The sequence below is a fragment of the Balaenoptera borealis genome (genome assembly GCF_965194805.1).
Source record: "Balaenoptera borealis genome assembly, chromosome: 12".
NCBI lineage: Eukaryota > Metazoa > Chordata > Mammalia > Artiodactyla > Balaenopteridae > Balaenoptera > Balaenoptera borealis.
Window position 1 is genome coordinate 88,063,703 of NC_138869.1, and position 144,179 is coordinate 88,207,881.

The 144,179-nt window shown below is 41.3% G+C and overlaps 4 protein-coding genes and 4 pseudogenes across 22 annotated transcripts; 2 read left to right on the forward strand and 6 right to left on the reverse strand.

Moving 5' to 3' along the window:
• Positions 1 to 1,134: 1,134 nt before the first annotated feature.
• LOC309607533 (POM121-like protein 2) lies at positions 1,135 to 10,999 on the reverse strand. Its single transcript, XM_082346155.1, is given in 6 exon segments — positions 1,135 to 5,161; positions 5,164 to 5,290; positions 5,294 to 6,015; positions 6,018 to 6,305; positions 6,308 to 6,722; positions 6,726 to 10,999. Coding segments are annotated over 6 exon segments (3,048 nt in total). The 5' UTR covers positions 7,668 to 10,999; the 3' UTR covers positions 1,135 to 4,607.
• Positions 11,000 to 16,784: 5,785 nt separating this feature from the next.
• Positions 16,785 to 30,385, reverse strand: PRSS16 (serine protease 16). The gene is made up of 12 exons (XM_082346600.1): positions 30,252 to 30,385; positions 30,016 to 30,176; positions 29,080 to 29,179; positions 28,808 to 28,937; positions 27,910 to 28,033; positions 27,563 to 27,640; positions 27,428 to 27,475; positions 26,681 to 26,971; positions 25,785 to 25,926; positions 24,233 to 24,412; positions 24,008 to 24,153; positions 16,785 to 23,891 (listed from the first exon to the last, which is right to left on the reverse strand). Exons 1-12 carry the CDS (start codon positions 30,319 to 30,321, stop codon positions 23,823 to 23,825), a joined length of 1,539 nt encoding a protein of 512 aa, XP_082202726.1. The 5' UTR covers positions 30,322 to 30,385; the 3' UTR covers positions 16,785 to 23,822.
• Positions 30,380 to 69,047, reverse strand: LOC309607727 (histone H2A type 1-J). 9 transcript variants are annotated; one of them, XR_014232515.1, is made up of 3 exons: positions 68,577 to 69,047; positions 66,262 to 66,440; positions 56,358 to 59,877 (listed from the first exon to the last, which is right to left on the reverse strand). XR_014232515.1 is itself a non-coding variant. In XM_082346614.1 (2 exons), exon 1 carries the CDS (start codon positions 68,972 to 68,974, stop codon positions 68,585 to 68,587), a length of 390 nt encoding a protein of 129 aa, XP_082202740.1. In that variant the 5' UTR covers positions 68,975 to 69,047; the 3' UTR covers positions 30,380 to 49,548; positions 68,577 to 68,584. The 9 variants fall into 9 exon arrangements, 7 of the variants coding, with proteins under 7 accessions (XP_082202740.1, XP_082202742.1, XP_082202743.1 ...); XR_014232516.1 differs by having other exon boundaries at positions 56,358 to 63,542; XM_082346614.1 differs by lacking the exons at positions 56,358 to 59,877; positions 66,262 to 66,440 and adding an exon at positions 30,380 to 49,548.
• A 239-nt stretch (positions 69,048 to 69,286) lies between these two features.
• LOC309607729 (histone H2B type 1-K pseudogene) lies at positions 69,287 to 70,810 on the forward strand (annotated as a pseudogene). Its single transcript, XR_014249679.1, has 2 exons — positions 69,287 to 69,904; positions 70,758 to 70,810. The product of XR_014249679.1 is annotated as a histone H2B type 1-K pseudogene (transcript).
• On the reverse strand, positions 70,241 to 71,065 carry H4C9 (H4 clustered histone 9; the record flags this gene model as incomplete). Its single annotated transcript, XM_082346618.1, has 1 exon — positions 70,241 to 71,065. The coding sequence occupies one exon, from the start codon at positions 71,063 to 71,065 to the stop codon at positions 70,754 to 70,756; it is 312 nt and encodes a 103-aa protein (XP_082202744.1). The 3' UTR covers positions 70,241 to 70,753.
• A 6,049-nt stretch (positions 71,066 to 77,114) lies between these two features.
• Positions 77,115 to 77,734, reverse strand: LOC309608043 (histone H3.1 pseudogene; annotated as a pseudogene). The gene is made up of 3 exons: positions 77,725 to 77,734; positions 77,563 to 77,576; positions 77,115 to 77,489 (listed from the first exon to the last, which is right to left on the reverse strand). The product of its transcript is annotated as a histone H3.1 pseudogene (transcript).
• Positions 77,402 to 78,234, reverse strand: LOC309607725 (histone H2A type 1 pseudogene; annotated as a pseudogene). The gene has a single exon. The product of its transcript is annotated as a histone H2A type 1 pseudogene (transcript).
• A 285-nt stretch (positions 78,235 to 78,519) lies between these two features.
• LOC309607728 (histone H2B type 1-J pseudogene) lies at positions 78,520 to 117,726 on the forward strand (annotated as a pseudogene). 7 transcript variants are annotated; one of them, XR_014249683.1, is made up of 4 exons: positions 78,520 to 79,109; positions 80,625 to 80,678; positions 87,940 to 87,983; positions 88,118 to 117,726. The product of XR_014249683.1 is annotated as a histone H2B type 1-J pseudogene (transcript). The 7 variants fall into 7 exon arrangements; XR_014249684.1 differs by having other exon boundaries at positions 87,943 to 87,983; XR_014249686.1 differs by having other exon boundaries at positions 78,520 to 78,940; positions 87,943 to 87,983.
• Positions 117,727 to 144,179: the final 26,453 nt, after the last annotated feature.

A 144,179-nucleotide genomic window follows, 5' to 3' on the forward strand; every position in this document is an offset into this window, starting at 1 on the left:
TTTTTGTGGGAGACCACAGAGATAAAGTACTGGTCCCATCGCACCATAGCAGATGTTACATGATAGGAGCATAGCTTACCATTGGTGATGCCAACCCTGATCATTTTGAAGGTAGTGTTTGCCATTTTTCTCCCTTGTGAAGTTCCTATTTTTTTTCCTACTTCCTACTCTACTATTTAGAAGTTAGTCACTAAGTGTGGCCCCTATACCGGAAGGGAGGGGATTAAGCTTCATCTCCTGGGGTGGGGGGGGGGGTGTGTGTGGGGGGAGTATTTACTTATATTAGTTGGAATTCTTCTGTAAGGAAAATGTTTCCCTTCTCCTGTATTCATTGATTGATTTATATCAGTATGGACTCGTGAATATGTATTTTATACTTTGGATGATAATCCAAAACCACACTATCTGTTGTTCAAACTGTTCCAGCTTTGGTCATTGGGAGCGCTTTCCCTGTTATAAAGAGACAATTGGCAAAGCTCTTTCTTTCCTACTGTGTTGATATTAATAAATTTTTTTTTCACACATCATATAAAAAAATCGTGTTTCATCTTTCGCTGAACTGGTTAAGACCCAAGTGTGGAAGTGTAGAAAGTGTGGATGGTTTCCCAGTTTATTTTTGGACGAAAATAATCCAATAGGGTCAGTTTCTTTGCAAGAATCAGTTACCCAGAGGAGAAATAATATGCCCAAAGCAGCTCTATTTCCCTTGCTGGTCACTCACTACTATCCTTTCGCCCTGTAGATGGGATTCAAACGAGGACTTCAACCTTGAGGGAAATCAAAGATGTACGTCTAAATCTTTTTAAGTTCTCCGCGCGAGGTTTGTCTCTCACCCTGACGTTAATTGTGACATCGCAGTGGACCTGAGACTGGAAGAACTCTCATCTGTGTTGAAATCTAAGAGGAAAGCCTTGTGGCACAAATTGCCCGGTACGGGGACCGAACCCACGACCTTGGCGTTATTAGCAGCAGGCTCTAACCAACTGAGCTAACCGCTAGTACGCTCCTCTGTAAGCAATTAAATGAAAAGGAAACAAAATGGTTTCTTCAAATTCTCGGGGCGGGGTGCCGGGGGGGCTGGGGGGCCGGAGGGGTGGGGCGAGGGGAGGCGGGGAGGGAGGAGAAGGAGAGGGAACACAAAGAACCGAAACAACCGAAAAGTAACGTTAATTTTTTAAATCTCCACATTCTTCCTATTTCACTCTCCCCCATCTCGGAGTTAGGAAAAAGAAAAAGAGAAAAAAAAAACATTTGGCCTGATTGAACTCTGCTTCTTGGAGGCCTCCCTCTAACTGACGACTCTGAGCCCCCCCTAAAGATCAGATTCAAAGTCCCCGAGTGAGGCTTCCTTCCTCCTACCTATTTAAAATAATTTATAAAAATAAATTATTTTTAAAATAATTTTATTTCATACTATCAGAGTCCTTAATCCATCTGGAATTCATTTCTGTTAATTGTATGAGATGAGGCAATTTTCTTTTCTTTGAAGAGTTTAGCTACTTGTACCAACTGCACTTGAAAAGTTCATTAACTTCCTGCCGTTCTAAAACGACGAATTTAGCCCTGTTTCTCATATTCTATACCCTCCCCGTAAGGGATCTCACCTTTTCCGAAGGTTTCGATATTATTCTAAGGTACATTGACAATGCTCCAATCTTTCCCTAGCCCTCACCAGACACTCCATACATTCATTTGCTCTAACCAAAAACCTTTGCTTTATCCCGGATTCCTCTCTTCATCTCACACCTCACAACCCCTTTAAGAGCAAATCGATTAAATATATATATAAATCTGACCACTTCTCACCACTTGCATTGTAAGCGTCCTCGGCTGGGCCACCATTGAATCCCACCTGGATTCCTGCAGAACCCTCCTCCCAGTCTCCCCGCTTTCACTCCTCTACCGTCCCATCTCAGCCAGCAGCCAGAACAATCCTAAAAATGAGTCAAGTCATGTCATCTATTTGTCCCAAAGCCTCTACTTGTTCCACATCTCACTCTTGGGGACTTCCACCAGGTTTTCTCTTTGCCTGGAATCCTCTTCCCTCATACTCTGGCATGGCTAAGTCTGTCAGTGAATTCAAGTCTTTGCTCAGATGTCAACCTCTCATAAGAGCTCAGATGAAACTGTAGCGCCATCTTAATCCACCTACCCTGCTCTATATTTTTGCCATGCCGGTTACAATCTCTTTCACATGGTAGTTATTTCCTATTATGTTTATTGTTTATTTTTTAATCACACCCCCTACTAGAACATAAACTCCACAAGAACAGGAATTTTATCTGTCACTGAGAACATCCCAAATATTAGAAGAGTGCCTAGTAACCAGCATCAGACGCCCAGTATTTTTTGAGTGAATGAATGATTGAATGTGACAAATATTTCCTTCATATTCCTTGGTCATTTCACACTCAGTCTATACAAAATTCCATGTATTCTGCCAAAATTACATTTTCCATCCTCCAAGTCAGATGGCTAAGGGTCGGTCTTCTCCAACTCCCCCTTACCCTTATTCTGCCCATCTCCTCTGCCCACACGGTGCAATCTGTCACCAAGTCCTGCTTCTTAATCCCTCCTCTCTCTACTGCCTCCCCACGCCCACTCTTAACTACCTGGTTAACAATCCCTGTTAACCAGGTAATTAATTACCTAGTTGGAATGTATTGTATCTTTCATCTTTGTTGGTGTCTCCGCAGTCTCCCACACATTTCCAAGCCTCCAGCCTGTCCCCATTTGACTCCTCCCTCACATGACAGCCAGAGCAGTCTAAACCCAAGCTTGTCTCTTTCCTACTTAAAATCTTTCCATGACTCTCCGTTGCATTTGGAATCCTGTGCACACTGCACGATATGGTTTATAAGCGTATCCATAATCTGCCCCTTCTTCTCCCAAACCATGTCTGACTCCTTGAAAGTTATCCAGATAGATGCGTTCTGTCTTCCAGACCCTCCTTTGCACGTGTTTTGTCTTTGGCCTGAAATACCCTTCTCCAGTTGCTAGAACTGGAGAACACACACCGTAAAACAGAATTCAAGTTTCAAGACTTAGATAAGAAGGGACCTTCTGCCCTGCTTCCCTTCCCTTGGTACCTGTCGCTTGTTATGGAATCACTGGCTTACTTACCAGTCTCCCCACTAAAATTGTAATCTCCAAAGCAGAAGTTTTCCTTCACCTCTGAATGTCTGGTGCCAAGCACGATACAAGGTATATAGACATCACCGTATAAATGTTAAATTATCATGTAAAGAGCTGTAGAAATTGTCTAATACTTGTCCTCTTGCCCCCCTCTGTAAGATGGCAATCTTGGGTTGTGGGATGCCTTTCAAAGTAGAAACAGCGTGGATATTTAGAGTCGTATATACCTGGGTTAGAGGTCTGACTTTGGTGATTTGCTGTAGTGAGGGAGAAGCGAACACAGACTTTGGAGCCAATAGGGTTGAAATCCCAAATCTGACCTTTTCTAACTGGTTGACCTTGGGCAAGTTTCTTAATATCTTTCTGCCTCTGAATAGATATGAGTTTTATAGCAATTCCTGTATCATAAACTCATTTCAACAATTTATTTTTATTTTATCAACCAACTTAAGATTGCTTATTTTTCCAATGAGGTCTCTTCCAATGTATCCATAAAACAGGAGACAGATGTATTCAGGGAGTCATTCTTGCCTTTTCTTTTTTTCCATCAGGATGACATGTGCTAAGGAATATATCGTAGCTACTCAAAGACCTCCCATTGGTTACAGTACAGAGGCCAGCTTAGGTATCTGCTCTTCCTCCCTTTCTCCCTTTGTTCTCAGGCCCAAGAGTTTTCCTGCCCTACCCACCCTCTCTGGGAGAGATGTGAGGTAGAGGGTGATTTTATAAGGTACACATTAAAAGAAAAGTAGAAGCTTTGGTTCCTTAATTGAGCATTTCTCACTCGTAATTATGGAGGAATTATGACCTATGGTGTAAGGAAAAGAAGCAAGGTTGCACCACTCTCTTTTTTCCTCCCCTGGCCCTCCCACGGATGCTCTCATGGGTAGGCCATTGATCCTCAAGGAAAAGTTGGCTTCAAGGTCAAATTGCATTAAAAGCTTCTCCAAAATAAATAAATTAAATTAAAAAAAATCTTCCCCAAGAACCAACTGAGGAGCAAAATGGCAAGAAATGAGGAATTGGCCTCCCTAGGGGACCAGATAAAGGAACCACTTCTTTGAGCCAAATAAAAGCAGGCTAAGATTTAGAGAGAATCTATTCCTCCTCCCGAAGATGCAAGAGAATATGGGTTGTACTTTTTGCCTCCCTGGCACGTCTGTTCCCAGAGAAAAAAGCAGGAGGCAGTGTCCTGACTGAGCTCACCCTTGACACAGAACGGAGTGGGTAGGGAGGGGAAGGCAAGTCTCCGTTCAATTCCAAAGCTATGGTTCCACTCATTTTCATTCTGCTATCACCACTAGATACTTTAGTCCTTCATTTTCCTCTAGAATGTAGGTTAGGACCACAAGGTGAATGTGTAAAGCTCTCACCTTAGATCTGGGGTATTTTTGCTGTAGAAAATTAGAAGTGACTGAGGCACTTCACTATGCTGAGGTCCAAATCAGAGTACGAATGGCAAGGAACACAAGTTATTTCTTGTGGGCATGAGGCCTTCGGGAATGCCCTTGCTCCCTATTCTTTGGGGATTTTGATTTTGCACCAATGGAAAATGAAGGGGCTGACAGTCTGAAAGATCTTCTCCCAACAGAGCCCTGGGGCGGTGGAGCGGGCATCCCAAAGCCAAGGCTGCTGCCTGCCTTAACTGATCCAGTGACCGGGGTGCTCTGAGCAAAGGGGGTCATGGAGGGGTCCCCAAACATAGTTTTTCTTGCAGAAATGCTGGCCTTCCCCAAGGCAAAATGTGTGCCCTGGCTGGTCCGGCTCTGGTTGTTTGGGCCGCAGCCTGTTCCCAAGGGTGTGATGCTGCTAGTGGTCCCACTTGGCTCTGCTCCAGTGCTGAATGCTCCAGGGTTGGAGCTCATGTCTGGGGCAGTGACGCCCATCCCAGTCTCCTCACAGTCTATAGGGGTCACTAATCCCCCAAAGTCAAAAGGTCGTGGGGCTGTACTGCCAAACACTGAGCCACAAGCCCCACTCCGGTGGGTTGGGGTGACAACTCCCAAACCGTTCGTATTAGCTTGACTGGAGTGCTGCCAAAGGCCGGCCAGAAGCTGGCCGGGATGTGAAAGGTGGAGGCTGATGGTGCCAAACCCCCAAAGGCTGACTGCGTGGTACCGCTGAAGGATGGCTGGGCTGGAGTCGGTGTTGGGATTCAGGAGGCCCCTGGTGAGCTTCCAAAAATGAAAGAGCTACTGAAGCTTGGGCCAAGGGCTGGTTGGGGGACTTCTTGCTTCTGCACATATGCAGCCCCAAACGCAGGTTGGGGAGTGGCTCCCAGGGATAGTGGGAAAGGTGGCCTTGAGCTTGACTCCAAGGGAATTGTGAATGCTGCGGTCGAACTGGAGATCCTGGATGACAATGCAGGCTGGTTGGTGGTTACTAGGGCTGAAGTTGCCAGAGGGCTACCCACAGCGCTACAATGGGCAGTGCTCCTGGTAGGGGATATCTGGACAGCGCTGGGAAGAACCTGGCTAAAGATGGTGACTGTGTGCACAGTAGGAACGGTTGGACGCTGGCATAGTGGGAAAGTGAAGCCTGCAGCTGGGGAGAAGCTGGCCCTGGAGGCACAGGCAGCCCCGAGAGGGAAAGGGGGGCAAGTGGAAGGGATGGAGCAAGTGTTGCCCATGGTACTGGTAACATTCACTACACCAAAATCCAAAGGTGGCTTAAAAGAGCCTTTGCACGTGCTGGCTGGGGTGGTGGACACGACTACAGAGGTAGCCTTGACCAGGCCATGGAAGAGACGGGTAGAAGCAGGAGTAGGTGGAGGAGAGGTCTGCTTGAAAGAGAAAGGAGCTCTCACGGGCATAGTTTTAAGTGGTCTTAGGCTGCCAAAGATAGCCTTGAAGGTGGGAGTTGAGATACCCGGAGGTGTAAGATGCTGTAAGATGCTGCAGCTGTGCTTGAAATTCTGGAATATGAGGAGCCTCCTATCTCACTATTGGCTGGGAGCCCCATAATGGGTTTTGACAAGCGGTCAGCAGAAGTTGCAACAGGAGGTGCAGATGCAGGAAGATGGGGACCTGGGCTGCTCATCAATCCAAACAAAGTGCTTTGCATAGTGGGTGCTGCAGGGATAATGGCAGGTGAGTCTCGGGGTATGGCAGCCTGAGAGGTTGAAGGTGGCCACGTGGTGTCAGTGACTGGTGATGTGGGAAAACAAGGGTCAGAGGGATGAAAGTAGTTGTGGGTTTTGAGTCTGAAGAGGTGCCTGAAAGGGGCTCTGACTGTGAGCACCCACGTGGGGCCAGCAGGCCCGCTGTCTTCAGAGGCGAGTGGGCCACACTGATTGCCTCTCCGGTAGGTTGTGGGAAGGCCAGTGGACTTGGAGACTTCTGCATTTTATGTAAGCTTTCCAGCGGAGGAGCAGCGCCCTGGGACAGGGAAGGCTGAAGAGCAGACCAAGTGTCAGGGACAGAGTCTGTGGTGACCTCAGTCGTATCCTCGCTGGCTTTGTTGCTCCGTTGGAGTCCAGCTTTCTTCCCTAAGGCCAGGTCTTCAGGGACTGCATAAGCAAGCTGAGGAGGTGGAGTCAGGGACAGCAGGCTGCCAGGGCTTGATAGAAGCAGGGGAATCTGATTTTGCTACCCAGAGCTGCCAGATGTTTCTCGGGACTCATCTGATACCGGTGGGACTGGAGAGTGAGACGGATGGCCATGTTCTTTCCTTGTTATTGGCCACTCTGGTATCTGGAGTGATGTACTGGGAATACTTCTCTTCCAAGGCTCAGAGAAATCTCTAGAAGAGCTGTAAGAGCTTGTAATAGCATTTCTTTGGGAGCTAAGGGGGCCACCTGTGTGTGTGCCGGCCAAGGAGTCCATGGAGGAGCAGCTGGGCCTGTTATTCAAGCTGTGATCCGAGCCCCAGCAGTCGAGGCTTCTCTGCAGAGGCCCAGGCCTGGGCACAAAAGAAGCGAGGACTCCATTTTTCGTCAGAGGCTTAAACGCAGATGGTCTGGTCTCTGGAATCCTTCTCCTACTGTCCAAGCTCTCATGGAACAGTCGTTCTTCCCACCTCACTTTCCCCTTCTTGCGCTCTCTGAGGGCCCTCAGCACTGTCTCCTTCGCACATGGGTCTGGGGGCTTCTCAGAAGGTGAGAACCCTGCAGAGTTCGTTTCCTCTGCTGGGGCAGTGGAGGGGGGCGCTGTCCGCTCACGAGGAGCGAGCCTGATGGTCACCGGGCTCCAGATTGCCCTGGCGTGCCGAAGAGACCAGATACTCCGCTTGAAGTAACTTTCCCACCCGTCTGAGGGAAGAGGCCCCATGATGGAGCTCCGGGACCTGTTCATGGGAAAGCGCCTCCAAGCCTCGTTGACCACCCACGCGTTGGGACTGGTAGGATCCCCGTTCGGCGGCCTCCTCGCAGGTCTGTGCCGAGGGGCAGGGTGGGCACGATGGACGTGCTGAACCCGGGGGACCTGATGAAGGGGCTGAGCTGGCCGGCCGTTCAAGGGCCTCTCCGACAAGTCTGTGCGCCCCTCTGCTGGGGATGACGGCGAGAGTCCCAGCTTGCCCACGTAAGTGCCCATGTGGAGCAGTGAGGCGGAGTCGGTGACTCTGACTTCGGGTTTGGGCTCCCGAGGTTTCTGACGCCTGCTGACTCAGCCGCAGTCGAAGTGTTCCGGTGACGGTTGGGATCCCTGCGCGAGGAGAGTGAAAGGGTCTCGGGGCGCTCCTCACCCTCCAGGTCCTGCATCCGAAAGTGAGCGGCCGGTGGAAACAGAGGACACGCGGGACCTCGGCAGCCCCCGTAGCCTGCTCTGCTAGTTTGAGGCCTAAGCTGGCCGCTCTGGCCTCTTTTCTCTCCTCTCCGGGTTGCAGCGCGCGGCACGAGGAGAGGGATTGGAGAGGAAGCGCGCGGCCGGAGTCCCAGAGCTAGAGTCGAGCAGGCGCCGGGTCTCCAGACGCCGGCTCCCGGCCCCGGCACCGCTCCGTCCGCCCGCCCGCCCGTCCCCCGGAGTCGGAGTAGGGAGGGCAGTCCGAGCCCCTCAGCGTGAGTCGGTGGAGGTTGGGGGCGGGGGGCGGGGCGCTGGCGGGAGCGCGGGACCGGAGACCCGGGCGCGTGGACCTGGGCAGCCCAGACGGCGTTCGTGGCGCCAGCAGCGGGGAATAACGGAGGCCGGGTTTGCTGCTTGGGGATTCCCGCCCTTCTTCCTTTCCTTTGCCCTTTCCTTTCTGCAGCCAGTAGGTGCCAGTCATTTGCCTCCGGGATGACAAGCTCCGGACGCAGCCACCATCCAGGGTCGCCTCCCCGAGGCTGACTGTGTGTCGCCCTCCGATTGTTCGCACTTTGAGTATGCAGGTACGGTGGCACCGTGGCGGGGTCTCGAGGCTCCGGAGGGGGCCAAAGGGATTTCTTGTCTGCCGACCGAGAACCTGAGCGCCTCCGCAGGCACCCGGCTTTGTCCCTCGCTCAGCAACCCCCCCGCCCCCCCCGCCCCGGCCACCCTCTCCAATGGCGATCCTCAGCTAGCCCAGTGGGGTCGGAGCGCCAGGAGGGGAGCAAAGAAGTGGGAGATTTAATCTGCGGCTGAATATTCAGGCTAAGCCAGAGTGAACTAGGGCACTAACATTCTGAGAAATTCAAAAACGAATAACGTTTTAAGATTTCCAATACCATTCCTTCCAATAACGATAAAAATGGCACGGATTGAATACGTTTCTTTCAAGAAAGGTCATTTTAAGGTTGTTAAGTTAAGGAACTCGGAGAACGAGTTCCATTCAAAACCCACACTGTCCAAAAATGGGTCCAGACATCTCCCACTTCATCGATCTCTTTCTCCTTGAGTTTGTATTTCCACAGAATTTTACGCCAATATAATGTATGTTTACGCTTAGAGTCTTTATTCGATCGTTCTACTATACTAGTCTGCACCAAATAGAGGTACAGACACTGAAATCTGAAATTTTGATATGTGACGGAACCACAAATCTGTTATAATTAATTCTTTTGGTTTCATTTATATTTGCATTTACTAATAGAATGCAATCAATCAGAACATCGTAATTAGATAATAAATTTGAAAGGCCCTTTACTGGAAGTTGTAACAGAAGTAAATATGGAATGCATCACCTCTTTCTCCAAGAGGTCGCATACAATATATTGATATAAGACCACCTCCACTGAAGGAATATTTCCATTGCTCCTCTACTGGACACCAGGGATGGAAGGAATTTTACAATTCGGGGCAGTGTGTCCCTTCAGATAGGTAGAAGAGTTTTGGAACTGCCTAGTGAGAGAATGGTGGGATTTCAAAGTAAGGTGGGAAGCAAGAAGCCAAACTAGCGGATTCTCAAACTCGTGGATGTCAACTGGTTGAACATGGAAGAGGTAGAAATTGATTCGGTTTTTGTGCGTGCTTGTAGCCTAGTTGGAGTAAAGTTGAGCAAGGGACGGAAAAGCTCTGTAGCAGAGGATGGTTTCGATCCATCGACCTCTGGGTTATGGGCCCAGCACGCTTCCGCTGCGCCACTCTGCTTCACCTTGGAAGACTGCCGCTGTTCTTCCCTTCGATGATTATGTCACCGTTTCTGCGCTGAACATTTTTTTCGATTTCCTTTCTTTCTGATGGTTTTCGTCGCCCCTCTCTCTCGAGGCACGTAAGAGATCAGCTCTTCCGCAACCAGATGACCTCGGGTCATCACCTTCGGGTCTGCAATTTTCCAGCCTGCCCAAGAGTGCCCAAGCTCGTCATTGAACCCCCTCGCCAGCACCCCTCCCCACTCCCTGGAGCCGCTAGCCTCTCGGAGCGGAGGAAGAGCCCGCGGAGCAAAACTCTGGGTGGACCCTTCTCGGGGAGAAGAGCGGAAGTCGTGGAGCCAACTCTGCTGCCGCCGGAAAGGAAACGTGTTAACCATCTCCTCTGTTACCTGTCGAAAAATCTTAGATAACACTTTGAGTAAAAGAGAGGCATTTTGTTTGCTGGCAAGGGCGCAAGATTTTCAGGACGGTGTGCCTGAAATAGAGTTAACCCAATTTGTTTCTCAACTTATTACACGGGGGTCACAATTCCGATTGTATCTCGTTTGGGGCCGTTTGGACTAAACACATTTTTTAAAAGATAGGACCTTCCTTTTCTCGAGGCTTATATTAGAGAGCAGAGCCTTTGGGAAGTTCCTGGACACAGCTCTCGTTTGCAGCTGCCTCTGCGATGACGCTAGAAGGGGCCGGTCTGGAAGGTTGTAAATCTTTTCTCTTTAGTACTGGAAGCTTTTGGAGAGTGAGCGTAAAGTGTTCCTTCAGTCACATGGCTAGGCCGAGGCTTGTATGCTAGTGTGTTTTTGTTTGTTTGTTTTTTCTCCTTGTACTCCATGTCCCCGTCCACAATAAAACTTAAGGAGCGATGGTGGAGTGGCGAGCTTAGCAGCTCGCACCAGCAGAGTACCCTCCTCGGGTCTGCAGCCACGCGCACTGCCCTACCTGAGCCCAGCTATGCAGCTACCCCAGCCAAGGAAAGCGAAACTCCATTATTCCTTTGGGGCTCTTACCCCGACCCCCCACCCCGAGATCTTTGTCATCTCAGGGAGATGCTGCCATCTTCAAATTGTACCCTCTCAAGAAAGTCTTTTTTCAAAACTTTTCTGACTGCAACTCAGTGTCGAAATACGTTTTAAGTCACAACTCAATATAATATGCAAACAAATGTATGTATGTATATATATATATATATATATATATATACATTTATACATATGAGAGAGAGATTTATATATATAAATGAGAAAGATAACTATCTGAATCTATCTATCAATAATCTATACCAATATCGATATAGCTATAGATAGATGATAGATATTTGGAGAGTCACAGAGGCCAAACTCTACCAAACAGTATTTTCCTGCATGGGTTTATTCTGATGTTTCCTATTTCTATTCCTATATCTCCTATTTCATTTATTAAAATACCATTCATGACCTTTTTTTACATTGATTTTACACCCATTCACTTCTGAGTGATTTCAAAAACACTGTCACTTATATAATGGTATTCGAAATGTCTCTTCCTTTTAGAGTCAGATAAGGAAGACGTGAAAGACAGTGACCGTTCCACAGTGGTCAAAGAATTAAGGAAATGGTTCTAATGCCACCAGCATTTTTTTGGTATCAAACAGGACACAGTGTTAACTCTCCCAGAGACTACACTCCACATGCCCCTATCTATGATTATTCCTGCAGTTAGTGAAGGGAAATCACACTTATTCTAAACAGTCCTCTCTGATTCGGGTTTTTTTTTTTTTTTTTCCACCTCTATTTCACAGTTGTGATGTGGCTTCTTTCTCTCCTCTTCTGCTGAAGGATTCTTGCCTGTGTGACTAAGTAGGTATCTGCCCTCACCTCTTAGAGAATATTTTGCTTTTATTCCTCTATTTTACCATGTCGAACATATTGTTCTGATGCTGTTCCCTCTGTGTAGAGAATTCTTACCTCAGATATATATAAGATTTACTCCCTGGCCTCCTTCAAGCTTTTGTTCAAATGTTGGGATCAATGGATCCAAAGGTTTTGGACAAATGCGGTCTGCCCTCCATTTTCCGTGACTACTTCAAACGATTTGTCTATTAAGTTCCCCTAACATTTCTTCTAGGATGAATAATTCCCACCTTCCTTTGCTGTGTTGTCACAGTACACTGGTTGCAGTGTTACCCCATTCATTCAACATTTACTCTTGCTAGCTGTGGTTTATGGCTCTCTACAATCAGTTAGATGTTTGTATACTGGAAATTTCAACCTTAAAGTATTTGAGATCATTTGAGATACCTGGAGACATGACTCACCACACTTCAGCCCCACACCGAGAAGAAAAAAAAAAAAAAAAAAAGAGGGTAAAAAACCTTCCTTCAATCTTTTAATAATATTTTAAAATAAGAAATTCCTGTTGTTGATGTCTGAGGGTGATGACATCTACTGGATGAGTTGATCTGTCCAGCTAATTGTTCAGTGGCTGTTCTGAAGTAGATTTTATCTGGTAGGTATTAATAAATGATAAAAGATCCTCAACATTGTGACAATTCCCACAAGTCAATCCACATGCATTTCTCCACACCTCTGGTCTCTAATCTTCAAAGCTTACTCTTTTCAGATTCCTGATCTTCCAGCCAACCATTCCCTTTTGCCTAGGATTCCATATACAGCTTTATCTTAGGCCACTTCTCTCTCCATGTAAAGAGGAACATCAAATGAACCATCTAAAGCTCTAACCACTGGGAGGATTTCTTTTCACCACTATCTTGCAGGGTTACTTCTGAGTGGGAGATTGTGTCACAGCAGTTCATTTAAAGCTCACAGCACCATACAGAACTCACCTATCTATGAACCAAGTGATTTGATTACCAAGGGCTCTTCTACCTAATTCCCCACATAATGGTTCTTAACTTCTCTGATATGTCAGACTGGACATTTCCACGGACATTTCATTAGTCAAACCAAGTCACATGGCCAAGTTCATGAGGAAGAGGAAGTGTTTATATTATATAATAAATATATTATTTCAATGAAATAATCATAAATAATTATAAATTCACATGAAGTAATTATACTTATAAATTCACATGAAGTTGCAAAGATAATGTATCAAGGTGGCATGTATCAATAGTTCATTTTTTTTTACTTTTGAGTAGTAATCCATAGTATAGATGGACCACAGCTTGTTTAACCTATTCACCTATTAAGGAACATTTTCGTTGTTTTCAGGTTTGAACTATTACAAATAAAGCTCCTATAAATAATAATGCACAGGGTTTTGTGTGGATATAAGTTTTCTTTGTTCTGGGATCAATGCCTAGGAGTGGAATTGCTGAGTTGTATGGTAAGTGTGTGTTTAGTTCTTTAAGAAACTGACAAACTACTTTTCAGAGTGGCTACACCATTCTACATTCCTATGAGCAATGTATAACAGATCCAGTTTCTCTGTATTCTTACCAACCTTTGGCAGTTGTTACCATTTGTTATTTTATCTCTTACAATAGGTGTGCTGTGATATCTCACCATGGTCTTAATATATATTTCCTAAATGACTAGTGATATTGAACATCTTTTCATGTGCTTATTTCCCATTTGTGTATCCTCTTTGGTGAAATATCTTTTCATGTTTCTTGCCCATTTTTGAATTGGATTGAGTGTTGTTAATGTGGAGTTTTGAGAGGTCTTTGTATATTCTAGATACATCTTAGCCAGATATGTGATTTGCAAATATTTTCTCCCAGTCTGTAGCTTGCTTTTTTTATTTTCTTCACAGAGTCCTTTGCAGAGCAAAAGTTTTTAATTTTGATGAAATCCAGTTAGTCAAATTTGTCTTTTATGGAATGTGTGTTTGGTGTTATGTCTAGGAATTCTCCACCAAGCCCCAGGTCCCCCAAATTTTCTCATATTTTTTCTAAAAGTTTTAGAGTTTTATATTTTATTTTAAATCTATGAACCATTTTCAGTTACTTTTTAAATAAAGCGTGAGGTTTAGGCTGCAGTTGGCTTCTTTTGCCTATGGATTGCTCCACCCCAATCTTGTGAAAAGACTTTTCTTCCTCTACTGAATTGCTTCTGCACTTCTGTAAAAAATAATTTAGATGTACTTGCATGTGGTGCTTTCTGGATTCTGTATACTCTTTCATTGAAATATATCTCTCCCTCTGCCAAAAATGTACACTCTTTTTTACTGTGGCTGTATAATAAGTCTTGAAATAATAAGAATGTTTTCTTCCACTTTATTCCTGTTTCTCAGAATCATTCTAGTTATTCTAACTCATTTGTCTTCCTATATAAATTTTAGAATAGTCATGTCTATAGCTACAAAAAAATCTTACCTGGATCTTGATAGGAATTATGTTAAATTATGTTAAACCTCTATATCATTTTCAGGAGAGTTGACATCTTAGCTATGTTGAGTTTTATAATCCCAGAATCTCTCTCCACTTATTTAGGTCTTTGATTTATTTCATCAGAATTTTATAGTTTTGTTCTTTCCAGCATGTACATGTTCACATGTCTGGATAGATTTTCATCTAAGTGTTCCTTTCCTTTTTTTAAAAAAGTACTGTCTTTTAATTCTGGGGTCCACATGTTTATTGTTAGTATATAAAAATACAATTGATTTTTCTATTTTGATCTCCTATTCTGTGACTTTGCTGAACATAATTATTAGTTCCAGGAGGATTTTTGTTTGTTTGTTTTTAGGTTACTTAGGATTTTCTATGAAGACCATCACATAATCTTCAAATGGCATGGGAAGTACAATCCTTCCACAGAGAGGGAGGGGGGAAATGTATATTTCTAAAGAGAAATACAATCCACTGAGCAAGAAATTGCACCATCAACACACAACAGGACAAAATTGCAGAAACGTACGGTAAAGTATGCCAATATTTCTGGGAAGGGTGAGCATTTCACCTAAAGATCATACTGCAGTATTTGTGAAATAACTCCCTATCATTTGGGTTTATCATTAGAATGTGACATTTCCATGGTTTAGTGGAGGGCTTTCCCATCTGCCAAGTAGCTCAGTTGTGAGAGTGAATAACTGAAAATCTAAAGGTCCTGACCCAGAGAATACTTTACCCAACAAATATAGTTTCCAGTTCCTTTTCTAAAACACCCAAGTCTAGAGGGATAGCTTTCTTATATTTCATGGGCTATAAGGGTTTTGTACTGTGTTCCTCAGGAAGTCTCTATTATTAAAAACTGCTAAAATCATCTTTTGTTTGGAACAGAATATCAAATCTCAACCACTAGTTAAGGCTGAAGGTAACTGACTTCTTGGCATTTTCTCACTGTAGATAGATAAAAGTCATCAAAGTTTAACCCAAATTTTCTTGGGAGAAAAGCTTAAGTACCACTGGTCTATGGAAACACAGGTCTATAACGCCTGGACAGGGACTTGAACCCTGAACCCTCAGATTAAAAGTCTGATGCTCTACCGACTGAGCTACCCAGGCTCTGGAAGCATCTCTTTATTCGGTCTACTTTGTACAGTTCAATTGCTTTGGGGGCATTCTTAACCGCCAACAGAATTTTGATAAATTCGATATTCCCCCTCACATTTTTTTTTCAGTGGACATGTAACATTTTTCTTCATAAGGTTCAATTTTTCTGAAGGATAGAGTAACTTATATCAAAGGAATTTTAAAACTATAGTAATTTAATACTTACCAACATCTCTTGAGAAAGAGAGAGAAGAGAAAGCCCTTGTTAAACTTCTGTGAAAGATTTTCCTTTGATTTTTTATTTCCTTGAATTTGTGATTGCCATCCCGTGTCTCTCATAAAATTTTATTCCAATACAACATCTTTATATATTTAGTATCTTCTTGATTTTCCTACCATGCTTCTCTGTACCAAATACAGGTATAAACATTGAAGTCTGATGTTTTTCTTTTGAACCCAAATCTGTATTAAAAATACTTCTTGTGGATTGTGCTATATCTGCATCTACTTGCACATAATTAATCAAAGCATAATAAACAGATAATAATTTAAAGACCCTTTAATGGAGGACATAATGGAAATAAATGTGGAATTTGTCCTCCTCCCTCCTCCATGAAATCGTGTACAAGACTACGTCTACTGAAGGATTCAGTTCTTCCCATTGTTCCCATGATGGGAATCCGAGAGGAGAGCATATTTACACCCCGGGGCACTGTGCCACAGCCAAATGAGTCTTAATTTATCAGAAATGTCTTAATTTATCAAGCAGAAGGGCGAGATTTTTCCATGAAAGGTGAGAACGTGGGACTTACGTGCCACACTTCTATGGCAGGCTGATCCTCTGAGAGGTGACTTTTGAAAGTTAAATACCTTAGGAAAGGTGAAATATGTAAGATCTAGAAGTAGATTTAGTTCAACTGTTTGAATACAGCTTAACGATGGAGTTGCTATAAAACTTGCAGCCAAGGTTGGTTCCGTTGCATCGATCTCTGTGTTTCCCGTCCAACACGCTTCAGCTGGTCCACTCTGCTTATAAACGGATGTTCCCTCGTCGATATTCAACTCCGTTATCACAACTGGGTTTTCAAACACAAGAATGGCTTCTTTTCTTTTCTTCTTTCCCCCGTCTTTTTCTTCCTCCCCCCTAGCTCAGCTCACTGCTCCCTTTACTCGGCCTCTTTTCGGTCCCCTTGAGAACCACAGGGTTCCAGCAGCGCCCCCAGGCCTGCTCGTTTCCAATCCGCCAAATATTCAGTCTCTGAACCCGCTTCTTCAGAAGCTTGTCTGGGCTCACAGGAGGATCTGCAGGGGGAACCGAGGAGGGGGCGGCGGGGCAAAGCCTTGAGGAAAACCCTCGCTTGAGAAGAACCTGTCAAAAATCTCAAGAGGTTTTTCTTTGCCTGCAAAGGAGCCAGATTTTCAGAATTCCATTTCCGATTGGATAACGTTTGGATCCGTTCTGACAGAGGACAGGAGTTCCTGTGTCTGAAAACAGGATTTTCGTTTTCGGAGTTGGTCTCGGAATAGGGCTTTTGGAAGCCTCTGCACACCAAGGCTCCTGTTGTTCGCGGCTGCCTCTGCGTGCTACCTTCCAGAAATTGCACTGCTAGATGCCGAATAAGAACTTCACTCCACACAGAAGTAACTAGAAGCCACAAAAATATTGCTCACCAAATCCAAATGTTAAATCTCTCCAATTTAACTTCCCTCCAAACGTCTATAGTCCTTCCTCCAAACGTCTATAGTCCTTCCTCCAGCAGGAGGGTGAATGTGACAGAGAAGTTGGAGTGGAAAGGGGCAGGGCAATTCCTGACTGTTTCGTGTCCTCTCTTGCTTGTGGACGTCGAGGTTGCATTTCCCCTGGAATTCCTTCTCCCCTTCCCATTTGCCAGTTCCTACTTGTCCTTTGGATCTCAGTTCAGACATTACCCACTACCTCTTCCCCGAAGCTTTTGCTGACTCCTCAAGACTGGTTTAGAAACTCCTAGAATACACCCAGGATTCCTGAAGTTATTTCAATCTTATTAATAGTCCTATTTACATGTTGTATTATAACTATCTCTTGTATGAATCTTACATTTGCACGCTCAGGGCTCAGTCCTTAAATACCACGTATATGCAAATGTCGTTCCATCTTGGACTGCTCCTTCAAACTCCAAATTCACAAACGCAGCTGCCTTCTCGACAAGTATTTTATACTTAACATTGCCAAAGACTGAATTACTAATCTTCCCCCCAAACTTTCTCCGCCCCAATCTTCCCCCATCTCAGTAAACAACTACTCCATCTGTGCATTTATCTGTGAATCTTTGCTTTTGCTCAGATCTTACATCTCATCTAACAGCTCCACCTTCAAAATATATCCATAATTCAACCAGTTTTTACTATTTCCTTTACTATCATACAAGAAGGCCTATCAATTTCTTGCCTAATTTAAAAAAATCTTTATTTTATATTAGAGTATAGTTGATTTACAATGTGTTAGTTTCAGGTATACAGCAAAGTGGTTCAGTTATACATATACCTATATCTATTCTTCTTTCAGATTATTTTCCTACATAGGTTATTACAGCATATTGAGTAGAGATCCCTGTGCTATACAGTAGGTCCTTGTTGAATATTTATTTGATATATAGTAGCGTGTATATGTTAATCCCAACCTCCTCCCCTCTCCTTTTCTTTCCTTTGACACAATTTTACATTAATTTTTGTTTCCTTTCTACAAAACCATTTTAAAGGCATTTTACTGATTGAGCACCTCAGGTTTTATGTGAAGTTGCTCCTGTCGTGAATAAAGAGGGAGTTCTTTATTCTGGAATTTTGCTTCTGTCTTTTCCTCCAGGCCAGTTCTACCTGGCAACAAGATACAATTTGAGGTGAAGTCCAAACAGTCCTCATTTCACTTAAGAAAGAACAGAGTCTTAGCCTGCCCTGTGACCAATAGTGGTTGTGACCATAGCTGGCCATTGGGAACATTTCCAGTATGTAGATCCTCAGGTGTTTCTCGGGTCCATCACCTCAATTTTTGCAGTAGACCCGTCACTTGTCCCCTGGTTTCTAGAAACCTTGCCCCTTTCCTGTCTATTCTACACACAGAAGTAGTGCAAAATTCCCCAAGGGTTTGAAACTCTCCAAGAGTTTCCCTCCTGTTCAGTAAAGAAACTGAAGTGCTTCTAGTGGCCTGCAAGAGCCCTCCCCTCCTCCCCTCCACCCTCCTCTCTAGTTCCTTGCTCTTCCTCAACAAGTCAGACATACTCCTGCCTCAGTCCTTTGCACAGTCTGCTTCCTCTGCCTGGAAACACCCTTTCCCAAATACGTGCCTAACTCATTTCCTCATATCCTTCAGGTCTGCTCAGATATCACTTTCTCAGTGCAGGCTTACCTGTTCAACATATTTAAAATTACAAGACATTAAAAAGAAAAAAAAAGCCATCCCTATTATCTTTTTGCTATATTTTTTCATTCATACTTATCACCATCTACTGCACTATACATTTTACTTATTCATTGGTCTGCACTTCCCACTACAATGCAAACTCCATGAGGATAGAGTTTTGCCCATTTTGTTCGCATGTTTAGTCCCAGTATCTCGAGGAGTACATGTTAAATAGCAGCTACTCATTAACAATTTGTTGCATACATGTTGAATGAATGGTCTACCAGGGTACAATAAATGAGTTTTTCCACAGGTGGATGTACAAGCAAATTTCAAGTGTTTAACCCTGAAAGCGGACAGGAATGGTCTGTTCATAGATAAAGGTTCTGAATTCCATTTATATAGCTCCCTGTTGTGGGTGTGTGTACAAACCTGACTGAGTTGCTAACCGTGGGTCTTCTGTTTAATTATGTGACCCACCGTTGCTAGTCAGTGCTTGTGCAAGGACTTAAAGCTTGACCCTGCAGTTAGGACTAAGCACCTAAGACTTCTAATCCCATCTGGAGAGGTGCAGATGTTCATCTGTGTAATCACTAGTTGTTCCACTTTCCAAACCTTCAACTGTCCAGGAATAAACCCTGACTCCTGAGCTACTGGAGCTAAGTCTGGATGAAGATAATACATGAGGCTTCGAGGGAGTGGGAATCTGTTCTAAAGAGGACACATTTTCCTATAAGACTTCTGAATAGTGCTTTTAAGAATTTGTATTTATTTGGTTGTTTTGTATTTTGAAAAGGTAATATACTCATAGAGTTCAAAAATGTATAAATAGTTATACAGTTAAAAGTTTCCTTCCCATCCCTGTTACTCACCTACCTGGTTCCTTCTCTTTTCTCCACCATCCACAGGTTTCTACTATTATTAATTTGTTACTTAACCTTCTGGAGTTTCTTTGTCCACTTGCATGTAAATATATAGATTCATATGTTCTGGGTCTTGCTTTTGATACCTCACAATATGTTTTGGAAATCTTTACTCATTGATAACATAGAAAGCTTCCTTGTTTGTCTTTGCTTAGTTTTATACTTTGTTGCAAAACAAACATACAGAGAAGTAAATAAAACCTTATTTCTACAACTTAACAATTAATTACAAATTGAACACCCATTTAACCATTACTCAGGAGCAAAAAAAAAAAAAAAAAGAGCATTGCTGCACTCCAGAAGCCCTCAGTATGTCCCTTCCACTCACCCTGCCTTCCACACTCTTCTTATCCCCCCAGAAAACTACAATCCTGACTTTTATGGTAACCGTTTTTTACATTCTTAATACATTTTACCATCTACACATACATCCCTAAACAATATACCATAATTTTGTGGTTTTTAAATTTATATAAGTATAATCATACTAAATGTTTCCTTTGTGTCTTTTTTTCACAAAATTATGCTTGTAAGATTCATCCATAGTTTTGTGTATAGCTCTGATCTGTTCATTGTCAACTGTTGAATAGTATTCAACATTATTTATCCAATTTACTGTAAAGGTTCATTCAGGTTGTTTCCAGTTCTTGGCTATACACACAATACTACTATGAACATTCTTATACAGATCTCCTTGTGCACATATTTCCTTTGGGTATATGTCTAGGATAATAGGGTATGTATATCTTCAACTTACTAGATAGAGTCTAACTGTTTTCTAAAGTAGTTGTATCAGTTTAGACAATAGTGGTGATGAAAGTTCTTATTATGTCACATCCTTGACAAATAGTACTTCTTGTCATATTAATTTTAGTAATTCTGGTGGAAGATCAGTAGTATTTAATTATAGGATAACTTGCATTTTCCTAATTTCTAATAAAGTTGGTTGCTGTAGTTTTAAAAATATATATTTCCACAAATTCTTTGGCACTCCTCTTATCAAAAGGTGGAATCTGATTGCCTTCTCCTTGACTATGGGCTGGGCTTAGTGACTCGCTTCTAAGAAAGAATGGAGCCGAGGTGACGCTGTTTGACGTCTCAAGCTAAATAAAAGACAAACATCTTCCGCCTGGCTCACTCTCTCAAGAAGTCATAGACTTCATAGAGTCATGGACTCATAGAAGTTCTTTATACCATATTTTCATGCTAGTCCTTTTCGTTATTTATATTGGAAATATCTTCTCCCATTCTGTGTTTCATTATTTTATAGTTTTTTTTTTTGATAAACAGAGTTCTTCATTTCACTTAAATTTATCAAATTTCCCCTTATGTTTAGCGCTGTTGTGTCTTATTCCTTTAGAAACCTTCTCCTATCCCAAAGTATAAATATAAGTGTCTCTTACAAAAAGGTAACTTCTATAATCCAAAACCACACTATTTGTTGTTCAAACTGTTCCAGGTTTGGTCATTGGGAGCTCTTTCCCTGTTATAAAGAGACGATTGTCAAAGCTGTTTCTTTTTTAGTGTTGATATTAATATATTTTTTTCACACGTCATATAAAAGATCTTGTTTCATCTTCGCTGAACTAGTTAAGACCCAAGTGTGGAAGTGTAGAAAGTGTGGATGGTTTCCCAGCTTTTTTTTGGACGAAAATAATCCAATAGGGTCAGTTTCTTTGCAAGAATCAGTTACCCAGTGGAAAAATAATATGCTCAAAACGGCTCTATTTCCCTTGCTGGGTCACTCACTGCTAATCTTTCTCCCTGCAGATGGGAGTCAAAACAGGACTTCAACCTTAGGGCACATCAAAGATGTGTGTTCAGATTTTTTAAAGTTCTCAGCGAGAGGTTTGTCTTCTCGACATTAATTGTGACATCGTAGTGAACCTGAAACTGGCAGAACTCTCAGCTGTGTATAAGTGTAAGAAAGCGGTTTATCTTATACAGTTTGGCACGTACGGGGATCGAACCCGCGACCTTGGCGTTATTAGCACCACGCTCTAAACAACTGAGCTAACCGGCCACTAGACGTCAATGGTATTCCTCCTTAGGTAATTAAATGAAAACAAAATAAAACGGTTTCTTCAAATTCTTCTGGGGCTGGGGAAAAGGGAACATAAAGAACCAAAATAACCCAAAATTAACATTAAAAATAAAATCACATTCTTCCTATTTCACTCTCCCCTATCGTGGAGTTAGGAAAAAGAAAAAGAGAAAAACTTAACATTTGGCCTGAATGAACTCTACTTCTTGGGGGCGTCTCTCAAACTGACAGTTCTGATCCCAAACGATCAAAGCCCCGGAGTGAGGTGTCCTTCCTCCTACGCAGGGAAGCCCGGGGGCCAACGAGAAGATGCTCCAAGCCAGATTTGGCGGCGGGCGGATCACGGAACTGACCACGGAGCGGCCACGGAGCAGGGCTCCGAGGGCTCGGCCCCTGCGCGTGCCTCTTGCGGATGTACTTCGCTCCTGGAGACCCATTCGGACAGATCCCAGGACATGAGACCTGCGAACTTGCACTCTCTTGCCGCCGGCCTCGGCCTCGGCCTCGGCCTCGGAGTGATCCTGAAATGCCTTCCGCCCCGCGCACTGTGTGGTGGGCCCTGACCCGGAGCAGAACTACGTCCCCAGAATCAGGGGCCTTTATCTGGACCAGAAGAGAAACATCTAGATCTGAGAAGGGTGGCAGCGTCGAGACTCAAATTGAGCAACTTCAGAGGAAAGAGGCAGAAACACCTGCACCTGCCAGGTGCAGAGCAGCCCCGGCTTTTTTCACTGGCCGAAGGGCCTCCAGAGAAAACCCTCAAAGGCTGAGGTAATCAATATTCTGGAATACCTGAGAGCTAGCCCTGGCACCACAGACACATTGGTAGGGAAGTTCTGAGAATACTTAAGGGAAAGTAGCCCAGCACCAAACCCAAACCCATTCGAATAATAAATGGAGAAGAAGTTTGCAAAGGAAAATGAAAGAAGTTGCATCCAGCAAAGTAGGAGGAAAACCAAAAGTATGTGAAGAGTTGAGGGCTGACCTCATTCTTTCATTTCTCAACAGGTACTGAGCACCCACGATGTGCCAGACCATGGTGCACATGCTAAATGTATAAAGGGACACACTGAGGCTAGACCTCAGCATGAGGGGCTGTGGTTAAAGAGCAGTAAGTGGTACAGGGTAGCACCCGGTGAGCGGGGCTGGGATTAATCCTCAGAAGAAAAAAAAAAGTTACTCCTCAGGGTTTGGAGTCAAGAAAGGCAGGGAGTGACTTCCTCACAGAATGGGCTTTATGGCTTCTGTTACCATCCCAGCCCCCAACCCCTTGTCCTGACTTGCCTTTACTTCTCCTCCACTTCCCAGCTTCCCAGAGGCACTCAGTCGCCCTGACTTGCTAATTCCTGCTCCTGGTGGCTGCTGCTCCGAGTGGTGAACAGGGCACTGCTGGCAGTGCTAAAGCAGGCTAAGCGGGACCCTTAGTACTGGGGTTGGACCCCTTGGTACTGGGCCCAACCTCTTAGAACTTGGGGGTGTCCCCATCAAGAAGGTTTGACCAGAACCCTAAATCCCTAGGGTTGGAAGCTGAAAATGCCCGAGAGTGACATTTAATTATGGAAAAAGATGGTGAGTGAAAAAGATGGAAAACTGAAAGACAGAGAAAGACAAAGATTAAGTGACAGGAAGAGAAATAGAGACAGCGGGGAAGAGCATAAGGGACAGAAACAGAGCCTGAGGGAGAGAGATATTGAGAAGATAACGAAGGAGAGACGGAAAGTCTGAAGAGAGGGAAATAGAGGCAGAGAGAGAGAGTGAGAGAGAAAGTGACTAAAGGGACACAGGGACCAGAAATGAGAGACAGGAGTAGAGCAGTGGAGATAACTAAGGACCGAGCAAGCAAGAGAGGAGAAGAGTAGAGGAGATACTGACTGAGAGACAGGGACAGAGACACAGACACAGAGAAATAAACAGAAACAGACTAAGACACAGAGAGAGACAGAAAGGAAGATATCCAGAGAAACAGGAGGAGGTGGAGAGACAATTTGAGACAGAGACAAGTTAGACAGGAAGAGACTGAGGGAGGAGGGCACAGTGAGACAAACAGTGAGAAGCAGAGACAGGTCAGGGTCTGAGGTCCAGAGAGAGACACGAAGCAAGGCACCCAGTCCAGGAGCTGAGCAGAATTTGAGCCAGAAGCTGATTTGCAGGGGGAGGAGAGGAGCATAAAGAGCCATATTTCTTTGACATTTAAAATAACAATATTCACGATGAGAATAATCACTTATATTCACATAACTCTCTGTCTGTAACAAAGCACTTTTAGTTGGGAGTGAGGACGTTTGCAGACACAAGTCAGTTTTATGCAGAACAGGTGCTAAATCTGAATTGCTGGGAATTTCCTCTTTCAAAACAAGCTTTCTCTTGTCCAATAAGTGTATACATCCAGGACTGAGGTGGCCACACAGGGAATGGTGAGGATGTGGGGCTCAGACCCCACCCCTAACCTGGCTCTTCTTTGCCAGACCAAGCCAGGTCTGCAGCTGCTGGAAGATGTTCTGTGGTGAGGTGGAGAGAATTTGGACAGTCAGACTGCAGCACTTGTAGAGAGCAGGAGCATGCAAATTAGTATGCAAGTGACAATGCAAATCACCCAGAGCTTTTTCTCTCTTACCTGGCGTGCTAGGCGGAGGCTGGGGGAGTCTGAGGGTCTCTCAGGTGCCATGTCCAAGCAATGAGAAGCACTAGGGATGAGAAGGGCTGACTCTGAGGGTCCCAAAGGCTGTGTTATACTTAGCACATGCCAGGGGTCTATATCCCCTGGAAAGAAAGGAGAGAATGGTGTGTTGAGCTGGCATCAGGTAGACACTAAGGAGTCAGGTTCTGATAGCATGCTCACCATTAACAAACAGCACTTGGGTGGCCCCTGGGGTCTGGCCACCATAGTAGGAGTTCGTCTGGGACACAGCCTGGGCTATGGATGAGGCTGAAAACCCGAACACCTGCTCACATAGCTCTAGTTTGGAGGGCAGAGCTGGGAGCTGGGAGAAAGGGCATCCAGGGACCTCACAGGTGACATCTGTGGAGAGAGGTATCCATAAGTGTGGAGTACATAGCCATCCCCCTACCTCTTTAATAATCATTTACAGAGCTCTCCCCACTGATGACCAAGACAGCTCTAGACCCTCCTTTCAATGAGTTCACGGTCCTGTCAGAGACATACTCAGCCCCAGACAGCAATGGCCCAGAATGATCAGGGCTGTTATGGACAAAGGCCTGGAGTAGGGGTGGGGCCGTCTCAGAGGGAGCACAGTGGGCTCAGGGACAGCATCCTGCAAGGGATAAGACCTTAAGGAATTAGCCGGTGTGAGGCAAACAAAGAGAGAAAAGAGGAAACCGCATGTGCAAAGGTCGAGAGGTGAGAAGGAGCCTGGAGTGCTGAAAGCACAAATTGGACACCTGCTTAATATCCATAGCTCCCCTGTGCTTTCAGGGTAAATGTAACTTCTCAGCCTCACATTAATTCATTCCTTCCTTCACCATTTATTTGAGCACCTACCATGTAGTCAGATATATGTTGAACAATATATTGGGAACATAGTGACAACAAAACAGCCCCAGGCTTTGCTGTCACAGGACTCACCGTCCAGAGGGGAGATAGGCAATAAAGAATGTATGATAAGACTGTGGGAAGTGCTAAGGAGAAGAACACGGAGCTAATGGGGTAGGGGGCAGGGAGGCAGACTTATCTTGAGAGATCGTGCCCCCCTTCCTGAGGAGGGGACATCCTGTGTTGAGACTTGGAAATGAGTAAATTGTGTGAAGAGGGGAAGATAAGTAATCCAAGAAAATGCCTGAGGATTAGGAAGATTGGTGTATCGGGCAGGGGGTGTCAAAATATGCAAAACCCTGTGAGGAAGTTGCATTGTATGGGTGAAGGGAAGGCCTAGAGACCAGAGAAGAGGCTGCGTCAGGGATCCAGGCAGGAGAGCATGGGGACCCCTACCAGGACAGCAGAGGTGGGAAGAGAAAGGGGTTGGGTGAACTGCCGAGTTGTCCAGGATAAACAGTGGGCAAGACTCAGTGATTGACAAGCTATGGGGATGACAGGAAGGAGGCATGCAAAGCACTGTTAGGGCTTCTAGCCTGGTAACTGGAGAGGGTAGGGCCATTCCTGGGACAGGCACATAGATGAAGAGCAGATTGAAGGGACGATCACTCATGTTGAGGGCTAAGTGTGTGAGTGAGAAGGTACGTGAGGGTCAAGCACACATGCACACTCTAGTACGGCTGTTCACCCCACACCCCACACCTGCAGGTTAAACGAGGCCCAGCAGTCCGGCTAGTTGTCCTATGGAAATGAAAACGAGTCCAGACTACCTGTTAGATAGCATGTCTGGGCATAGCACAGAATGTATGTTTTGGGGGTGAGGGTTAGGCCAGTCACTCACAGTAGCCAAACTCGGTACAGGTCTGGTACAACCACTGCCGGTCGCCAACGCCGGCCACTTGGGGTTCTGTGACCTTCAGCTGTGCCACTGTCTCTGCTCGAGAAAAGCTTAAACACTTCTGGCCCAGGCTGTGTGTGACAACCTAGGGGACAATATACATACATACATACATACATACATACATTCCTCCCTTCCTCCCATCAAGCCAGAGCATGGAGCCATAGATCCCTACAAGTCAAAAGTCAGAAGTCAGAAGAGGGAGTCCCTGAGTTCTCCTGGAAGTCAGTCGTCAGAGGTGGTGGGGACCTAGGTCCCTGTGGGTTAGAGATTAAGGTACTAGATGACCAAGAACATCTTACCTGTGATATCTTGGACATGTGAGAATATCTTAGATCTCAGTTTCCTCAGCTGTGCCTACCTCGAACTATTGTGAGAATTCAATGAAATAATAAATGTGAAGCACACTGCACACTACTTGGTGCAGACAGCGCTGGAAAAGTGACAGCTGGATTGTAGCTGTGGATTCCGAGGCTGGGAGCCCGGTCTCTAGGAGAACTGTGTCCCCAGGGCTACCTTTTTTCATTCTGTAAATACTAATTGAGAGCTTTCCGTGTGCTAGACGCTGTTGCAGGCTCCAGGAAGAGGCCAGAACAAGGTAGGCAAGCTAGATAGTAAGCATAGTCGTTAACATTTGCATACGGTGTGCCAGGCTCCCTGTTGAGTGTTTTCCATGCCCCTACTTCATTTCACCTCCGAGGTCCCTATGAGATGTCATACCCATTTTACAGATGAGGAAACTAAGGTGCAGAAGGCTTTACGCTTGCGGAAGATCACACAGCGGAGGTGGAGCAGGAACCCTTGTCTGCCGACGCCTGGCGGTGCTCAGGGGTGCTCACCTGCACTGCCCGACGAAGCCCGCGGTAGGGCGCAGGGCTGCTGCAGTTGTCCCGGTCCCCGAGGAGGAGTCCGCAGAGCTGTCGCACACTCAGCGGCGCTCCCGCTTGCCCGTCGTACTGCACCGCCCCTCCCACGAGTGCCTGCAGCGCCCCCAGCAGCTCTGCCTGGTCCGCAGCGCGCCCCAGGGACCCACATGCGCCCAGCTCCGCTCGCAGCGCTGCCTGAGCCGAGCCGCCCGCGCGCAGCCGTCGCTCCACCTCCGCAAAGGCTGCGGACGCAGCAGCCCGGCACTGTTGGGAGCGAGAGGCAGCGTTGGCGAAGACTCGGACCCGGGCCCCGGCCTTTCCCTTTCCATGACCTGCATCCTCCCTGGGCTCCCACACTTTCCCGGCGCCAGATTCATCCCGGGGGCAGTTGAACGCCACTCAGACCCGAGGCCCCGCCCTCTTCCGGCTCCTCCTCCGGGTCGTCCCCCAGGCCCCGCCCCACAGTGGAACAGCCTCCTGATAGGGTCTTCCGTCCCCAGGCCTCGCCTCCGTATCAGCCCCGCCCCTGTTGGGTCTCCTCCCTTCTTGGTACCCGGACCCATCTTCAGCTCCCGCCTTCTTCCCAAATCCACCCATCTCTCGGGGATCCCAAGTCCCTCAGACCCCGACACCTTGCAAGCTTCAACCTTTTCTTTTGGCCCCCATGCTCAAGGCCTCTTCTCTCTCCCTATCCCCCTCGGACTGGGTCCCACATCCTACCTCCGGGGATCCGCCAATCGCAGTGTTCATTAGGCTTCTAGACACCACCTAAAAGTCCGACCGCCGGAGAGTATCAGGTGACTCCGACCACTGAGGCCCTCCTCCCCACCCGGACCCACCGCCCGCCATCCTTACGTCATTATACTCGGAGAAATCCAGTATGGCCCGCACCGGAGCGGAAGAGGCGACGGAGGCGAAAATGAGATGGGGAAACTGAGGGAAGAGAAGTTATCAGCCTGGGGGCTTAGGGACTGGGATCCCATATCTTCCCGCCCCTGTGTCACTCACTCGTTGTGTGATCTTAGGCAAGTCCCTACCTTCTATACACGGGACTCCCGTGAAGGCAGATTGTAGGAAGCTCTTCTGGGCGGAAAGGAGGGTGTGGGAGGAGGGAGTGTGGTGGGCAGGTATTCTATTATCTGAGTTGGGGACCCCGGAGTCCAAGTTCCCTCCCCCCAGTCCTCTCAGAGGAGTCCCGGGACCTTCAGCCTGGCCCAGGCAGCCAGGGAGCCGGCATAGGAGCCTCCGAAGCAGAGCCAGGGGCTGGAGAAGGAGACGTTGAAGAGGCGGGAGAGTGCGAGGCGGGCAGAGACCACATCGGCCAGCCTAGGGTCAGAGGGGAGGCTGGGTCAGTCCCCATCACTGGGAATCCCTGAAGATTCCCCCATTGTATAGGCGGGAATGGAGAGTGGAGGGAGTCTGGCCAGAAGCTAGGGCTCTTTTCTCATGATGTATTTCTGAGGACTCCCCATGCCCACAAACTCATTTCTACATGAGTGCCTAGGTCAGGGGAGACCCATCTGGAAAGCCTCCACCATTCTCTTCCAGACTAGGTGGGAGAGGAAAAACCTCCAAGGCAGTTTGGGTGAAAATCTAGCCTGTAGGAGAGATCAGAGAGTTAACTGGGGAGCCAGAGCCAATCAGACCCTGTGGCCACTGCAAAGCTTTTGTCTCTACTCTGAGTGTGATGAGAGACAAGTGAGGGATTTGAGCCGGGAGAGAGGTGATCTGGTTTATGCTCTAATGATCACTCTGCTTCATCTGGAGAATAGACTGGAGGGATCAAGGGCAGAAACAAGGAGACCAGTGAGGAGGCTGTGTCATCCAGGTAAGAGATGCTGGTGGGCTGGACCAACAGGCCATAGTGAGACAGCAAAACGTAAGAATACAGTGGAAGGGGGGATTGGGGGAAAGGGAAGGAGAGAGACCCAGAGATGGGGAAAGAAAGAACAGGGCACTGAAAGACAGAGGCAAAAACATGGGACCAGAGACTCAGAGGTCAACTTCGGGCAGTGGAGGAGAGAGACACAGATGCAGAGATGCCAAAACACAGACATCCTCAGTCCCATGACCCCAAACACTTTCCCGACCCCTACTCACGCATGGCGGCTGGACAAGAAGCGGAGCTGGGCCACGTCGAGCCCCTCAGCGGGTATACTCAGGCCATAAAATCTATGTTCCAGACCTATCACCAGGGCCCCCCAGACTGGGGCCAGGGTTGCAGGGTGCCCTGTGAAGAGTCCAAAGGGGGTGTGTGTGAAGTGGGTGTCAACTCCTGCAACCCTCAGACCTCATAGCACTGCAATATGCAACTCCCCTTCCTGGCCTCCACCAATTCCTCAGCTATGTCTCTCCTCACCCTTGCATCTTACCTCTCATCACTGAGCCAGGCCCAAGGCTGCCTTCGCCTCCCAGATGCAGGAATACAGGCCCATCCTGGCTGGTCCAATGTTGGTCATTTACCCAATACCGCTAAGAGGTAGGATGGGGAAGAAGAAATGGGATTGTGAGAGTTCTGACCTGTTCTTTATTCGCTGTTCGCTCCAGTCTCTCTCCCTAATGGATCTCTGTATACTTATAGTATCTGAAATAGGTTTGTTTATTTAAGTGTTCATTTCTCTCCTGTTTGTCTCCTCATCTAGAATGTAAGATCTACAAGAGCAGATATTTTTGTCAGCTTTTTCACTCTTATATCCCCAGGGTCAAGAGTAGTGGCTAACACTTGGTAGTCACTTGCAGTATACTGAAATAATAATTGTAGAATAAGTAATGAATGCAGATGGATTTAGGAATAGGGCCTACGTGAGATGACCTCTGGAGACTGTGGATAGAGTAGGTGTGAAAAATGGTAAATCTGTTCATTCATTCAGTAGATATCTTCAAGTGCCTATTGTGAGCCAGGTCTGGTTCCAAAGACGGTCCAGATTTTTGCTCCATACTGAGACTTGGTGGTGGGTTTAGTGTTTAATCTGAAGGATGCGGGGGCGGTGTTGAGGGGCAGTGAGGGAGTGAGAGTGAATGACAGGGAAAAGGAAAGACTGAAGGACAGGACCTGAGGGACAAAAAAAGTGGGAGGCTGAAGAAAGGAAGGGGAGACTAGGGGGTAGAGGGCAAATCCAAAAATCAGAGGGGCTAGACTAAAGGGCCATAAGGGATTCTGACAGCAGGCATCGGATAAGACTGAGGGGGAGAGGGATGGGGAGACAGAGGTGTAGAGATAGGAATGGAAAGCAGAGACTGAGGGGCAGGGTAGGGAGACTGAGGAGGGGGGCAGGGGACACAGTGGACTCCCCTTCTCCGGGCCTCACCTGCAGGAAGGATCGTCTGTCAGAGGCATTGAAGGGGTCCAGTGGCTGCACCAGCCACCCCTCTTTTGGGAGGGCCACACCTCCCTGGTCCAGGCTCAGGCCCAGGCCAGAGCTCTCCTGAAACCGCTGAATGTGCTCACCTAGGCGCCTAAGGAGGGAAGCTGTGGGACGTGGAGGGGAAAGAGTCAGTCCAGGCCCCCTTAGGAGCCCCTGCCTGACCCTCAGGATACTCCTACCTGGAGCTGAGGACCCCCAGAGGGAAACCATGAGCAGAGGGCCCAGCCACGGGACAGGCCCAATGGCCATGCCGTCCAGTCCTCCGTGCAAGGGCTCTAGGTGCTGTGTTCTCCCTGCTCACTCAAGACTTCAGCTAACATTCCCAGGGCTGGCCTTTAAATTTATAGTCTTTGATCAGGAGCTCAGGTTTCTTTTCTGACTCCTGTCCTGGGACAGGTCAAGCTTCTGTTGGAACCACTAAAGCGAGGCAGGGACGCCAGAGTCTGTATATAGAGACCTGCTGGTGTGTCCCCTGGATATCCAATTACTTCTCTCTCTGCTCCCGATTTTCTCCTCTCTTGCCCCCTGATCTCCCTCCCCTCTGGCCCTCAGTCTCCCTGCCTGCGCCTCAGTCTCTTCTTTCCTTCAGTCACCACTTCTTTCTACCTCAGGGCCCCCTCTTGCCCTCTTCCTCTCTCTGCCCTCAGCACACTTTCAGTCCCCCTCAGTTGCCCCAACACTTAGTCTGTCCCTTTCTTTGTTTCTCGCTTCTCTTTCAGTCTTCTCTCTACTTCAGTCTCTCTCTCATTTAGTCTCACCATGTCTATTTTCCAGTCTCCCCCTTTTCTGCCCCTCATCAACCCCACCCCCAACCCTCTGACCCACAATCTCACCACGTTCCTTAGAGTCCTTAGAACACTTTGAATATCTCAGGCTTGCTCCTGCCTCAGAATGCTTGCTCCTGCCGTTCTCACTCTGTGGATTCCTATTTCTCCATAAACACTCATGTCGTGCTCCCTCACCTCAGTCAGATCTCTATTCAAAGGTCAGACAGGTCTTCCATGGTCAGCTCTTTACAAATTGTCAAACCTGTAGGTCTCCTTTATTCTTTACTCTTCTTCATAGCAACTTATCACTATCAGAAGTATACATATTTTATATGGTTCATCATCTGTCTCCCAGACTAGAAAGTAAGCTCCATGGGGCTATGGATTTTCATCTCTTTTGTCCATTGCTAAATGTTGGGTCCTTACTACAGTGTACATAGTGGGCAATCAATAAGTGTTTGTTGAGGGAATGACTAATACATCAACTAATGTTGCTGGTTCTACTCTAAAAATTTATCCAGAATCCAATGACTTCTTCCCATGTCCAGCACTATCACTTTCTTCTAGCCACCATCATCTCTGACTTGGACTATCAACAAGCCTCTTAGCTTTATCTCTATCTTCAAAACGGACATAATTTACTTCTGGACAATGCACTCTTTTTAATGGTTAAAGCAGATGTATAAGGTATGTTTGATGGGCCACAAGACAGGCTGTTCTAGTTAGCATAAAGTTCACGCCAAATCATGTATAAGTCACAATGACTTCCCCATATCTCAATATATGAGGTGGCAACCTTGTCTGGGTTTGATTTCAGGGTAATGCTTGCCTGGTAAAATGTGTTTGGAAGAGTCTCCCCCTCTTCTACTTTTTGGACGAGTTTGAGAAGGACTGGTCTTAATTCTTCTTTGAATGTTTGGTAGAATTTACCAGTGAAGCCGTCTGGTCCTAGACATTTGTTTGTTGGGAGGTTTTTGGTTACTGATTCAATCTCCTTGCTAGTAATAGGACTGTTCATATTTTCTGTTTCATCACGATTCAGTGTCGGTAGGTTGTATATTTCTAGGAATCTATTTCTTCTAGGTTGTCCAATTTGTGGACGTATCATTTAGTCTTAGGCAGGCACAAGAAGGTGAAACTTATTGTTATTTTATGTGAAAAGTAACTTTTGCCACATGGCCGGTTAGCTCAGTTGGTTAGAGCGTGGTGCTAATAACGCCAAGGTCGCGGGTTCGATCCCCGTACGGGCCAACTCGTGCTTTTGGCTCTTCACTTACTAAATAATCTTGCTGCAGGCACCTATCAAATTGGAAATAACCTCGCAGACGTAAAATTGGGATTAAATGTTGACTTCATTTGTTCTTCAGCAATGGCACCCACCTTCCTTGTCTCCCCCCCCCAGGCCCCGCCCCCAGCAAACATAGTCCCAGCAAGAAATGAAATTTAGATGTTTCAGGTTTGACAAAGGTGCATTTTCATCACTCAATACTTGAAATACAAAACCAAAGTTCATTTAAGGAGGGAGCAATGTTGGTAAGGCACAGTCCCTTTGAAAGAGCTGATGGCTGATGTTTTCTGGGAGGGGGCTTAACACAGGCTTTCAGAGGCTAAGTGGGTTGACATATTCTATGGAAGCATGGTTATTGGGAGGAACTGCTGTTGTTTGGTTGGCACTCAAAGATATGTTTATTGGAGTGAGTGCATCCCTGGCTGGCTCACTTTCAGAAAGCAGGGGTTGACAGTGATTGGTTGTCATACAAAAGTATGTTCACAAAACAATTGTCATGGATAGATTGAATTGGTCTAAATTCAGGTCTGGTGGCTACTTGTCACCACTGCTACAGGACAATCAGTCTTTTCCTAAGTTTGTGATTAGTATGTGTTCTCAATATTTTACTTTGGCATAAAGCAAAATTAGTTGTTTAAATATCCAAGTAATGTATAATAAAACACTGATTTTTATTATTAATGACTTTTCATTAATTTTTTAATTACCTTGAGGGTATTATGCTAAGTGAAGATAAGTGAGACAGAAACAGACAAATTTTGTATGATCTCACTTACATGTGGAATCTAAAAAACAAAAACAAAATCAAAATCGAGTTCACAGACACAGAGAACAGATTGGCGGTTGCCAGAGGCGGGGTGTTGGGAGATGGGCTAAATGAATGAAAGGGGTCAAAGGTACAAATTTCCAGTTATTAAATAAGTTATGGGGATGTAAGGTACAACATGGTAGAATAGTTAATAACTTATTATAAAATAAGTTATAGGGATGTAAGGTACACCATGGTAGAATAGTTAATAGCACTGTGTTGAATATTTGAAAGTTGCTAAGAGAATAAATCCTAAAAGTTTTCATCACACAAAGAAATATGTAACAATGTATAGTGATGGATGTTAACTAGACTTATTGTGGTGATCATTTTGTAGTATATACAAATATCGAATCATTACATTTTATACTTGAAATTAATATAAGGTTTATGTCAATTATACCTCAATAAAAATACTGACCAAAAAAGAATTACAATAATAGAATAATAGAAAAACTCTCGTGTATGTAAACATATGGGGACTCCTTTCTCTGATATGCCCTTTCTTGCACCCACTACTCACCCCTCCCAATTCAGCTCTGACCCAGACACTGACAGGCCTGGATTTCCCTCAATATGCAAAGGCAAGAATCTCTCAGGCCATGTCTTTGCTCATTAGCACATAGTATCTAAAAGGCCAGAGACAGAACCTGGCACTGGATGGGCCAATGAAGTGAGTGACATATTCCTTTCTCCTGGTTTTATAAGGCAATGGAGGACATAGGTTTTTGAACTCAGTAAGCATTGTGCATTGCCAACAAGGGATGGACTCCTTCTGCATCAGTGGTTTTAAGCTTGAGGAGAGTTACCCTTGGACCTTTTGTGCTTGTATGTTACAGCTGACACAATCCTCTCATATTATCTCATATTATTGTATGGGATGCAGAACCCACAGACAGGGAGAGCCGACTGTAAGGAACTTAATCAGCCACAAATTTTGGTATCTGAGGGGGTTTCAGGAACCAGTCTCCGCAGATGCAGATACCAAGGGGTGACTGTATTTAATTATTTTTGTGGCTTGCAATAGATGTTTTATGATGTTTATAAATTAATTCTATTCCAAACCCTACTTCAGGATTTAATTTCATCTCTGGTTCCAGAAGCCTTCACAGACTTTCAACACAACTCCCCAAATACCCATCTGAAACCTGTTTTAATGAGTTCTGAAACAACCCAGTACCCCAACCCCGAAGTGTCTGGCAGCATCTTACTGACTTGATAGATTATGTACACCTGGCTCAGTACTTAGCACATAGTAAGTACTCAGGAAAGAAATTTCATTAGTGGAGAGATAGAACTTCTGGTTAAAATACTTCCTTATTAAAACCAATGTCCTGTATTCAAATTCCAAACTCCATATGCTTGCACTAGGGTTTTCCAAATGTACTCCAAGAGGAACTTGTCTCGATATTAACTGTCCTCTGATTCCAAACCTGAAGCCCTTACCTGGGCAATTAGATTCAGTGGGTTTGGAATGGGGCAAAACAGTGTTCTGTAGTGAGTAATAAAACATGTACGTTCCACCTTTGTAGAGTTGTGAGACATGGTTCATGAGGCTGCATTCTCACCACCTCTGTTATACCACTTCCTTTCCTCTTTGGTTTCCACTAAAAGAAGTGTCTTCTCTTGAGCATAGTGAGTTGGGTCTGGAAAAGTATGTATTCCTGTAGCATCATGTGCTTTTTTTTTTTTTTTTTTTGGTCATAATATTCCTCATCTTAATGTAAGTCCATAAGATCAGGGGTGGTTCAGTGTTTCCCTAACCCTGGTTAAAGCGTGGCACAAACTTTGTGATTAGATAAACTAATAAACTAGTGAAAATAAACGTTTTCATTAGTTTTTTCCAAGAAACATTACAAGGATTTGTTTTCTCTCTTTAGAGCTTGGTCCCAGATTTCATGCGTGTAAAATTATTCATAATCTTCCAGGGACTAGGAAGTCTACTTAATTTTAACCCAGTAATACTTGACATGTTGCCTTAAGTACCCAAGACCGGGATGGCCGAGTGGTTAAGGCGTTGGACTTAAGATCCAATGGACGTGTGTCCGCGTGGGTTCGAACCCCACTCCCGGTAGATTCCTTTTAGCGGGTGTCTTACCTGAAAATGAAAATTCCTTGTGCAAAGTTGGAAGATAGTCCAGCATGTAGATGGATCTGAACTGCTTTTATCCGATCTGACAGGATCTATCTATAATTGGGTGATTTAGATAGTTTAGATATAATGTAAATATTGACATATTTGTATCAAAATCCACTATCTAATTAGTTGTTTTCTATGTGTTCCTTTTGTCCTTTGTTCCTTTCTTGTATCTCTTTCTTCCTGTCTTTGAAATGTATGAGCATTTTGCATGATTTGATCATATCTCCAGCATTGCCTTATCATTTGTATGTCTTAAAAAAATCATTAGTCGTTTCCCTAGAGCTTTCTATATACAGCTACAATTAATCAAAGTCCACCTTCAAATAAGGTGGAGACTCCTTTCTCTGATATGCCCTTTCTTGCACCCACTACTCACCCCTCCCAATTCAGCTCTCAATATTTTGTTATGCTGCTTCCGGTGCAGTGTAAGAAGCTTGCAATAATATACTCCCTCCTATATTGTGTGTTATTGTTGTCATAGATTTTGCTTTCATGTATGCTGTAACTGTACAATACGTCACTACTACTTTTGCTTAATGCAGTCTATCATTTTTAGAGTGATTAAAATTGGGAAAAAGTATTCCTTATATGTACCTCCATTATATGTACAGAAATGAATATTCATTCTTTTGTATTCCTTTTTCCTGAAGTCCATCTTATAACATTTCCTATTTTGCAGGTCTGATAGTAATGCACTCTTCAGTTTTTGTTTGTCTGGAAAGACCTTTATTTCTTCTTCACTTTTGGAAAATATTTTTTGCTTTTTTTTAGCTTCTCATCACTTTAAAATGTCATTCCGTTATCTTCTGGTATACTTAATTTCTGATAAGTCTGCTGTTTTAGATAGATAGATAGATAGATGATAGATAGATAGATAGATGATAGATAGATAGATAAATGATAGATAGATAGATAGATAGATAGATAGATAGATAGATAGATAGATGGCTTGGAATTCTCTGACCTTGGAGCTGAGGTTTGATGTACAGGTCTCCTCTGCTATCGGGAAGTAGAGCATTCCTATAAAACCTTTCACAAGCTGAATTGGTGTGAAGTGAAGAAGCAGTTACCTTAGGACACTTCTTGCACATGGATGCACAAAATAAATGTAGGTGAAGCGCAGATGCTCACAGACACAGTTCAAAGCTATAGCGGCTTGATGCTGAGATGCTGACTGTAGTTCCTGGGGGAGGAGCTTGGCGGTCCCACCCTTGCTGCTCCTGATGCGCGCTGCCTCTATAATGGCTTTCTACAAAACAGGTACAAACGTAGGTCTTTCCTAAAAATGAAGTGGAAGCAAAGTGAAATTTTGAAAAGTGAGGGACACCTGTATTTCATTATCTTGGGAAAATACTCGGCCATTAACTCTTCAAATATTTTTTCTGCTCTTTTCTCTCTCTCTTCACCTTCTTCTGGGATTCTGATTACGAATATATTAATCAATAATTCTTCAGTGCTCTTTTTTTCTTTTTTTTCTTGGTGTTTCAGCTTGGGTAGTTTTTAGGCCTACCTTCAAGTTTATCACTTCTTTTCTCAGCTCTATAGAGTCTACTAGTTAGTCTATCAAAGGCATTTGATAGACTAACTAGTAGACTAGTTAGTCTTACTGTGTGTGTGTTTAAATTTAACATATTTATTGGACTTTTAGTTTGCAACAATCTACTGAAATGTGTCATCTGTTTATGTATTGGGGTAACGTGGGGACCTACTACTTTCCATTGGCATCTGAAATGGGTGCGGTCTCGAGGGACTAAGCCCGTAACCTGTGGGATCTGATGCTATCTTCAGATAAATAGTGTCAGAATTGAGTTAAACTGTAGGACACTCAGCTAGTGCTGTAGAATTGCTTGGTGGGGGGAAAACTCCTATGTAGTTGGTGGCCAGAAGTGTCAGATGCAAAGTGTTCTTGTGTGAGTAGTGAAGGAGACACACAGGAGGAAAAACAGGTTTTTTTCTAATGCACTTCTCAGCCACAAATTCACCCTTTTAGACTACTGTTTGAAAAGGGTTCTGGGTCTTTTAAACATTTATTTTCTTGTGCCAGCTGGCACTGAAATTTTGTCAGTAGAGGGTGCAGGAGAGACACAGTAGGAGGAAAGAGTTTTGCTTTCTGGTTCCAGGAGCTCCTGCAGCCGTCAGCATCTCCAGCATCCAGCTCCATTCTACTGACTTACAAAATAGTAGAGAAAAGAAACTGGATATTCACAAATCCATTCACAAATATTTATTGACCACATCATGTGTGGTAAATATTCCAGGATGCAAAAAAGAATTAAGACTGTTTGTGGGAATCATACAAAATAAAAAAACAGTGGTTGCCAATAACTGCTGTAGCTCTCATTGCAAAGTCTCAGATGGTAAAGTCATTGATTAAAGACAAAATATCCAATGATTTGCAAAGTAAATCACTGATAATCTCATTGCATATGAGAGGGGCATTGTCATCTGATGAGAATTCTGAACTGTTTGGTGTCCAAATAATAATTTACAGTGCTTCATTCATGCCATGTGTGGAATGATTTTTCATGCAACTTTTTACATAGTCCATCCAGTCTTTCCCTCTCTTCTTTGAAAACTTCCAGTGCCTGCCACCTTCAGAAACCACATGTATAAAGTAAACATCAGGCTCTTACTTTTCCACATCATACAGCAATTGAACAACACGGGTTTGATCAAGGATCAATTCCCCAAACTGTGTTCAACAAAATGAGGGCTAACACTTTTCAAAATTATAAAACCTATGGAGACAGCCCCACCAAATTGCAATCCAGGATATTTGTTTACTAAGCACGCTCTTTAACCAGCCAACCCACAGAGCCCTCTTGAACAGAAAAAGAAAAACAGGTAAAGAAATATAGTGTGAGAAAGTTTTCATTTTCACATACTAAGAATTGCATTTGGAGAAGAATACACATATTTTTTGAAGTAAAGAACAAACAAATTCTTTGGAATATGACACTGCCATGGTGCCTGCTTCAAAGAACCACATCTTTGGCAAACTGATCACACTTTACTGATGTTGCTACATCAAAAACCGCAAGAAGATGTGAGAGTTAACAAATAATATCACATAAGAAGTAAGTTTAATTTTTCTAGTAGTCATATTTTAAGAAGTAGAAAAAAATAAGTGGAATTAATTTCAATGTTTTAACTCCAAATATTATCATTTCAACATGCAATCAATAAAAAAATTAATGAGATATTGTACATTCTTTTTTTTAAAAAATAAATTTTAGAAACAAGTGTTAATGGGTATTGTTTTGGACAGGGGCACTTCTACAACATTCTGGGGGAAAGGAAAAAATACTCACTTCACAGTATAATCTCTGTAGATTATTTGGGGGGGGCAGGGACGTTCCCAATATGCAGAGTTTTGAAAAAACCTAACTTATCTCCTGTAAGTCCAAGAGTGATTTGATTATTATATCAAAGGTCTTTTTGTTTATTTGAGAGGGAGGTTGAAATGGGCGTCTTTCTAAAACAAGCCTCCACTACCAAAAAAAAAAAAAGTATTCAATGAAACTTACACGTTTATAAAAGAGAAAAACAAACCAAAAATCTTGAGAGTAGAAAAGTCGGTTACCTTGGTTGGTTAAAGCCTAGTGGAATAATACTAAAGTTGTGAGCGTCTCCATATAGATGTTCTATTTTTTTTTTTCTTCTACCGTGGAAGTTCCCTGTTGATGTTAGCTGGAAAAAGCGGGTAATAAAATACAACGCACTAGTCCAGTGCTGCTTAAAGTATGGTCGGCGGAATAGCAGCAGAAGCATCACCTTGCTAAAAATTCATGGGCTGCATCCTAGTACCAATATAGAATCTCGGGGGGGGAGGGGGGGTGAAGCCTAGAAAACTGGGCTTAATACTTTTTTTAAGCGATTCTTCTCCGCGCTAAGTTTTGAGAAGCATTTACATCAGGAAGTTCCAAATCCTTTGGACCTTCTCTCCCCACCCCGCTCCCCTTTTAATTCGGTAACAGCCCAACAGATGATGTATCAAACGAGGTCTAGACGCGTGGCAGGTTCATTCTTTCTGTTGCCGGCACCCCTCACAACGCACACTGTCCAGAGTCAATCAACTTTTGTAAGATAAATACTTGAATCCCAACAAATGAAAGTCTCCTTTGCATGTTTTTGTTCCTTTCCCAGCTTCACCTTGATTGCCTTCCCAGGCTCCTCCACTCGGCCCCAAGCGTCTGAAGTCACGCCCCAGGAACACCTAGAAAGGAGATCCAGCTGTTGAAAGAGACACCACCCCCAAACTGCCACTTTCCTCTTCTCCTTTGACACCGTCGCCCTCTTCTTGTCTGTTTAACTTTTGTCTAGGATCGCTTACAACTCGGAACACTTTCTTAGTCTCAGTCTTCGGCGGTGAGGCTGCCGCGCTCTTCTAGTTGAGATCCGGAGCTGGGCGGGGAGATAAGAGTCTGAATAGCTTTCTCGGGTGTCAGGGCAGATCTTTGCCAAGATCGCTGAATTGAGGGCCTAAGGGGGACGCTATGATTTCGTTTGTCCACAGAAGCGTCTTTCCTGCTTCAGCTTCTCCAGTTGATGTCCCTTCTTTTTCCTCTAGGACTGATGCTCAGAGACAGAAAGTGTGCAGGGGAGGAGCCGGAAGAGTGAGAGCCCTGCCCAATGGGGGAAAAATTAATGAAGAAAATACTGGTCAGACTTTGTTTCTTTTCTTTGACACTTCTTTGATCTTTAAAAACTAATATATACTTCACATTCTATAATATTCACATAAAAGTGTACAATTCAGTGTTTTTGAGTATATTCCCAGAGTTGTGCAACCATCGCCATTATAGAGTTTCAAAACATTTCCATCACCTGCAAACCAACTCTGTACCCTTTCCCCAGCTCTTGGCAACTACTACTGCCGCTATGGATTTACCTATTCCGGACATTTCATATAAATGGAATCATACAACATCTGGTTTTTTGGGTCTGGCTTCTTTCATTTAGCATGAAGTCTTCAAGTTTCACTCATGTTGTAGCATGTATCAGAAATTCATTCCTTTTTATGGTCAAATAATATTCCGTATTTAATTTTTTAAAGTTGTCTTTCTAAAGACCTTTCCGTCAACTCCCCTTCTCAGTATCATTAAAAGAAACGAGATTAAAAGGACATTTCAGAAGAGACATACCTTACGCATCCATTCAGACTTAACGGACAGCCAAAATTGCACTGTGTGGCGGGCACCATGCAAGGCGAAGAACCAGATCGAAGGACGTTAAGAATTTGTTTGTTACCAATTTGAAACATGTACACAGAGACGTATTTTTATTTTTTCCTAAAAGACAAGGCAAAGTCGAGCCAGCCAGGAGTCGAACCTGGAATCTTCTGATCCGTAGTCAGACGCGTTATCCATTGCGCCACTGGCCCCCCTTGTCACAAAACACTCTATTACTCATTATTCACTAGAATCATTGAGAAAACAGTTGATTCATGATACAGACGGAAATTAGTTGTACAAGAAAGACCTATGGATTCTAGTAAAACTGATTGGTTATCTTCGGGGTCAATTTGTATAAGTTACATTCACTTAAAATATTTATAATTATGAAAGAATTTTCTGCCTTGGAGCATCATGTATGTGATAGAACGACTGTGGTTAGCATTCCCCCCCCCCCCAATTATGTGCGTGATTGTCTGTGTTGTTTCTACTTATGAACGCTTCTTTAACTTCTGCAGTCGGTTCATCTGTCCATTCATCAAGTCATTTCATTTTCCTTTGGCACTTACTGATGTTGAGTATGGGTCAAAAATTAGTGACCCACTGAATTTTCAATTTTGATACAGTGAAAGTGGAATAAAACACATTCTTGAGGTATTATCATATTTTTCAATCTCACTCTCCAAAGAGCCGAAACTCTTTACACAGGAAATAATTTCAGACTCTATGCAGCAGAAAAACATTCCGAAACACCCATCCTCCCAAATTGGGCGAAATGGGGATAATAATTTAATAAAGGTAAACACTTTAAGAACCAAATTCATATAGGAACTTAGAAGTTCAGAGTTAATATAATTATAAAATTAGAGAATACCGGTATCATTACATAAATTGGCTAGTTATATTTAAGGGCTCAATGTAGGCGAAATAGATATGTGGAAATACAAAAGTGTTTATAAGTGAGGGCAGTTCTTTGAGCGAGAAGTACAATAGTTTGGGTCCGAGTGCAGTCACGGTGCGCACAGCTTTTATCCATACTCTTCCCTCGTTAGATTTATTGCGTTGGCCCAAGTTGTGTATCTTCTCTTTGCCTCGGTTTCCTCATTTCTATAGCACAATGTTTTAAAGAGCGCGCGCGCGCGCGCGCACACACACACACACACACATACACACAGATATTTATGATCCTAGACCTTCATGGTTCTCACTAGCCTGTTTTATTTGTTTGTTTTTTTAAATACCAGAGGACTCTTTAAGGAAGCTACCTGCATCTCCATTAACAGAGCGGGGGATTTTATTACAGATTTTTAAAAACAGAATTTCTTATTTCTCTTTGCCATTGGGACCTGCTGCTACTTTTAGATTTAACAGAATGGATACAAAACAAGCAGCTGTTTTGAGCGTTCACTAAGTCTCTAGCTTCCCGGGTACTGAGGGGTAGCTGCAGATAGTTGGGCTGAAGGAAGCCCCGCCCCCGCGCTCAAGGGATTCACAGGTGCCCGCCCAGTTTGGAGGAGGATGGAAGAGCCAAAATACTGACAGTGTACTCGGGACGGGACGGAAAGCTGCCTCCTTACTCCTCAGTTTGTTTATGGAATAAGACGAATAGTCGAGAACCACACTGAGAAAGTCATCTCGTAACTTGAATAGAAAAGCACTGAGAAACGCTGTGAGCAGGATTTGAACCTGCGCGGGGAAACCCCATTGGATTTCGAGTCCAACGCCTTAACCACTCGGCCATCACAGCTTGACTCCCAGGTCCTATTTAGGGGTTAAAAAAACACCATCGAGGTCCCTGATTTATAATCCTGCTTATCAATTCTAGCTATCCTTGCTTATTTGGCGTGTTTACTTTAAGCAGTACGTAAAAGGAGATCACTCCTCAAGTCCCCTCATCAGATCTCTCCACTCAGCCTCATCCAACTTGTCCCCATCCTGCCAGGCTCCAGGCTGCGAAGTCTCACCTCCTTGAGAGAAGGCAATATTCCAGCATCACAAGAATCCTTGATTTTCTAAAATTTTCTACGGTCTCCATGGATTGCCTGATTTAGCTTCATACTGGGCATGGAATGAAGTAAGAGTTGTATTAAGTGTGTCTACGATCCTGCTCATTTGTGTTCTCCACAAATACACTATGCCTTGCTGCTAGGAGGACAATGTGGCAGGATCTACCAATATTTCAAAAGCATATACTCTTTGAAACAGCATTTCCACAAATGTAAAACACAGACTTGAACACATAAGAAATTATATTGTGTTCTAACTTATTCTCTGCAGCATTAACTGTAATAGTAAGATTGAGAAAAACCTAGTTAGTCAGAACTATTAATTAGATAAATTATGGCATAACTACACAGTGGAATGCTATGCATATTTAAAACAAAATGATAAAGATCACTATGTACATACATATACTATAAAATAGAAGCAAGGTTCAGAGCAATCTCTATAGAATGATACTATTGGAGATATATTTGTGTTAGATTATATATGCACTTTACAAAAACAAAACAAAACAAAAACCAAAAAAAAACCCCAAACTCTCAAGGATAATCAGTAAACTCACAACAAAGTTCCCAGTTGAGGGGCTGGAGACTAAGGAGGTGGAATTCTTTGGAAGCAGGAGGAAGAAATTTACTGCATGTCACATTAGACTTTAGATGCTACCTATTTAAAAAATCAAATAAAAGCTCAAGAAAACACTATAAATGAGGAAGTGGAGGAGAAAATTTTTCTTACCAGAGTTCTCCTCTGGAATGGTGACTAGCCCTTCCTTTCTGGAACTCAGCAATAGCCAGCACTCTGAAGGAGGCCTCACTTCGAGCCTCAGAAGGAGCTAATCACACAAATAAGATTTGAAGCCACTCAGGAAGCCTGAGGCAAAAAGGCAAGAAGGTTCTGGAATGCTGTCCAAGCCTAGCCCTGGACACACAGGGCACGGGAGACCTGTGAGTCTCTAGGAGAATCACCTGATCCAAGATCAAACGATTCTGGAATGTTCTTCAGACACTGAATTGGATCTTCCATTTGTGAGCAACCAGGACCAGCTCAGTAGGTCAGACCCACCATCTTCACACCCTGACTTCAAGGCCCTTGATTTGCTCTAGGATGTTCTGAAGGAAGTGGAAGAATTAGCAGAATTTAAATAGCTTAAACTTTCTCCTTTAGGTCTAGAAATACAACTTTAAAAGTTGTTTTTGTGTGTGTCCTGTTTTGTTGATTTGTTTTTGCAGAGAAAAGAGCATAGCTCTCTTTTTATTTTCTGTCTTGGCCAGAGTGTAGTCCTCTTTACAGCAGACAGTGCCCAGGAGTTGTTTTCACAGGAAATCCTTTCCCGGGGCAAAGAGCACTGAGTGAAGTGACTCTGTATAAATCTCCAGTGTCCTGTCCCCAGTTTTGTCATTTAACCAGTGCACAGTTCTGGCGGTTTCATAGCTCTTCCAACAGAACACTTTGGAGAATTAAATAATCTTGGGGTGAAGACTGTGAAATCCACTCACAAATTAAAAAGCTCTTCTGAAATGTTTGTGTTTTTTTCTCAGCTAGATCTTGATTTTCTTCCTAGTACTTCTACTCTACTAAGGAATTCACCCCCAAGTGGAGGTGGGACAGAAAAAGGAGGTTGTTTAAAATAACGTCATCCAAAAGCAGTCACTGTTCATCCCGTCCTCCCTGTGTCCACCTTGGGAGTTTAACTTTTGCCAGGGATTCTTTTCAGTTCTAAATGGTACCACATTCTTCTACACATCAACATTCCCCCAGGAGATGTTCTTTCTCTTTCCTCCTGGATTGACGTCTGCCGACTGGTATTTTCTTTAAAGCGTCTTTGATTTTAAAATTTGTCCAAGCGTCTTTCTCAGTCAACTTCCTTTCTCAATTTCAGGAAGAAATGGGAGGTAAAAAGATATCTTAGAAAATGCCTCCTTTGATGGCTACGAAGACTCTTTCAGACTCAACTGACAGTCAGGACTGTATGGTGGGGCAGCGCTTCTGGATGTGAAGGATCAGTTCAGGATAATTTCCTTTCAAAATGTTTTAATAATTGGTTGCAACATCACCCATTGGCCACTGGTCTCCCTGCACAAAAAGTCAATATCAACTTATACTTGACTAAACATCAAGTCAGAAAAGGAAATGGATGTTTTGGTGATTGCTATAGACTGAACGTGCCTCTCTCCCCCAAATTACGTTGAAACCTAATCCCCAATGAGATGGTATTTGGAGGCGGGGGCTTTAGGTCATGAGGATGGAGTCCTCATGAGTGGGATTAGGTCCTCATAAAAGAGATGTCAGAGAGCTCTTTCACCCTTTTCTTCATCTGAGGACACAGTGAGAAGACTGCTGTCTATGAGACAGGGAGCCAGGAGGCAAACTTTCACCAGACTGAGAATCGACACTAGCCTCCGGAACTGTGAGAAATAAATGTTTGTCCTTTAAGCCACCTGGTCTATGGTATTTTTGTTACAGCAGCCCATATGGACTAAAACTGGGATAGAGATGCAAATGAGGCGCACAAGACTGAGCCAGTTCTGGAAAGGTAGACCCACTCACTTGTGATCAGTTTGCACAATATACATTTGCCTACAGTGTTCATATTTAAAACAACAAAAATCAGCTTTCAACTTTAGAACAAATGGTAAGGTGGTGAAGGTCTCTGTAGACTAATTTATAACATATGATTGAAGAGCTGATATACCCCTGAGGTAAGGTAGGTAAGGTGTACTGTTGGCTCAGCCAGCTGAAGGCTCACTGCTTCTGATGGTCTTTCTGACTGGGTATAGAGAAAATAACACTAACCATATCAGTAGCTGCATACCAGGTGACAGGGCATGTGTTAATTTTCTCCATTAATAAAAGAACATCTGGAATAGCAGATGCAATGGAAATAATCACTTGACTAGATCTACAATAACTGTCATTTTCCACAACCCATTTACCTTCTACAGTTGAGTAAGTGAGTTGAATAGAAATTTGGTGAATCTCTGTCCCTGTATCTTTCAAGTTTTTGATGTTGGCACTAATCTCTGCAATCGGTCCAGGAATACCAGTATTGCGTTTTGTTTAATTATTTTCACAGAGGAATTTCTGGTGGCCTCTAAATGGCCTTTTATGCCATAATAGCCTTCACTCCATTAGTCATGGAAATGATATAGAGATTCTGTCTGGAACTGGGAAAGTAACCACAGGGTGGGCTCAGGGATCCACTGTGCCCACAGTGAAATGGACAGGGGGCAAAACTTCATTGGTTGTCTGACCTTCATGAGTACCTACTGCCTGGGGACAGCAATGATGTTTTTTTATCTCTAGCAAGTAATGCCGGTTCCGAGCCATTGTCTAGGAATTCCTGAAAAGTCTGATTTTTTCCTTTTCCCTAATGCACAATCACTTTGGTACATGAGCGCAGGTCCCTTTAGGAAAGGCTAGGAGGAAGAATAACAGTATAAGTTTTTGGCAATGTGCCGGTAGTCTTTCTCAAGGGGAAACAGATTTCTCTTCATTCAAAATTGGCTTGAGTCTGGGAGACTTTTCTGCTACAGATCAGGTCCAAGATCAAGCTGCCCTCAGGGTCGGTTCCTGGTGAAGCCTCTTTTTGTAGAAATCCAAATTCCGAAGAGAGCAACCACTTCCGCGGCGCCGGCTCATCTCCTCTGATATTTTCCCAGGGACCCTCACAGGCCTCGTCGGAACCCAGCAGAGGAGAGACGGGAGAAAGGGGAAAACTGCCCCATGTGAACAGCGAAACCATGCATCGGCGCGGGACTCTCAGGATAATTTCTTCTTTCAAACAAAGAGTAAGTGCGAAGATTTGTGGGGTTTGTTATTTTTTAATATAAGCAAGTTTTCGAAATCAAGCAGAAGTACATAACATTTCAGGAAAAAAAAAACTTTTTTTTGCCTGGTTTCGAACCGGGGATTTTTCGTGTGGGAGGCGAATGGGATAACCACTACACTAAGGAAACAGCTGCTTGCGCCTGCGCCAGCCCTTATACATAACTGAGTAGACTTTGTCTGTAGCGCCCAGGTTTGTTTACTTCATGCCTGTTGAGGAAATGTTCATTGTTGCAGCGCATTTCTCTCCCCTTTCCTCCATTTATGAAAACAAAAACAAAAACAAAAACCTTTCATAATCCCAATTCTTGAAAAAATTCCAGGCTTGGAAAGCTAAGGCAGCATCCTGGAGAATTTTTTTTTTTTGGTGAATTTTTTTTTTTTTTGGCGAATTAAGGATGTAAGTTTGTTGTTGTTGTTGTTTGTTTTTGTTTATTTGTTTTACTTTTTTGTTTGCTTGTTTTTTAATGCTCTGATGCTTGCATTCAGACTCCACTGCTCTCCATAATATACTGGTGTTACGGAATGAGAATGCTGCAGCCTACAGTTTCCAAGACAGAATTTAAGGTACTCTTTTGAGGCCCCACTGGGAGTGATTTTTCACGCAGTCTTTTATATGAACGAATCCTTCCACCTCAGCACTTCTATACAAAATACCCCACTGTCATCTCCTTACCTCAGGATCCTCATTTCCTAGCTGACAACAGGTTCACAATTTTCTCCATCATTTAACTTCTAAAAATATCTGCTTTATCAAGCTGTCTTCAACATTGCTGGTGATATTATTCTCCAAAATTACAAAAAGCAAGAGATAGGATTCCAAACAGGATATTCTGTTTAAGCAGATGTGCCGAGATATGGAAGATACGTGCCCATATATGGAAGTTTTCCATGGCGCATAGTATAAGTGCTTTCACTGGATAATGTTGCTAATCTGTCCTGATCATTTGTGTAGAAAATACACCAGTATCAGATGCAAAAGACTGAAGAAGATATTTCTTAAAGTAAAATGAAGATACCACTTCTGTGGAGAAGGCCATCTCCACTGTTAGACAACTAATCAGAAGTCATGGTGGTATTGGATTTTAAGCTCTGGGAGGGTGAGGAAGGGATCATGTGTAGCTTTGGGACCATTATACTGGTAGTTCTCAATAAACATTTGTCAGATCAGGGGACAATATTCGAGGTAACTTTCTGAAATGTATCCAAATTCCATGTGACATTATTTTTCCCTGCAAGTGCCCAGCAGTATCACTTGGAAGCCTAAGTAAAATCTGGCGACATACCTGCAGGTGGTCACTCATTTCACTTCTTGAAGTTTTCATGGTGTCGTATGGATATTATATCTCACTTCTTCTCACTTCAATATAAGAACAAAACTGGCTGTTTTAAAATATCAATTGAATAAATGACATGTGACATAAGGATTACCTGAAACAATATACAAAGCACCTGGCAACATGGTTAATTTCCTTATTGAAAGAGATTAGTCTGTTGCTATATATTTTAAAGGAAATAGTTTCAAGGAATGACAAAAGTACTTTTGGCACAGAAATTTGGAAATATTTTAAAAATACAAAGCACTGAGTTCCATTTTGGTTAAGTTGTAGGAAGTTGCAAGTGTGTGTCCCTCTCAACCTACTAACTAAAGCAAAGCCATAAGCTTAAGGGGAGTAGATTTTCTGAACTCATCAGGAGCTGAGGATACAAAAGAATCAACATAAACTAAATTCTAGAAAGAGGCCTTCATAGGAGGAAAGAAGCCTCTGGCTGTCCTTATTCCTAGCAGATGGGCAGCGGCACAGAGGAGGAAAAACCTGTGAAGACCAGATTAGGAGAAACCAGAAGAAACTTAGACATTTTTAAGGTTTGTTTGTGGGCTTGCTTGACCCAAACAGAATTTCAAGTAGCCAAAACCAGTTCTGGTTGTCTCTGATGAGGAGAGTAGGTCAAAAGGGGGTGAGGAAAAAGGCCAGAAAGTGGAAATACCCACTGAGGCACTCTCAAGTTCAAAACATTCTGAAGTTGGGGAGTACCGCAGGAACACGAAGAGCAAACAGTACAAGGCACTTTGTGTTTTAGCTGCCAACAGCCAGGACTGGAGAGCTGAGAGAAATCTCTCCAAAGCTTACTGAATGGAGAGAGATCTCACAGCCAAAGAAACCTGGGGGAGGACAGGAGAGCAAAGAGAATGTCCAGTCACCCAAACAGCTGACATTCTGGCTGTTAAGCAGAGAGAGGTTTCTCAAGGTTTGGAAATCCGGGAGAGTGGCAGTAAAGCACAAAGGGAGGAGAAAAGACTACAGATCAAGTACTGTAGTAAAAAATTTTTTAATAAAAATAAATAAATACATACAATTAGATTTTAAAAATTGGTTTTTCCACTCACTGTCCACCGAATTTTTACTAGAGGACAAAGAAAATGAAGACAGCTACTAGTTCATATGGTGGATGCTGATACAAAGTTAAAGAAATGTACTAAAGATAAGAAATACCATCTTGCAGCTTTTTAAACAATTAAAAACAAAATTTATAAATTGCATAATGTAAAACAAGTAAATGAATAGTTAACTTGCCTCATTAAAAGAAATAGCTCTCTTTAGAATAGTCTTTCAAATCTTACTCGATATACTATATATATAAAACGAGTCAATTAACTTCAGATGCAAAAAAAATAGAAAAAAAAAAAAAAGAGAGAGAGAGAGGGTTGTAGGGTCCAACAGAGAAAAGAAAGCAAGCAGAAATTTGCTGCTCTACTGGTCCCTGCCATCGTTGACACCTGCTTGCAGATAGATCAGGCCAGGCTCAAAAGGGCAAAGGTTTCCCAACTCCTTCCTCTGAGTTGCCTGCCTTTGGCTTCAGTTCCCCTACTCCTCTCAGATTCCGGTGTTTCTCCCTGGTCCGGAACAAGGCCCTAACTCCGCACTCGCTGTGGTCTCGACTTCCCTCGTCATAGATCTGGAGATTTTGGGGAGATGGGGAGGGGTCAGAGGTTCAGGAGGGGGGCGGTCTTCACAGTCCTTTTGCCGCAGACCTCAGCCCTGCACTCGGGCGCCACCAAGTGGCCTATGTCTGGCATTGCAGCATCAGGTCCCTGTCTTATTCCGCTCCGGACGAACGGCTACAGATTTAGCTTAAAGGCGACTGCGGAACCACCCTGAAGCCAAGCGGCTAAAGGCCTCTGGGAAGAGATGACCCTCCCGGTATGACCTCCAAGAGCCGAGAATCCGCACCCCGTGCCCGGCAGCCGAGTCCACCAAGCTCTGCTCTGTGCTCAGTTCTGTGATCCGCCCGCCACCATCTCAGGCTTGCAAGGGCTTCGCGTTTCCCGAGGGCTTCTGGGAATAGTTGCAAGGAGGTAGTTGCTCCCGGACATTGATCTGAGTCTTCCTCGGTCGGTTTGAGAAAGACTGAGTTTTCCTCGGGAGAAGCACGGTTCATCCGTGCAGGCAACTGGGATTTGTCTTTTCCTTTTTGATAGAAAAAAGAACATTTTTAAAAACATTTTACAAAGAAGACCGCCGACTTTAATTAAGTATGACTTTAAAACATGTAAGTGAAAACAGTTTTCCCGGGTTGGCCGGTTAGCTCAGTTGGTTAGAGCGTGGTGCTAATAACGCCAAGGTCGCGGGTTCGATCCCCGTACGGGCCAGTACCCTCCCCCTTCCTTTTCTCGTCCTAGCTATAGACCACATCACCGGTGGAAATTGCACCCGTACATCTAATTACAGACAGTCCTAATATCACTACCGCTGAACGATTTGATTGTGGGTTTTCTTTGGTTTTTAAAGAAATAAAGTACCAGAGTCAGGATGGAGAGCTTTTAAAGAAAATTGAATGAGGTAAGGTGGATGTATTTAGGGGAAGAGGAAACTGGGAGAATTAGAGAAATGTCTTGCATCATTCTGTAAAAAACTTCAGGCAATAATGTTTTGATATAGTTTATACTTCTGAAATGTAAAAGCATCATTCCTCTTCATGGTAAGTTGCTCAGTTGGTTAGGGTATTTATTGTTTTTATAATGTCAAGGTCGCTGATTCGATTCCTCTTGAAGAATATGCCTCGTGGTATTTCGGTTTTCTTTTTCTCAGTGTGGGAATATCTCAGGCTTGTGGCGTAGCCTCAGACCAGCAACCGAATGCTCTGCGATAAAATGGAGCAATGGTCAGCCTTTGGGTTATATTTGACCGTTACCTCGGTGCTGCCAGTTACGAAGCCATTTACAACTCGTCTAAATTGTTTTCGAACGTTTATCATAAAAGCGTTAGATTTAAGATTTGAATCCAAAATGAAAACGGGGTGCACAGTGGGGGATAGGAGGGCAAGAGCCCCTGGGGCTACTCTCAGTCTAAGTGCCTCACTCTCCCTGTCTGTCCTTTTCTTGAAGTCTGGCGCCTGGGTCTCCGTGTGCCCAGCACGAGACTCCTGTTTCTCTCCTCGACCCTTGCACTGTCCCTCAGACTCCCAGCATATGTTTACTCTTTCTCTTGTTTAAAAGTATGGGGTTACTTTGAAAATGACATACATGATATTGATTAAATAATGACATAAGTAATGTCTCAAGCACAGTGCCAGGGACATAGTGGGTGCTCAATAAGTCCAAGAAGGCAAGGCCTTCCTCTGCTTTGGTCAGTGCTGCATCCTTCGTGTCAAGTACTGTGACTGGCTCAAAGCCAGCGCCTGAAAAAATGTTTTTAATTAATAAAGGGCATCCACTACTCCATTGCATATTAAATAATATACTTACAGATTTTAAGTATGAGAAGGCCTCGACAGGTCATTGCTAACTTTGAAGATGAAGGCGGCCACCAGCCATGGAATGTGGACATTCACTAGAAACCGAGAATGACCGCTAGCTGACAGCCTTCAAGGAATGCGAAATTCCTAGAGATTTATCAGTACCCACTGTTCATAACATATTTCCATTTGTCAGAGTCCTGGTGTTGTTTTGCCTGATATTAGACAACATCAGTAGAATACAATGAGTCATAATTTCAGTTATCTTTCTAAATGTTAACTTGGTACACTTTGAATCTAACATCTAGGCAACTGGCTTTCAATTGAAGATTTACATTACTTACCTGTGAAACCTTATTAATATATAAATGTGTAGGACCTACTCCAGACTTATTGAATCTCTCTGCTTGATATTGTTGATATATTGTTTATATATTCTTATTACATGGTTTGGATATTCATGGCATATTGTGTCTCAGAATTATTATATGTTATGTATCAAGAATTTTTTTCTCTGTAAAGATTATGTTCATTCACATTTATAAATTAGATGCACTGTTTTCTGTCTTCTTTGAAAATATGGTTGATTGTTATGTCTAAAGAGATTTTTGTCTAAAATTTATTTTGGAATGGCTCTGTTATTCCTTGCTATTCTTGTTCCAAAGTTCCTTGTTAGTGGCATTAGTCTTGTTATAAACTCTCATCAGATCTTTCACTTCAGAAAGGCTGGTTAGTAAAATTTGTTATTTAGATTCCAGGCTGATAGGGTCTAAAGTTGTCTCTGGGGATTAATCTTTGCCCTTCTTGGTGGTGGGGGGGGACTTTTTAAATGTATTATGTCCTTTGTATGTCCTGCTTTATAGGCAAATAGGGAAAGTGCAGTGAGCTTTTCTTGTATCTGCTTCTTCTCATTTGTCTTCAGCTCACAATAGTCCTTATGCCAAAGTGGTATATTTTGGGGTGGCATAATCTGCTACCCTGCATGACTACCTTTTTTGCTCACATTCCTTGGGAAGTAGATGGGGAAGAACTCTATGGATAAACTGAGGAAAATGAAACCAGGTTTCCAGTGAAGTATAAACAGGATTTCAGGCATAGTGCAGGACTATTTCTACTAAAGTGAAAAGACAGTGACTCTGGTGGAACTCCAGTCATAATCTTTGAAATTTCTCTAGATAAAAGGGAAAAGCCCAATGTATAGGCCAGTGCTACACAGTGTACATTTTAGCTATAAACTACAATGTCACTTAAGATTCAAGAAAGTGATAATCTACTTGTGATTTATTTCCTCAAAACGTCATTGAGCTCCAATTTTCCCCCTGTGCACTCAGTAGGTTCTCCTGATGCACAAATACAGTTCTTAGGGCTGTACAAAACCAAAATGATGGGGGTCTACATTTGACATTGCTCTCTTGTTCTCAAAAATAAAAATGAGTCTGATTCCAAACCAAATGTCGTGGCTTATTAATTCTTTGCCTGACACTGATAACCAAACTCCATCATTTAGCTATGTTGGATGTCACAGGTTAAGAGAGCTGAGACTGAACTTCCAAGACAGAATTTGAAATCTTACTCTCTATCTGGTACTGCAAGATAATTTGTGCTCAATTCATATACCAATCATTAGCAAATCCATCACTTTCTATCAATTACAGGAAACTTATTCACTTTTCCCTTCATCACAACTCTTCATATTGTGATGCTATTATCTGGAAAAAGACTCTCCACAATTGGAATAACAATTCAATACAGACTTTACCAGTAATATAAATTCCTCAATGCATCTCCAGCATGTTTAGTGGCAACTACACTGTTGAAATACAAAAACCGAAGGGGAAAGGCCCCGCTGGGATTCGAACCCAGGATCTCCTGTTTACTAGACAGGCGCTTTGACCAGCTAAGCCACAGGGCCCCTTCTCAAACTACAATTCAGTTATATCATATTTGTAATATTTTCTGTGAAGTGTAGCATCTTGCCAGAGACGTACTTGCTTTTGTGACAGAGAGAACGCACCTGTATTTCTGAACTATATTTCTACACTAAAGCAGAAAATTCAACATTAAAAAATAAAAATGCATTCTTCAGCGCGAGGTTTTAAAAATTATTTTAAATTGGAGTGAAATTCCTATTTCATGGTGACTATCTCCCTCTAGAGGAAATATTGGATATTGCAACACATTTAAAAATATTCTCCGTTAATTCATTTTGTCCACAAATGTGGTCACTACTGTATTTCAGGTAATTTTCTAGGTACTGGAGATAGAGCAGCGAACCAACCAAACAAAAACTTCTTCATCTATAGGATTTGTATTCTAGAAGCAGGGAAATAAAGCAAGTTTTTAAAATTTCTCCCTCCAACACCCTCCCCCCACCCCAAACGAGAGATGTAAGCACTAATTCCGCTACTGCAAGGTTACAGAGGCCACGGTGCTACTTTCTGAGCTAATTCACTGCACATGAGCAAGACTATCATGCTTCCTTCTATTTTATCTAACCTGGCACAAGAAAGCAAGCAAAGATAAGGACACGCTGATGCACAGGAGATTCTGCTCATTGCACCGTTGAGTTAAAACTGACTTGATTCCTGTCTTCATAGGTTGTAAAAATGAGTGGAGGATGCAGAGAATTAAAGAGAAAATTAGGGTACAATGTGGTAAATAACTCCCGCAGGATGCCGTGGGAGCCTCTAACTTGGGCAAATGCAGGGCGTGTCTTAGCAGAGTCACATGACCTCTCTTCTCAGTTTCCAGATCAGGTTGATGATTGCAGAACGGGTTGTGGCATGTTGGCTGAATACAGCTTAGCGTGGGGGAAGAATAGATGAGACCATCATTCTGAAATGTTTAAATAACCGCCTTGTGCCTTGTGCTTTATGGGAAAGGACGAGGGCTTATGTATTCACTGAACATCCACAAAATGCAAGACCCTGGAGAAAAGAGAAATCACTTAGGAGATCCTGTGACAGATCTACACACCCCATTTCCTCTAGGCAGCCCTCAGCTCTTCCCTGCCTGTCTAGCCTGTACCTAATCTACTTGCCCTTTCTTACAACAAGATTTATTCATTCCCTTTGTCCCTATGTCCTGCTGCCATTCCTCTCCTTACATAAACAACTTTTCTAATTTGTTTATTGTGTATCACTTTGATCATATTTTTTTTTGCAAAATTGACATTTTTGTTTTGTGCACATATATTATAAATTTATATAAATGATATATTATATATTCTTATGCCTTTAAAAGAACATTATGACTTTAAGATCCATCAGAGTTGCTCTGTGTGCACTTAAATCATTGCTTCTAATTGCTATGTAAGATCCCATAATGGGCACTGTATTTCCTTTCTTCTGTCCCAGTGATGGGCTCACAGGTTGCCTCCATTGTCCCCCCACTCCATATAACACCACTTCCTCATCCATCCCCCTTTATGTACTTGTGCGAGTGTGTATATATATGTGTGTATATATATACGCACACTGATTAGTGTATATATATATATGTATACTAATTAATCCCAGTTTATTTTTGTAAGCCTACACTCCCACCAGCACTGCATATCCTTTTATCCCTGCCCAGGCTTAACATTATTCAGCTTTCTACTTTGTAATCTAATATGTGTAGAGTGATAAATCTCATCATTGTTTTCTTTAAAATTTTATTTATGTTTTCTAAAGATTTTGAGCATCTGTCTATACGTTTTTTAGTCATTCGAATTGCATCTTATGTACACTGATACTTTTCTTATCATTTGTCCATATTCGTATAGAGGTTGGTGTATTTTTCATGTCGATATACCTGGGGTACATTGTATATTGTAGTTATTAGTCTATTGTGAATTTTAGACCTTGCAGTATTGTCTACTATTATGTTACCTGTCTGTTGACTTTGACAGAACTTCATGGCAAAGCCTTGATTTTATTAAGAATTTATCTTTTTTTCCCCTACTGGTTTGTACTTTTGAGGTTATGCTTAAAGGGTCTTTCTCTGCTACTAGGTTAAAAAATATTCTCTCTTTTAAAAAGTATAGATTTTCTTTTTTATATTTGAGACATGATCTGTCTAGATATCTAGAGAAGTGTACTGGGTTTTTCAATGATAGTCTATTGGGGTTGTGTCTTCTAGTGTCCTAAGTTTTGGTTTAGTAAGAGTCTCCAGGATGTGTTGGTGGTCATGTAGCATCCTACACTTCCTTTACTTAGCCTTCTCACATTTTCATGACATTATGTATTTAGTAAAATTGTGTGCTTTTCCTGTTAAAATATATGTCTGCAAGGTCAGGGAGAGTCTAACAACCCAGCACAAGTCATAGCACATAAATAGTAAATTTTATGAAAATAATTGTTTGAATTATGTTTTATGAATTTCCCATCAAAGAACCTTCCAAAGATTTGTTTTTTGTTTATATTCTTGTAAGCCTGGGCCAATGTTTCATGGACCTATGAGGCCAATCCTAGACTCCCCAGATTGTAAACAAATACTTTTTGGTTTCTTATAAGAAAAGATATGAGAACAAGAATCCTATGTTGCTGTGATTGGTGAGTGGGAAGGTTTTGAACTTAAAGTTTATAAATTGCATACCTGCTTGGGTTCAATCCTTGCTTCTGGCACATGAGCTTATTTTCTGATTTGTCCTTTTCGATAAGAACTGGAAACCTCTCACGTTTGTTCCAGAAAACTTATGAGTTTCTGTTTTGTGCTCAGGCTATTTGGTTATTTTTCGCTCTCCTATAATCCTACACCTTACCTCCAGAGCATAGAAAAAAAATCCAAGTAGGCAGTGTTTAATAGGTACATGGCTGAATCTTTCCACTGTGGTCCTTGCCCACCATCAGTTTGGTATAACCACCCCAAGCCCATCAGTTTTTAAGTCTACTGTAAATTGATTCTAAAGAGAAATGAAAACTGAGAAGACCTTGAACAGCTAGGATTATGTGACCTGCAAACAACCTCCTCAGTCTGGTGGCCCTCACCAGTGACTCGATTTCCAAAAGGCTCCCGACTCTTCAAGAAGGCTCTCGAAATCAGGGCCCAGAGTTTGAAGGAGATGTGTTGGACCAATATTATATCACAAGGAAGGAGGGAGGGAAGAGAGAGAGATTGTGAACGGGAAGTAAAATTTCCCCTCTATTCTTAGGGTTTCTGGCTGGGCCTGAGAAGTAAACTAGCATAAAACAGGTAAATAGGAGAAAAACATACAAATTTTATTAAGTAAGTTTTACATGTACGTGGGAGCCCTCACAAGAAAAATGAAGACTCAAAGAAGCAATCAGAGCCCAACGCTTATGCACTAGGTTGGACAAACGTTGTGAAAACGTGCCAAGAGGAAAGGGTTTGGACTAGGGCAATTATGTGGAAAAGTGACTAGGAAGATAAGGGTTAGTTTAAGGAGGTTTTTTGGTACAGATTTCTCTCGGCTTGGACTCCCCAGTCTCTGGTGATAAGAATGCTTCCTTCCTTCTGGTACAGAGAGGGCATATGGGTATTTTATCTCCTGCTTTTGGAAAGAAAAAGGAAGGTAAGAGTGCCCTTCTTGCATCTGCTGTTTTTCAAGTGTCTTTAGCTTAAAACAATCAACATATCAGAGAGGCATATTTTGGGGTGGCATGCTCTGAACCCCTACAATTGAAAACATTTTTTTTGCCTCCCATCTTAATGCACAAACATCCCAAGTTTAACTTAGTGAGCAGTCCCCAATTGGCCAGCTCTAACCCAGCTGCAAAAAAAGGGAGGTCATGTGAGTGCTGTTAACTTCGTTTATAATTCCCTTGAAACAAAGATACGTTTATTCAGCCCCGGTTATTTGCTAGGAACTACAGCAAAAGATGCGTACACACAGGGGTTTTAATTGTTGCACTTCTCTATCTGCAGCACTTCGACAAGTGCTTGGCACGTAGGCTCAAAATAAATACTCTCTGAGTGACTGGATAAATATAGATTAGTTTAGAAGTGTTCAAAGGGGCACAAATCAAGAATCATGTGTTCACAGATGATGCAATTTGAGGACATATTTCAAGCTTGTGCGTGAGTGAGATGCACTAGAAATGTAATTAAGCTCCAAAATTTCCTGTGTTCAAAGTTATCTATCTTTGAACCGAATAGCTATATTTTCTGTTGTATTTTTCTAGAAACTTTTGTATCTGGGGACAAAAAAACCTACGTACTTCTGGTTCCATAGTGTAGTGGTTAGCACGTCTGCTTTACACGCAGAAGGTCCTGGGTTCGATCCCCAGTGGAACCAACTTACAAACTGCTTTTTTTTTTTTTCCTTTTCCTTCTCTCACTCCAAGGCTAACAGAGTGGGTTTTCGCTTTCGTTTTTGTTTTTGTAGATTAGGCTTCTGAGAGCTATTTATGAAACAGAATTGCAGATTCTCTCCCGACTTTTCTTTGGGAGCTCCACTTTCATACACTGCTTAGTTCTCTGAGGCAGTGTAGAGCATCGGGTTGTTACCGAAAAATAGTCTTGTTATTTCTGTTATCTCCAGTCATCATAAAAGTCAAGCAGAAATAGATTTCAATGAGGCCTGAGCGCTGGGGACAATAAACGTCTCACCTCAAGAGTGAGAGAGCCTAATCAGCAAGAATTTCTAAAATTGTAAAACTGGGCGGAGGGGCGAGGATCCGATTTTAGGTCAAAAGGGTGTAGCCTGGGCCTCAGATTGGGAACAGTGCCAAAGAAATGTGTGGACGGGTCTCAACAGAGGCTGAACCCTACAGCATTTCCCAGTTCTTCAGAGGACTCAGGTTCTCTCTCCTAGAAAGTCAAGCTCTCCTAGCTCCTGCCTGGAAGTCTCAGGAAGAAGGCTCCAGGTTTATGCTCCTAAAAGGATAAAACAGTGATCTCTGTCCTGAGAGGCATTTGATGTGTTTGATGGCTGAGGTTCCAGACTAAAGACAGGAGACATCTATGAAAACCTTGACCTTACCCAGTGATCTTCCCAACCCTCTTCGACCCCACTTCCACTCAAAATAAGCAAGCACTGTCCAAAGGGTCAGAGCTTGCAATAGACTTTCACATATCCTGCTCTAAACCATGAATAGAAAGTCAGAATCATGATATTTCTGAAGAATGTATTAAATAAATGTAACAAAAACAGAAACAAAAAGCAACTTATGGACAAAGGCTACATAGGTAGAACAATGCTGAGAATAAACCAATATTAATATACTCAGAGAGATGGGAGACAACATTGAATACTGAAATAAAGATAAGTGTATTTGCACAAGGAAAGAGGCTTTTGTAAAATAAAAATAAATTATCAGAAATGAAAATTTTAATAAATAGATCATAAAGTGTGATACTATCCTGGAATATCAAGCAAAAAAGTTAGTGATACAGAGAAAAAAAATAAGTTTATTAGAGGAAAAGTCTAGGATGTGCAATATCTAAGTAGTATTACTTCCTGATATAAAGAATAGGGAAAATGCAAGGATGATAAACCTCAAAAAATTAGGTACATATCACAACACTAAAAAAAAAATCTAGATAGGCAGGGATCACTGAGTAGTCCGTAAAAAGGATTTTTGAAAAGTCACAGAAGGGATAAGTTAACAGAGTAGCTGACTTTTCAAAATTGGCACCAGAAGCTAGATGACAATAAAGCAATGGATTCAAATCTGAAAGAAAATGAAATCCACCCTAGAATCCTATATGAAACCCAAGTATCCATCAAGTATGAGTGTAAAAGAGAGACATTTTCAAATATACACTGCCTTGTATAATTTACCTTCAGTACTTCCTTTCTTGGGATCCATGGGAGGATACGTTCTACCAAAATGAAAGTGTGGGTTAAGAAGTAGGAAGACTTGGGATACAGAAAGAATGAGATGCAAGTGCAACATAGGAGATAAGTGAAGGGACAGTCCAGGATGATGGGAATATCATACATATGGAGTGTTAAGGGGAGCAAGACCAGACTGTAAGAGTTCAGAAATGTCTGGGGAAGAATTCTTCAAGGAGATGAAGTTGAGAGAAACCTGGATGTGGATAAACACCCTGAAAAGAGATTTAAATAACTGGTGGATGGATTTGGGGGTGAAATAATAAGACCTATTGAAAATTGTGAGAATAAAAATATGATTAATTATTCCATGTGGGAGGAGTAATAATAGTTCATTAGGCTGGTTTAAAATTAGAAAATATGTATAAGGAGTGAAAAGGAATAAATAAGTAATCGTTAGTTGCAGATGACATGATATCTACAGAGAAAACTGGAGAATCAATAAATGTTTAAAATCAATAAATGAGTTTAGCACATTTGCTAGATAACTGTTCATAATTTTAATTCAGAAATACATAGAAAATAAGGTTTAAAAAATTATACTTAAGAATAAATCTGACAAATTATGTACAGTACTTTCACAGGGAAAGTTATAAAATATTATGGAAAGATATAAAAAACTACCTAAATAAATGCAGTGATACAACATATTAATGAGAGCAAAAGTTCTATAAAATAAAAATACAAAATTTCTTTAAAATTATATAAAATTATATATATACAATGAGATTTCAATCAAAATTCCAACAGATTCTAATACTTGGAAGAACTAGAGAGCTTTAGCAAACTAAATTATTTTAAAAAAGAAAAGAATGTTAGTGGTGTTTTCTTTCCTAACGTCAGATGTATTTTAAAGGATAGTAATTAATATGTGTGGTATTTTTGCAGAGATAGATAAACCAATGGAACAGAATAGATAGCACAATATAGTCCAAGGCAAATAATGAAACACCAAATACCTATATAGGACAGTGGAGGTAGAAGGGAGGGAATTGGAAAGAGTGGGTGGAATATTCATGACTTATCTGAGAACACGGGTGTGGTTTAGGCCCAGAACTGATGCAATCCTCCTTTTCAGTCCTTGTATGAGCTTTTCCCATTGTTGTCATGGTAACTCTCAACTGTCAAGGTGCTGGTGGGTGTGTCATTTAGCATGCTAATGTATTCTAATAAACATATAATAAGGCTCAAGGTCTACTGGAAGTCAAATCTTCTGCCATCTTGCGTGTAGTTGGTTCTAAACAGTTCTTGTATTTTTTCTCTTTGCAGCTTCCTCCTGAAACTTAGATAAGAGTAGTTGGTTTCTATTCGAGGGAGTGGGTAGGGGTATGATTCTGGGGAAACAGCCTTGGTAACACTATGGCAAACATTTTGGCAGGCATGGGGCCGAAAAATAGCCTAGCTGAAATCTTGAAGTGAACCTTAATTCTGAGGACAGACAAAACTCTTCCTGCCATGGCTGGAATTAACTTATCACCATCAAAATAGCTGAGGACTGTAGTCGATTTAAGTAGATGCTGAGTTCAGCACCAGTATTTACAACATTACTACTACAAAGGCACAGATAGCAATCCTATTTATTTAACAATAACAACAATGGCTTATTTTATCATGTTTTTGGTTTCTACCTCACTGAGTTAGTGCCCCATGCATATCATGTCCTTAAATCTTTAGAACAATTGTCGAAAGTGGTAACTCTCATTAACTTCCATTGAGAGATGAGGATGATGAGCCACAGAGAAATTAAAAAGCAGACCATGAGTGCCATAGATAGAGGAGGGCAGTTTTCCCTCTGCAAATGTGATTGGCAGGTTGTGAATGATGCTCCCAACCAATATTCAAGCAATCATAAAAGGACATCTGGAAAATGCAAATTTTTAACCTTATAATTCCCCTGCTCAGTTTATATCAGATTTGCTAGTGATGTCATACAAAGCTACACAATATAATTGTGAACCAGAGAAACTGACAAGTCTAGTAGAAATGTATTGGCACTAAGTATCACGTGGTGCATGCCAAGCAAATTCTCTACTTTTTGAGCAAATCACCAAGTGTAGGTCTTCTTTAACCCATTACTAGCCTGGCACTACAAGTTCATTCTGTGCCAGATTTAGGACCCTAACCCTGTTACCAAGAAGTAGCCTCTGGGCGATAGTACATGGATTTCCTCTACTCAGGCCAGTAAGTGCTGGAGAAAGTATGTTCTAGAGAATTGAAAGATCAAGATGTTTGTCTCTGTTCTAAATCTGAGTTTCCTCACTCACTGGTGGGAAAAAAAAATTGATAGGAGCCAGTCTGGGTTAATACATACTTGATCCCTGAACTCACCCTTATAAAACTGAGTAGAAATAACACACACAAAAGAGAAAATTGAAGTAGATGTGATCCAAATGAACATGGATGGTCATTGTGAATATTGTTATACTACTGGGAAGCAGCCTCAAACCTGGGCTGCTTAAGGGATGACACTGAAAATATAAGGCATTTCAGCTTAATTACAATATCTCTGAAGCTTTGTTGGTTCGAGTTTCAGAATCCGTGTCAGGTGGACACTTGGGGAAGAAGTGGGGGCTATTTTAGCCCTATGAAGGAAAGGCTTTAGGAAATCGAAGACGATATCTTCATGCTGAAACTTCTAATAAGCTGCTAAAAATATGAGATAGAAGACAGAAGACAGTATTTTTTTGAGCACTGAAAATTTACAAGGCCCAGGGTAGATGAGGTACCATATATGTATTCTCAGAGTGCTGTGCTATGAGAAGTGAACTGACCGCTCCTCTGGGGATCTGCTTCTTTTTAGTCACCTCACTGTGGTCCCCAGGTAGCATCCACTGCTTCTGCTTTCCAGCCACCTCCCCACCTCAGATCAATGCTCTTCCACTCCCACCTGACCCAGTCCACTTGCCTCTTTCTAACTCACTCAAGAAACTGAAGAGGCTAGAGATAGTGGCTATTCTTCTGAGTCATGATCCCCACCCCCCAAAAGTTCCTCTAATTTTTCCCAGATTATCAAAGTTTACAGTTTCTCAGCACTGACCTAGCCACGATACTTATACACCCTACTATATATAAAATAGATAACTAATAAGGACCTACTGTATATATAGCACAGGGAACTCTATTCAATACTCTGTAATGACCTATATGGGAAAAGAATCTTAAAAAAGAGTGGATATATGTATATGTATAATGATTCACTTTGCTGTACAGCAGAAACTAACACAACATTGTAAATCAACTATGCTCCAAGAAAAATTAAAAAAACAATAAAATGCATCTAAAAGAAGAAAAAAAGAAATGTGTGATTCATAATCAGTCCTTTGTGTGCTAGAAAAGATTGCCACAATAAAACCGGATCTGCATTTGAACAGTCATTTCATCGTGTTTAGAAGAAAAAGTTTTCTATTTTTATTGTTATTACCTCAACTTCTTCATTGAGACTTCCAGGCAATGCCAATAGGAGTGTTGGACATGGGTATGGTTGGGAAGAGAAGAATTGGAGAAAAACAAACAAACATAAAAACCCCCCAAAACCATGGATACTTTCTGTTTGGCTGGCCAGTGGGGGCAGGATGCTGAACATTTGTCTTCAATTTTGCAAAGGTTTTAGAGAGGCTGTCTCCATGGCGGTGTTGAAAAAAATCGGTGATGTGCATATGAGGAATAAAGTTACTGCCGTGACTCGGTTTCGAACCGAGGTTACTGCGGCCACAACGCAGAGTACTAACCACTATACGATCACAGCATGCCTTCAGGAAGCATCTACTTTAAAGCTGTACCTCTGCTCTTTTCTCAGGAACGTCTATTCCTGTCATCTAAAGAAACATGCACTTTGTTTTCCATCTTTAGTTAGAAATGCCTTCTCAGTTTATTGCCTTATTCTGCTCCTCCACTTGCTAATACAGTATGTTGCTCCTGGCAAACAAACCAAAAGGAACAAAAATTAAGTTTCACTACATGGAATTTTCCAAATATGACGGCTCCTCTCTGGGGTTGCTAACACTTGCGGACTGACTACTCTCACTTCCACTTCAGCCCATGCAGGTCTCTTGCTTAGTTTTAAAAAGCGTGGTCCTCAGACCTCCAGCGACAGAATGGAGAGGGTGTTGCTTCGAATTGAACCTTACTGGGTCCCATTTTTGGCCAAACTGGTCAGAATCTCCAGGTGCTTGGCGTAGAATCTGGCATCATATCAGGTGCCAAAAGTGAGTTCAAAGGAAGGGATATGGCTCCATCCTGACCCACACATCTGTGAATCTGGCACGCCCCTGGACTCAGCCTGCCCAACTGAGAAAATGTTCAGTGCCTCGGGGTGCTTACACCTCATTGAAACTTGTTTCTCCCAGTTTTGCCAGTTGCCCGAGGGGGACAGGGGACAGTGCTTCTTGTATGGCCTGGAAGCTCTATGGGCCGCCCGCACCCCGTCACAGACACCTCTGCCTGCGCACCGTAGAGTCAGGGTCCTGGACATGCTCTTTCCTTGGTACAGAATGATTTCCTTTCTTCTCTTTACCTGGTTAAATTCCATTCATGCTTCAGCTCTCCACGGAATTCACTGGGGAAGCTTTTCCTGAACTCCCCTCTCCACACAACACGTTCCTCTCGGTCTAAGTCAAATTTATTTTCTCTGTTCCATGATTCTTTTTTTATTTTTCCATCAGTGTCCCCATATCAGTTTCTTATGATGTATTAGTTACTGGAGTTATTTTAAATTAATGTCAGTCTCCTCCCTCCCTCCCTCCCCTCCCCAGCTGTGCTCCAAGAGGAGATAACTGTCGTGTTCGATACAGTCTATCGCCAGGGTTCCACATTTAGTAAGTTCTTTATGAATATTGCTCGGGCGCACAATGAATGAATGAATGCACAGAGATTCCAATCCAATCCTTTATGGAGGCAACTTCTCCCAACAGTATGTGGCCAGGCACATGGCTTTATTGTGTGCAGAGGCTGTGGGTAGGAAAGATCGTTAGAAAATGAAGGCAAAGGAGTTCAGAATTACCTCAGCGGCTGACCATATAAAGCTTCTCAGCAGAGCCAAAATGATGTCTTTAATTTTCTGAGATTTTCTTTATCTCCTTTCTTCTAGATCACACAAAGCCACCCTAATTACTGGCAGGTTTGCTGAAGAATTACCTGCTTCCCAGTATTAATTTGATCAGGGAAGAGAGCTAGGGATTTTCTGTCTCAAGGAAATGAGCTCAGTTAAGCTGAAGGAAAGGAAATCCTGCCTGTACAGGGAATGCAGGCTGCTTTTGTCTCAGGCCTGTTTGAGTTGGACCTCTCCTTCCTTTCTTTCCCTCAGGGACTTCCTCTCACCCTATTTAGAAAGCACCCTATTTATGGACACACGTGCTTTTCTGCATTTTCTGCTGGGGTGTTTTTGGCAATTGGACTGATTTGCATGTGCTTCTCTATAAGAAGAGAGAAAAGCCAATCCTGTGTGTTAGTCCTTGGTGTGGCACAGGCCTAGAAAATGGCCTCTCTTCTTGTGCTTTTTATTTTTGAAAGCCTTTCTGAGGATTTTGCCTGACACTTTTACTACAGTGATTCTGAGTAGGATAAGAGACAGGGTGGCCTAATCCAACCTGCTAGCTCTATGTTTATCAATGCCATGGACTTTTCTACTTCTGACTTTCCTAAATTTTCTATTAAAAATAAATTTAAAACTCTCTCTCTTACTCAGGGGCATAACTCCAGCAACCCTTCCCTCTCTTTCCTATATTATTTTAAAAAAAATCTCTGTAGGGGGAGTTCCCTGATGGTCCAATGGTTAGGACTCCATGCTTTCACTGCCTTGGGCCCAGGTTCAATCCCTGGTTGGGGAACTAAGATGCCATGTAATGTGGCCAAATAATAATAGTAATAGTAATAATAACCTCTGTAGGATCTTTCCTATCAGCTTTTATTTCTTTCATCTGAAATGTTCTCTTGCTATCCTTTGAGCTACTAACATTATTGTCCTTCAGTTAACAGTCATATTTCCCCAAAGTGACATGTACCATATCTGGATATGCTACCCTCACCAGCTATCAGATAATTTGTAAGCCTGCTGGTTTTCACTTGGCCCCACTTTGAAGTGCATATCCTGCCACTTGGGCTTTATGATGCATAAGAGTCATTGGTCTGGAGTTATGCATGGCAGACAGAAATGCTCTAAGGAGACTCTTGCAGAACTCATGAAGAGTATCACACCTGGGGATTTAGAATAAGGCCAAGTCTTACGCTGATGGCAACTATTATTTATTTGAAAAGTAGCTTCTAGCATCTATTGAGCCATTTTAATTACTGAATGCCTGACAGTGGGACATAAAGCAAATATGTGCCCCAAAATATTCACCAGGAACTGGGTGTCCTATGATCTACCAAATTATAAAGATGGATATCACAGTAGCATTTCATTTTAAAATGAAATTCTATAGACAAGACCAGATCTGTGATGGTCTGAGCAAGATGTGTGATGCCCAGACTCCTGTACTATCTGTTTCTATTGCTTTGCTGCCTCTCCTTCAACTCTTTTTTATAACCTCTTGGTAAACTCCCTATGACCAGTTAAAAAAGGATTAACAATCATGGCCTTGTTTTAGAGTGGCTTTGCAGAGCATTTTAGCACTAGTAGAATTGGATAGCTGTGCGCTACAAGTTATGCCTCCACTTAGAGATGGGAGGTCTTGAGAGAGAGTAGTGAAAAGAAATCCCCCCTGTCAGCAGAATATTGGGTGGTACATCTGGTTGTCCACTTCTTATGGTAGGGAATCTGGCCTGATGCAGGAAAAGCGAGTCTATATGTATCTTTACTAATTTATAGACAGTGACTAGTGAGTTATCCAGCTAATCAAGGACATGGAAAACATGACTAGAAAATTATTATCATGAAGGTCTTGTGGAGTGTAATGTACAAGGACACAGTCAGTATATGAGTTACCCCAAAATGACCACCAGAGGGCTTCCACCATGAAGGAGGCTCTTAAGAATGGGGTAGAAATGATGATCTATCCTGTGGATATTAGTCAACCTCTTTCCCCAACCAATCAGTGATTGCAAAATTGCCCATGTACAAATTTTTCAACATCTCTCTTTAACATTCCTACTCATACCTTAGACCAAAGTGTATAAGACCAGGTAGTTAAGAGAAGGCAGTTATGTGTGGGTTCTGTGTTGAGGTAGCTAATATCTTGATTTATAGCTTTATCTCTTACAAATTGAGAATCTGATTGAATAAATTACATTGTGCTTTCTTGTCTTACTCAGTTTGGGCTGCTATGACAAATATTATAGGATGGGTGGCTTAAACAACAAACATTTATTTCTCATAGTTCTGGAATCTGGGAAGTCCAAGAGCAAGGTGCCAACAGATTCCATGTCTGGTGAAGACCTGCTTCCTGGTTTGTAGGTGCTGCCATCTCTCTGTGTGCTCATGTGATTTCTTCTTTGTGGGCTCCAGGAGTGCGTGGGGAGCTCTGGTCTCTTCTTCTTACAAGAGTGCTAATCCCACCATGAGGATTCTACCTTCATGACCTCATCTAAACCCATTTACCTCCCAAGCCCCCATCTCCAAATACCATCACATTGGGGGGTTAGGATTTCAATATATGAAAGGGGGGCAGGGGGCTCAAACATTCAGTCCCATAGCATTTCTTTTCTAAATTGTAACTGGAACGATACCCACCTAAAGTGCATTCATGTTACATATGTAGCCCATAAATGGTCTGTACTGAATATCTCTTCCATGTTTTCTTTAAAGCCTCATTCTCTTCTCTTTTGGGGCCTCAACTATTCACTTTGAAGCCTTCACATTATGGTACAAAACTGGAACCCAGGACTGGATAAGTGAAGTGATTGCTGGATCTGGAGGAGGGAGAAAAGGCCAGTGGAAGATTCTCTCTTATTCCTTATTGTTTTATATCACCTTCCATTTGCAATGACTGTGGCGTCTAAAACTCTTACAGGAGTATATGAAATTAGTAAAGATTTTTAGAAAGTAAGTTTTCTCATTTCTCTAAAAAGAAAACACATCCCTTTTAAATTCCCCAATGAAGGTAAAGAAACCATGTATGCTAAAGTCAGTTTTACAAATACCATCATAGACATTACTCAACACTGATACTTATATTCATGTTAATGTATGTCATAGACATGGAAATGCAGTATCTAGATCCCCCACCAAGGAGAGAATTGCTGCCCAACTGTAGAATGCACTTAGTAGATAGGCAGCAGCTCTTATCTCCAGGGTTCGCCAGAGTTGCAGATCTCCACCCAACTCAAGGCACGCCCTTCCTCAGGGCAGTCCACATCAGTGGCAGAAGTAAAGCCTGATCCAGGGACATTTTCACCGAATGTGGGGCAACTCTGACAGGCAATACAGGCTCCATTGCTCCCCACATGTTTGTCTGGCCTGTATCACAGTTTGACATTCTCTATCCAATCCTAGTTCCTTCCTCCCTTCACAGATGTTGGTCCCTAATAAACATCTTGCACCCCAAACTCCATCTCAGCATCTGCTTCCAGAGAACTCAAGCTACATCACTATATCACCATAATTTTTTTCCTGGGTGTCTTGCATTTTATTATCACTTCATTCGACAGGGCTTCTGCAAGCAAAGACTAGGAGTAGCAAATAAATCCTGTATTGAATTATAAACTATGTTCTCAATCTTTCAGTTTTTGAACCACATAATAAAGTCGATATTATTTTTTTAATTAATTTTTATTGGAGTGTAGTTGTTTTACAATGTTGTGTTAGTTTCTACTGTACAGCAAAGTGAATCATCTGTACGTATACGTATATCCCCTCTTTTTTGCATTTCCTTCCCATTTAGGTCACCAGAGAGCATTGAGTAGAGTTCCCTGAGCTATATTGTAGGTTCTCATTAGTTATCTATTTTATACATAGTATCAATAGTGTATATATGTCAATCCCAATCTCCCAATTCATTCCCCCTCACCCAGTCAATACTATTTTTATGGTGTCTTTTTTAAAAGGTGGGTTGGATTCCACAGCTTTTCTATCTAGCTAATCTGTATTATCAAATTATCTCAGAGATCAGGGTTGCTATTGCTTTTGATTACTTATACACATTAATTTACACACCCTAAGTCCTATATTATGGTGTCCTCCCCCCCGCCCCCTTTAAGTTCATCGCCTAATGGGCCTTCTGGCTGTTCCCAAGAAAAACACATTTTCTGTCCTAAGGCTTTTGCATTTTCAGTTCCCTCTACTTGAAATACTCTTCCTCTAGTATCTACCTATCTCGTTCTTTTTTTTTAATTTATGTATGTCTCTGAGCAAGTAACACTTTAGAGGTAATCTCCATTTATCCCCTATCTAAAATGAGTCCCCATAATGCTCTATGGCTTATCTCCTCACTGTTTTTCACAGGATGTGTGTCATCTTACATATTATATATTCACATGTTTATTTATGGCTCCCTCACCTAGAGTAAATTTCAGGGAGGTAGATTTTCTAGGTTTGAATTGACTGTTGTATCCTGAGTTACAAGAGTGCGTTAAATGAACATGAGTCCCAAAGAAATAGGACCAAGGATTTGCTAATATGGGATTAAATAAGTTCCGCATATTTTTAATCGACAAACTCTAGTTCCCATTAGAATTAAATCTTAAAGAAAATGTAAACGGCTGCTGAGTGGAATTTTAAGAATTTCATCATCTGATGTAACTATCTTTTAATTAGGTCACTTAACCAGGATGCTCTTTCAAAGGACTTTTCTAAACAGTACATTCAGAATTGCTAAGTTTCCTAAAAGTAATCAGTGCATCCGTATTTTGGCTACCTAAGGACACTACTTGTAGATAACATTAGCTTTATTAACTGACTTCAGATACTTGCCTGTCGGATTCATCTCCCAACTTCTGAACAAGCCTCTCCACATACTATCACTCAAAACACAAAATTGTGTGTACCAGCTTTCTCTTTGACAGTGTAGGTGGCTCTGAAAAGAGCCTTTGTTTTTCAGCTTTTCTCACCTTGTTACTTATTTGGTCTTGTGGTGGCTCTCGGTCTTCTTAGGCAGCAGCACGGCCTGGATGTTGGGCAAGACGCCGCCCTGAGCGATGGTGACTTTGCCCAGCAGCTTGTTGAGCTCCTCGTCGTTGCGGATGGCCAGCTGCAGGTGGCGCGGGATGATACGCGTCTTCTTGTTGTCGCGGGCCGCGTTGCCCGCCAGCTCCAGGATCTCGGCCGTCAGGTACTCCAGCACCGCCGCCAGGTACACCGGCGCGCCGGCCCCAACCCGCTCGGCGTAGTTGCCCTTGCGGAGCAAGCGGTGCACCCGGCCCACGGGGAACTGAAGCCCGGCCCGCGAAGACCGAGTCTTAGCCTTAGCGCGAGCCTTACCGCTTTGTTTGCCTCGTCCGGACATCATGAGCCGAACAACGTCTTCTCAAATAGCTATCAAAAGGAAGGAGCAAGGGCAGCACTTTTTATAACCCTATTGGGCGCGAAAAAGGAAGCGTGTCATTGGTTAGGATGTGGCTTCATTTTAACCAATGGAAAGGCGAAATTGGGATTCTTGCGTTCTGATTGGGCAGAACTAATTTCTGACGGCTTCTTGAACAGTCACCAATCAGACATAGGACTTCGACTTACCTTATTTGCATAAGAGGTTCTATATAAATGAGGTACTTTGGGTTTCTATTATTTTTTCGTCGTTGTACGTTGCGTGATTTAATAGATCATGCCTGAGCTGGCCAAGTCCGCTCTAGCCCCGAAGAAGGGCTCTAAGAAGGCGGTGACCAAAGCGCAGAAGAAGGATGGCAAGAAACGGAAGCGCAGCCGCAAGGAGAGCTACTCCGTGTACGTGTACAAGGTGCTGAAGCAGGTCCACCCAGACACCGGCATCTCGTCCAAGGCCATGGGCATCATGAACTCGTTCGTTAATGACATCTTCGAGCGCATCGCGGGCGAGGCGTCGCGCCTGGCGCACTACAACAAGCGCTCGACCATCACGTCCAGGGAGATTCAGACGGCCGTACGCCTGCTGTTGCCCGGGGAGCTGGCGAAGCACGCTGTGTCCGAGGGTACCAAAGCTGTTACCAAGTACACCAGCGCCAAGTAAACTTGTCAAGTAACTGTCTTTTAGATCTAACCCCAAAGGCTCTTTTAAGAGCCACTAAGTTGTCAGTATTAGAGCTGAAAATACGAACTCTGAATTTAGGTTTAAGTTCTAGCAATAATGTGAGCGATTGAGAATTCTATTGTACTGAATCATATGTACTGTGGTCGTAATTTGCCTCTGAATAGAAGGAAACCAGTTATACTACCAAGTGCCTCAGAAACACGGCCCGTAGACCTGGTAAGTTAACACGTGAACACAAAGCGAATCATTCTTGTTTCGGGGGTCTTCTGTATGTATTAGTAAACTTGGTCTCCAATGACCTCCCAAAATGTAGCCTTTTAACTCAGCAGTTATCTCATGTCCCTGGCCGTACGATGTGCTTAAAAAGAGAATGGCGGGAAGGACATTAAATTGGCAAAACAATGCTTTCGCTCGGCTTTTAAATTTTGGCCTTTCCAGCCCATTTGGGGTCAGGACAATGCTAGAACTCTCCGTCGCCCTCCCTGCCCCCCCCCCCCGCCCACCCCCACCCCCACCCCCCGCCCCCCGCCCCCAGCCAGGAGGAATAGTCTGCAAGGCAAAGAGAAACATGTCTTCAGAGTAAAGATATGTAATATGAGGGCCCACAAAAAAGATTTTATGTGGCCAATTTACTAGTTTTTAAAAACCATATACGGCTAGAGAAACAAGTAACGGGTGGTAAAATGGGGAAAAACAAGGTCATATCCTTCACCTCTGACATTAAGAAATATAAAGGACTGGAGGGAGGTTTTAGAGTTGGGCCTGAGTCCAGGCCTCTGGTCTCATAAAACTCAGGCCTCCAGACAAATCCAACCCGCAGCCGAGAAGCTTGTTGGAGGCCCCACCCGTGCCCGGGGGAATCTTGGCCCGCGATCACTAAATACTGTGCTCTGCCCATATTTTCCACACCCTAGAGTTAACTATGTGAACTGCCTTGAGCGATCTATTTTAAATGGTTTAAGACACCAGCGTACAGACGGATTGTTACTTTAGCCCTTTCCTTGAAAAGTTGGGGGCCCTAAAAAGGGCCTTTTTAATAAACAAACAGGATCCAACTTTTTTCTTTTAGCCGCCGAAACCATAGAGAGTACGTCCTTGGCGCTTCAGCGCGTAGACTACGTCCATGGCCGTGACCGTCTTGCGCTTGGCGTGCTCGGTGTAGGTGACGGCGTCCCGGATCACGTTCTCCAGGAACACCTTCAGCACCCCACGGGTCTCCTCGTAGATGAGACCAGAGATGCGCTTGACACCTCCACGCCGGGCCAGGCGGCGGATGGCGGGCTTGGTGATGCCCTGGATGTTGTCGCGCAAAACTTTGCGGTGGCGCTTAGCGCCCCCTTTCCCCAAACCTTTCCCCCCCTTACCACGTCCGGACATTCTCAGGAAATGAGCAGACAACTGCGTTCAACTTGTCGCAGCTCCTTTTAAAAAGTAACCTCTGCGGACCAGAGTGAAAACCAAAAGAGCTGTGGCGGGAATCCCTCTGGGTTGGGGGAGGGGACCTAAAGACCTAAAGGAACAAGCCGGCCATACTACTCCTGTTTGTTCTTTCAGTTAATTCTTTTGATTCCTCAAGACCTAGGGTATTTTTCTCCCCTTTTCTCATTTAATGTGTTTCGCTCCTCATCCTCGTTAAACAACAAAACTTTAACATTGTAGATGATACATAAAATAGCACAGAGGATAAAATATTCTGCTTTTATCTATACCTATATACATGTGTCTTCTTCCTCTACCAGTATTTGCATACGGTTAATACCATTTTATGAAGTTTTTCTCCTAATATATGGGGGAAATATACTACCTAGAAATAGAGCAAGATGGGCTAATAAAATAGAGAATTTCAAGATCTTCCAGGTATATTGTTAAATTCTCTTCCACCAAATGTGTGTCAATTTTCACTTTTAATATAAGTTCCTATTATTATTTTACTGATAATGGGTAGAATCATTAAAAATTTTAACTCTATAATAATCCAGACTTGGTTTCTTGTATAGAGAATTAACTTTTAAAAAATTAACCAGCTGGCTAATCAGTATAACATAGTAAATATTTTCTCCACTGATTTGAGGAACTTAATTGATCGTTTCTTGAATATTTCACTTAAAATTATTTCGAGTTTTTATTGTTCTGCTGATCAGTCTATGTATAGTGCTCTAGCATTTTAATTATTTGTAATGTTGAAAAATAAGTATTTGCCTGTGAATTCATACCTCATAATTATTTATTTCAAATTAATTTCTACTATTATAGAAAAATAAATCATTTTATCTAGCTGCAACAAAGTAGTTATTTTAGTACTCTTAACTGTATTAAATCTATACAATTTATTAGGGTAAATTTGTTATTTTTGAAGTACTGTGTCCTCCTAACCTGCAAAATACCGAATCTGGGTCTTTAAATGTCTCAGTAGATTTTTTTTCTAGGTAACATATAATTTAAAAAAAATTTTTAACTTTCATTATTAGGAGAGCAGTTAATTTGTCATTAGTGAACAAGTAGAAAATTCAAATGCAGAGAAAAGAAAGTCTACCTTTGTCTAAGAAAGCCTTTATTAAAAGAATGATTATATATTTCAAACATTCTTGGTTATATATACTTAATTTTAAAAATATATACTATTTTACTGTTAAATTCTGAGAAATTTTAATCCCGTCTTTCAGCATTAGCATATAATCCCATTGTTATTCAATGATTTTCTTTCACTTTATTTCAATGAGAGTTACTTTCAGCAAGGTTGCAATACAGTATTTTCAAAGTATTCCTATAAACTATAAATTTCATAAAATAAATAAAAACCTTTGCAAAAACAAAACTGATTCAACCAACAGGAACAAAATTCAGTATATATTACAGAGATGGGTATAGAGCCAGCATAATTCAACAAGTTAAGGCCAAATACAAATTGAAAATAAGAAGCTTAATTCTCCCCAAGGGTCCCTTTCCTTTCCTTTTTCTCTTTCAAAATTTCTTTCTCTGTCCTTTTCAAATGTACTTAAAATGGCTAAAAAAGCCCTTTGCCCGCCTCTTAACTCAGGAAAGTTTCCTCAAGGACCTTAGAGTCCTCTCTTTAATCATCAAGGAAAATAGTACTCTATTTCCCAGTTTCCTGACTCCAGATTGCAAAACCTACCTAATGTAATGGGTAGTATCTACTTACCTATATAAAAGAGTGAGATTTTTTTCTCTCTCTTTGCAATCTCTTTAAAAGATTGCCCGTGTAGAGCATAATATTTTGAATAAGCATTAAGCTTATTCAATAATAAACTTTCTTCTTTTGTTTTACATTATATTTCCCCAACATTAGTTAACTGGAATATATTTTACAGACCCTTCTCTACTTTAAAAAAAAAAAAAATTATTTATTTGGCTGAGCCGGGTCTTATGCGGCACGCGGGACCTTCGTTGCAGCCTGCGGGGTCTTTAGCTGCGGCATGCAGGGATGGAACCCAGGCCCTTTGCATTGTGAGCGCGGGGTCTTAACCACTGGACCAACAGGGGAGGCCCCCTTCTCTACTTTAAAAATGAGTAAAATTCCCACTAACTACTAGCCTCCCTTCCTATCTGATTTCATAACTTTTTGCATAACAACTAGTGATTATAAGACTAGCAATGGATGGATATCTGAAAAGTTTGTCAGATTCTTTATAATTTCTGAAATTGATAAGCAAAGGTTTATTGTTCTATAAACATACAATATATTATTTTATAAAAATACAATGCTCTTCGGGCCATTTTCTGACATAGTAACTGACTTAATATGTCGAGATGAACAGTTCAAATAAAGTATTTTCTTTGTATCTTTATGTTCTTTCACTGTTGAAGGGCAGCTGAATATGCCACCCCAAACTATGCCTCTTTGTCATAAGGGTTATTTTGAACTAATTATTTTTGAGAAACAGCATAGACAGGTGAATCTCTGAAAACAGAAGTTACCTTTTTGTAAGAAACACATATTTATAGAGGAAAGCTCCATTTGTGTCTCCCTCTCTATACTATGAAGAGAAGGATGATTCTAAATCATGAAAAAGATCTTATGGGAGAAGGCACCCACTTTAACCTGCATAACAAACCCTTGTTTATTATGCTTTTTTCTGATAATGTGTCTCCCCTCCCCTACACAACTTTCTTTTGTCTTTAGCTAAAGATGGTGTGTAAGGTGGTGGCTTGGGCCATCTTGAGGAGTTTACTCATTTTTCCTGTGTCTCTCCTGTATACATGAGGTATACATGTTAATAAAATTTTGGTGGTTTTTCTCTTTTTAACTTGTCTTTTATTCTAGGCAGTCGCAGCCAAGAATTCAAAGGGAAAATTTTTTTTCCTCTCTTACACAGTACAAATCAAATCCAGCAGCAAACTTTATTGGTTACACTTGTGAAATATATCCTATACCTAACCATTGTCTATTACTCCAATTTAAGCCAAACCACCATTATCTCTCAAAAAGACCACTGCAATAGCTTCCTAATTTATATCATTACTTCTAAACTTTGTATTCACCATACAGTTGCCTTAGTGAACTTTCAAAGAAATGTAAATCAGGTTATGCCATTCACCTGTTCAAAACTCTTAGAATGATTTGTAAAAACTTATAGTATGGCATATAAAACCCTACATGATCATAAAGCCCTACATGATCTGACCTCTGCCTATCTCTGTGAACTCACTTTCTACCCTTGCTTTCTCTGCTCTTGATCTTCCTTAAATATTCTTGATCTTAAACTTGATCTTTAACTTTCTATCTCAAAATGCCCAAATAGATGGGCAAATGCCCAAATAGTTTGGGCAGAATAGATGCCCAAACTGACTGTAATGGATATACACACAACTAGTAAAACAACTTTAGACCCTTATCAATGGAGAAGGCATCAATTTAAATATGCCTAACAAAGCTTACCCTTGTTTCCCTGGTAACCTCCCTGTACCTGACCTCCCTTCCATCTTTAGCAGAAGATGGTATTTAAGCTGGAGTTCTTTTTGTTTGTTTTGTTTTGTTTTTTGGCCGCACCTCACAGCTTGCGGGATCTTAATTCCCTGACCAGGGATTGAACTCGCGACCTTGTCAGTGAAAGCCACCAGGGAATTCCCTGGAATTCTAAGGCACCTCTAGAGGTACTCATTTTTCCCTGGGTTTCTCCCATGTATACATGAGGTATATAGTTGTTAAGAAACCTGTTTTTCTCTTTCGAATTTGGCTTTTATTACAGGGCTTGTTACCCGAAAACTGGGTTCGCCTCTTGGTGGGTGTCGCACCAAAAGACACAACCAAGCCAAAGATCAGGGGAAGGAAGAAAGAATTTATTACTACTTGCAGCAAGTAAGGAGAACACTAGGGATCTTCCCAAAGCAGTGTCTCCCTGAACAGCAAAACTGGGGAAGTTTTAAGCTAAGGGTACATGCATATTCATGAAGGGGCTCAAGCAGAGAATTCAGCACAGAATTGGGGCAAAGGCTGACCGAGTCCAAGCTTTAGTTGATCTGAAGTCACTAGGGGCAAAATTATCATTCCATTCTCCACTTAGGTGGGGGCCCTAGTTCCTGCAGAACTCAAAGACTGTATCAGATTTTTATCTATATCCCTTGAGGAGGAACTAGGACTTTGTTTTTATTGTTGAACTATTGTTTCTTGACTGCTTTTCCTTTGTTCCTGCACTCCCTTACTTTCCTTAAGATCATTGATTACTGAGACACGTTCAAGGGCAAGCATTGTGGCCACGCTTAGATCACAAAATGGCTTAGGCCAAAATGGCTTCTCATGTAAATAAAGCCATTCCTGGGAATTCCCCGGTGGTCCAGTGGTTAGGATTCCACGCTTTCACTGCCAAGGGCCCGGTTCAATCCCTTGTCAGGTGCGGGGACCCTCTAACCTATCTGCTTACAGGCTCTCAGCCAAAAACTCAGAAGGGTGGAGGAAAAATTATTTTTCTTCCCTACAATTGGAAGACATATTTAAAGACAGAACAATTGAATAATGAATGAAATCATTTGGGTTACGTAACTTCTAAAAAGCCTATGAAAAGTCAAATACTTTACTGCTTTTTGATGGGTCATTTGAGTGTCTAGCATTGTTAGATATTGTTGTTGGCATTTCTTTTTATTTCAAGAAGTCTTATTTATACTAGGATTGGAAGTAGTTCTCTTTTAAGTACAAAAAACAGAGACAATAAAAGGGTATGAATAATTATATGAGATATTAGTAGACTTAAGTGCTAAAGAAATTCCAGCTATGAAGAGGCAGCTTCAGTGAAAAATCATAATTAAGTTGCAAAAGAATAGGTTAGATTGACCAAATCTTACAGCAAGGGTTTTTCACCTGGGATCCATATATGCCACAATAACTCTGAGGATAAAAATCAGCAGGATGTGGATGGGGTGGTGGCGGTAGTGGTGAGGGGGGAAGTCCATGAGTTTAGATGGAGAAAAATATATATTTTAATTAACCTTTAACTGAACTTTGGCATTTCACTTTATTATGAATTTAGGCCTCAAACCTCAGTACCTGTTACTTTGTTACCCAGTGGAAATCACAGATGTTTCATTTTTCATAACAATTGCTGAGTTATCTTAAACCATCTTTTATACTTATTACTGATGGCAGTTAGGCTCCCCAAAAGATTGTGTTATGTACTGTGTTAACTATATAAGCACATATGTCACTCTATCAAATTTACTTTTAAAAATACTTTGATAACTGTAATGTAATAAATTTTTTTGCAACTTTTGCATTTTGTACACTTAAAACATTATTCTGAGAATTTTCCACTTAGTCACCACACAGCCAAAGGTGTTCACGATATTCAAGAAAAAAAAAAGTTAACGTCTTTTATTTTGAGATGACATCAATTAAAAGAGTTCAGTGAGTGGCGAGTAAGAGGCTAGATTCTGCGACCTAGGCAGTAAAAACCATTGGCAGGGGTATTCCTTATTTGGTTACAGCAACAGAAGTTACTTGTAATGTCACATCAAATAACTTTTTCAAAGGTAACCCTGTCAGCTTTGCTGACTTGGTTTCTTTCAGGAGCCCACAACACACTACATTTCTCCACTACTTACCAACTATTTTGTCGAAACATATCATAATCCTCTATATTATTTTCCTTACCCCACACTTACTTTAAGTCTACGAGGCAGAAGTTTAAGTCTGCGTGATTGGCAACACTTTACATTTCAATAGCAATAGTTATGGAAAACATTTCCTCAAATGTCTTGATCGGTTTAAAGTTTGTTAGAAATAACTAACCTGTCAAGTTCTCCTGAGGCAACAGCACTTGAGATTTAGGCCGAATCCCAAATATGAGAAACCTTTCTCGGGCTCCAGAGTGGTGTCCCATCTACAGATGTAATCCCAATATTTTAACGTAGCAACATTGCCTCGTGGCACATGTACTGTTAGGGAAAACGTATGTGGCTGACAGTATTTGGGTGGGGGAGACTATCGTGCCAGGAAGCTCTCCGTTGATCTGTAGGGGAACTGGATGTCCTTGGGCATGATGGTGAAGCGCTTGGCGTGGATGGCACACAGGTTGGTGTCCTCGAAGAGCCCCACCAGGTAGGCCTCGCACGCCTCCTGCAGCGCCATCACGGCCGAGCTCTGGAAGCGCAGGTCGGTCTTGAAGTCCTGCGCGATCTCGCGCACCAACCGCTGGAACGGCAGCTTGCGGATCAGCAGCTCCGTGGACTTCTGGTAGCGGCGGATCTCGCGCAGGGCCACCGTGCCGGGCCGGTAGCGGTGCGGCTTCTTCACGCCGCCCGTGGCCGGCGCGCTCTTCCGGGCCGCCTTGTCAGGTCCTTGCTGCACCGTCTGCTAAATTCGAGTCAGGGTAGTGCCTCTTTTGTACCAAAATATTTCAGAAACTGATGATGCTAATGGTTACCTGTGGACGCACACCTATTAAAGATTAGCGATAAAGTCCTAATAAATCCGTAATCACTGCAGCTAGCTTTCTTTAAAACGTGATGAAATGTTTTTACCTTACTTTGCTTTCAACAAGGCAGAAAATGGTAAAGTGACTCAAGCTTTTATTAAATCTCACTACCCCGTTTCATCGTTCAACGTAACAAATGTTAAGCTCTCCTACAGAAAATATGGGTGGCCCTGAAAAGAGCCTTTGGTTTTAACTTATTCCAGTTGCTATAATCTGGGCAATTACTTGCCCTTGGCCTTGTGGTGGCTCTCGGTCTTTTTGGGCAGCAGCACAGCCTGGATATTGGGCAATACGCCACCCTGAGCGATGGTGACTTTGCCCAGTAGCTTGTTAAGCTCCTCGTCGTTGCGAATAGCCAGCTGCAGATGACGCGGAATGATACGCGTCTTCTTGTTGTCGCGGGCCGCGTTGCCCGCCAACTCCAAGATCTCCGCGGTCAGGTACTCCAGCACCGCCGCCAGGTACACCGGCGCGCCGGCCCCGACTCGCTCGGCGTAGTTGCCCTTGCGGAGCAGGCGGTGCACTCGGCCCACGGGGAACTGGAGCCCGGCCCGTGAAGAGCGGGTCTTGGCCTTGGCGCGAACTTTCCCGCCTTGCTTGCCCCGTCCAGACATCATGAAACTATACGACTGCACCTCAGAAAGCTAACAAAACAAAAGCATAGGGGCAGCACTTTTTATGTCCCTTATTGGGCGCGAAAAAGGAGGTATGTCATTGGTTAGGATTGTGGCTTCATTTTAACCAATGGAAAGGCGGCATTAGGATTCTTGCGTTGTGATTGGGCAGAACTTATTTCTGACGGCTTCTTGAACAGCCACCAATCAGACACAAGACTTTAACTTATCACCTTATTTGCATAAGAGGTTCTATATAAAAAGGACACATCGTATCTTTCATCCCACTATTTTTCTTTCTCCTGAGTGCTTTTGAGTTGATTTTTATCATGCCGGAAGCGGCTAAATCTGCTCCTGCTCCGAAGAAGGGATCCAAGAAGGCGGTTACTAAAGCGCAGAAAAAGGATGGTAAAAAGCGCAAACGCAGCCGCAAAGAGAGTTATTCCATCTATGTGTACAAGGTGCTGAAGCAGGTCCACCCGGACACCGGTATTTCGTCTAAGGCCATGGGCATCATGAACTCGTTTGTTAACGACATTTTCGAGCGCATCGCGGGCGAGGCGTCGCGCCTGGCGCATTACAACAAGCGGTCGACCATCACGTCCAGGGAGATCCAGACGGCCGTGCGCCTGCTGCTGCCCGGCGAGCTGGCCAAGCACGCCGTGTCCGAGGGCACCAAGGCTGTCACCAAGTACACCAGCGCCAAGTAAACAGTGAGTGGGTTGCAAACAGTTTTAACGGCTCTTTTAAGAGCCACCATATGCTCAGAGAGAGAGCTGGTGCTAGTTCTGTTTCTGCGCTGGGCCTTACGTAGCTCATTACAGTATTTAGTGTGCGAAGTAGAGCAATTACTGAGCAGTTCTTTAGGACTTTCCTGTCACGGTAAGCTTGAGATACGCTAACTACAAAAACGCTAACTACAAAGATGATGTTACCTGACCCTGGCAAAACTCTGAAACTCCTTGTAACCCTGCCCTGGCCTTTTCATTGTCGTTTAGGTGGTACTTCGTATGTTTAAAAGGGCTCAGGTACCAATTCTGATATCTATTAGGGTTACCATTTAGGGTTAAGTAACGAGAGAGGAGTTAATTTTTAAATTCGTAGTAAATCCAAAACGGCTCTGGGACAAAGAATTGGATTCCTGCGGGGGTGCAGAGATTGCGCGGGCAGTTTAAATTTGCCCGGGCGCCCGCTCTTTCCCTCCACGGCCTGATTGGTTGCCGGCATCCAGGAAGAGACGGGGTTTCGGTGCGCGGGAGGAATCCACTTCCTGTTTCTCAGTCTAGCACACAGAAGCTCCTTAAATAAACGTTTTCCGGTAGTTCCTGCTTTTTTCATTTTTGTCTTTTTCTTAGTTCTTTTTCCGTTTCGAGAATGAGATTTATTTAAAAATCGAAATTTTCTTTGGAGAGAAAGGAACTTGGTGGATGTGATTTTCAGCTTGAGAAATACCAACGGTTTATTTCTAATGAGAATATTGTTTTCGTTTTGCGCTATATCCATATAATAGGAAACATTACAAGACTAAACATGACTATTTGGGGTCCGATGAAGGCGAGAACCTTGAGGGCGTTTATCTCAAACTTTTTTCTGAAAAAAATCCGTTTCTATTTTAAAGTTGCTTTGGTTGGTATTTTAAATGCTGTTTTAACATTGCCTGGAACCAGTGAAGAAAAACAAATTCCGCGTCGTTCAGGTTGTCATAAATGAGAACCAGGCACTCAACAAACAATGCTTCTCTAGATTACGGTTGTTTAAAATTACGTGTCTCTTTTAGGTCAAAAGCCATTATCTATAAAGTTTGGAAGTTTCCACTATGGCTGTTTTTTGTTTTAGGTCGTGATTTTCAATGAATTTAATTTACGTAAATAAAGCACCTAATTTATCTAAAATGGATCTAAATTTAGCATAGTAATAATGTCTAAAAGCAATTAATATTTGTTAAACCCACTATCAAATGTACTCTTCCCCTTTGTTGGCCCAAAGCCTACCCATGTTTCAACGCCCACTTTAGCCTTGCCTGCTCTCTGAAATTTCTTCCCTTTTTTGAGCTTTTTCTAACAGCTTGTCCAGAATTTGGAAACTGCTTCCACAGTGTCTCATATATCTATTTCAGTTGCTGCTAACTGGCTTGTTGTGTGTTTCCATATAGAGAATGTACACTCATTATGACATGAAAAATAAAGAAAGAAAGGAAGAAAGAAAAAAGTTCTTTTCTTTCACCATCTCTATCCAACACTAATGGTAACCGAGTCCTGTAAATAAACAGAACATAAATGATTTTTGTTTCTTGTTGTGTCATGTGTCACGTGAACCTCCCATCTTCTCCATTAATCCAAATAATTAGATGATAATTTCCAAGCTAAATACTTTTTTGGTTGTTTCTTTGTCTTTTAGTATATAGCAATCAGAATAAAATTTGTGGAAGAAGGAGAGGGATTGGAATAGAAGGTGAGTCATCCTTTATCCCCAGATGAAAATTCATAAAGACTAAATTTTTTTTTTTTTTTTAAGACTAAATTTTTTAAAACTACAAAGTTGAAAAGGTCCCAGCCAATTCTCCTGTTACGCAGAAAATGAAACTGCCTAAGAGATAAATAAACCAGGTAAATAAATCAAATTTTCATCTTTTGGGTTGTTTGCACCTTGATGGAATCCCCTTATTAGTAAGGGGAGGATTTACTCCTTTGCTTGAAAAACCAAATGCTATCAGTTTATCTCATTGGTAATCAACTTCAGAAGAACTGGTTCAAGGCTAAACTAACACAGTATGTCATTTGAAAAAATGTACGTTGTGATGTATCTTATCACAAAATAAATAAGACATTTGTTGCTCACAATACTTAGAACTAATTGCCAGGTCTTCCCCAGAGGTCACAAATCAGAATGATGCCTTGACTATTGCCTTAGATGAACCAGCTGGTTGTAAAGGACTTTTTTTCAAGGTACATTAAATGATTATATTTCCTTTTCTACTGTACACATATTTTTTTTTAAACTAATCTACAGTGGTTATTGAAATCAAGGCACCCATTCCCTCAGAAGTTAATAGAGACACACTGACAGAGTCTGTCAAAAGATTAGTGGCCCTATATGTAGATACCATGCAGATATCTGTTCTTCAATTATAACCTTATCTTTGCTATGTTAGAGTTAATTTCATTATAATATAAATTTCCGTTAATTTTATTTTCAATTGTTGATGATATATGGAAAATACTCAATTAGTAATAACTACATTTACAAACTATCCATTGATTTCAATAAATTTTGTCCTGGATGAAGCAGGGATTTGTCTCCGACGAGGTAGACACTTACTCTAGATTTGGATGTGCTTCGCTTTCTCTTATGTTGTTGTTAGCGCAAGACTATCTGTGGACCTCTTGAATACTTTATACCTCATATCTCACAACATTTTTTTAACCGATCTCAATACATTATAGAGAAAAAGTAAGGCGATGTACAAATGGCAATGAGACTTACTGCAATCTTTTTTTTTTTTTAACATCTTTATTGGAGTATAATTGCTTTACAATGGTGTGTTAGTTTCTGCTTTATGACAAAGTAAATCAGTTATACATATACATATGTCCCCATATCTCTTCTCTCTTGCATCTCCCTCCCTCCCACCCTCCCTATCCCACCCCTCTAGGTGGTCACAAAGCACCGAGCTGATCTCCCTGCGCTATGCCACTGCTTCCCACTAGCTATCTATTTTACGTTTGGTAGTGTATATATGTCCATGCCACTCTCTCACTTTGTCCCAGCTTACCCTTCCCCCTCCCTGTATCCTCAAGTCCATTCTCTAGTAGGTCTGCATCTTTATTCCCATCTTGCCCCTAGGTTCTTCATGACCATTTTTTTTTTTTTAGATTCCATACATATGTGTTAGCATACGGTATTTGTTTTTCTCTTTCTGACTTACTTCACTCTGTATGACAGTCTCTAGGTCCATCCACCTCACTACAAATAACTCAGTTTCGTTCCTTTTTATGGCTGAGTAATATTCCATTGTATATAGGTGCCATGCCACATCTTCTTTATCCATTCATCTGTTGATGAACACTTCAGTTGCTTCCATGTCCTGGCTATTGTAAATAGAGCTGCAATGAACATTGTGGTACATGACTCTTTTTGAATTATGGTTTTCTCAGGGTATATGTCCAGTAGTGGGATTGCTGGGTCATATGGTAGTTCTATTTTTAGTTTTTTAAGGGACGTCCATACTGTTCTCCATAGTGGCTGTATCAATTTACATTCCCACCAACAGTGCAAGAGGGCTCCCTTTCCAGCATTTATTGTTTCTAGATTTTTTGATGATGGCCATTCTGACCGGTGTGAGATGATATCTCATTGTAGTTTTGATTTGCATTTCTCTAATGATTAATGATGTTGAGCATTCTTTCATGTGTTTGTTGGCAATCTGTATATCTTCTTTGGAGAAATGTCTATTTAGGTCTTCTGCCCATTTTTGGATTGAGTTGTTTGTTTTTTTGATATTGAGCTGCATGAGTGGCTTGTATATTTTGGAGATTAATCTTTTGTCAGTTGCTTCATTTGCAAATATTTCTCCCATTCTGAGGGTTGTCCTTTCGTCTTGTTTATGGTTTCCTTTCCTGTGCAAAAGCTTTTAAGTTTCATTAGGTCCCATTTGTTGATTTTTGTTTTTATTTCCATTTCTCTAGGAGGTGGGTCAAAAAGGATCTTGCTGTGATTTATGTCATAGAGTGTTCTGCCTATGTTTTCCTCTAAGAGTTTGATGGTGTCTGGCCTTACATTTAGGCCTTTAATCCATTTTGAGTTTATTTTTGTGTGTGGCGTTAGGGAGTGTTCTAATTTCATTCTTTTACATGTAGCTGTCCGGTTTTCCCAGCACCACTTATTGAAGAGGCTGTCTTTTCTCCACTGTATATTCTTGCCTCCTTTATCAAAGATAAGGTGACCATATGTGTGTGGGTTTATCTCTGGGCTTTCTATCCTGTTCCATTGATCTATATTTCTGTTTCTGTGCCAGTACCATACTGTCTTGATTACTGTACCTTGTAGTATAGTCTGAAGTCAGGGAGCCTGATTCCTCCAGCTCCCGTTTTTCTTTCTCAAGATTGCTTTGGCTATTCGGGGTCTTTTGTGTTTCCATACAAATTGTGAAATTTTTTGTTCTAGTTCTGTGAAAAATGCCAGTGGTAGTTTGATAGGGATTGCATTGAATCTGTAGATTGCTTTGGGTAGTAGAGTCATTTTCACAATGTTGATTCTTCCAATCCAAGAACATGGTATATCTCTCCATCTATTTGTATCATCTTTAATTTCTTTCATCAGTGTCTTATAATTTTCTGCATACAGGTCTTTTGTCTCCTTAGGTAGGTTTATTCCTAGATATTTTATTCTTTTTGTTGCAATGGTAAATGGGAATGTTTTCCTAATTTCACTTTCAGATTTTTCATCATTAGTGTATAGGAATGCAAGAGATTTCTGTGCATTAATTTTGTATCCTGCTACTTTACCAAATTCATTGATTAGCTCTAGTAGTTTTCTGGTAGCATCTTTAGGATTCTCTATGTATAGTATCATGTCGTCTGCAAACAGTGACAGCTTTACTTCTTTTCCAGTTTGGATTCCTTTTATTTCTTTTTCTTCTCTGATTGCTGTTGGTAAAACTTCCAAAACTATGTTGAATAATAGTGGTGAGAGTGGGCAACCTTGTCTTGTTCCTGATCTTAGTGGAAATGGTTTCAGTTTTTCACCATTGAGGACGATGTTGGCTGTGGGTTTGTCATATGTGGCCTTTATTATGTTGAGGAAAGTTCCCTCTATGCCTACTTTCTGGAGCGTTTGTATCATAAATGGGTGTTGAATTTTGTCGAAAGCTTTCTCTGCATCTATTGAGATGATCATATGGTTTTTTTCCTTCAGTTTGTTAATATGGTGTATCACGTTGATTGATTTGCACATATTGAAGAATCCTTGCATCCCTGGGATAAATCCCACTTGATCATGGTGTGTGATCCTTTTAATGTGCTGTTGGATTCTGTTTGCTAGTATTTTGTTGAGGATTTTTGCATCTATTTTCATCAGTGATATTGGCCTGTAGTTTTCTTTCTTTGTGACATCTTTTTCTGGTTTTGGTATCAGGGTGATGGTGGCCTCGTAGAATGAGTTGGGGAGTGTTCCTCCCTCTGCTATATTTTGGAAGAGTTTGAGAAGGATAGGTGTTAGCTCTTCTCTAAATGTTTGATAGAATTCGCCTGTGAAGCCATCTGGTCCTGGGCTTTTGTTTGTTGGAAGATTTTTAATCACAGTTTCAATTTCAGTGCCTGTGATTGGTCTGTTCATATTTTCTATTTCTTCCTGGTTCAGTCTCGGCAGGTTGTGCATTTCTAAGAATTTGTCCATTTCTTCCAGGTTGTCCGTTTTACTGGCATAGAGTTGCTTGTAGTAATCTCTCATGATCCTTTGTATTTCTGCAGTGACAGTTGTTACTTCTCCTTTTTCATTTCTAATTCTATTGATTTGAATCTTCTCCCTTTTTTTCTTGATAAGTCTGGGTAATGGTTTATCAATTTTGTTTATCTTCTCAAAGAACCAGCTTTTAGTTTTATTGATCTTTGCTATCGTTTCCTTCATTTCGTTTTCATTTATTTCTAATCCGATCTTTATGATTTCTTTCCTTCTGCTAACTTTGGGGTTTTTTTGTTCTTCTTTCTCTAATTGCTTCAGGTGTAAGGTTAGGTTGTTTATTTGAGATGTTTCTTGTTTCTTAAGGTAGGATTGTATTGCTATAAACTTCCTTCTTAGTAATGCTTCTGCTGCATACCATAGGTTTTGGGTCACTGTGTTTTCATTGTCATTTGTTTCTAGGTATTTTTTGATTTCCTCTTTGATTTCTTCAGTGATCTCTTGGTTATTAAGTAATGCGTTGTTTAGCCTCCATGTGTTTGTATTTCTTACAGATTTTTTCCTGTAATTGATATCTAGTCTCATAGCATTGTGGTCGGAAAAGATACTTGATACGATTTCAATTTTCTTAAATTTACCAAGGCTTGATTTGTGACCCAAAGTATGGTCTATCCTGGAGAATGTTCCATGAGCACTTGAGAAGAATGTGTATTGTGTTGTTTTTGGATGGAATGTCCTATAAATATCAATTAAGTCCATCTTGTTTAATGTATCATTTAAAGTTTGTGTTTCCTTATTTATTTTCGTTTTGGATGATCTGTCCACTGGTGAAAGTGGGGTGTTAAAGTCCCCTACTATGATTGTGTTACTGTCAATTTCCCCTTTTATGGCTGTTAGTATTTGCCTTACGTATTGAGGTGCTCCTATGTTGGGTGCATAAATATTTACAATTGTTATATCTTCTTCTTGGATTGATCCCTTGATCATTATGTAGTGTCCTTCTTTGTCTCTTGTAATAGTCTTTGTTTTAAAGTCTATTTTGTCTGATATGAGAATTGCTACTCCAGCTTTCTTTTGATTTCCATTTCCATGGAATATCTTTTTCCATCCCCTTACTTTCCATCTGTATGTGTCCCTAGGTGTGAAGTGGGTCTCTTGTAGACAGCATATATACGGGTCTTGTTTTTGTGTCCATTCAGCCAATCTATGTCTTTTGGTGGGAGCATTTAATCCATTTACATTTAAGGTAATTATTGATATGTATGTTCCTATTTTATTGCAGTCTTAATGTGTACCACATCCTTCGTTGATAAAGAAGCAGCCTTATCAATTATTGGGAGACTCAAAGTGGCACCTAGCAGTTTGGCACATTACTGGAGTCCTGTTCAACTGGATACTGTATGTGTGCTGAATAGTGACAAAGAATTGGCGTAATTTCTCCCCTTGTCAAAACACATTTGTTATAGAACTAAGAGGTAGAAATGGAGTGGTACCACTGCTATTACACTTACTTAATTACCAACTTGAAAAAGTTTCACTTTCCATCCTTGCATCTCTGCTGTGTTTATTTTACTTTATTTTTTTAGAAGTTTTAGTATCCAAAGGAGGACTGACAAAATCAGGTAATTTCAGTCAAAATCCTAGCTTTGGAATTTGGAAGTTAATTCTAACATTTATTTGAGGATCAAAAGGGTAAAAAAAAAATCCAAGAAACTCCTGATGAGGTAGAATATGATTCAGTGTTAAAAAAAGAGTCATATAGCTATAATACTGGGTGGTATTGCACAGAGATGGACACATTTACCAGCTGAATTAGATAGAAAGGCAAAGATCATATCTAATATTTTGTTGAATCTTTAGAAGTGAAAATGGTGAGGTAAGTGAGGAAAAGATAAGCTGTTCAAAAATTTATCAGGACGATTGGTTACCCACAGGGGAAAAAAGACCCTTAAATGTAACAGGAAAACCATTAAGCCTTTTTAGAATGTAAGCTAAGAAAATATCTCACAGTACCAAAGGATTTCTTAAACAAGAAACAAAAGTACTAACCGTGAAGATAAGAGTGTTATGTTACACTTTATTAGAGGAGGCATTTTCTTTTTAAACTATTTTGCAGCGTCAAGACTTCTATGTTCTTTCTTAATTTGGGAAGGACAGAATATTAGTGAATATCAATTTTAAATGAGGAAAGAGTTGAAAAGTCTATTTCTACTAAAATCTGACCTTGACCTCACTCGAGGTCAGATTTTAGTAGGTTCAAACCTTTCTTTTCTTTTTCATTCTAGTTTCTAATTCAGAATAATTAAAGTGTTAAGATGTCTTTTCTTATTTTGTCTATAGAGAAAACAAGTCTTTTTTTATCATATAAGAAACTAAGTTTTTCAGAATAAAAGAATTTCAATTATAACCTTAAAGATGTTAAGTAAAAAAAAAAAACAAAATGGTGCTGATGAACCTAGTGGCAGGGCAGGAATAAAGACGTAGACATAGAGAATGGACTTGAGGACACAGTGGGGAGGGGGAAGTTGGGGCGAAGTGAGAGTAGCATTGACATATATACACTAACAGATGTAAAATAGTTGACTAGTGGAAAGTGGCAGCATAGCACAGGGAGATCAGCTCAGTGCTTTGCGAAGACCTAGAGGGGTGGGATAGCGAGGGTGGCAGGGCGGCTCAAGAGGGAGGGGATATGGGGACATGTGTATGCATATGGCTGATTCACTTTGTTGTACAACAGAAACTAACACAGTATTGTGAAGCAATTATACTCCAAGAAAAATCTATTTAAAAATGTTAAGTAAAAAACGCTTTTCACTTAAATTTGAATGGAAAATATCAGTATGATCTTTTTTTTTTTTTTTCTTTTAAGAAAACCCTTATTTCCCCCATCACTTTTCAGAGAAAAGGTCTGCAAGCAGTGACCACCCATGGACAATGAGAATTCCCATCACCCAGATTATAGTGTCTCAACTCCTTTTCCAAAGAGCAAACTCAGATTTGGTTAAACGTCATGAATTAAAATAGATTTAAGAGACACAGTAACCAAATGCCATTTGTAGATCTAATGGAATACCATTCAGACAAAATCATTGTAAAAAAATATTTGAGGCCATTGAGGATTTTTTTTTTAGTACTAGATATTGGATGATGTTACAAATCATTTACAATTTTTCTTAGGTGAGAAAATCTTGTATTTTGTTTAACTCTGTATCCGTTAGGATGTTTGTGAAAATATACATGATTGAAAAAAACATGTTTATGATTTCTTTACACTGCTACCCTCCCCCACAATGTATGCCTGGATAATGAAACAAAGCAGATGTTGGTAATTGTTGAAGCTTGTCTGATGGACACCCGGAGGTACGTTTTCGTGTACTTTTGGGTATACTTCAAGACGTCCATAATCCTTTTCCCGCCTCCCTCCCCCTTACCCCCCTCCCCAAAAAAAGGTTTCAAGAAAGCTGGCGCAATTAACGAACATAATTCTCTTTCAGTCAACAAGGGGTGACAATGAGAGGAATCAAGTGCTGGCAAAGAGAAATTCTGGCGACTGAACTAAGGAAACAAGAAGGCCATTTGCACAAGGGAGGAGCTCATAGCAGCAGCCGTCCCCTCCTCCCATCTCACAGGCTCGACAATCAAGAAACGCTATCGCCATCTTGTGGCCCTTTAAGAAAATGTAGCTAATATTGTTTTGTGGTTTCTACTAGGCAGTCCATTGCTAGGGTTTAATAATTGCATATATAAATAATACAATAAACAATCCTATTTCAAACACAGCCCTCATCTGCCCAGTTCCCCCATCAATAACAAAGAACCACATTTATTAGTTTCCTGTGTACCCATCTGGAATTTCTTTATACAAACACAAATATGTAAGGGTGAATTCTATTATGTCCCCATTAACATAAATGGCCAATGGCTATATTCCTTTCACGGTTCTGTGCCTTGCTTTTCTCATTATCTAGCTTGGAACTCTTTCCTATTAGTAAGTAGAGTGGCTGAACCTTCTCAGCAGGTGCACCTGAGCCAGTGATCCTAGGAGGGTAACCTGAGGCCAAACCTTTTCCTACACTGGCTGCATCTTCCCTGAAAATAAGCCTGATGCTTATTTGAGAGGAAGCCTGGGACTCTTCGATGAGCTGCCCAGGGGCTGAACCTGGTCCGGAAAGCTCTGGGGTGGCTGAATTCCTGTTCCCTTCCTGAGATGGGACTTCCATGCTTTGTAATAAGGGGCATTGAGGTCCTAATGCAAGTATTCGTCTTGTCAGTGAGGCCGCCTTTGACTGTCATCTTTAATAATTAAGCCGCCCCATGCAAATTTCCTATTTCTATTACTATATTTTTCTTCATAATGCGTATCAAGATCTGGCATGCTATATACTTATTCTTTTGCTTATAATCTTCACCATACTGCCCTCTTCACCAGAATGTAAGTCCCCTGAGAGATGTATTTTTCTGTTTTGGTCTACTTTGATCACTACTGTATCCCCAAGCTTCTAGAACGGTGCTTGGCACAAAGTATATCTGGATAAAGTAATATTCCTTGGCTCCACTGCTGTTATGGGAGACCCTCAAAGAATTTTCTTTACTTCCTTGGGTGTAAAGGAAGTAAAGAAATCCTTCCTTGGGATTCAGCAGATCAAAGACAAATTGTTTTCACTTCCTGCCATTCTCTGAGTGCTCCTTCTGGTCACTCCCAGTTTTCTCTCCCCTGCAAAAACCTTTGGTTTTGTTAAAACTCAGATTGCTTCTTCTTCCTAAATATTTTTCATTAATGGTTATTGGTACATACATTATTTTATTTTTATATGCCAAATAAGGCAAGTGACACATTGTGTCACATCAAGATAGTCTGCCCTCTCAGAATTTCAAACTTAGCGCCATTCTGTCAGGAAAGACATGCAGCCTGGTTGGTTTCAGGGGTTGCGGCTAACAGGAAATGACAAGTCTCCCTCCCCTCAAAGTACTGTTTTCTGAATTAACATTTCTCCCAGTAGAGAAACACTGGTATCTAAGGACTTCTCCACATGGGCCAAGGCTTCCATTTCACCCCTGCAGTTAGAGGGACCCAGCACTAGAGGACAGTGCTGTCGATGCCATTCGCTGCTCATCCAGTGGTAGGACCCTGTGGACATGTGAGTGGAGACAGTTGTGTTCGCATTTGGCTAGTCTTTTTTCTTCACCTGCTCCGATTTTCTCGAACTCCCTTGCCTTCCGAAATTTCAATCACTCTTTCACTGCCCATAGTCTCCTCTCTGGCCATAGTAGATGGAGTATTCTATCTAGTCCAACCAATGAAGGGACGAATTACTGCCAAACTTGTCTCCAGCCTAAACGCCTGTAAATCTGCACTTCCAACCACGTGGCCTGAGATCCTCTTCAAAATACCATCAAAAGGACCTCATAGCAATAATCGCCACTATCTGTCCAGTGCTGTGTACCAGAGAAATATAAAAATCTAATTACATTGCTTTATTTAATCTAATTTTTTCATGAACATATCTCATTATCCCCATTTTAGATGTGAAGCTGAGGCTCAGGGGAAAATAAATTCAAGTCACATGGCTGATAAGTGGCAAAGCCAGTACTGGAAAGCAAATTTTTTTGACTCTAAAATGTGTGTTCTTTCTTCCATCGCAGCCCATGTTCTCTCCATGTACCTTCTCCACGTGTCCTTGCAAGTTCTCTTAACACGTATTTACAGATTTGAGGATTCCTTCACCAGTTAAAGAGATATCCCCACCTCTGAGGGCTTGCCAGATCTTGTAGATTATTCCTGCACATTCTTTTTCTTTTCACTCATTCCTTCAGCCATTCCTGGTACATAGTACTGTAGAGGTAAAGCTGTGTCACATATAGGCCACTTCTTACTTCAGAGGCTGATGGAAAGAACAGGGCCCAGCATCTGGGGCCCTTCCGTGTTTGAATAGCTTCTGGTTTCTTCACCTCTAGTCACACCATCTTGTAATCTTTCTGACACAGCTAAAGAAGTGTACTTCAAAACTCAGTTTGAAATGTAACTCCTCTGCTCAAAGTTCTTCAAAAGATCTTCCATCCCCTTAATCTGAATTTCAAACCATTACTCAACATTATGTGCAACTTTCGAGCTTACTAAAAATTCATTTCTATCCTGAATGAATGTTTTATACCCAATTAAACAAGTTCTTTCCTCAGAGAGAAGTTCCCATTTCCATGCTTGCGGCCTCTACGCTCTTTTCTTGCTTCAGTTTTATTCTTTAATGCCCATTCTTGATTCCTTTGATCTGATACATTGTTTTTCTCTAAACTCCCCACAGCTTTTTATTTATACTTGTTTTGTGTTTTTACTTTCCCACCATATATTTTTTTGGGGGTGTGTGTGGCTTCTTTTCTGAACATCTCCATCTCCCCAAGAGCAGTAACTATCACACTGTAACCTAGCACATTTTCAACACCTAGCTTGTAAACTTCAGTATTTGTTGATTTGTCCTGGAGAGCGGAAAGACCTGTGTTTGTTTTTTTTTTAGAACAACTTTATATAGCTGTCAAGATAGGAAATGAAAAACAGACAATTTGTATCTTTCCTTTTCCACAATTGACAGCTTCCTTTGTTCAGGCCTTGACAGTGTTTTGTACCAAGGAGCTTTGTCTTGGTATGTTTCCTGCTCCAAACAATATGTGACTTAATGACAAATTCTAAAATTCTACTGGCATGCTCTTAAAAGTTGTCCGTATGATGCATATCAAATAAATTAATTTTAATACAATATAGGGATTGTTGTTTGTTGTGCATTCTACTGGTAAGCAAGAGGAGTTGGATTCAGATCTGTACAGGATTTTGTTTTTGCATTGTCTAGTACTGCCTGATACTCATTTCTTTCCACAAAACTGTTGCCCTGGATTGTCTCATTTGTTTTATTTAGGGGAGAGAGACAGAGAGAGAAAGAGAGGGAGAGAAAGGGAGGAGAAGAGAGAGAGAACAGGAAAGAGAAAGAAAGAGTCATCTAAACTGGAAAGGAAGTCCACCCCTGAAACTTTCCAGTTTTTCCCCATAAAACCCTTTTCCCTCTAACTGGCGACTTGGAGATGGTTTTTGGGAGGCAAGTCTGCCATCTCCCCAGGTTGCCTGCTTCCTAAATAAAGCATCTTTGTTTTTCCATCAACGCTTGTCTCTCAAACATTGACTTTTGAGCAATGAGCAGCCAAATATGAGTTCTGTTCGGGCTCCAGCCAGTAACATTCTGGCTGGTCTAAGAATTAAACGGACATGAGACAGCTTAACAAGAGAAAATCTAACAAAACTTTAATAACATGTATATGTGGGAGAGACCCAGGAAAACTGAGTAACTTGACAAAATGGTCAAAATCCTCATCTTAAATACCATTTTCAGCTAAAGACAAAAGAGGATGTTGGGGTAGTGGTTTGGCACGTCAATGGGGAGGGAGACAATTCACATGGAGGTGGGAAAACATATGCTTGGTAAACAAATGTTCGCTGGGCTAGGCAGAGACAATGGGAAATGGAGTGAGGTCTGATCTCTATGCCCTGCCAAGTTTCCCCTGCCACAACTCGCCCAGATTTTTTGTAGATACCTCTGGTGATAGCTCTAGTCTGGAACAGGCCTTTTATCTAAATTCTTTTAGGCAGTTAAGGAGGAGGTAACAAGGAAAACTCCCCAAGTCTTGTTTCTTAAAAATAATCAGCCTAAATGAATCCTCATGCCAAAGGGATGCACTTGGGTTGGCAAATTTGGCTCCCCTACAACATGTTTACCTTGTATATACATGGGATATACCCAGGAAAACTGAGTACAACTCCCTGAAATGCCCCGAGCCACTACATTAAGTGCCATCTTCAGCTAAAGGCAAAAGAAAGATGGTGGTGATTGGGGACGTCAGTTACAGGAGGTTATCAGGAAAAACACAGTGAGCAAGGGTAATGTTCTTATGCACATTTAAGTCGGGTACTTTCTCCATTGATAAGAGTTTCTCTTCCTGGTAGGCATTCACCCTTACAAGTGGAGACTTCCCTTATAAATGTAAAGTTCCCTTATAAAAGGGTAAAGTCTACTGTTTTTAGTGCATCTCCTGTGTCTGTTTTCTTCTCAAAAATTATCAGCTCAAAATAATCCTTATGCCAAAGAGGCGTATTTTGGGGTGGCGTATTCTGCTGCCCTTCAATTGGCTAGGGAAGAATCTGCTTCCAAGCCCCCTCAGGTTGTTGGCAGAATTTATTTCCTTGCAGCTTTAGGACTGAAGGCACAGGCTTCTTGCTGGTTGTTAGCTGGAAGTATCTTTCAGTTCTCAGGGGCTACCTGCACTTCCTAGAGGTGCCTGAAGCTCCTTGCCAAGTGGACTTTCCCTCCTTGACCATTTACATCATGAAGCCAGCAAGGATACTCTCTAGAGTGAATTAGCTAGCAAGAATGAGTCTTATATAGCTCAGTATAATCACAGGAATGATCCAATCATCTTTGCCATATTCTATTAGTTAAAGTAAGTCCCAGGTCCAACTCACACTCAAGGGGAGGACATAGACAAAAGTCCAAACACCTGGATGTGGGGCTCATGGGAGGGGTCTGTCCACCACACACATAAAATGGATAAATCTCAGAATAATTAGGCTGAATGAAAGGAGTCAATCAAAGTAAAGTACATACTGAACTATATTTATACAAAACTTTAGAAAAAGTGAGCTAATCTATAGTGACAAAATGCAGATCAGTTGTCCTGTGGGGATGGGGGACAGAGGGGACAGGAGAAAAGAATTACAAAGGGGGACAATGAGATTTTAGGGCTGATAGATAAGTTCACTATCTTGATTGGGATCATGGTTCCATGTGTATACATATGTCAAAATTCATTAAAATGTACTCTTTAAATATATGCAGTTCATCATATGCCAATTATACTTTAATAAAGCTGTTTTTTTAAAATAAAAACAAAAATTCAATTCTTTGGTCAACTTAAAATATAATAGGAAAATTTGCAATATACTTTCTTAAAATTAGTTATGAAAAGCCTACAAGTAAGGAACAAGAACTCTAGTTCACAAGTGGAAATTCATTAGAGCCTGCGAAGTGCTTCCAGGAAAATTTGTCTGGTGTCCACTTGGTGGCTTATGAGAGTCCCACCCTATGTATAGTCAAGCATGTCACTTCCTAGCAGGCTAAGAACATTAAATATGTGTACCTCAGGGAAAGAGGACACCCTTTCTTTCAGTTTGGGGTACTTTAGTGGCAATGTGGTAGAGTGAAGAACATGTATGTAGCATCTATTACCAAAAAGAACAAATATTAATCTCAGAATGGGGTAAAATATTGCTTTATTGTTTCCTATTGAGTCAACCTTCAATTCATTTAAAGTTGGGCTCAGATAGGTCCTACAAGTCACTCTTCCCAGACTTTCCGACCATCTCCCCTACCAAATCCTGGGACACTGTGTTCCTCTGAATCTCTCTAAACCATGCTTCTCCTTACCATGTGGCCCTTACATGGGGCATCTTCATTTTCAAGTCCTCAGGGGTACGGTCTGGGAATGTCCAACCCAATCAATCTTCAGCAACAGGTTCTTGGTTCCGTCCTTAAGCCGCATCCTGCCTGTGGCCTCTTGGAAAGAGGTTTGTGTGGTTGTCACTTGAAACCAACTTACCGCTGAATTTCTTAATTTTTAAAAAACTCGTGTACTCATCTCTTCAGTGCTATACATTTCTTCGATTTTGGTCAGTAGATTTGTTCTTGAGAATCTAAGTAATTGAAATTCTACCTTGGTGTGTTTGTCCTGTTGAATATCTTTTTGATGAATTTATTTTACTGCTCATTGGAGTAATGACTTCTAAAATGAGGGACTAGAGAGACCAAACTCCAGTTTCTACCAGCTTCATCTGTCTTTCACTTTCTTCTCCTCCTCCACCTACATGAAGGAACTTTATCAAATGACAGTAGCCAATCAGCTATCAATGGGAACCATCATTGGGAAAATCCACACATATAACAGTTGGGAGTAGGGAAGGGAGGGCAGGTTTCTCCTAGGTGGATTCAAAGTTGAGATCTCGGCAGATAGTCTTTCTTTCTCCTTAACAAAAGGCGAAACCGACGAAGGTGGGACTCGAACCCACGCGTGCAGAGCACAATGGATTAGCAGTCCATCGCCTTAACCACTCGGCCACCTCGTCCACACGTACTCTTGTTTTGGCGTGATTTACTTCAGAATTTATACTCGGGAACTCGCTGGCTATCCCGGAGAGAAAGACGCTTAGGAGACGGCTTAGACACGTCTGGGAGACGTGGAGGTGGCCAGCTTCCACACGAATGGACAAAGAACTGGGATGGAAAAGCTGCGACGGGGACAAAAAACGGGCTTAGCTTTCACAGGAGTCATAAAATTGGCGGAGACGTGGTAGAAACACACCTGCCTGGGCTTTCACTCCCCTTTCTCGGGCTGCCTGGTCCCCGGCAGGAGGCGCCTCAGCGTCAAGTCCTGGCAGGCGGTGGGCGTGACGCGGCCAACCTGGGCTGAACCAGTTTGCTGTCTGTCACCGTCCCTCGTCAGGGGAGCCTGGGCCCGCGGGCCGAGAGCGCGGCCGGGTGTCCGCAGGGGCAGAGCTTCCCAGAGCCGGTTCCACTGGAGTCGCTGTCAGGGGAGCTGGCGAATGTGGACTCCTAATTCGTGGTTAACGAGACCGTCTGGAAAATTAGACGACGGATCTGAATAGGGCTCAATTTCTATTCCGTGTTATTGCCGCTTCTACAATACTTTCGGGTGAAATTGCATAGAGAAGAATCTTTAACTTCGTGGGGCTCTCCTCCCGGGTCATCCGCATCTGAGGAACCACGAATTCTGTTTTCCTTCCAAATTCCTGTGTGTTTCTTGAGTGGCTTTCTAGGGGAAATGTTTCCCAACTTTCATTCTATATTCCAAGGGATGCGGTGCTAAAAATGTTGAGACTCACTTCTAGTGAGAAAATGATTCTAGGAAAGGGTGAAAAAAGCTATTTTAGCTGCTTTTTTTTTTTTTTTTTTTTGGTTTTTGATTGGTTTGTTTCATGGAATGAATAAAATGCACATGAATGAACACGAGTAGGGACTAATTCTGACTAATCATAATGAATCATAAATGTCTGACAAAAGAAGGTAATATCGAAGGTGAGTCTTGAAGAGCAAATTTTCTAGAGGTGCAAAAAATGAGGGTGTCCAGACTGAGGAAAGCACGTGATCAAAGGTGAGTAGTATCTAGAAAACTGTTGGAAATCACTGTAGCTGGAGCGTTGAAGCACGTGAGTGGATGATCAGGAAGCATCAATAAATCTGAGAATGGAAGGTCATGAAGATTTTTCTTTTGAAGCCCAAGCAAATCAACCACAACAGGATGAACAACAGGAAACATGGGGGAAATCCTGTAGGAACGGATCCCTGCGGCATTTTCACACTCTAAGTGTGGGGACACTACCTTAGGTTGCTCTAACATCTTCTTGAGTGAAGACCACCCTTTGCTTGTTCCAAAAAATTAATCTCTCTTCTTAACCTGGACAAGTCCTTATATTTTAGTGTTTGTTGCATTGTCCTGCCTGGATCTTCAACCTCAATTTAACCCACTTCCCTCCACCTTGTTTTCTATGCTTAGTCCAATTTATGATTTTGTATCAAGAAGAATCTATTTCCCGTCTCTTCCGACAAGTCATTTTCCCTCACCGGGTGCTCTTGACCTTTTTCATTTTAACCTGGATAAATGTTTTTATCCATACCTGGTTCTCAGTTTAAAGCTTATTTTTTTTAATTAAAAATTTAAAACCAAAGTTAACCACACATGTTTAAAAATATCAAGTAATTCAGAAATATGTGTATGTAAAAATGTGTTCCTCCCCCTCTTTGGTAGAGGCAAAGATTTTCAGCCATTTGGCTTTTTGTTTGTGTTGTTGTTTCTGTTTTTACCAACATGTCTCCAAATATCATGCTATGGCAGAGATGGCTAGTTGCCATCAATATTTGTGCTTTCCTTCCAAGAAATGGAAATTTAGTAGAGTTCATAGCCACCCATGAGAAGATTACAATGCACAACTTTCCTTGATGTATGGTCATGTGGCCAATTTCTAAACTAGGGCATTAGAGAGAAAGTGGATGTAAAACTTCCAGGTTATGTCCAGAAGAGGAAAGAAATACCATTCACTTCTCTCTTCTTACTGTATCTGCTTGCTGGAAAAGGCAACATCATAGGAATGAAGGTGTCATGAAATATAAAGAGATTGGACCCAGCAACCCATAGAAAGGAGGGATCCATGAGATAGAAGACTGGAACCAACACCCTGGAGCCAAAGTATCACCCTGCTCTTGATGATAGCTTCAAACTATTACATGAGAAATCAGTAAACTTCTGCTTCCTTCAAGCTACAGTTCATTGGGGTCTTTGTTACAAAGACAAAACTGTATTCTAATTAATACTGATGCTTTTATTTCTACTTTTTGATTTTTTAAGTTTAGTATTTTCTATTGATTACCCCTTATACAAAAAGAAGATTCACTTCTCTTTCCTCACCTTAAACACCACCATATACAGATACTCTTCCTATCAAATTTTCTTCCAAATATAATTATATCATAATGTGTATTGAATTAGTATCACTGTTCATATATTATGATTGGCAAATATCATTCACTGATCTCTCATGATATTTTGTTTCCTGAACATTAGATTTTTTTCTCAAATTACCACAAATAACCATAAATTTTTGCCAAAAGAAATTGGGTGTTTTCTATACTTGCTATACGGTTTTCATCCTGAGGTCTTCCTTCACCATCATCTGCATACTTTCTTCCCCTGGAGACCCCATTTCCCAAGTAAGTAGCTTCCTGAGAAAGAGTTTATTGGAGATAAGACTTTGGAATATTTGGGTATTGGAGAATATCTTTCAAGTTTCTCTAACACTTGATTGAATACTTGGTTGGGTATGGAATGCTAGGTTGGGGAATATTTTCTTTCAGGATTTTGAAAGAGTTCTCCATTTTCTTCTAGCTTCCAGTATTGCTTTTGAGAATTACAAAGTCATTCTAATTACTATGCTTCATTTGTAATTAGTTTTTCTCTCTTTCAGGATGATTTCTTTGTCCTAAATGCTCTGAAATGTCTGAAAGATATGCCTTTGTATGTTTGTATTTTCATTCACTGTTCTGGGACCTCCATTACATCATTAAATTTGGAAAATCATGTATTTCAGTTTGAGAAATTAGCTTGAATTATTTGTTTCTAATTTTCTCACTTATGTGTTCTCTATATTCTCACTTTAACTTTTTTCTGGAATTTCTTATTCTTGGATTTTAAACCTCCAGGATGTCTCCTCTACTTTAAAAAAAAAAAATTATTATTCTGTCCTAGCTACATTCTGTTTATACTTTTTAAATAGACTCTATTTTTTTAGGTAGTTTTAGGTTTACAGAAAAATTAATTCAAAAGTACAGAGTTCACACATACCTCCTCCCATGCCCCACAGCTTCTCCTATTATTTACATCTTATATTATTTTGGCACATTTGTTACAACTGATGAACCAATATTAATATATTATTATTAACATGATTCATGTTAGGGTTTACTCTTCCCTTTAGACAATCTATGGGTTTTGACAAATGTATAATGACATGTGTCCATCATTACTGCATCATACAGAATAGTTACGCTGCCCTGTGCTCCACGTCTTCATCCCTACAGCCCCCATACCCCTGAGAACTCCTGATATTTTGTCTCTATAGTTTTACTTTTTCCAGAATGTCGTATAGTTGGAATCATACAATATGCAACCTTTTCAAATTGGCTTCTTTCACTTAGTAATATGCTTTTAAGTTTCCTTCATGTCCTTTTGTGGCTTGATAGCTTATTTCTTCTTATTACTGAAAAATAGTCCATTGTACGGATGTACCACAGTTTGTTTATCCATTCATTTATTGAAGGACATTTTGGTTGTTTCCAAGTATTGACAGTTATGAATAAAGCTGCTATAAACATTCATGTGCAGGTTTTTTTGTGGACATAAGTTTTCAACTTATTTGGGTATATAACCAAGGAGCATGACTGCTGGAGTGTGCCTTTATATTTTTACTCCACATTCTGGAGGATGTCTTTTACATTTTATTCCAATTACTCCATTACGTTTTTCGTACCTACTCTCACAATTTCAACTTTAAGAGACATCTGTACTTAAGAGTTACCCAGCATTCTCTTAAAAAAACAAGAATAGATATAATAACTTTCCTGAATGCTTTCTCCTCTCTGCATTATATTTTCCTCTATTTTTTTAGTTTACTTTTATCTCTGTCTTTCATATTAGACATTAACTTTAGATGTCTAGTGATCTTTGGTTGCTGATCTATAGATATAATTAGGCCCTACAAATAACTGAAAATGAGATTATGAGGCCAATTTATTGATTGTGGGCTATATGATAAAGTGATCTGCCTGTGCCATTTACTATCAGACAATATATTTAACTCATCCTGCTTGGGATAGTAAAATCCCTTGAAGAAGGATCATTCATTCAATCTGCTTAGATGGCATAAAACTGACTTCTTGAATTCTGAGAAAATTCTTAAAGGACAGGAGTTGGAGGAAATTCTTTTTGAATCTCAAGCTTAATGAATGACACCATCTACTCCAAATTATAGTTAAATTACAAATAAGTTATAAATTTATATTCGTATATACAAAGAGACAATATATACACACCACTTCTGAATAAGGACCTGTATCTTCATACTTAATGGGTTCCCAAAGCTGATCAAGGAAAGATTAAACAGAACAAGGAAAGGTAAAAGGATCCATACTATTTCAGAACACCAAGATGAGCAGGGCCAGGTCAGCCTCTGTGGTGTCATGAAGCAAGGAAGAAACTGAGGTGGTGTGTGTATATGTGTGTGTCCACTTTCAGTTTTGGCCACATAACCACACGGTTATTCTGAGGAAATAATTTAGCTAGCATGAGTAAAGTAACTGGATTAATACCTTCCTCTCCATCTATTTTTCGTCTTCCAAATTTCCATACTAATCAATTCACCTGAGCGTTTTCAACAATTCCAAAGTGAGAGCTTTTCCTGGGGCCAAGGATAAGGGTACTGGTAAGTTTCCACGTTTGGGGTGGGGAAGACCTTGAACTTCCAGTATTAGCGATTGCTCCTCGTGGTTTTTCTCTCCGGGGGGAAGAACTCTGGCCCGCAATATTCCCCGGAATCTACAGGTAGCCTCTGGTGCTATGTGCTTCTGTGGGAATTCTACACTTCTTCATAGGACGCATGATAATTGTAAACATTTAGTTACTTGTGATATTAAATTCCATTGAAACAAAACCTTCTTTTTTTTTTTTTTTAAATTCCTGGTCCTCCATCGCATTCCTGGCATCCAGTAGAGGCTGACACGTAGTATTCACTGAATATCGATTCGTTGAGTGAATAAGTGAATGAACTTTGACCAGGGAATGCAGGTCCATGGCGCAACGCAGGAAAAGAAAGAGGCAGATTACAGTGGGATTAAATGTAAACGGTTGATTACAGTGGGAGCCGTGGCAGCAGCAGCTGGGGTGACTTTTACTTTAGTCAGTGCGGTAGCAGTAAATGCTGCGAATCCGAAAATGATCACTCAAGTTGGACGTAGCAGTGGAAATGAAAATTCACGTCTCTACGAGAGGAAGGAAGGTACGGGTTGACCATAATTCACGCTTCCCCGCCCTACTCAGTCAAGTACGCACACGCACGTACGTATGCACGTACACACGTACGCGCAGACTAGATGCCCAAGGCCTTCCTTCTTGACTTTTTTGGGAAGGGATCCACAGGAGAACTGGAACTGGGCCGGCGCCAGCAAACTCGCATCAACACTCCTGATACCTCCCAGTCAAGGCGATCTGGAATTAAGCACCCAGCTTCTCCGAAGGCAATCCTGCTGCCAATGTAATGAAAGCCCATCTTCCTGGCAATAATACTAGAGAAAATACTTTTTCTGATTCCTTGTTCCAATTGGTCGAAAAGGAGGCGGGCTCGTCCGGGATTTGAACCCGGGACCTCTCGCACCCGAAGCGAGAATCATACCCCTAGACCAACGAGCCACCTCTGAAAATAAAAAAATAAAGCATCCCCATACTTAATATAAAGAGAATTAGAATCATTTCTTTTTCCACACTTTGAGTCAGAAGGATGAGCCCCAATTTTCCTATTTAATCAATATAACTGTATTTAAATTGCAACTAATATACATTTTGGGGCCTTATGATGACCTCTTAGCTTAGGCTCAAGTTACTAAATTTTTCATCCTTCCTCCGGTCAGTTGTGTAATAACCACTCCTAAGTGAATTCCCTCAGTAGACTAATCTGTGATTTAATTGACATGATTACATGATAAAGGTTACATTAGGGCAGTACTCTATTTTTCATCCTTATTTTTTAAATTGAAATATAGTTGAGTACAATATTATGTTAGTTTCTGGTTTGATCCATATTTTTATCTAAAGAGGTACATATTCCAAATTTCATTATGTATTGATACTTCGTGGTGTGACAAATAATTTGAGTGACATTCATGTTAGTTTTCTATACTTTACTTTCATAGTGGAAATTGTCTGACATTTTCTTTGACAAGTCCCCTAAAAACTTGCTTTTTCATAAGTAAGCATTTTTGTCAAGATATTATTTCAATATGTGGTCCCCTAAAACAGGATTGTACCCCAAGTACAGGTCATTATTATTGCATCTGTTTTATGACTTTGAAATCTCTATATTCTGCTAGGACTAAGAACAGAATCCTTCAAAGATTTAACACTTTAGAAAACAGCTTGCAAAGACCTTCTCTTCAGCGCAAGCAGTTGTCTTCAAATTCTTTATAGATTGGCATCCCTGCTTGCTGAGTTTCCCATAAGACTTCTCTGAAAAATGGCAATGCTGGCAGATGAATGCTTAGTTTGGCTCCCTCTTGTATATCTCTTTAGCTTTAGAAGAAGGTTTTGGCTTTTCAGAAAGGATTGAGAGAGAGGAATCTGAAGTGCCAGCTCCTTTGAAAGATGGTTCTTTTTCCCTGTTTATGTCACATCCTTATGACACCTCATAATCATAGCTAAAACCTCATAGCTAACTCCTGTTCGTTCATCATAAACCAGCCATTATGAATGTTTGTTTCCCCCCAGATTCATATGTTGAAATCCTAACCCCTAATGTGATGGTATTAGGAGGTGGGGCCTTTGGGAGGTAATTAGGTTTAAATGAAGTCATGAAGGTGGAGCTTTCATGGTGGGATTAGTGCCCTTATAAGAAGAGACCGTAGCCCCCTCTCTTTCCCACACCCACAAAGAAGAAATCATGTGAGCAACAGCAAGATGATGCCTACAAGCTAGGAAGTGGACTTCACCAAACACTGAATCAACTGGACCTTGATCTTGGACTTCCCAGCCTCCAGAACTGTGGTAAATAAATTTCTATTGTTTAAACCATCCAGTCTCCAGTATTTTGTTATAGCAGCCTGAGCAGACTAAGACACCAGCTTAGACTTCCCTTGCCTAATAAGCCCTCACTAAATTCATTGAACTGTGATGCTGTTGCTTCTCGCTTTTCTTCCTCCACTTCTAAGCTACACAGGTAACTTACTCTCCACCTAGTATCTAAATTACCAGGCTCTGTATCTGCAAACTAATAATAAATAAACAGTTTAAAAATAAACAATCAAAATGAGGCATGGAGTTATGGTTGTAAAAGTACATGTTAATGACAGAGATGAAGTTAGGGGCCAATTAGGAGAGGGATTTGAGGAGATTCTTTTTCTTTATGACTAAAAAGTCGATGACTTGGAGAACTCAAGTCAATCTATGTTGAGTGGCACATTTATTGGGGACCTCAGTGTCTCCTCAGATAAATAGGTGGGTTTGAACTTCAAGGCTCCCATTAATGTTATTGGCTCCAATAAGACACACGTGCCATCTTTCAAGAGACAGTAAAATCTGACAAATTTACACTTAGCCTTTCACTGCTTCTGATTAAATAGTTGTTACTTGACAGACACACCACTCTAAGACACCCAGAGTAGTTTTTGGATTGAGAATTTTTTTCTTTGCTATTCACAAGAGGATGAAAAATGGACTGGGCAGGTGTTACTTTTATATCTACTCTGGTTGCTGGGAGGGGTGAGAGGTTACATAAATTTCTAAAAAACCTTTGCAAGGCATTTACAGCCAGCATTTAAGGATCAACTAAAGGCAATCTGCAAACACGCTATACTCCTCCTGGAGTTCTTTGGCAGAGCCTTTCTACATGAGGACCAGCATAACCCAGAAGAGATATCTGGCCATGAGGCCTAGTGATGTTTAAATCTCTGCCGATGTAGCTTCACTAGTGAGATTATTTTTCAAGCCTATGATTAAGGAACATGGGTTCAGTAGCAAGAAGGAGAATTTCCAGAAGTTTTAAACATTTAATCATGGTACATATAAAGCCCAACTTATCTTCTGATTCTGACCTAAAGTCTTCATTTATCATCATCTATATATCTCTATCTATCTATCTCACTAGTAAGCATTTTTCTGATTTGAGACTTTCAAACTGGGTTAGACTCAGATACTATCCCGAAGTACATAATGGATCAGCTCCCTCATGGACTAAAAAAAACCCAGATGTTTCTGGATGGCAGCTGGGAAATATCAGCTGTTTTTGCCCTGGGTCCTGGCAGCTTCCTCTTCCATAAGTGACAAAAGAGCTCAGAGTCTTCTCTCTTACAGCCTGCCCCTCACCAGCCCTGCCTCCAATGGCCTCTCTTCCAAAGCCAAAGGCTGTCCCAATCCACGGTTGTCAGGTATACTCACCTTGGTGCAGCACTGGGCGGTGTTCTGGCAGAGCAGCACCAGCCAGGCCCTGTTTATAGTTCCCAAAGTCCCAGTACTCATGCCTAACTCTCACTGTTGTCAAGATGTCAACATCATCAGTTTTGCCTTCACAAGGGGTAAAGAGCTTCTTCTGCACAATGTTGATCCCTGGGGCACATCTCTCTCCTCTCCCTAATGCTCCATAATTTGCTGAGCCCAGAAACATTCCAAAGCCAGTTACAGTCAGTGGACAGTAATGAGTAGGAGGCACTGTGAGTGTGAGTAGTTACCACTGCACAGCTCCCTGAGAGATTCAGGTTTCCTAGACTTTATTACAGCCTCTTGCCATGCCCTCCACTCACCACCAAAGCTCAGGAACAATTTGGAAGAAACATCTGAGAATCAGAAGTGGCCATTTAAAAAAAAATGTATAACTATCCTCTTCATTGATAATGAAAAGTCATTCAGTGTTAGAAGAAGGATACTGGATACCCATGATAGGTAGTAACTAGAAGACAGCAAAAGAGGAAACTTCTGGAGTGCTGGTTTCTTGATCTGGGTGCTGGATATATGCATATGAATCAGTTCATACAACCAATTGAGATGTTCACTTATGATTTATGTACTTCCTTGTATGTTTATTTCTATTAAAAATTTACTGCCATTATATAGAAACCCTCTCTGGTCACAATAATGCTCTTTTATCTTAACTATTTTGCCTTGTATTAATATGGGTTCTCCAACATTCTTATTTTTTGATGTTAGGCAAGGCACCTTGGGCTTCCCTGGTGGCGCAGTGGTCGAGAATCCGCCTACCAATGCAGGGGGCACGGGTTCGAACCCTAGTCTGGGAAGATCCCACAGGCAGCGGAGCGGCTGGGCCCGTGAGCCATAATTACCAAGCCTGCGCGTCTGGAGCCTGTGCTCTGCAACAAGAGCGATAGTAAGAGGCCCGCGCACCGCGATGAAGAGTGGCCCCCGCTTGCCACAACTAGAGAAAGCCCTCGCACAGAAACGAAGACCCAACACAGCCATAAGTAAATAAATGAAAATTAAAAAAATAAAAAAGATATCTTATTCCATAATTTTATTGTCAACCTAATCTCTCGTTATGTGTTGGATAGGTCTCTTGAAAATGGAAAATAGCAGCACTTAATATCTAGTTTTATATAATATAATATAATATGATATGATATAATATAATATTCACAGGCAGAAAAGAATAATGGTTTGATCTATGGCCTCTAGAATTACTTTTCCTGAGTTTGATGCCACTAATTGCTAGCTCTGAGACCTTGGGAAAATTACTTTGTGCTTTCTCACCAGTAAATTGATGATAGTGAAATTAAAATTTTAATATATAGGAAGCATTGTATAAATGTTTAATGTTTGAAAGAGTAAAGCTTGTCTGGATTGAAAGAGTAAAAAATCAGCTCATATTGAAAAAGGAAAAAAAAAACCCAAACACTGCCATTCACCAGGCTGGGAGAACATATACAGATAAAGCAGGCTGCAAAATTAATAGGAAGCATTTTTTCATGTGCCTGTTGGTCATCTGTACGTCTTCTTTGGAGAAATGTCTATTTAGGTCTTCTGCCCATTTTTTGACTGGGTTCTTTGTTTTTTAGATGTTGAGCTGTATGAGCTGTTTGTATATTTCTGGATATTAACCCCTTGTCAGTCACATTGGTTGCAAATATTTTCTCCCCTTCCATAGGTTGTCTTTTCATTTTGTTCACGGTTTCCTTTGCTGTGCAAAACCTTTTAAGTTTGATTAGGTCGCATTTGTTTAGTTTTGCCTTTATTTTATTTTGCCTTTGGAGACTGATTTAAGAAAAGATCGCTATGATTTATGTCCAAGAATAGTTTGCCTATGTTCTCTTCTAGGAGTCTTATGGTGTCATGTCTTATATTTAGGTATTTAAATCATTTTGAGTTTATTTTTGTGTATGGTGTGAGGGAGTGTTCTAATTTCATTGATTTACATGCAGCTCTCCAGCTTTCCTGACACCACTTGTTGAAGAGAATGATTGTATCTTGTTTTAATGAATAAATAAATTGGAAATAGTGGGGGTTTTTTAAGACATCATTTGATAGTTCCCTGGTACTCCCTACAATACAATCAGCCTTTTCATTATCAAAGAGTTACAAAGTAATCCGGCTCTACCTTAATTTAACTGAAGGATTCTTAAATTGGAGCCATTAAATATAGGTATTTGGTACAATGCATAGTTCTGGCAATAAGATATCTGATGAATCCATTTGGAAAAATATCTGATGCTTTTAAATTTGTTACACATATTTATGGTACAAAATCTTAGAATTGATATAAGCAGGCTTTACTCCATTTTTAAGACTCTCTCTACCGTATTCCATTATTGTCCTTGTACGCTAAGGTTTTTTATCCCTGTACTAAACAATGGTAAGTGCCTACTTTTTGGCTTCATTATACCATGTCCACACAGTTTTTGAATAACTCAGCTATATTATTATGTTATAGTAAATTTGTTTAAGAGCTTATTTTCCTCACATTACTGTGGTTTGCTTGAAGGCAAGAACTATGTTATTTACCTTAGTTTCATAGCTTTCCTGTGAAAGTTTCACAACCTTTTCCTAATATCTAGCATGGAGAACAAGAAAAAACACTCTCCAAGTTGGTCATTGGTAATTGTTGGAAAAGCAAGGGATATAAGAGCCTGGAACAAATTAAGAGCATCATTTTAAAATATAATCATGAAGAAAAGATTATTGAGCACTAAGAACAGACAGGAAGTATCTATATAAATAAGGAGACGTTGTGTGATTGCTGGCACAAAATGGTTAATGGTAAATTGAAATCTAAGTTCTCCAAATAAGTGCTATTCTGTGCTTACCTCTTAAAAATTCGAATTGAATTTAGAAATTTAAATTAACTCTAGAATCTTAAAAAGAAAATAATTTGAAATACAAGAACACATGACTAAATTGTTACATATCTAAAGGAGTGTCGGGTAGGAGGCAGAAACTGATAATAATTTTAGAACACACAGATATGGCTGGTGGACATGTCAACTGCCTCTTACCTTTCATGTATTTATAATTTTTGTTACCAGTAGGAAAGAAGTAAGACGATGAACTCTGCATCAATTTTTCCTGTGAAATCGCACATGAAATTAAAGGAAATAATGGCTGAAAAATCTCAAATTTGGTGAAAGACATAAAGCTCCAGATTTTAAAAATCTCAGAGAACTCAAAACTGTTTATACTCAGGCCAATCACAATAAAGTTTGTAAAAACTAAAACATAGAAAAAATCTTGTAAATGGCCCAAGAGAAGCAGTATTTTTACCTATAAGGGAACAAAAAATTCTCAAATGACAGTGAATTTCTTACAGGAAATGATGGACTTGAGACAAAACTCCATTGATCACCTGATCCTATAAAATCCCTTACTCTAACTGGTGGTCCACAATGACACTATTGGATCTTCAGGAATTATTGTCAATTAAGAGCCAGTGTCTATTAATCTCTGAAAATACTGATTACATTTCCTTTCCCATTACATAGTCCTCTAGTAAATGACTGCAGGTCCTTTTGGGGAAGGCTGAGAGGTAGATTAACAGTATACAATTTTGGCAGTGTAGCAGGGATGGGTTCCAGTCTTCTCCTTCATCCCAGGAGTTCCGGATCTGTGAATTGGCTCAAGTCTGGGAATTGATTGATGATCTGTTTTAGTGACTCATGTCAGATTTCTGTTCACCAGATCTGAGGCTTTTCTCCTTATACAGTTCAAGTAAGACTTCGGTAGACCTCTCATATGCTTCAGCTCTACAGACACCATGATCAACCAGTCATTACCAAAGGTTTCTGTCAGTCAGCCTATTCTGATTAACATCTGTAATTGTACCCACTTTGTCTTTGATGATTAAGTGCTATCACTGGCCCCTGTCATCTTGAGTTCCAGTCATCACCATTATGTTTAGGGATTCCAGTACAATAGGGAAGACCCACGATAGAGGTCTTCTTTTATGCTGGGGCTATCCTCATGAATTTACTAGTCACAGCCATGGTGAAAGGCATTCCTCCGGAACCCCTTGGTTTGGATGAACAGAACCAACACAAACACTGTCTCTAGCATCCCTAAGACTTTGGGTACTTCCCTCTACAGTATAGTAAGAAGGTCCTAAGATTTCAACTTCATTTAGTGTAGGCCATATGTGGGTCTATTTTTTAATCAACAAACATAGAAAACTTTTAGAGTCATTCCTAGGCCCTCAAGTTAAAATTTTGAATTCATAATCTCTGCTCAGTAGTCCCATATCAATATATATTACCTGATCTAACTTTATATTACTTTCAGCTTGATCCTGCACCCTTAAGATCCATTCCCACGTGTATATCTCTAGCTGGAATCACAAGCAATCTGGGAACTGTTTCTGAATTCGTTTCTGCATTGTAGATGGCTTTGCTCTAAAACCTGTTCCAGGATTTTCATGTTTCCAAAGAGCATCCTGAACTGCCATAGTCATGTGGGTCATAATTAGATCACCTATTTCATAAGCCCCCTAATGGAAAATCTACCTCCTTCATGTCTGGACCTGACCAAAACCAAAACATCACACTGAATCCAATCAAGCTTATACATCTAGTTTTGAATTTACAGGAAATATGGGGGATGACAGCATATTTAATGACACCATGGGAATGAATAATATTCAGATGTCAAAAGTTCTGTTGCACAACAGTCCTGGTTTCAGAAAAAAGTAAATGATATGAAATTTAAAAAGAGGAGTGAAAATTTTACAGACACTTGTTAAAGAGACTTAAGAGACAATTGAAAAGAACACAGTGTTGGATCTTTCTGGAGTCTTGTTTCAAATAAATCATATGACTACTGCTACTAATAACAACAATATAGTTACAAAGATTACTGAAGGTCTGCTTCTTATTAGGTGTTATTAAAGAATTAGTATAATTGTTGGGTGTGATATTGGCACAGTATCATTTTGTAGTATGTATTAGCAATGTGTCCTGAAGTATTTACTATGGAATAAAATAATATCCTGAATTTACTCTAAAATATTCTAGCGTGGTAGGGAAAAAAGAGACAGGGTACTTGAAAAGGACTGCCATTATGTTACTGATGGATGCTGAGGGATGGGCCCGTGGTCGTCGTAAGTCATTACATTCTTCTGTATTTGAGTGTATATTTCACATTTTTCATATTAAATATAAAGGCTCAAGGGCCACATTCTGGAAGGCTGAAGCTTGAGGGGGCTCTACAGCTCTCCCAAGCCTGCCGGGACCTGGCAGGGGAGCTTGGGTCTGATCTGGTAGGGGAGCAGAGTCTCGTGGAAACTGAGGATCTGGAAGACAGAAGCGACAGGAAGCCACAGAGCCACCGCCTCCACCCTCCGGACACATTGGCCATAATCACATTACAACTACAATTGTAAATATTATAATATTATAAATATTATTGTAAATTGTAAATAGAGCCTTTGGGATCTGCAGCACTATTTAGCCCGTAAGTAACCAGCAAGATCTTCTGTAGCTGGGACATGTTTGCTCTCTGCTCCTCTTACAATTCAGGATCTTGAAACTAGCGAATCAGAGCTTTCCCGCCGCCACCTTCACTTTTCTAAGTGCTGAGCAATGAAGGGTCCCCTTGGCCTTGGCCGAGCCCTCCTTTTTAAAGACTTAAAGCCTCCTTAAGTTCAGATGGGTTTGTATGGTACTGAGACTGAACCCACGTCAGGCAAAGGTTTCCAAGGGAGGGAGTTTGCCTGGAAAGTTCTGGTTGGACGTGGCGTCTAACGCTCTGAAATTAAGGGATACAACTGGTACTCGGGAGGAATAGTTCAAATGGTAGACTCCAGCGGACACGAAACAGGAGGATCAATGCCCGTGTTCCCCAAAGTTTCTCTTCTTGTGGTAGGTGCGTTGTGGGTTCTTTGTAGAACTGTAGCCATAGCATAAGATGCTCTATCTTGAGCAGCACGAATTTTTTAACTTACATATGTTTTCCTTTCTTGCTGACCCTGACATGTCTTAGATAATGACTAGTTAACTAGGTGAGAATTAACCTTGCTTGTTTAAGAATTCCAGGGACTGGCCTTAAAGAGGTGGAAGATGGCTGAACTTGGAATAGAAGATTAATTGCACATAAAACCATCAGAGGATGCTGATCAGACCACCCCCCGACCAGTTTCGAGATGATTATCAGAGCTGACTGTGCTCTTCTGCACCTAGTTCCCCCACCTGTGCACCCCTGACACTCCCTTTTAAAACCATTGTCCTCTAACTGGTAACTTGGAGACGGTCTCAGGACATGAGTCCACCATCTCCCCAGGTTGCTGGCCTCCTGAATAAAGCAACTTTTCCTTTTCCACCAACACTTGTCTCTCCAATATTAGCCCTTCTGGCAGTGAGCAGCAGAACCTGAGTTGGACACTGGCCTCCTCCAGTCACAGAACTTAATGTGTAGGCAGTGTAAAAAGCAGGAACCGTGCGGCTTGTAGAGAGGGGAATATTTTATAAGCTTCTGGTTTTTCTCAGATCAATGTAGAACACAGGAAGATGAAGGTTTTAGTCAGTTCTTCAAATTAATGTCTATGAGTCATAAAGGAAGACACTAAGGTAGCAGTGGGTCCATGTTTAGAAAGCCCGTATGTGTTGGACATCTTCCTCTCAGGGTTCAAATGACCTTCAGCAAATCTTACTTCCACCTCTTCCTTCCTTGCTCTCCGTACTTTAAAGAAGCCAACTTGTTCTCTCCTTGGATACTTTCCAATACTACACATCTCTCTGCTCTTCCAATGCCTCTGTAGACCCTCCTAACACTTTTTCTTTCTTTTTTTTTTTTCCCTAACACTTCCAATGACTTGTTTTAGGTTTAGATTTAGAGCCCTTGAGATTGATGAGGGCAGGAGCACTTGGTTCATCCCATCATCACCAGGGTCCAATCCTCCACCTTCAAGAAGTAATTATTGAGTGAATGTGAGAATGAGTGAATGAGTTAAAATATATATCATACAGGGTTGGTAAGTAATGTAAGATAAAGTTCTCTTCCAGTTACTCTTTGGGACAAGTATTAAAAATGTTTGTAGAGAGAAATGACAAGGATAAAGAATCATTTGGGGTATGAAGATGAGGGAGGAAAGATTAAAAAAAAAAAAATGAGAAGTTTGGAAAGGTGCATTGCAGTCAGCCAGAAACCACCATCTTTAAGTATAAAAACACACTGCCTTATTGCACTGCTATAAACCACAACCTGGATATAATTTTCACCAAAAATGATACTATACACTGGAGTACTTTTATTTGAAAGAAAAATATTTGCTTCAAATTGGCTTTCCACAGAGCACTTGCTTCTGTGAAGCCAAGTGTTTCATCAAAGAGTCATATATTCAGATTTCCTTTCCCATTAATGCAGTTTCTTTTTCTCTTCTTCATAAATAACCAAAGACTCTAAATAGGTTTGCAAGCAAGCCTAATGAAGTTTGTAGGTGGTAACTGCTCTAGGGGATGTGGAAGAGGGGCTGCCAAGTTTCAGTTTCCTGATGAGAGGTTAACTTCCCAAAGAGAGGCATTGGGAAAAGCAGACCAGGAGGAGACTCATAGGCGAGTCCAGGCAATAGAGGGGTTAACTGAAGCTCTGAGATGAGTTTGCAGATACTTTTTACATTATGTCTAATTTTCAATATGTTTTAAAATTGCCAAAATAAAATGTTTTTACTTTTTTTTTTCAAAAAGGAAGAGTTTGGAAAAATATTTTTACTAAATAATCTTTAAGATAATAATTTTAAAAGAGAAGATAATGTAATTGGAAAAACTATGTAAGATAATGTAATTGAAATTTGAGGAGGGAAAAAATCCTCCAGTCATTCTCCTAATTGGATAGACCTCAAACATTTATACATACATAACCTATACTCTATTGTTATGTAAATATAAAATAATAAAATCATTGTGAAACTAGATTGTCCTTTGTACTGAAGAATCTGGCTTACTCAAGTATGAGTGGAGGCGTTGGAAAAAGAAACAAAAAATATGGAAACAAAATTGGTGGATTGTTAAAAAGATCTATAGAGTTCAAAGCCCTTAACCAATTAATTCTCCTAGATACGAGTTGCTTGAAAACAAAAGCTCCTTCAAGAAGTCTGTTAAATATCAAGAGAACAATATGTTATGGTAGAGCTGAAGAATAATCTGCAAAACCTGTTCTAAGAAGTCAGCACCTTAAATGCAAGTGCATGCACACTTACAGAGGGGAGGGAAACACGACAGAGATCATAGAAAGTGGAGAGGAGGGCAAACCTCATTAGGCCAAACTCAGAATACTGAACAAATACGTAAAGAGAGCATAACTGGAAATGCTAGGAAACTTTCGAAAACACTCCCACTTCTTCACACCAAAAAGCACACGCCCGACGAAGGTGGGACTCGAACCCACGCGTGCAGAGCACAATGGATTAGCAGTCCATCGCCTTAACCACTCGGCCACCTCGTCCACATGTACTCCCGCCTTAGCGTGCTTTACTTCAGAATTTATACTCGGGAACTCGCTGGCTATCCCGAAGAGAAAGACGCTTAGGAGACGGCTTAGACACGTCTGGGAGACGTGGAGGTGGCTAGCTTCTACACGAATGGACAAAGAACTGGGATGGAAAAGCTGCGACGGGGGCAAAAAACGGGCTTAGCTTTCACAGGAGTCATAAAATTGGTGGAGACGTGGTAGAAACACATCTGCCTGGGCTTTCACTCCCCTTTCTCGGGCTGCCTGGTCCCCGGCAGGAGGCGCCTCAGCGTCAAGTCCTGGCAGGCGGTGGGCGTGACGCGGCCAACCTGGGCTGAACCAGTTTGCTGTCACCGTCCCTCGTCAGGGGAGCCTGGGCCCGCGGGCCGAGAGCGCGGCCGGGTGTCCGCAGGGGCAGAGCTTCCCAGAGCCGGTTCCACTGGAGTCGCTGTCAGGGGAGCTGGCGAATGTGGACTCCTAATTCGTGGTTAACGAGACCGTCTGGAAAATTAGACGACGGATCTGAATAGGGCTCAATTTCTATTCCGTGTTATTGCCGCTTCTACAATACTTTCGGGTGAAACTGCATAGAGAAGAATCTTTAACTTCGTGGGGCTCTCCTCCCGGGTCATCCGCATCTGAGGAACCACGAATTCTGATTCCTCCACGGCCCCCGCGCCCCCCCAGATACCTGTGTGTTTTCTAGGGAGAGTTTGTCCAACTTTCACTAGGTTTTCCAAGCGTTCTGGTACTGAAAACGTCAAGAAACTCAACACTAGCGAGAAAATAATTCGAAGGAAGAAAGAGGGAAAAAAAAGAGTGTTCAGCTCCATCTCGTTGTTTCATAAGAATGAACACAACGGACAGATGAACGAACAAGAATAGGACCTAATTCTGACTAATCAGATTGATCATAAGTGCCCAGGAAAAGAAGGTAACATTGAAGATGAGTCTTGACGAGCAAGTTTTCTAGCGGTGGTGAAGAATGAGGTTGTCCCAGACTGAGGAAAGGGCCTGAGCAAAGGCAAGGAGGCGTACAAAGCAATCATATGATTCATCCTGTTGGCAATTCTGATAGCAAAGGGTAAAAGAATTATATTCCTTTCACAAGGAAGGACAGTATAATTAACAGGAAAATTGTCAAAAGTAGGCCTTTCAGGAAGGGGTGGTGAATCATTGGGAAAGTAATACACTAACTCTCATGTATTTGAAATTATTAAAGAGGAATTTGAAAATTAAAACACTGAAAACATATACTTAAACAGATTTATTAGATGGCAGATTAGATAGAGCAGAAAGGAGAATTAGGACACTGGAAGTTAGATTTGAGGGAACTATGTAAAATACTATCCACTGATACAGGTAGTTGGAAATTAGGAAAGAGGAATAGGAAAAATGAAGGCTAGGAGAGAAGTTCTACCATATATCTAATCAAAGTCCCAAAAGAAATTATTGAGAGAATAGGAAAGAGTCAAGTATCTCCAAGTACGCATCACATATGCTTCAACAATTATCAACATTTTGCCAAACTGGTTTTCCATATTATTGTAAGGTTAATCTCAGGCATTATATTATTTTGTGTTTCATCTGTTCAATAAGAATCTTTAATAGATAAAGAGGGTGTTCATTCGTCTTCAAAATTCTAGAAGTTATCAGTATAATTTGTTGAATAAATAGTTTTCAATCAGCCAATTCTGCCACTATTTTCAGGAACAGCTGTGGAGAGAACAACAGTTTTTGTTTGTTTGTTTATGATGCTATTGTCTATTACCTGTGTTTCCATTTATTTTCTATTGCCATTAAAAGTCTACAAAGTAGGAATGCTTCTAGATTTCACTGTTTAAAATGAGATGATCTATGCGTAAAACAAGAAGCAAAATTATTCTCAGTAGATTTCTACAAAAGTGCAAGGCTTGAGGAACATAAGCTTGCAAGTTCAAGACTACTACCTTCCTAATAATCTGCCCTGCCGCTCTCTTCCACTCCCGCATTTTAAAATCAAGACTAAAGTTACTCCTCATTGCCTTCATCCATCTCTTCCCTCTTTAGGCATCCAGTCCAACTATTCTCGTGGTGACTTAACTCTCAAATACCTGACTGAGTTATCTCACTCTCTGGCCATGCTCTGTGAATGCCAGAGGTCTCCTGGTTAAGTAATCAGCATGCCAGCTCCAGCCCACTGTCTACCCAGACATCAAGACTGTAAACTGGCACCCTGAGCATACTATAAGCCTGATTAAAACCCTTTAATAACTATCGATGACTTACACCCTGGCGATAGACTTCTGTCCTCTCTCACCAGCCTCCCTTGCACTCTTCCACCCACACTCTGGCTGCATCCCGTATTTGGTAGCGATGTACTTGGGGAAAATCAAAATACCTTCTTTGGGGAAAATGTGTGAGAGTAGCTCATATTTTTTCAGAAGTCACATGTGGAAAAGCCTGGAGTGTGAGGCTGTGCTGGAGGTTTGCTCTTCTTTACACCTGCAGAAGTCTCTAAACTTCTCTATTCAGTGATAGCCCGCCTTTTATTACAAAAGAAGAGCGCAGAGCATTTGGAGAGAGCTAAGTGATGGGTCGGTGGTCCTGCTCAGGGCTTCCTCTTCCTCTGCGGAGAGGTCCAGGAAGTTAAAATAGGGCGAAGCTAGAGCTTTCCTAGAGCGACCTTCCAGGTCTAGCTGTTTTTCACTCTCCTTTGCTCGGTGGTCGGGGATTCCTCCCCGAGGCTGCTTATGAGTTGTCTCAACTCCATTCCGTACAGTTTGGCCTTGGTGGACATAAAATTACCAACGGATCCTAGAGGGCCTGAAAGACATATGAATATAGAGATGACATCGATGACGTCAACTCGCAGGCGAAGGGGAATTAGCTCAAATGGGAGAGCACTCGCTTTGCATGCGAGAGGTAGCGGGATCGATACCCGCATTCTCCATCTGCAGTTTTGCGTCAGCGGCTTATGAGGCAGATTCAAAGCCAGGAATAATTGGATGTGTTAAAGGGAGGTAGTTAAAACATTCATGTTTTTTCTATGAGGTTGTTTACCATTCTACAACACCCAAGACAAGGGCACAGTGGTGGGGAACAAATCTAGAGCAAGTGATGACACTTAGGAAAAAAAGAAGGCCGTGGTGCATATATTTATTTTATTCTCTGTAATTATAGAAGTTTTAAGGATTAGAATTGAAACCTAAGTGGAGCCTTGACAGAATCATATAAACTTTAAGATATCTCATTTTCATTATTTTCTGACTATATTATGCTCTGACTACATTTTTCTTTTTTCTCAAAAAAAAAAGCATTTGAAAATATATATTAGTAGAACTACTTTGTTTTCTATGTGCTACGGTCTGAATATTTGTGCCCCCCTAAAATTTATATTTTGAAAATCTAATGGTCAGGGTGATGGTATTAGGAGGTGGGGCCTTTGGGAGATGATTAGCTAATGAGGGCAGAGCCTTCATGAATGGGATTTGTGCCTTCATTTACAAGGCCCCAGAGTATAACTGATTCACTTCACTGTACAGCAGAAACTAACACAACATTGTAAATCAACTACACCCCAATAAAAAAAATTTTTTTAAGGCCCCAGAGAGCTTGCTTGCCCCTTCCACCATGTAGGAAGTCAGCAAAACCAGAAGGCTCTCACCAGACACCTGATCAGCTGGTGTCTTAATCTTGGTCTTTCCAGCCTCCAGCACTGTGAGAAATAAATGTTGGGTTTTTTTACAAGCCACGCAGTCTATGTATTTCTGTTATAGCAGCCCAAACCAACTAAGACACCATATTTACTCTTTTCATGTAAGTTTCTAATTTTATAAAGCCCAATTTTATTTTACTAAGTTTACAGTGTATGTTTACTGTATGTTTTTATACTATTCTGTAAAAGGAAAGCACAATTTGGTAGGACTTTGTTAAAGTAATTAAACAAGGAGACCATTAGACTGAGGTGGCTCTAAATGCCTTGGTGGATTAGGTAAGCAAACCAAAACTGGAATCTGAGAAAATGAAATTTAAGAACAGCTTATCACAATAAGCCAACTAGGCTTTCCCACATAAAGCAGTCTTAAGCTATAGCCAATCAAATAATTGCTTTGCTTTGCTTCTGACATATCTACAGAAGTCTTCCCTCTAGCTTCTGCCTGCAGAGCCTCCTAACCACTTTTTGTTTGGCACTCCCTAATTTGAATGGGTGCTTGCTCAAATAAACCCTTGAAATTTTTAATGTACTTCAGTTTATGTTTCAATGGGTGCAATGGTTAAGTTTTTAAATCTAAGGAATTAAAATCATATTAAATAAAACAAAATGTCTAGTATGATACAAAATACTGCATATAGCCTAAATATATACTTTGACAGCTTCCAAGATACTCTGGTGGCTTAGCAGGAGCTATGAAGTGATAAAGTGTCCACTTTATTATCTGGTGCTTTTCTGGATGGGACCGCCCTACCTTTCCCAAAGAGATGACTCTGCGACTGGACAATGTCCTGGTACATGCAGGACATATTTAGGAATCCAGACCTCAAGAGAGAGTTCTCTGGACCCAGCTTTATTCCATGCACCTTCTGTGACTTGTCCTGGGTGGGACATACATGCTTTCAAGTATGGGATAATATTTACAGCTAGGAAAAGTACTCTAAATTACTTAGCTCAATTCACCCTCTTGGGGTGAAGTAAGGAGGCATGTGATAAGATGTATGACCAGGCAGACTCCTTGCATCACTGTGGAGGGGGGAGCATATTTTTAAGTCAAAATCACTACCTACTTCCTATCTACCCCACTCACAACAATATGCTTTTTCCTGTAATGTTGTTCTACAGATTTCTGGTTTCTGGGCCTCATTATCACTCATCCTTTTCCAGGCCCAGACAGTTGGATCATATGAGGATGCCAGGTTTTGTTTCTCAGTTGATAAAAGCTGCATGGCTGTTAGTTCATCAGGGTGAAATTAAATGGGAAAAATACTACAGGTGACTCTCTTTTCAGAAAACAGTATTTTAGTTTCCCCCAAAACCAGAGATTTAATCAAGCAGGAACTCCATGCAAGTTCCCACTTTTGAGTCCCTCTAATGGAGTTCAATGCTTATCACCTCTGGGAAATTACTTAGCGATTTCTAAGTACGCACCAGGGGATCCCTGAGGAATGATGGTCATAAGAGCAAAGTGACTATCTTGATGTGAACTTCTATGTTTAACTGATGATTTTAATAATCGGTTAAATTATGCAGTCACACTTCCAAACTCCTACTTCCTCACTGACTTTTCTCTATCAGTAATCCTGTCCTGAATGCTTCCTTAGCCAATTACTCCCATTGCCACACCCTGAGTTATTGCATACAATACTACTAGCAATTGTAATTTTAGTCACACCACCCTCTGTGACCACTATGTCTAGATCCAGCAATTAACTCCACTTAACTTGAACTTAAAGTCAGAAAGAGAAAAACAAATATCGTATAATATTGCTTAAATGTGGAATTTAGAAAAATGGTACAGATTAACTTATCTGCAAAGCAGAAATAGAGACACAGATGTAGAGAACAAAGATATGGATGGATACAAGGGGGAGGGGGTGGGATGAATTGGGAGATTGGGATTGACATATATACACTACTATGTATAAAATAGATAAATAATAACCTACTGTATAGCACAGGGAACTCTATTCAATGCTCTGTGGTGACCTAAATGGGAAGGAAATCTAAAAAAGAGGCGATATATGTATACGTATAGCTGATTCACTTTGCCGTACAGCTGAAAGTAACACAACGTTGTAAAGCAACTATACTGCAATAAAATTTTTTTTTTTAATGAAAAAAACAAAAAAAGAGCAAAGTGAGCCGGGGGGTGGGGGGGAGGTCAGGAAATGTTCTTTATTTGAGATCAGCTTGCAAGGCAAGGTGGGGATAAAGAATTAGAGAAAGTAACCCACTGCAGCACAAAAGATTCATTCAGTCGGTAATTGCTTGACGCTAATTGGCGCTAAGGGAGCGGTAAGAATAAATGCTATAGGACAAATTCAAACACATCAAAGATGGTGTAGTAGACAGGAAAGCAAAGGGAAAGGGTCTCTTCAAGGGATGCTATCTCCGATTGGAAAATAATGCTCCAGGTGAGGATCGAACTCACAACCTCGGCATCACTCGCACACATACTGCCATATAAGTACCGCGCGCTGTCCGATTGCGCTACTGGAGCTCCTATACCCCTTCTTTCCGGTCACCCATTACATGGCCTACGCAGGAATATTCAGAGTTTTTCTCCGGTAGTAAAGGTCCGAGTACCTCCATCCTTCCCGGAGTCCCGCAACTGCATCTTGCGCACAAAGGCGGACTGTGGTCAGCTGCAGACGCCACCTGGCCACAAATCCTGAAGACGCGGAGGGTGCTCTGCTAGCGGAAACGGGGGCGGATACTTTCAAGACGACCGCGAAAAGTGCAGACACTCGGGAGACTCCGACCTCCTCGAGCATTCGAAGGAGGACTTTCAGTGGGCAGAGTGGGCGGGAGAGACTTCTGCTGCTGCGTGGGTCCCGGAGCCTTTCCATTTGTCTCTCTCCGGGATGCTTCTCCTCGGGGCGTCGGAGGGAGGCTTGCTCTCTGAGCCTGGGAAGGGGGTGAATGTGGGAGGACCACGAAGCCGTTGCAGGCTATCTCAGAGTGTGTGAGCATCCAGAATTCCTGTGGGCTTCCAGAGCACATTTGCTTAGTGCTCTTTAGTTTGGTGGTAATCTTTCACGAGTTAGAAGACAATCTACCCCCAAGGTACACCTCTTATTGAATGTCTTTGACGTTTTTTAAATGTAATATTTGGATAACTTCAGAAAGCAGTATTTGAACCTAAAACGCATTTGTATCATCGGCCTGCTGTGATCCAGTTGAGTTTCAAGTATTCCGAATCCAAGCATATAGTTTCAAATATGCGCAACGATAGCTCATTCAGCCTGTGTGCTGCTAGATTTTAAATTTGGGCAAGAATACAAGCTACCTGGTGTATAAATTTTTATACTGTCCTAGGAGATTCTTTAAAACACTTAGTTTCTTTCTAGTCACTTCTTTAAGTTACTTAATTTTCTTAATGAGATAATAGGAATCTCCATGGAGCAATGCTTAGTGTCAAATTTTGGTGTGATGTTTAAAAATGGAGCAAAGGATTCAAATTTCCAATAATAATTATGATGATGGCTTGAAGTAGAATTTATACAGGGCTTCTTTTTTTAAAAATACTTTTACATTTATTTTCTCAGTCTAGTTCTATAGCAATCCTACAGGGGTAGTTTTTTTTTTTATTGAAATAATACATAAACAATATTCTCTGACCACTTACTGTGTTTAATAAAAGATAAGTGTAAATGAACAAAACAGTCAATCTCTTGTGGAGTTTATATCTGAGAGACCCAGAAAAGTCATAGAATTTTAAAAATGTATCAGTGAGCATAATTGAATATAATAGAGAGCAGGTAGCACTTTCAGTCATGTGAGCAGAGCGTTTACAAAAGAAAAAGAAATTAGCTTCTAGCCTTTTAGGTGACAGAGATGTCAAATTTATATTTCTAAACATATTATTATGGAAATTTTCAAACATAGTGAAGTTGGCGTAATTAGATAAAGAACTCCCATGTAATCGATCTTACGATCATTAACATGTTACCAATCTTGTTTCCTCTGTCTTACCAGTACTATTTTTGTGTTGGGGGTAGGCGGTTGGAGGTGGGAGTGAAAGTAAAATCTAGACATATCATTTCACCCTAACTTCTTCAGTTTGTACGCTTAGAGATAAGAACTCTTTTTCTTTTATTTCACTTTCTTTTCTTTATATGAGTGCAATATTTCTATTACATTCAGCAAATTTAGCAGCAATCTCTCACTATGAGAAGTGACTTAGCCAAAAAGTAAGTGACAAAACTAGGATTTGAATCGAGGTTCTCTGTCTCTAGCTTCTCCTACTTGATTCCTTTTCCAAGTCATTTTAAACAAGGAACTGTCATCTTATATTAAGGGAGTGTGTGCCTTCAAGTGAACGTGGAGTAATTAATTAATTCATTTTTTTAATGTGTAGACTGAGAAGTTGTCTATAAGGGAAAGAGTAAGTGACCCACTGTTTACAGTAAACAATTTGCTTGCTAAATATATTTATAGTTTCCCTTTATTCCTTTTTTGACATCAACAGAAATCTATTTGCCTGCATACTTTGTTTTCTGGGGTCAGTTCAAAGCTCAGGAGAAAGTATGGTGCTCTTCTCAATGGGGACCCCACCAACCTTGAGACTTAAAGATATTGTCTTGCAATATCTACTCTTCCTAAGTCTCAGGGCTCGGTTTCCATGTGCACATGATTGTCAAAAGCAGTCTTTACCTTGTTGAGTTACCTCTGGTTTCATAAATAGTCCTTCTCTTCCCAGCCAATAGCGTTATCATGCTATCCTCTTTTAATAGTTTAACTGATTGACACATAAACCTATAGTGCTAAGCTGAAAATGTATTACTATTGCACACTCTAACATCCTAGTTTATCCGAGGAATATGTTGGTATATAGTGCACATACAACAAAAAAAGTCAGTTGAGGGAAACTGACAGATATGCCAACCCTCTGTCCTAAGGATGATCCTTTTGTTCCTGAATTAGTCATCGATTCCACAAATATTTATTTAGCACCTGCCTTGTGCCAGAAGTCATACGTGAATAGAAGAGACAAATAGGATCCCTGCATTCCCAGAGCTTACATTTAAGAAAATTTTAAACAGGGGTTCCTAGCAACCCTCTGCTTTTTTGTCTCACTTCCATTTATTCATTTATTTGCTAATTCCTTCATCAATAAACATGCAGAATGTCCACCATTGCCAAGCAGTGTGTTAGACAAAAGGTTGAGATCAAAAGGCATTACGTGTCTTAATATCATTCTGGTGAAGGAATTGAAGGGTGTAGTATGAACCACTGTACCCTTAACACAAAACGGATTTCCATTTAAATCTTCCCAGTTATTTCCCTGATTATCCCATTTTCTCTCTCAAGTGTCATTTAGTCTTGTACGAGAATACAGTACTCTTGCTTATTCTGTATTAGAAGTTAGAACTAAGGACACAAGCCATAACTTTTGAGGCACACATGTATCAAAGAAAACAAAGGCCTTGCTGGGTGGAGGGGGTTGGAAGATGATATATTTTTTTAAAAACAGGGCCAGCAGGATAGGATCTCACATTTTTGTTGGGATGTAGAGTTCACATACTTATGATGTCACTAAATGTTTCTGCCAATGAGGAGACAGGAAGGCACCACAAGGTTCTACTCTTGAAGAGAAGGCTAGGATGGGCCTCTGTGTTAAAAAGTGCTGTAGAAAACAAAGTATAACCAAAAGATGAAAGCTGACACAGAAATATTAAAAGAAGAAATAAGAGAAAAGGTAAGCTGGGATCATTAACAGTGAGAGAAGATGGGAAGGGGGCTGTGATTTGAGGGGAGTGATGATGGAGGGGAACGTTGAGGCTGCAGAGCATCAGAAAATTGTTACTTCTCTTGACATCACTAGGGAATGTATTTGGTATATGCTATGTTTTTTTTCCATTCTGTTAAAAGATATTCACTGAGATCCTGTTACATGTAAAGCACTACGCTAAATGTGGTGGGAGATTAACAAGTTGGGCTGTTGTTTTCCAGGGACTTCTAGTGTAGGTGGTGAGACAGGATACCCGGACACCCAGGAAAAGCATAGTAACAATACAAGGCTGTGGACGGTTGTGTACAAGTGGTTCAGAGAAGACGTATAGATCAAGGAGAAAGATCTCAGTTCTTGCTGGTGAGGGACACAGGGTCAGTCTGTGACCTGGAGAGGATTTGGTTAGGAGATGAGGAGGGAGAGCTCTGCAAGCTGAGTATGAGAAAAGACAAGGAGGTTGGACTTATATGGGTGTTTAAGAATGGACAGAAATCCCAAAGAAACTGAGGAAATCTAACTCTGTGCCTCCTCCCCACCCACCCCCCACCTTTTTTTTTTTTTTCAGTCAGCACCCTTTTGTGTGAAATGTGGGATAGTTAAACCATATCGCATTCTTATCCTCATCTGTACTTTCACTGGTTCTGCCCTTCTGTGGTGGGCCTTCAGCCTTTCTCCCTGGGTGAGGATAGAAATCCCAAGCAATTCCCAAGTCCTGTTCAGCGCCCTCTTTGCAATATGCAGTGGTGAGATCAAATGTTGGATTCTACCATCAAAATCAAGTAAGTTCTGGCCTTGAAAGGGAGGGCTCTGCTCCAGCCCTGTCCCTTCCCAGAATTTTCAGCCTCCTTTCCTGCCCCAGTACACCTGAAGGAAGCAGTTATATTCCCATCAGTAACATTGGCTCATTTCAGAATGAGCCAGGGGATCAGGCCTCTCTAGGGATACCAGCCCAGCTAGAATCACTATTCTGGATCTTTTTGCACCTTACTTCTCCCTCCATCCCTAAGCTTCCCACCAGTTGTCATTGGTTCCTACCTTAAAGTCTCTGCACCGCTTCTTTAGTATTCTGGGGATTCAGACCCAGAAAAAGGGGGGCCCTAGAGGGAGCTCCTGGCCTTTCTCCCCTCTCCCTACCCAATTCAGACTGCTATATATTTGGTCGAATTTTCATGATCAGCGCCCTCCTTCTCTCCTTCTTCCTGAGCTTTATACTCCTGGCCTTCCCTCGTTCCCTTCCTGATACCCGGAAACAGTATTTTGTCTTCACAATCACCTTCTTCATTGTAGGTAAGGGATGAAAGAAAGAGGATTCCTTCAATCATTCTGGTTCTGGGCTGGGGTGGTTGTCCACTGGGCATAGCCTCTTAAAACTGTTCAGGGACTGTAAAGGAAAAAGGTAATACAATGACAACAAAAGGAAAGAAATAGTGTGTGGGGAGTTAAAAAGGCAACTTAAGGTCTTGGGAATTAACCTGAAGGCCATAGACTAAGCTAACTAGATGGGTTGTTGCCCCACCCCCTTTTTTTCTGAGTAACAGGTCTCTGTGTGTTCCTTGCACTACTGCTGCACTCTCTGCATGTTTTGAAAGTAACTAACTTTTACAAGGACGCGAAAATCGCCTTTCTCTACCCCTCTTTCATCCTTTCATTCAGCACCACACTGTTTTTCTTATCTGGTGAGTGTTTTGGGGGCTCTGTGAGTTTGGGGGGTAGGTCCTGAATTCAGAACAATTATATTTGTGGGTTTCAAATATTTCCCTTGAGTACTGTTAATTTTTGGACATGGATTTGGTGCAATGATATCTCATTTGCTCATTGCAGCTGCTCCTACTCTACAATGTTAGAATTTTGACTTTATAGAAAACATAGAATCCATTGCCCCTGTACATACTGTAAGAACCATGTCTTGGAGATTGAGAGAGAAAGTGTAAGATAGATTGTAGAAAGGCACAAGGTGAGTGGAGTAAAGAATGGGATTGACAGAGTAATCTGCACTTTAGGTTCCTAGACCATACTCTCATTTGTTAAGCCCATTTAAGAACTGTAAATTTCATAATAAATATCAAGTGTTGTAGTCATTTTCATCTTCAACATCGTCATTCTTTCCTCAGGAGTTCACTACTTGTTCAGCTCCCATCATTGTTGGCTTCAGTGTGTCTTAGTGCAACCAATCCAAGTGAAACCCTTGCAAATATCAGTGGCCAATGGGAACTCAATAACAGTCACAGAAAGGACACCGGGTAGAGATGGCTAGCCTAACCTCGGTGGTGGTGAGAAGGTTAATTTGAGAAGAAAAATCACGTCTAGCTTGTAATTCAAGACTTCACAACTATACACACACTCTTGTTTAATTACTGTGTAAGACTGGAAAACGTTGGCCTGTTACTAATCATTGTTCAGATATGGATTAGGATTCCGGGAACTTAGATTTTCACAAGAGAGAAGACACAGTTGGGGTGTGGGGAGGGTTGAGTGTGTTTGGCCTTGGAGACTTGGAATGGAAAAACTTCTCCTCACCTTGAAAATTCTCTAGGCACCTACCCCCCGACCCTTTCACCGGTATTGGGGGTCTCCTGGCAGTAGTTTTTTTTAACAGTAGCAAAACTCTTTCTTCACCTATGAAGCCTGAGTTTTGATAAAAATTTTCTGTTCCCTGGGAATTTTATGAGTGGAATCTATTCACTACTGTATTGTTCAGGACTCTTTTTGTTGCAGGTAACAAAACCTTATCCAAAGTACCTCATACAACAATGACAAAAAGTGAATTTATTGGAAAGATGAAGGGGGTAGCTCATAGACCCAAAGAAAGTTCTGGTAGAATTGGGGCTACATGAGAGACTTTGGTGACGAGAATTGGAGTTCATTTCCTTCAGGAAACTATGTTTTTTACTATTCATTAAAGGTTAAAGGAATTTCCTGATCCATAAATGCAAGCACTCGCCTAATAACCCCTTGCTCATCACTTTCAATAAATCACCAAAGCCTGTCTTTTCCACTTCAACCAAACCTTTGTTCCCCTCTCTGAGCCCTCCTCACACCTAGTCATCTGGACCAGGCCTTTGTTATCCCTGCCCAGACTGCGGTCTACCTCTACAAATGCTGCTCAACTCTATCTTCCTGAAACACAGAGCTGAGAAGTTTCTCCTTAAAAACCTATTTTGCCTTCTTCTTGCCTTCAGGATAAATTCCTTATCTTGATAAATAAAGTTATTTATAAGTTGGCACCAACCTATCTTTTGAAATGTTTTAACTTTTTTATTGTGCTGCATCTCATGCATGTCATACATGCAAAAAGTATTAAAATGTATATGCACAGTTGGAAGGATAAGAAATGAACCACCATATCTAGAAAAAAATAATATTGCCAGTATATTAGAACCCCCTAGTGTGCCCCATCAAGCTGGCTTTCCAGCCACTTTTCCTATTCCTCCTCTCCATGCCAATTAAAACTGTAGTTCTACCACATGACACTGCTTTCCTCAAATATACCAGGCAACTTTTGTAACTTTTAGTCATACAGGTACTGAAACCTCTGGCCCTTTATTTCTTCCTTCTTCACAAAGTCAAATTTGTTTCTCCTTCAAGATTAAGTTGAAATGCAATGTCATGAAGAGCTTCCCCTGACTTCCCCTCCAGAGCTAACTGCTGTACTTCCATGCTGCTGGCACATTTTCTTCTTTATTTCTGGAGTAGCATTTCTCCTGTTGTATTGTAATTATGAATTTAGATTTGTCTCTCTGACTTGATGTTAGTTTTTTGAGGAATTTGGATTAAACTTTACCTATGAATCCTTAGGTTTTCACATTTTGCTCGGTAAATGAATATTCAATATATGCTTTTTGAGTTATCAAGATTAAGCTTTAGAAGACTGGGAAGCAGTTGGACATTGCTATCAATGACGTCTACTTTTTATTGACAGCCTAAATAGTTGCCAGGACTTTACCTGCTTTGTGTAATTTAATCTCACCACAAACCTGCAAAGTAAGTATCATCCCATTTTGCATATAAGGTAGTGGGGTGACTAAAAAGTAAAGTGATTTGTCCAAATTCACATATTCCAGTAAAAGGCAGAGTCTCTCTCTAAGTCTGCTCTTTTTTTTCCATATCAAGTTTCTTCTACGTGAACAGTGATAAGAATAGAGAGTAAACATTAAGACAGAAAACGTTAAACTATGCTTATTCTGGAAATGAACAGATTGTGATGAAGAAACAAATTTAAACTGCCAACTGTTACTTAAAAAGCTGCAAAAATAAGCCTGGGACCAGTGAGTGTTATATACTTTACAGACAAGTTTAGGTAGCATAAACTACTGATCTCCAGAGTTAGGAATTTAAGATTCCTGCCCTGTTCTGGAACTATTTAAGGTTGAGCTTCAGACCTCTACACTATTATACATGTGTTAGCCTCTGACAGTTCAAATTCAGAAACTGTAGTGTCATTTTACTATGCAGTCATGAAGATCGGTGATGTATGGCATTATTAATAGCCAAACTTAACACAATTCTGATTTATAAGTCAATATGTCATCATGTACAATTAATGTACTTGTTCTGAATACAAATACTGAATACAAGCTGTGTATCAAATGCCTTTTATGATGGTTAGATCTCGAAATTTATCTATGTCTAATGTGAATTAATAATGTAAGGAATGGAGCTCTTAAAAATGCTTTTAAAAAGTATTTCATTTTATTCCAAATATGGGGATGGTGTAGGGTATAACAGCTAATACTGCTTGCCTATTCCACCACCAGTCACCAACACCAGCGCCCCCATTCCTCCTTTCCAACAGAAACATGATTTTATTCACATAACCTTCTCTATACTGCCTTGGTTTTCAGGAGGTGGGCCCAATTCTCAGCTCCTGAGGCAGAATTATGATTGATCTAATTAATCACAGTGGTCACATTCTTGGCAGTACTTGGATTAGGTGAGAATATATGATACAAATTTAGCCAATGTGGGGGAAATCCACTGGGAAGCATATCAGAGAAATTGTTCTCAACAAGAGATACAGTAAAGAAGTCTGGTTTCTTTTCTGGACTTTACCTTGATATTGTGAGAGTTTGAGGTACTGCAAGGAAACCAGCTGGAGTATGAGATCCATATATTGAGAACGACAGAACACAAAGATTCAAAAAATCTTGGTCCTGATAACATCATGGAGCCACCGAGTTAACGAGGCACGTAGCCTCTCTACCTTCCAGACTTGTTATGTGCGATAATAAATCCAGTTTGTTTAAGCCAATTGAATGCTGTTGTTTGAATTATTGTAGAGCTATTACCGAAAGTTTTCCTTGACTGGGGAGGGATCTTTGGGCTAGATGTCTTATAGTTTTATAAGCATTGTGTTGTAAGTCTTCCTGATGACTGGCATCATGAAAAACTCGAAGCCAACCACTAAGTGGTATTAAATATATCAGTCTGGTGCGCACTTGGTTCACTAAGTTTTTTCTTTTATATCAGCAGACTAGACATTCTCTTCACTTAGAAAGCCTACTTCTCAGCCACTAGCTCCAGCCCAGCCCTACCGTCTGATTGTCGCTGGCTTTAGACTTGACCCATGCCCAGCCTCAGCCCCTGAGCACATAAACAGCCACTGTGAGCCGCAAACCTATATTCGGGAAACTAGAATTCTGCTGCTGTATACGGCACTCCACTGCTCTTCCAATTAAACACCCGGGTTGAGATAGCATGGAATCACAGACTCGTGATGCCTACCTGTACCATAAATTATTTTCCTGTTGCTCACTGGCATTTTTCTCACTCAACCCTTCATTCACGCATGCAGACTTTTAATGTAAGGTTAGTCCTTGTAGATACCGAGCGTGCTGCCCTTAAGGAATATAAAATTGAGTGGGGAGGACCGCTGAGGAAACAGCTGTTCACAACACTGTGATAACTGCCAAAATGAGGGGGGTGTTCTGTAGCCTAGGAGTACAGGAAAGAACACCATCCAAACTGGGGAAGAATTAGTAACTCTATTAGGTTTGCGAGTATTTCCGCTATTCCGTTTGTTTACTCTGGTCCCTGTTTCCTGGTTTCCTTCCTTCATTAGCAAAGCCCTAAAAACTCCATCATTTGCTACTTCCAGGTCCCTCACCACGAGGTCAAGGACCTGAGGCTGGCAGGTTATTGCTATAATGAGGCTTCAAAGTAGACCGCGAATCTTTATATTCCATCATCTGGCAGAGAAGAGGGCAGACAGATCAGAAGAGGGACAGTGCACATCAGCCACATCCAGAAATTCGATGGTATGAAAATGCGAAAACCTCTTAAAGGCTAATTAATAATAGTTTAAAATATGCTCGCAGTAGCAGGGCCAGTGGCGCAATGGATAACGCGTCTGACTACGGATCAGAAGACTCCAGGTTCGACTCCTGGCTGGCTCGAGGCTATCGTTCTATGTTTTCGGGGAAGCTACATGCTGTGTTATTTACAAACCACTTAAGGCTGTTTTATTATGAGGAGGTCCTTATAAAACCTGTGTTGTTATTCTTGTTCAATCACCACACAACCGAGAAGAATGGAGGGAAGATGGGGCGGGGCGGGGCGGGGCGGGGCGGGGCGGGGCGGGGCGGGGCGGGGCGGGGCGGGGCGGGGCGGGGCGGGACTAGAAAACATATACAAAAGAATAGGACAAGAATCTTGCGCAAATCGACTAATAATGTCTTCTGTACCCGGCCGTGTTGCCTGAAAAACTCTCCCTTTTCAGGACACTTGCCTCATGAGAACCCAGTGCTCTCTTGAGAGTTAGTATCAATAGAATCCTCGACGAATCCTGCTAAATTTTCTCCAGTGTTCAGCTGTCCAAGTCCACACCGAAACAAACTACAGCGATGTCATAAACAACAAAGGAGAGAAACGTAACTAGGGAGGGAATCAGCAGTCGGGTGTTAAAGGAACCACGAGTGAGTAGAAGCAGCTCGTAAGCGATGAGACCTTCACACAGTAAACGAGAACGATGTGGATCTTGTGTCTATGAAGTGACTGAGATGGGTTTGGGATCTGCTGGGAAGAGCTAGCAGCAAGTTTACCTGCCCCGCAGGTATCTGCAGAACATCAATCCAACGCCGCGCATCGCGTGCATCAAGCGCAGCCCAAGCTTCACGGCTCAAAGGTGAGGAGTCCCTGCGGTCTCTGCCCTCGAGAAGAGCCTTCTCGTGAAGGTCAAGGATGCACAGCATCCGGGTCCGCTGACAGAAGAAGGGCACGAGTTTTTCCATCCTTGTCTACTGAGACCCACGCTGAAAGAGCGCGGGAGGCGGCTGATGGAATTCGGGCGACGAGCAAAGAAAAGAAAGAAGAGAAAAGAAGGAGAGCAGCTCCTTTCAATCCCTGCTGCGTTGTGGCCTTTTAGGATAATCCAGCTCAAACCTTTTCTTTAAAAGCTTGGAATAGGAGATACATTTCTGGAGTCAAAAGGCAGACGCCACCAATACCACTGCCCAGGTTGCTGAGCCAATGACAACCACTATTAATAGCAATTGTGTGTGTCGTGTAGGAGACAAGTCTTACGAATTTACATTCTCATTCCCTTCCTACTTTCAAACTCATTGGTACTGACAACCCCCCCGCCACACACACACACCTTGTAGTTATGCTTCACTCTGTTTCAGGGATTTCTAACAAGGTAATGGCTATTTAGGTTATCCAGATTACTGACAAGGTAATGGCTGTTAACCGCAGGCTGTAACCAACAGAACCATAAGAAAACGAACACCCTAATCAGATCTCTCAAGTGTTTCCCAGAAAAGTGAATAATAAACCACGTTCCGGTATTTTCCCCCCTTCAAATTCATTAGGAAGATTGGAAGACTTTATCATCTCCTTTTTATTATCAGCCTGAAACCTTGGTCACTATGAAACTTTACAGCTGGAATGTTCAGATGTCATCTGCTCAGTGTGATGAGCAGGGGTTAGGGTAAAAGAGCCTAAATGGTGATAAGGTTTCCACATTCCACTTGAATTATAAAATATTTATTCTAAATACACTGTGAAAATTTAAGTGTTTATATGGAAATCCCTAGAGCAAGTATTTGGACACTTTCTGTAAGCAAAGTTTGCTGGTAAATGAATTTAGGCTGGGCTGTAACTAAATTTGCATTTCAGTACCATTCCAACAGGGTACAGAATTGGAGGAGGAGGAAAATAGAAGAATGAAAAGAGAAGAAACAAACAGAAAACAAATTATAAAATGGTAGACCTCTATTCAAAAATAGCAGTAATTACCTTAAAGGTAAATGGTCTAAATACATCAATTAAAAATCACAAATTGTCAGAATGGATTAAATATAAACAGTGACCATAAGAAACTCACTTCAAATGTAATGATAGAGGTAGGTTTAAAATGAGAGAATAGGGAAAGATACAACATGAAATCACTAATCAAAAGAAAGCTTAAGTGAATGTATTGGTATCAGCCAAAGTAGACTTCAAAGCAAAGAAATTTACCAGCAGTAATGAAGAATGTTACACAATTATAAAGAGTCAATTGACCAAGAAGACACAACAATCCTAAAAGTGTAGTCCCTGGCCACAGAGCTTCAAAACCATTCTCTTTCAATAATTAATAGATCTAGTAGACAAAAAAAATCATCGAAGAGATTGAAGAACTGAACAATGCCATCAACCAATGGATCTAATTGATCAAGATCACAATGCAAGTAGAAACAAGGATCAGTGATCGAGAGAGAGACAAGATCATACTAGAATTAAGGAATCAAGAATGGTTAGAGAATAGAAGAATGGTATCATGAAACTCATATTTTAGAAAGAGTTTCTTAGCTGTAAATACCTGGAGATTCAATTGGAGAATCTGGAAGCTGAGCATCCCACATCCACATTTTTTTTTCTGCTATCTCTTGAGGCCAGGGTAGTATGATCCCTTTAGAACCCCAGAAGCTACTGCAGTGTCTGGCAAAGTGCAGCTCCCCAGTGAATTATGTACCAAATGAATGGAAAGGAAGTGCCAGATTCAAAAGAGCTGCACAAGAATAACGTTCAATATTTGGCAAGTCATTGGATATGGGGTTTGAAGGAGGAGAATGAGTCAAAGTTGACTTGGAAGTCTAAGCCCAAAAGGCCAGTACAGAGGAGGTTGGGAATTGGCTAGCTGGTGCGTGGATGAATGGACTACTGTGGAGAAGAACAGACAGTGAGATCATGAGCTGGAGTAGAGAAAGAGCTCATGTTTTGCAATCTAATAATCTAGTTCTCAATTCAGGCTTTGCCATTTAGCAGCTCTAGAACCTTAAGAACATAACTTCTCTGAGCTTCCATTATATCTGGAAAGTGCAAATTATTGAAACCGAGCAGGACCCTGCAGGGCCTACCCAGGGACAGATCCCCCCCCATCCCCCATATCCCCTGCCTGCCTCTTGTTTGTAGAAAAACTTTAGCATCCTAGGCCTTCCCCCAGTTCAAAGAGCAAATTTAATCAGAGAAGTGAGAAAATGAAGACACAAAGGAAAGCAGTCAAACAAGACAAATAATAATATTGATAGTTTAGCCATAAAACAAACTCAAGAGCATTTAGTTCCTCCTTAAGGGCTATGGATAATATTCTGAGCCATATCTTTCAGTTATTTTGAAGGTACTAAAATTCCCACCAGATGGAAAAAGTTGACTGCATGCTGACCAGTAGTGTGTAGATCCCAGACTTGTTGGAGCCAGAAAATTGATAATTGAGTTTCCCGAAATACCACCTTGTTACCTCACCATCAGTTAATCAGGGAATTTCGCATTGGCTGTATACACCTTGTGAATCTCTCCCTCACACTGTGTTTAAAAACCCTTCTCTGAAAGCTTTTGGGGCATTTGGGTCTTTTGAGCCAGTTCTCCTTGCTTGGCACCCTGCAATAAATGCTGTACTTTCCTTCACCACAACCTGATGTCAGCAGACTGGCTTTGCTGCACTGGGGTCGTTGGTCCCAAGTTTGGTTTGGTAACATTATGATAAATAGTTTTGTTTCCAAAATTCAATTAGACTACATGAAATAATCTCCATAAATCTCTTAGCGTGATGAATGACACATACCGCTGAAAAAAAAAAAAAAAAAAAAGCAGGGAGACTTTTCATTAAGTTCAGTTTAAGTTTTTGTAGGGAAGAATGTCTCCAGTCATGTAGATGCAAGTGGAGATGTAGACTAAGACAGAGAAGTATGGACTGTAGACAAATTTGAGGGCTATTGATTCATTCAGTCAGTGAACTGATGTTAACTGGGCACCTCCTACTTTTCTTTCAACAAAGGAGATCATGAAAGATGTAAGATCCACTGAGATCTCTGAGGGCAGGAAATACGACGTCATTCGAACACAAGACCAGCAAAAGACAGACACAATGAATTGTCGCTAGTGCCGAGGTCCAGATGGTCCTATCTTAGGGTGAATATCGGAAAGACATGGACTCCACCTTTCATAGGTGTGGAATCTTACCCGGGTAACATTGGTTTAAACGGAGTGATTTTCAAGTAACATTGAGTACATACACTCTTTAAAAGCTGGAAACAGATGTTCTTAGAAAATACTATTTCGTATTTTACTTTCAAAGCGAAAGCCATAGAACATCTGCCCTCTTAGCGCAGTGGGCAGCGCGTCAGTCTCATAATCTGAAGGTCCTGAGTTCGAGCCTCAGAGAGGGTAGGCTGAATTCTTTTCACAGTCAGCCTGGCGAAGCATGTGTCATCTGTGCTTAAAGAAATCAACAGAAAGGAAAATCAGCAAATGCTTCCAGATAAGCATTTGATAAGTGTTTCAATATTCTATATTTGCTCAAGAGGATGAAATCAGCTTTCTGGTTTGTTGCACCTCTCAGTGGTTTGAGTGAAATAGACAAGAAATTTAGATTACACCAGAAAACAAAATCTATACCATATTTTTGGTCTTCCTCTCCACCCGATGGAAGAAGCAGGGGAATTTTCTTTTCTAAATTCGTGCTTTAAATGTCGTCTAACCACAGTTAAGGGATGGGGAAGGGCAAAATCATTTATTCTTTTAATTATGCAACAAATATTTCTTGTTAATGCACTATTCTGGGTGCAGTTAGAAATTTGGAGCTCTTCCACACATCGTGTATTTCTCTATAAAAACAGCTGTGGTTGTTACGAGATTTTGGAAATATGGCATATAGGAGGAGGAAGTGGGGTAGCTTCTGTAGACCTCACATCTGCACCACATTCTAGAAATGGTACTAAAAGTTTATTAATTGTATGCAAGTCATTTGATTTAGCCTTGCAGCTAACCCAAATATCATTATTTCTACTTGAAAGATGAAATTGAATTTCAGAGGAGTTGAATCATTTTTCTCAGGTCTAATAGCTCTAAGGAGCAAAACCAGACATGAAAAGTTGTTTTTTTCTGTATGAAAAGATGTGAGCTTCTCTTTTAATTTAAGGTATAGTCTCATAAGCAGTTTTTCTCCATACCACTTCCTTTCTTCCTTCATACATTCATAGAACAAATATTTTTGAATAAGTGGATTCATTTTTCCATTCATCAGACATTAATTCAAAATCACTTCTGTGTCTGCCACCCAGGTTCAAGACTTCTAATTGTCCTTGACTCCTTCTTCTCCCTCAAATCTCTACATCCAGTGTCTTGAGACATCGTCAAATACTGTAGATCTTTCCTGCACAACCTCTCCAGAGTCTTTCTCTTTCTTCTTATTCATCTATGCCTTCATCCATTCTATAATGTTTATGGAGAATGTATTCTGTGCCAGACAGTGTACTGAGCTGGAGATGCAGAAAGACTCATGTTATTTCTAATCTTAGGAGCTAAAAGAATAAACCTCACTCAATCCCTTAATATCTTATAACTTCTTTTTCATTCTCTTCAATTTTGGTTTCCCTATTTCCTACCTATTTGGCATTCAAAATTAAAAACCTTTCATAAAATGTTACCTTGATCATGTAAGCCATCTGCGTGGAATTTTTTCAAGGGTTCTTAAGCCTCCACAATGTTTTCTCCAATGTATCTTCATGTGTCCAGGTTTTTCAATCACTGTTTCCCTCCATGTCTATTTTACACACACGCACACACACTTACACCCCCTCCAACTGAACCGGTATATTTCTGAACACAGGATCCCTACCTCCATGCCTGTTCCTTCCATCCTGTGTTCACTCTTCATCTGTACACTTCAATGTCCATATATTTTTCCTTCGCTCTGATATGTGTGGCCTCTAAATTCCTATGGCTCTTGTATGTAACAGTATGTATTTTTGTTCTTGCATATAGTGTAAATATGTAACGTCTCAAGACCCGACTCAGCAAGAATCCAAAAACTATCTCAGAAATAACTTGAAGCGGAGGTTTCCGTGGTGTAGTGGTTATCACGCTCGCCTAACACGCGAGAGGTCCTTGGTTCATAAACCAAGCGGAAACAAGTGCTGCCTTTTGCTTTCCACCATCGGGGAAATTCAGCCCACCGCCTCCCCTAAAAGGAACCAGTGATCATCCCACTTATGTTCCTTTGCTGCTTTAGTTTCGTGCTTAAGAAACAGGTAATCAACCTGAGATAGTCCTCCCGCATTAGCCTGGTGTTCTGCGTGAGTCCTCTCAACTGGGACGTGATCTCTTCCGTCCCGGAAAATCTGAAACCTGTACTTTTGCGGCCAGACTTTTCCCAAGGCGACTTTCTCCCTTCCTTACCAGAGGAATAGGTACCAACCGCCCGCTTGCCTCAGAGTATCTTTGAGAGGATGTGCCCTTACTCCAGCGTAATGGCCTTGACTTTTCCTGACCTTCTGGCCGGCCCCAGAAGAAGGAATGACGTGGATGGAGATGGTCCTCTGAAAAAGGGGAGGAAAAGCGAAAAGCTGGAGGTGGGGAATTAGCTCAAGTGGTAGAGCGCTCGCTTAGCATGTGAGAGGTAGTGGGATCGATGCCCACATTCTCCAGCCTTTTACTGGCTCAACTGAGGAGCTCTTGTTGATAACCGCAAATCTTCCAAACTATAGAAAGAAATGAAAAAGCTATACACTTTGGACCCTTTTCTGGGCAAGGACAAAACGGGGCAACGCTGGCTCTACTGGCCTTTGGTATGTACATGTCTCATTAATGATAAGTCTAATAGATTAAAAAAATCAACAAACACATTGAGAAAATAACACCATGCACCAATGGGTGGAATTGACCTTATAAAGCAAAATCACAATGAGGTTCTACCAAAGATTGTAAGAAAAGCAAGATCATATCAAAACTTAAGAAGTCAAAAATGGTCAGAGTGAAGCAGAGGGACATTATGAAAACAAATATTTTAAAAAGCATTATTTAGTTGCAAATGCCAGGGAGACTGAAAGTAGTGAAACCGGAAGAGGATCATTCCTTGTCCATATTTATCCTTCTAGCTCCAGAGATCTGTGTGGTCAGATTCGTTCTGAATCACCTGAGCCTACTGCCCAGCACAGAGCAGCTCCCCAATGAATATGTACTAACCGAATGGAAAGGAAGGGATAGATTCAAGAGAGCGTCACAAGAATAATGTTCAGTATTTGGCACGGCAGTGGATGTGGATTTTGAAGGAGGAGAATGAGCCAAAATTGACTTGGAAGTCTAAGCCCAAAAGGCCAGCACAGAGGAGGTTGGGAATTAGATAGAGTGTGGATGAATGAGCTATTGTGGAGAAGAACAGACAGTGAGATCACGAGCTAGAGCAGGAAAAAAGATCAAAATTTGGAATCTAAAAGTCTGTTTCTCAATTCATACTTTGCTGCTTAGCAGCTCTAGGACCTTAGAAACGTTACTTAACTTCTCTGAGACTCCATTATATCTGAAAAATGCAAATCATGATACATACTTTTGTTGCCAAAATTCAATTTGAATATATGAAATCATCTCCATAAATTTCTTAGTATAATTATAAGGCTGAAACAAACGAGGAGGTTTTTTTATTAAGTTCAGTTTGTGTTTTTTGTAAGAATAATGTCTCCAGTCATGTATATCCAAGTGGAGATTTAGAGTGAGACAGAGAAATATGGACTGTAGACAAATGTGAGGAGTATTCATTCACTAAGTTCGTCAGGGAACTAATATTAACTGGGCATTGTTCAAAAGTTTCTTTTGAACATAAGGTACCAAGGAAAGTATAAGAGTGACTGAGATCTCTGAAGGTGGGGAGAGGCAGATCACTGGAACACAAGAGGGAAAAAGAGCAGCAAAAGACCTGTACAATTCTTGGGTACGGCAAGCCAGAGTGTCCAATTGCTGGGCGTATACTGGAAAGGTGTGGACTCCACAGTTCCTGGATGTGGAACACTTCAGGTGCAGCATTGGTTTAAATGGAACGATTTACAAGTAACATTGATTACATTCTTCAAAAGCTGGAAACTGATGGACATACCTGGAAAATAAAATTTCATATTTTATTTTCAAAGCCAAGGGCAATAAACATCTGCCCTCTTAGCGCAGTAGGCAGCGCGTCAGTCTCATAATCTGAAGGTCCTGAGTTCGAGCCTCAGAGAGGGCAGGCATCTTCACCTTTTACCAAGCAACAAATATCTCCTGTTCGTCCCTTCCTCGTGGAGCTACACCCCAGTCGGGAGGAGTGGGAGAAACTGAACAAGAAGCAAGTAAGAAAAAAATGCATCATAAGCACGGGAGGAAATGTGTGCTGGGGTGTAATCATTAGGCAGTACAGCGGCTCGGGAGTGTGGAGGTGGCACGTTCAGCTTTTCAGCGGAAGAGTCAGGAAAGATATCGCTTTGAAGATGCCTTTTAGTTTCTCCTTTCACGCTTGCTGAAATCCTTGTGTCCGAAGTTTTTCTAATTCAGCTCAGTTTCAGTCTTCAAGGAATGAATGCTCCGTGTCATTGGTCTTCAGACAAGGAAGGAAAACCTGAAAAAAGCTGTGAGGGAGTGAACATGGTCTGTACTGGACAGTGCTGGCCTTTCCATCTCAACGTTCATGGTTTTTGGCCAGCGGGAGGGTGGACCTCCCACATCTGTTGCCGAACAGAGAGATCCTGGTGAAAACAAGGCCTTTCCACTATTTTGTACTTGAATTTTATGGGGCAGTTGGCCTGAGGAAAGAAGGAAGGCTGTTGAGGGACACCTAGAGAGACAAGGCATACAGCAGAATTTGTCCTTCTGAGGTCTGAGTAGCCTGGGTCTGCGAGAGAATCAGAAAGACCCAGACGGTCAAACAACAAAAACAACAACAACAAGAAAAAAAAGAAAATTGTGAAACCAGGGGAATTCTTAGGAAAACTCATGAAAGAAGAATAAGAGTAGGATCTTTGGGTAGTTCTTCCTTAAGAAGGTTTCTTACCCATCTGTCCCAACCCAATCATCACAGTCCAAATCAACACCTTCAGAAATATCTCCAAAAAAATGAAACAATCAGGTGGTATTTAATTTCCACACAAACAACCCCAGATAGAACTTTTCCTCTTTGCACAGGCAGCTTAAATATGGTTTAAAATGGGGGTGGGGATGATCCCAGGAGGTAATGCAGGAAATACATTAATCAGCATTAGTGATCAGATCCTGATGAGGTCCAAAAACATTGAGAAAAGAGAGCACCATGATTCTGCCATGCTGAGCTGTGAACAGCCCTTGCACTTTGTTTTTCACTGAGAGACTTCCCTTTCCCTCAACTTGAACTTAAGCTTCTTCAGACACAAAGAATCCTTTGGGTGAAGTTCTTTGAGACTCTGTGAATAGGTGGGCCTTCAGCAAACCCAACATTTGCTTAAGTCAGTGGCACACAGTCTTGCAAAAAGATAGAAAATGTCTTACATTTTGACTCTGTTGTGGGTATTTGGTAACCGGGCTCTGTCTGGGCTAGTTTCCCAGTTGCCCACAGAGGGCCTTTCTTCACCTCTCAGCTCCTGACTAATACATCTTCTCATTTTGAATCAGACTTAGTAATAAGGTGCCTACTTCTAGGTACTCAGTCCCTGAATCACATGTCACTTTACTACTGACACCACCCCCCATAGCTAATGCCTCTTACTGTGATTTCAATCTATTACATCAACTTATGCCACCTTCCTCACAAAGTGTCTTACGAAGTGTTTTAGAAAGTGTCTTATGAAGTTTTAGAAAGCGTCTTATGAAGTTTTTCTTTTTAAATTTCTTGTCTCTCCTCTAGAATATAAGGATCTTTAGGCTCAAATCACTGTGTCCTCAGTGCCTAGAGTTAAGGCATAAATATGGCCTCTGTCTTGAAATGGAAGTAATAGGTAAATGGAGTTAATAGGCAGATCAAATACAAGTTAATAATTTAATAAATCATTGTATTAACTTCCAAAATGTTAATCTCTGCATCTTTCAATTCATTTCGTTCTTTCTTTATGACTTATTTGATGTTTTGACTTTTATTGATGAATGGCAGTTTATTTATAATGCATAATTTTAATTTTTCCCAGACAGAATTTTCTACCTTCTAATTAGTGAATAACAAATAAAGGTGTAAGGGACCACAGATGTTTAGGACTCCTGTTATAAAAGTCACAACTGATAACAGTTTGAAGTTGGGTGAAAACTAGAACCGAATTTAAAGCCTATTTCCTTTTGCATGTATTTCCTCCAAACATTTTCTTCTACACAGGTTCTTAATTTCCACTTTCTTTCTCTTTTCAACAGTGAAGCCCAAAAATGTTCCCTCGTCTCTTCTTCTAGGTTTCAGGATGAAGAGAGTTTGAGGATTTGGAGGCTTGTGAGAATTCTTATACAGGTAGACCACAAATCTTTGACATTGCGCAGCTTAGAGGCTGCAGGGAAGAAGAGGAGACGGTAGTCATGTCCGGAATGATGACAATGTAGACAGTGTAGCAGCCTTTTCAGGATAATCAAGTATCTTGAAAACAGTTTATTCTTTGTGGGACCAATGACAAAATGGTGACATATATGATTATAGTTTGTAGGATCCCAACTATTTCTCCGTGATTTTCTTTTAGGGAGTGGGGACTTGGAATACAGGTGAAGAAAGATTAAAAAGGAATGAAATAAATCCTCTTTCAGAACCATGTGCTAGAAATTGTACTAACATTTTATTAATTTATGCAACTTGTTTGATTTAGCATTGCAGCTAATCCATGCATCTATGCCTTTATCCATTCTATGTTTATGGAGGATGGATTCTGTGCCAGACAGTATACTGAGCTGGAGATGCAGAAAGACTCATGCTACTGCTAACCCCAGGAGCTAAAAGAATAAACCTCAATCCCTTAATAATTTATAACTTCTTTTTCGTTCTCTTCAATTCTGGTTTCCCCCACCTTTCATAAAATGTTACCTTGATTATGTAAGCTTTTTGCCTGGATTTTTTTCAAAGGTTTTTAAGCCTCCACAGTTTTCTCCCTAGTGTATCTTCATGTGTACAGGCTTTTCAATCACTTTCCTTCCATGTCTATTTTACACACATACACACACACACACACACACACACACACACACACTAGCACTCCAATTGAACAGGTATATTTCTGAACACAGGAATTCCTACCTCCATGCCTGTTCCTTCCACCGTGTGCACCCTGTTCCCTCCATCCTCACCCCTAAATGTCCGTATTTTTTCCTTCACTATGATATGCTCTCGCGTCTTATTTCCGATGGCTCTTGTCTGTAACATCTTGTATTTTTTATTGTTCTGTCCTACGGTGTAGATATGTAAAACCTCATCACCTGCCTCAGTAACAACGGAAAAATATCTTAAAATGATATGATACGTGAGTTTCCGTAGTGTAGTGGTCATCACACTCGCCTAACACGCGAGAGGTCCCCGGTTCGAAACCGAGCGGAAACAACTGATGCTTTTTTTGCCTTCCACCATGCGGGGAAAATCAGCCCTCCGCCTCCCCTAAAAGGAACCAGTGGTCATCCCACTCCTGTTGGTTTGTCGTTTTCATTTCGTTTTTAAGAAACAGATAAACATCCTGAGATAGTCCTGTTGCGTTAGCCGGCTGTTCTGGGTGACTCCTCCCAACTGGGACGTTTTCCTTTCTATCTCGGAAAATCTGAAACGTGAACTTTTGGGACGCCAAGCTTTTCCCATGGCTACTCCCCGCCTCCTTTTCCTTAGAAGAAGAGTGGGTACCAACCGTGCTCTTGCCTCAGGGCATCTTTGAGAAGACTTGCCCTTAGTAGAGTCAGGGTTTCAAGTGAATGATGGAGATGGGACTCTGAAACTCGGGTAAAAAAGCAGATGAATGGTGGGGGATTAGCTCAAGTGGTAGAGCGCTCGCTTAGCATGTGAGAGGTAGTGGGATCGATGCCCACATTCTCCAGCTTTTGCTCAGTCAAGGAGCTCTGGCTGATAACTGCAAATCTTCCAACCTGTAGAAAAAAATGAGAAAATTAGACACTTTGCACCCAGCTCTGGGCAAGGCCATGACAGAGCAGCGCTGGCTCACTGGCCTTTGGTATGTACCTTTACTATCAGCCTATAATTTGTTCTCTGTTTTTTCAGAATAGCTGGTCATCTCAAGGGATATGCCCAATTCCTCTTTTTATTCCTGTTTCTTCCTGCTACTTAGCCGCAAGGTGGTACAGTCCTGAGAAGCACAGGGCAGAGCAGGGTCAATAAAGCCCCAGCTGTCTTGTCAGGGACTGAAACCGACTGCCCCAAGTAACCAGAAAATATCAGGAAAGACACTGTGGAAAGCAAACACGTGAAGTTACTAGTGAACTTCTGGATGCACCCACGAGCTGTGAATAAGTGGCTCTGATCCTAAACAACCTACCATGGCCTTTGAGAACTGAAGTGATAGCGCACTGCCCAAGTCCACACTGGTCACTGGATTGCACACACTCCAGAGATCTCCAAATAGCCTCAGAAAGGCGTTGGAAATGGATTGGATTATGAAACCACAACACACAGAAGGCTGTTCGGTACTTGGAATTTGAACACAAGGCAGTCAGGTGCCTGCCAAAGCAAGATTGGCAATATTCCCCATAAGCTTTGAACAGACATAAAGCCTTATAATGTAATACAAAAATGGCCAGGTTATAATCTAAAATTATTCAGCATATGAAGAACCAAGAAAAATCTTAATTCACTTGAAAAGAGAATCAGCAGATTCCAATACTGAGATGACACAGATGTTGGAATCCTCTGACAAATATTTTCAATGCTCTGAGAATTAGGGGTGAGAACTCTTTGAAATGAATGTAATGTTAGGAAGTCTTAGCAAAAAATGGGAAGATATACATCCAAATTGCAACTTCAGAACTGAAAAATATATTAACCAAAATTATAAAGAACATCTCACTGGATTGTCTCAATAGGAGAAGAAGATGACTGGAAAAAGTCAGTGAATGTGTAGATAGAACAATAGCAACTACTCAATCAAAATGACATAGGGAAAAGTGTATTTTAAAAGATGGACGGAGCCTTAGGGACAAATAGGAAAATAGTAAAGTTCTTATATTCACATCATTGGAAACCCAACAGAGGAAGAGAAAGAGGTCCTTGAAAAGGGGGGGGGGGAAACACTGGAAATATTAATGGTTGAAAACTCCCCAAATTTGGCAAAAGATATAAACCAGAATAAAAACATTCAGCAACCCTAAAGCAGCATAAAACCAAATAAATCCACACCCAGACACATGACAATTAAACTGCTGGAAACAAAAGAGGAAAAAAATGCTTGAAAGCACCAGAAGAAAATGAAAGGGAAACTGCAATCTGAATGATTGTGGATTTCTCATCAGAAACCATAAGAACTGTAAAGAAATGACATGACTTTTATTAAATGCTGAAAGAAAAGACCTGTCACTCCAATAGCTACATATAACAAAAATACCCTTCAGACATAAAGGTGAAAGAAACATATTCTCATTTGAGGTAAACTGAGACAATTCATTGCTAACAGAAGTGCTAAAAAAGAGTAATGTCGTGAGACAAGAAAAAATGATACCAGAAGGAAACAGAATAGCATAAATGAAGGAACAGTTAACCAAAATTTCAGAAACAGAAACCTGTTTGAAATAAAATGATGTTTATTGGGACTGCAGCCCGGGAGACACAGATTTAAGAAGCACATGAGTCGTGTTCCACTGGACTACAAAATGAAGGAAGCTTATTAAAGGGAAAAACTGCAAGGCCACACAGTTAGTTACATAAGTTGTTTGTCCGTAATTATAATTGGAACTGGCAAGAAGCAAGACTGCTTGTTAAGCAAGAATTGGTTAGGGTCTGCAATGGTTACATAGTTACAAGGGGGAACCTTGAGACTATAAGTTTGCAGCTTGTGGAAGTTGCTCCAAATATGGCTGGTGGTGTCCTTGGGTTTGGTACAGTTCAAAGTTCAAATTCTCAGTGATGTAGGGACTGGTCTAAGATCAGATCCTTGGTGGATGTCCACCCTATTTTTATATGCCTGAACTATGATTACTCCATTATGATTTCAGTTTGTCATCAGAACCATAACAAATAAGGAAATAACTGGGTAAATATAATAGACTCTTATGTTACTCTTCAGTTCTTTAAAGTATATTTGATGCTTGAAAATGAAAATTATTACATTATCTGGTGGAGTTTTCATTGTATCTATATGTATTATATACATAACATAAAGGGGTTACGGTAAAGGGACTGAATGGTGGTGAGGTTTCTATACTCCACTTGAATGGTAATTTATTGATTCTAAGTATACTGTGAAATATTAAGGATGTGTATGGTATCACTAGACCAGCTACTATGTTTAAATAACTCAAGTGAAGGTAGGAAGGAAGAGGAACAAAGAAATATGAAAAATAAAGGGAACTAACCATTAATAAATTATTAAATAGTAAATGCAAACTTATTAGTAATAATATGATGTGAGTTTCTTATAGTCAGCATATTTATTTTTAATATATTCTGACAATCCAGATATATCAATTAAAAATCAGAGTTTGTCAGTGTATTAAAAATAAATATGCTGATTATAAGAAACCCATTTCAAATATAGTTAAATGTGAGATTAAAAGCTATATTCAAGAATAAAGGAGATATAGGAGATTAAAAGAAAAGAATGGGAAAAGAGACCCCACACGAGCATTAATCAAAAAAGATAAAGTGGATATATTAATATAAGACGAAGTGGATTTGAAAGCAAAGAAAATTGCCAGGTATTAATTGGGAAGGTATACAATTATAAGATGTCAGCTCACTAACAAAATAACTATCCTAAATGTGTATGCCTCTGACCACAGAGCTTCAAAACCCATAAACAATAGCTAATGAAACTGAAAAGAAAAATAGAAAAATCCACAATTATCGTTGCAGATGTCAACAATCCTATCTCTTTCACTGATAGACCTAGTAGATAACAAATCAGGGAATAAATACATCAAGGAACTAAACACTATCCACCACTGGATCTAAATCACCTTATTAAGTAAAATTGCAATGTAGGTAGAAGAAGTTGAGAGAAAAGCAAAATCATATCAAAATTAGGAAATCAAAAATGGTCAGTGTGAAGCAGAAAACTGGTATTTTAGAAAGAGTTACTTAGCAACCAATGCCAGGGAGACTGAAAGTGGTGAAACCGGAAGTGGATCATTCTGTGTCCATATTTATCCTCCCTGCTCCTGAGGTATGGGTGGTCAGATTCCTTCTCAGTGGCCTGAGCCTACGGCAGTGCCTGGCACAGAACAGCTTCCCAACGAATATGCACTGAATGAATGGAAAGGAGATGATGGATTCAAAGAAGCTGCACAAGAATAATGTTCAGTATTTGGCAAGTCATTTGATGTAGGTTTTGAAGGAGGAGAATGAGCCAAAGTTGACTTGGAAGTATAAGCCCAGAAGTCCAGCACAGAGGTTGGGAATTAGACAGTTGATGTGTGGATGAATGGGCTACTTACTGTGGAGACGAACAGACAGAGAGATCATGAGCTGGAGCTGAGAAAGAGCTCACAGTTTGGAATCTAATAATTTTTCTCGATTCATACTTTGCTGTTTAGCAGCTCTGGGACCTTAGAAAAACTACCTAACTTCTCTGAGCCTCCATTTTATCTGGAAAGTGCAAAATATGATACATAGTTTTGTTGCCAAAATTCAACTGGACTACATGAAATAATCTCCATAAATCTCTTGGTATGATTTAGCCCGTAAGATTGAAAAAACAAGGTGGCTTTTTGTTAAGTTCAGTTTGTGGTTTTTGTAGGGAGAATGTCTCCAGTCATATAGCTACAAATGGAGATGTAGAGTAAGACAGAGAAGTACAGACTGTAGACAAATTTGAGGACTATTGATTCACTCAGTGAAATAATATTAACTGGGCAGCTCCTATGTTTCTTTCAACAAAGGAGATCATGAAGGGTGTAAGATTGACTGAGATCTCTGAGCGCATCACTGGAACACAAGACTAACAAAAGACAGTACATTGTCTCCAGTCAAGCAACCCAGATGATCTTATCTGTAGGTGAATACTGGAAGGGCATAGACTGCATCATTCCTGATCTGGAGCATTGGCTTACTGGAATGATTTTCAAGTACCATTGATTGTATTTATTAAAAGCTAGAAACTGATAAAATGGTGGTTGGAAAGTACTGTCTCCTATTTTATTCTCAAGGTGTAGAGCTCAAAGTATCTGTCCTCTTAGCGCAGCAGGCAGCGCGTCAGTCTCATAATCTGAAAGTCCTGAGTTCGAGCCTCAGAGAGGACAGGCAGGTCGTTATCTTTCCACAGTCCTTTGAAAAATGAGCCTGCGTTTGCTTGAAAGGGTGAAATTAGATTTCAAGTTTGTTGCACTTCCCAGTAACTTCAGTAAAATCGTTGGTGAAAACACTTAGATTACACCAGAAAACAGAAGTTATATCACACTTTTGATCTTCCTTTCCATCTGATGGAAGAAGCAGGGGAGAGTTCTCGTCCAAATTTGGGCCCGGAAG

Excerpts from the sequence above, each read along its gene's own strand:
- PRSS16 (XM_082346600.1), bottom strand. The coding sequence starts at position 30,321 with ATGGCCATTGGGCCTGTCCCGTGGCTGGGCCCTCTGCTCATGGTTTCC. Across the intron at positions 25,927-26,680 it reads GGCTTCGTCGGGCAGTGCAG|GTTGTCACACACAGCCTGGG; the intron begins GTGAGCACCCCT and ends ATTGTCCCCTAG. Across the intron at positions 23,892-24,007 it reads GCCTCCGCCTAGCACGCCAG|AACATCTTCCAGCAGCTGCA; the intron begins GTAAGAGAGAAA and ends ACCTCACCACAG.
- LOC309607727 (XM_082346614.1), bottom strand. The coding sequence starts at position 68,974 with ATGATGTCCGGACGAGGCAAACAAAGCGGTAAGGCTCGCGCTAAGGCT.